The 104,395-nt window shown below is 41.3% G+C and overlaps 3 protein-coding genes across 3 annotated transcripts; all 3 read left to right on the forward strand.

The window, feature by feature from the left end:
* The first annotated feature begins 372 nt into the window (after positions 1-372).
* LOC146548528 (autotaxin-like) lies at positions 373-32,174 on the forward strand. The gene is made up of 25 exons (XM_085261329.1): positions 373-557; positions 2,173-2,278; positions 2,891-3,040; positions 4,777-4,902; positions 4,988-5,048; positions 5,481-5,578; positions 5,777-5,856; positions 6,055-6,174; positions 6,475-6,530; positions 7,545-7,610; positions 8,239-8,311; positions 8,401-8,509; positions 9,506-9,631; positions 9,721-9,752; positions 9,856-9,983; positions 10,273-10,351; positions 11,039-11,126; positions 11,460-11,626; positions 11,755-11,812; positions 12,067-12,206; positions 14,228-14,369; positions 15,010-15,087; positions 17,593-17,725; positions 18,568-18,721; positions 29,915-32,174. The coding sequence occupies exons 1-25, from the start codon at positions 540-542 to the stop codon at positions 30,083-30,085; spliced, it is 2,559 nt and encodes an 852-aa protein (XP_085117455.1). The 5' UTR covers positions 373-539; the 3' UTR covers positions 30,086-32,174.
* Positions 32,175-36,093: 3,919 nt separating this feature from the next.
* LOC146548529 (venom phosphodiesterase CdcPDE) lies at positions 36,094-83,629 on the forward strand. Its single transcript, XM_085263555.1, has 25 exons — positions 36,094-36,327; positions 37,202-37,289; positions 41,115-41,249; positions 41,657-41,782; positions 42,346-42,406; positions 42,865-42,959; positions 43,375-43,454; positions 48,837-48,956; positions 50,247-50,356; positions 52,865-52,930; positions 53,043-53,115; positions 55,166-55,274; positions 55,772-55,894; positions 57,017-57,048; positions 58,423-58,550; positions 58,935-59,004; positions 59,089-59,176; positions 61,144-61,316; positions 63,849-63,894; positions 64,332-64,486; positions 66,063-66,204; positions 72,298-72,375; positions 74,951-75,083; positions 80,152-80,308; positions 81,793-83,629. The coding sequence occupies exons 1-25, from the start codon at positions 36,283-36,285 to the stop codon at positions 81,964-81,966; spliced, it is 2,607 nt and encodes an 868-aa protein (XP_085119681.1). The 5' UTR covers positions 36,094-36,282; the 3' UTR covers positions 81,967-83,629.
* Positions 83,630-94,548: 10,919 nt separating this feature from the next.
* Positions 94,549-98,079, forward strand: LOC146548530 (tumor necrosis factor receptor superfamily member 6B-like). The gene is made up of 5 exons (XM_085262968.1): positions 94,549-94,571; positions 94,756-94,843; positions 95,173-95,566; positions 96,319-96,495; positions 96,933-98,079. The coding sequence occupies exons 1-5, from the start codon at positions 94,564-94,566 to the stop codon at positions 97,268-97,270; spliced, it is 1,005 nt and encodes a 334-aa protein (XP_085119094.1). The 5' UTR covers positions 94,549-94,563; the 3' UTR covers positions 97,271-98,079.
* Positions 98,080-104,395: the final 6,316 nt, after the last annotated feature.

Raw genomic sequence — 104,395 nt, forward strand, 5'->3', positions numbered from 1 at the left:
CAGTGCTTATTATACAAAGTCTGATCAACCTCGCGTAAATCAATTATTAATGAAACCACCATATTCCTTTAGACAGTAAACGGTTCAGGATCAAAGATTATACAGTTTTCTTTCCCCCGTGAGTGCCCCCCCCCCCCACACACACACACCCCTCCTCCCCCTCCCTCCCGCTGTGATCGTTCAATGCTGCTGACTGTGTCGGACTCCGGAGCGTCACCCCGACCTGACGCTCTCTTGTACCACAGCGCAGCTGTTACCATTACTTCATCTCTTATTGGATCAAGACCGAGAGAGAGGGAGAGAGAGAGAGGGAGAGAGAGAGAGAGGGAGAGAGAGAGAGAGAGAGAGAGAGAGGGAGAGAGAGAGAGAGAGAGAGAGAGCAAAGGCAAACAAGTGGAGAGAGAGAGAGCGGGAGAGAGTTGGAAGCCTGCGCCGTGCTTCATCGATCTGCAGAGGTGCACCGAGGACCTTCTGTCGGACATTGGTCACATCTTTCAGTTTTTTAAGTGAATGCCAGAAGTAGAGTGACTCTTTGGAAAATGCTTCTGGGAAATTTGGTACGGTAAGACTGTGACAGTTTTGTTGGTTTGATTTCAGCGTCGTGTAGTTTTAGCTTCATTTAAAGTGTTTCCCAGCTCCGCCCCGCCTGCCCTCTAAACACAGATTGCAGGGCTGCAGAACTGATGTATCGACCTGAGAGCGAGACAATCGCTCCGTGCCTGATATCAGCGCAAACGCGCAAACCTGGAAGCTTTACCTTAAGAAAGAAGGCATTACATAAGTCTGCGAAGTATCAATTATGCAGCAGCGATGACTGCTGTTATTTTGGGTCTGACTCACGCCGGGACAGATGATGATGATGGATAGCCTGGAACAGCTCATTGTCAACAATGCCGCAGATTTGTTTACCTGTGGGAGGTAAAGGTAAGCAAAAAGCTTTAGGTTAACGGTTCCACCGTGGATCACTCCCGTCTCCCTTCAGGACGTGGGTTTGGTCACCATCATCACTTTTATTATCATTCATTTTAGAATGAATTGAAATTAGCAAACGCAGTATATTAAAAATGAATTATACCTGAATTAGTCATCAGTCACTGGATCGTCGTAGTTTAAAGAACACACCAGTCCACGCTGAGTTGACGTTAAAATACCCGGATAACATACTGATTTTGGCAACCTTGAGCACTCTGAGGGCCGGACACGATCCACAAGTCATGGCGCTGTATCGACATAGATTATGACAGCTGTAGTGTGGAGGAGAAGTCACAGTACATCTAACATCTGGCCACTACATGCTGAGTGGACAGACAATATCCAGTTACATCTGGACCTAATTGGGCTACTTTGGGACTTTCTAACTCAGTTATGGCACTGACAAGTGTTGTGCGTTCCTGGTATGGCACAGATGTGTTACCACCGCTGAATACATGACACGTACGAGGTTGACCTGCAGAGTTGGGGTGACCAGAGTCACCCTGCGTCCAAACTGTCTGTCAAGGCCAAATGTGATCTGTGAGAGATCACATTTTAGATCAAACATTTGTTTCTAAACTCGGTGTTCAGGTCATGGTCTAACTCATGGTTGAACTTATGTTACTTCATGTAAGATTTCTACTAATTTGAGTGTTTTTATTGTCTAAAATATTGAATAGTAATAAATATCATAATGGAAGAGGGAAACTCTGAATATGTAAATCTGTGTGAATCTTTTTATTATTATTTGGGTAAAAGTGGAGACCGTCAGGCTTGTGAGGAGAGTCAACATCTGCAACTGTATGTGGGTGTAAAGGTGCACCTGGTGCACATGGCACAGCAACTTGCACAACTGTTTAGGCTTCATCATTAACAGATCTTCGAGCAACAAAGTTGCCATCTAGTTGATTCTTCAGGGAAAGTCTTACTTATTTAAGCAAGAAAATGTCCAACTGCATGATTGTGTAATTAAACCTATTAGAAGCGTTGGAGCTGCATGAAACAAAGCTCCCGTTACCATTCTGAGCTGCTTTCACCTTAAATCTGGGTTTAAGTTGTACTTTGGAAAACATCAGTTCTTGTAAAGATTTGCTGAGCAGGATACTAAAGCTGTACCAGCTCTAGAGATCCTCCAAGCCTGACCTTTGACCTTGAGGAGTGGAAATGTGTTAAAAAGAAATGCTCTCTGGTTTTCTGCAGGTAGTGGTTGCGTTCTGTCTGTGGGGCATTGATGTCAGCAGAGCTTATGTGTTTCAAGCCAGCCGACCTTCAGAGGGAGGGGACAACCCGCCATCTCATACTAAAAGTGAGAACACACTTGTTGTCTTAGCAACGCTTATTCTGGGCTGTTGAGTTAAGAAAGTCTTATAACTGAGCTGAAGACTGATGTGATCAAATATGGTGGAAACCTTTATTTCTGCATTTGGACCAAAATGACATTGATGTTTAAAATGTGTATTGCCAAGTTACATCAAAGCGAGAAAAAACACCGAGCTAGCAGCTACAGGCTGTTGGTGTTTTGTTTCTCACTCTAATCATAGCAGGATAGATGTGAATATATATCTGTATGTACATATTTCCTCCTTAATGGTTGGGCCAATGTGAACAAAACTTCAAGCAGGAACGAGTTGCATTTACTTAACTTTAACTTCACATCAACAGGAGTGTTTTAATTATGAGTTTTGACATCGAAAATCTAGATGACAAAAACCGTTATAGGAAAATTACTTGAATTTACCTTGAATGACTGTTATGGAGGCAAACCGAGCTAGAACTTGTGTACTATGACTTCTCGATTTTGCTTAAAGACATAAAAACACATTTTATACCAGAGCTGTGCACCATTATACTTGGTAAACGTTGTATGTGGGCATGTTTGCAGCATGTGTGTCTCACCATGCCCTTCCCCTCCCTGTAGTCATTTCAGAGTGGGTCAGCTCAGCGGGCTCCTGTAAGGGGAGGTGCTTTGAGCTGGAGGTGGCCAGCCCTCCAGGATGCAGATGTGACAATCTCTGCAAAACCTACTACAGCTGCTGCTCTGACTTTGATGAGCACTGCCTGAAAACAGGTCAGGCTTCTACACACTTGCTCACGTCTCTCGTCTTTTCTTCACTTCCTGTTTTCTTACCCAGTCTGTGGCTCTTGGTCAACAACTAACTGCATCGAGCTGACAATGTAAACCCTTAAAAGCAGTTTAGAGATGTGTAACAGCCAATGAACAGCTACAGAGCTGTCTAATATTAAAAGTATAGATATTTACATATGCTTCATATAACATGCCTACAAAGCTCGGGATGAGTACTTTCTCTTGTAACACAGGGAAATTTAACAAAAGCCAAAATGTTCATTTTCATCTGATGCTAATTTAAATCTCGGTTGCATCACCTATAACTGTATGTTCATCTTGAAAACATGAAGTAAACAACTGTGGAACATTAAAAAAAATCTTCAAATGAATTCAGCAACCATGAGCTTCTTGTGGGTCTTCTTTTTAAAACGTATAATAAAACGTCAGCGTTGCCTGGGTATGGATAATCTGTAACACATTTTAGGACCCTCTGTTATGCAACAGAGATCTGAGATCTGAAAACGTTGGTTGGGAGAAGACAGTTAAACAGTGGAACAGGGCTCATTGGGGACTCGGAGGCAGATGAACTCGGCAGAATTTAGCCAAAGTTGAACAAGCTGTCGAGGCTGCTGGAGGCGAATGTGCAGCCTGAGCTCGTCTAACATGTGACTTGGAAGATGGTCGTGGAGCCACAGAGACACTGCATTACTTTCAAGGCTCAGTAACACAATGGTTTAATCAACAAGCTCTGTAGAGTTTGTACCACATGGCTAACGATCAGTGATGGAGTGAACGTGCTGTCCAGGAGTCTGATTGCTGGATGGGTTTCTACAGAACGAGGAGACTCTGTGGACTTTGTGACAAAAATCCTTTGAGATGCCAAATCAAACACAGAGCACTATGTGCTGTGAAGAAGGGAACAGCTGAAAGTCATTTTTTTAATGGACGTGGGTTCACACCTACTAACCAGGCTGTGTGAAGGATCAGCATCGTTTAGTGTCTCAGGAAACTTTTTGTGAAAACTTTGTAAGACTGCAACTTTGTACATGATAACACATTCCTTCAGAAGTTTTGTAAACGCCTGAATGAAAGGGAAAAAACACAAGAGAGTCTTGAACGGAGCCAGTAAGAGTAACGTTATGATGTAATCAGATTGAATTTGTCATGATGCAGCACGCTGATGCGTTGTGTTTCCTGCTTTCATCTGAATTAATCAGGTAGGAAGCAGCTTGGTGCTGCTAATCAAATGCATGTATATCTTATCATGATGTCACCATCTTCCCAGGAGTGGATGTCAGACCTCTGCTCAGGCTAACTGCAAACCCCCCAAAACAGAACAAGAGCTGGAGCTCAGAGGCCTAAAACTATTCATTTCATTCACATGTTAAATGTTAAAGTTCATGATATTGTGCCAGGATAGGACTCTAAATTTAAGAAGGAGCATGGCAGCACAGATTAGGTCTGCTAAGTTCTATCTGAATATACAGAAGAAGAAAAAGATCATTAAGAGATCTGTGCACAAACAAATAACCATCAACCTCAGTCAACTGGAGCAGTGTTGCAAAGACGAGTGGACCAGTGGACTAGACTTACTTAGGTTACTGCTGCTGAAGTTGCTTCTACAAGCTGAATCATTGCATGTGCTTAGATTCTCAAAGAACTGCAGAGAATCCTGTGAAAATGTTATTTTTCACACACGGAAATAATCAATGAACTGACTTCCTGTTTGTGCTCAGAGGGAGGCTTTGAATGCAAACAGGAACGGTGTAGGGAGGAGAGGAATGAAGACCATGCCTGCCACTGCTCAGAGGACTGTCTGGAAAAAGGAGACTGCTGCTCAAATTACAAGTCCATGTGCAAAGGTACATGTCATTATCATTTTTAACCAAGTGACATGGAGATTAAATTTGCTTTCAAGCATGTGATGTACTGTGGTTTCCTCTCCAGGTGAGACTTCGTGGCTGCAAGAAGAATGCGAGGACATCACGAGTCCTGAATGCCCTGCAGGGTAAGATCGATGACCATCCATCCATCCATCTGTTTATCCTTTTTCAGGGTCGAGGGGGGGCTGGGGCCTATCCCAGCTGTCCCAGGGTGAGAGGCAGGGTACACCCTGGACAGGTCGCCCGTCTAACACACAGAGACCGACAACCATTTGCACTCACATTAACCCCCGCCTTCACACCTATTTAGAGTTGCCAATTATCCCCACTAAGTGCATGTCTCTGGATTGTGGGAGGAAGCCGGAGTACCCGGGGAGAAGCCACACAAACACGGGGAGAAGATGCAAACTCCGTGGAGTCTGATGACTAACCACGTCTCTAAAAAAAGCATAATGGCTCCACGCCTTCTACAGAAACCTGAAACACCATTTTGGAGAATAACTGGAGTTTGGTGATGTTACCAGATCAATCAGCTTTGTCATTCTTGTGCTTCTCAGCTTCGTCCGTCCTCCTCTCATCATGCTCTCGCTCGATGGGTTCAGAGCCTCCTACCTGAAGAAGGACCAGTCTGTCATCCCAAACCTTCATAAACTCAGTATGTCTTCTTTTTAACTTCATCTGTATTTAAGTGATTTTTACAGAGCCAGCAGTTTCTGTATGTCCTTTATTTACTTTTTGATGAGTCAAAAATATAGCCTGGTTGCTTGTATCATCCTGTAAAATGCAGCTTTCACAACTCTTTACTTCTTAAAATGCAAAATTTAACAAAAAGTTACCTTTTGTTTCCCCTCAGGAGGATGTGGCACGTCTACACCGTACATGCGACCAGTCTACCCATCAAAAACATTTCCAAATTTGTACACCTTAGCCACGGTAAGTGAGCCAGCATATTTAATGGATGGTTCATGTTGGAAGTTACAGTAAAGCTAGTCTGTTAATGAGTACTCTGTCTGAAGAATGAGCAAACACAAATGTTTGCCAGTGTGTTCAAAATGCCCTTACACTGTGCTCGTGTTGCTACTCAAGCGTTGGACTCATTTTTAAAACAGTAAATGTGCCATCTGTCTGCAGGGCCTGTACCCAGAGTCCCACGGGATTGTGGGGAACACCATGTATGACCCAGACTTTAATGCCACGTTCACACTGCGTTCCAGAGAGAAACTGAACCACCGCTGGTGGGGCGGACAGCCTGTGAGTCCAGTCTAGAGTCCAGCTGACCAAAAAGCAGGCGTAACTCTTAAAGCATAAAATGCAAATTTAAAAAGCGTGCTTCTTTAAAAACTGGTGTTTGTACGTGTGCCGGAGCACACATTTTGTAAGTACGCAGAGTGACACAAAATCCTGAGAATATTGAACACATTTGTGACCATTTTGTCAACATTTTCTCTCCATAGATTTGAAGAGCTTACGTAAGGTGTTAAGGTCACTTATAACAGCGTTTAAGAGGACCGCTGGATTTCTGGATTTCATCTCCTTTTGTTTCTTTTTCAGATCTGGATCACCGCTGAGAAACAAGGAGTGAAACCAGGCACGTTCTTCTGGCCTTGGTACTTAAGTTAGTACTGGAATGTTTTTCAGTAGCTTTAGATATCAGACTTTACTGAGGAGTCACTTCCACTTTTCCTGCACTACTTATACATTCTTGATATATTTTGTGTTGATTTTCTTTGAATGTCCGATGGCCTCAGTCAGAGCCCTGGATCTCTCTTAATGAAATGCCCCCTCGGGGATAAGTCGGGCTGGAGCCTATGACTCGTTTCATGGGCAAACAGCTGGGTACACCCTGGATACCAGTCTGTGGCTTAGGTGTGGATGTTGCTGAGGATACTGCCAATTTAGGGAAACAGTACAGAAAGGAGACATGATGTGGATGCTGGTGAAGCTGTTGTTCATTGTGGGGAAATCTTTCTACTTGCCAAATAACACAATAATGCACTAAAATAAATAAAACTCAGTCTTTCAGGAGAAATAATGAGGGAGGTTCAGGGAAAAAACAACACAAATACACTTTAGTAGCTGAAAAACTCTTGAAGATTGAGTCCGAAGCAGTGAGGGGAAGATAAATGATAATGGGATACTGGGCAGAGTCAAAGATTTTAATTTTAAAAAGCAAATATTAAAATGTGTGACATCATCGAGCAACAGTGCTTCTCTGATGCTTCGTGTAATTAACTACAAAGTGTTATTAAGTCTGAGCAACACAGACGTAAAAGAGGAGCTTTTGATTTTGATTTGACCCGATGACCGAGCGCAGCGCGACTGACAGGCACGAAGCAGACAGGTTCATGTCAGCGAGTGTTTGCATGTCCATGACTCAATGATCACGAGGGCTACACATGAAGATGCGCACTAGTCACATCCTGAGACAGACAGACAATGGGACAATACTCCCACACAGTCACAACAAAGGCCATTGAAGAGTCCGAGGAGTCTGAACAAAACGGCGTGTTCATCTGCTGATTTACATTCAAACCATCAGCCTCAGCTATTTGGTGACAGAATAAAAATTGATCGTCAGGTTTTGTCATTAACATTTTAATCATCATGATTCTTGTTTTCAGGGTGATTCCTCTTGAAAGGAGGATTTTGACCATCTTGCACTGGCTGCACTTGCCCGATGATGTCAGGTGTGTCCATGTCTTTTTTACTTTTTTACAATAAATTAGCATGTAGCTTTCACACACAAAATAATGTGTAAAATTACTCACGAATGACAGTGACAGTGATACTGTGGGTGTGTCTGTTTAAGAGACTGCAGAGTCTGGGGTCAGTGATCGGATCAGACGCCGATAAGTGTCAAGTGGCTTTTATTGTCATTTCAACCATGCACAGTGTTACAGTACAGAGTGAAATGAGACAGCGTTCCTCAGAGACCCTGGTGCTACATATGACATATAACAGAGTAATGTGCAAACACTGCAATAAAACAAGACAAGACAGTGAAACACCAGACAGAACAGGACGATACAGAAACAAGACAGTGCAGTGGAAATGTGCAAAATACTGTTGCATTGTGCAAAAAGTAGCTTGAAGGTGATGCTGCAGATAAGTGCTGGGTAGTGACGTGCATGGAGTGTTTGTACAGCTTGGTGTGTCAGCAGGTGAAGTAGGTGTTTGTGTTTCTTCTCTGGTTGTGCGTTCAGGTGAGATGCTTGAACTCACACTGAAACAAAGTTTTTTTCTACCTTGTTCAGTCATCACTGTTCCATGAAAAGTGTTTCGCAGCACAACGTTTCCTTCGTCATGTCTTTTCAGGCCGTATGTTTATGCTATCCACTCAGAGCAGCCCGATGCCTACGGACATCGAATGGGTCCACTCAGCAGTGAGGTGAGCTAGGCCTGAAGATGGTCTAAGAGGTGCGATTAATGATATGCAATAATCAATCATTTTGGTTTCAATTGAAATATTGTCCACAGCTGGACAACCCTCTGAGGGAAATTGACAACATCATTGGTCAGCTAATGAATGGACTGAAGCAGATGAACCTGCACCGCTGTATCAATCTCATCATTGTAGGAGATCACGGTATGAGCTCCACAGAAACCTGCTGAATTCAGAGGATTTTGTCTAATTAACCCTTTTATTACAGTTCTTGTAAATGCAGCAATGATTAGACAGTCCTCTATGTTTGTACTTGGAGGGAAGAGCTCCTTTACAGAGTAAGAGACCTTCTTTAGAACCTTTACTCCTTCACTGGGAGGAAGGAAAAGTGCTCAGGAAGCCCCCCAGCAGCCGGATCCTGTAGCCTCATTACTAAATAATGTTTCAGGGTCACCTGATCTGCAACAACTTTGGATCAACTTTGAAGGGTTTCACTGAACTTTTTCGGACATCCTGGAAATGAGCAATCGCAATAGTCCAATCCAGAAACAACACATGCATGGACTAGTTTTTCAGCATCACTCTGAGATGGGATGTTCCCAGTTTTCGCAATGGAAGGAAGAAGTTATGCATAGACTTTTTATATGAGGGCTACAGAAGAAACGATTGGTCAAAAATGACTCAACATTTCTTCACATTAGTTTAATTCAATTCACTTTTATTTCTGCAGCACAAAATCACACGAGCAAACAGCTCACGCTGCTTTTTAGTATGAATAGAGACAATATGACAGAGAAAACACCAAATATCAGATGGCCCCCCATGAACAAGCACTTGGCGACAGTGGGAAGGAAAAACTCCCTTTTAACAGGAAGAAACCTCCAGCAGAACCAGGCTCAGGGAGGGGCGGGGCCATCTGCTGTGATTGGTTGAGGGTGACGGGAGAAAAACAGGATTAAAGAAACACTAGATCTGACCTCTTCTAGTTCTGGAGGCCACAGAGATGCCATCAAGAGCTGCATCAGGTTTGAGAGTCTCTATTAAAACTGGTGAAAGTCACATGGTTCTTTTAAAAGACACACAGGTTCCTTCACTTGGCGTGTACTCTCAGTGTCAGCACAAGCATGAAACGTTTGGTGACACAACTTGTGTACGTCTGAGGTGTGTCGAGAAGTTACAGATGTCACTGCTGTGTCTCAGGGATGGAGGAGGCCCACTGCGACAGGACAGAGTTTCTCAGCAGCTACCCACTCAACATAGACGAGATCACGCTGATCCCTGGCTCGCTGGGCAGAATACGACCCCGTGAGCCAAAACCGACCACGTGTAAGTGCGCACATTTAAATAGCACAGTGTGACACGTGCTTTCTTTAGATGCAAAACCTGCTTTATATTTCTCAAATTTCCATTTCCAGATGACCCAAAAGTTGTGGTTGCAAACCTCACTGTAAGTAACAAATGTATAAGATCACAGTACAGCCTAAAACAAACTGAGCGGTTTGCTGTGTTTGCAGGGGTCAGGTCGTTCACCTTTGTATTTACTGTTTCAGTGCAAAATGCCAGCTCAGCACTTCAAGCCATACCTGAAACGGGATTTACCCAAGAGGCTTCACTACGCCAACAACAGACGGATTGAGGATGTCCATCTGCTGATGGAGAGGAAGTGGCACATTGCCAGGTAGCCTGTGATTCTAATCTGTCAGAAACGGTGTTTTAACTACCAATAAATCGAGATCTTATCAAGTCTGAGGAAGAAATAAGACGATTACAAAGGAAACGGGCAGCCTCAGTGACCTCTACTCCCACTTTATGTTTAAATTATGTCTGGTTAAATTTGAGGACTTTAAGTTAAGTTCACTGATATTTAGAAAGTGAGGTGAAGGAAGGATTTTTGCATTTTGTCACACTGAGCTACAAAAATCACAGAATGACTCAGTGCCTGCATACTCCATGTTTGTTGTTTTCAGGAAAATGCCAGAAAAGCCGAGGACTCGGTGTGGCTTCTTTGGTGATCACGGCTTTGACAACAAGATAACCAGCATGAGGGTACTCGTGTGTCGTATCTGCTGTTTGCTCCTTCTGTGTTTATATGTTAAAGGCATCGCGCGTCAAGCTTGGATACTTTGTTTGAATACTTGGCGTTATGAGTACCGCCATCTTGGGCTTTCTGAGCCAAAGGTTACCATGTAGCATTTTTAAAATCACACAGCAAGCCATAGTATCTTAATATGTTAAACACCAGCAGCTCTACGAGCAGCTCAGCTCAGTGGCTGAACCAGGTGAGTTAAAGGCTGACATGTAGCAGTTGTAGTCAAACAGAATTTAAATAGTTGAAGACAGATGTGTTGTCAGTACAGATGTGATTGTTAAAGAACGTAAAAAAGACTTTGTACCGTTTTAAAACCATCTTTTATAAAGTGGCAGTTTATCACAGAAGGCCATGATGACTGACCCTTGATGATGACATCAAGTGGTGGCTGAAGGAACTGCAGCTTTTGGAATCTAAGGTTCATTCGGCTTCATTTTCAGCCCCAGAGGTTTCTTCTTGTTCCACGCGGAGTATTGTTTCGAGAAAAGTAGAATTTGAGAGAAGGACAAGAAACATGGCTGACTATTACCTCATTATGAGGAGTACATCGCTCTGATCTGATGTCCACACGACAGTTTTTCATAAAGTTTGTTTGAAAACTCCACGAGTTGATTTCACTGTTTGATGCTCCTTCTTTTTTGTAGACAATCTTTATTGGCCATGGGCCAAGCTTCAAATTTCAGAAGATGGTGCCGGAGTTTGAGAATATAGAGTTATACAATGTCATGTGTGGTAAGAATCATTTTTTTATCTTCTTTTGAATACCAGAAAATATGGTCTAGATCTGGGGTGTCCAACTCCAGTCCTCGAGAGCTACTGTCCTGCAGATCCATCCCTACTCCAACACAGCTGAATCAAATGGTTGGAAACCTCTTCAGCCATCAAGTTTGGCAAAGGCCTGATAACAAGCCACTCATTTGATTCAGGTGTCGGAACAAGGATGTGTCTAAAAGCTGCAGGACGGAAGCTCTAAAGGACTGGAGAAGGACACTCCTGGCCGAGATAATAATACCGATGTTATCATTACTACTATAATAGCGTGTCCTCTGATTGTTCGTGCTTTAGACTTGTTGGGCTTGAAGCCAGTTCCAAACAACGGGACACACGGCAGTCTGAACGACATGCTGAAAGATCCGCCTTTCCAACCCAGCATGCCAGAGGAAGTCACGCCACCGTCGCCGCCGTCCGACGCCGAAATCAGCCACGACCTGGGCTGCAGCTGTGACGATGAGGTCTGTGGGAGGCAGCAATGCCACAGAAATCATTTGTAACATCTAAATCCAGCTGATTTCACCGTGTTTGTCACTTTCTTCTGTAACAAACAAAGACGAGGAAAAAAAACACATTTTATCATTTTCAGAACAAAGTGGAGATCAATGGGCTGTTCACTCGTGCATCAGATGGGGTCTACAGTTATAGTAAGTGTTACACACACACACACACTGGAACAGCTGCATTCAGCTAGCAGCTGAGGAAATAGGATTATTTGACAGTAAATCTAGATTTTCTTCATCATGTATCTTAAAGCAATGCCTCCTGTTTCTGCTTTCATTTGTATTTTTTGCCATTTTATTGGTCAGTAGGAACTGCAGAGGACACCAACAGAATCACCTTTAATTATGAAGTATAATCAAATAATTTGGCATCGAGGTACAACATGTTGTTTTTGCAGACAGCACCCAGCTGCCGTTTGGTCGACCAGCGGTGATGTTTGACACTCAGTACAGTCTTCTTCATCATGTGGAGTTCATCAGTGGATACAGCAAAGAGCTAGCCATGCCCCTGTGGACATCATACACACTGCCACCACAGGTACACACATGTAAAGTTCTCACTCCGTCTTGTATCAGTCAGCTTGGTTCTACAAGCCACCTAAAACTTTATTTAGTTTTTTCTCTTGTTGGAATTTCATTCACTGAGCTCTGGTTGTTGTGTTCCTGCTAGTCCAAATTATAAAAACGTCAGAGGGTAAATTCACAGATACACTTCCATGATATGAAGATAAAAGTTTGAGTTTTTTTCTGTTATATTTCAGGAGTCCTTATGTTCATATTGATTGCCAGTTGTTTGCTTAAGATTAGCTGCTGTTCATATCAAGAAACTTAACCTGAAGAGTTTGCAGGTCATCACCGCCCTGTTCCTGTGGAAAGTCTTATTCTTATATTTATACTCTTGTCTGTGAAAACTCACCTTTTGCAAACTTTTTCATTTAGGAGTATCCAGAATTGGCAGGATTATAAATGAGTACATCAGAGGCAAAGCTCAGGTCGAGTAGTTTGGAGATGGCACTAGCGAGACGAGGCTGAGAGAGTTTGGACATGTTCAGAGGAGGGAGAGTGGACATGTTGGAGGAATGAGGAAGACCTTGGACGACGTCCATGGTTGTGGTCAAGGAGGATATGCAGAGGTGCCTGCGAGACACAAGAGGGCGCTTGGGATAGAAGAAGAGGAAGAAGCCTTCCTGTGCAATGTTTCGAAGCTGCTATATCAGCATGTTTGAAGGCACTTCAGGGACATGCCGGTGTTACTAACCCTGGTGCAATCAGTGCTTTATGATGATTAGTCAAAGTCAAATGTATTTATACAGCACACTTAAAACAGCTACTGTTCAGCAAAGTGCTGAACATTTAAAATTAAAAATAATTAAAAGAGATAAAAAGAAAAATTATGAAAAAAGCATAAAATGAGAAGATTTGAATAGGAAATAAGACAAATGAAAGTAGTTCATTCATTCCTCATTCTCATTTAAAAGCCAAGGAATAAAGGTGGGTTTTCAGATGGGTTTTGAAAGTTTAGAAGCAGTTACAGGAAAGACCCGACCTCCTCTGTGCTGTAATGTGGACCTCAGCACAGCTGGGAGCGTTTGATCCGCAGACCTCAATAACCTTGCTGGAGTGAACCCGTTCAAAAGATCAGAAAGGTCTGAGGGTGCCAACCCATGCAACGCCTTAAAGACGGATAATAACATTTTAACATCCATTTGAAAAGTGACTGGCAGCCAGTGTAAGGATGCTAGAATCTGACGACAGACTGACACCTGAGTAAAGACTATTACAGAAGTCTTTACTCAGGTGATTCGTTTGAAATGTGACAGACTGTAAGAGTACAAGAGTAACTCTTGCATTTCTGCTTTTTTAACCCTGCCCTGTGTTTGCACGAACAGCATGTCCAGACGTGTCCAGCATGTAAACAGACGTCTTCTTCCTCTCTTTCCTCTCAGAACTTCGTTGATATAAATGAGGTTAAACCTCTGATGCAACCACATTAGAGGCACTCTGGTGGTGCACTCACTGGTGGTGCACTCACTGCAAACACTCGTGGTGTTTGCAGTGAGTGACTGTGTTTGTGTCGCAGCAGGATGTGACAGAGCTCTGAAAACACGCAAACATGAAATCTCAGACAGCCACTGCAGTAAACACACTCGCGTGTTTGACTCGTTGCAGGTGTTGTGTTGTGATGTTGTGCAGCTGCTCACGTATGGCACACCTGCTCCGTGCATATACATCGCCATGCATGAATGCCAAAACAACACGCAGACATGAGTGGAAGTAAACATTATATTAGAGCCCAGCATTACATCTGAGTTTCACTCTCACTTTAGATGCTTTTTATCTTTGATCTTAGATTCTTTCAGCTGCACCAAAATGCAACTGGTACCATTAAATGACAAAACAAACACTTTTTTTTTCATTTATTAAGGGAATAAAACATTAACCCTACCTGGCCCTATGCAGGATAAAAGTAATGCCCCTACTGTTAAATCATGAATTGACTGCGATTAACCACATTTTTGGTTCAGTTTCACTGTATGTTGTCACATGTCTGTCTCACAGGAGGACATGACTCCTGTACCAGATGCTTCTCCGAGTGCTCAGTGCATCCGAGTCGACGCCAGAGTGTCAGCTGATCACAGTCAGAGCTGCAGCGCCTACGGCCAGAACACCCACCTCACGTATGGCTTCCTCTTCCCCCCAGGTAGCACCACAGGGTGAACACAGGACCCTCTGTGCAGAAATATCCATGTTGCTTAATATACATTGTGCAAACATCATAAAAACCGGATCTTAGTATAAATGAGATAAAATTATGTTGAGTTATTTGTAATCGAAAGAGTCGTTTAGGTTTTGAGCTTTAATTCTTGACGATTTATCTGATGTAGTCATATAGAAAATAAAATATATCAATTATGTGAAAAAAATAAAAGTCTAACCCTTTAATAAGGATGGCAATCAGGGCCCTGAGAACCAGTTTCCTGAAGTTCACCTTTCCAAGGAAGTTAGAGAACGACAGGAAGTGGACCAGGCCACCTTGTTGCATATGATGGGGGAGTTCATTTGTCCAAACTTTGCATACATTGTTAGCACTATAGCTTATGTTATTTAACATAATATAGTTACATTTAAAATGATATTTGAGGAGGAAAACACTGAAATTCCAGCGGAGTGCCAGGAAAATAGGAAATCATTACAATAATCCGAAATTTCACTGGGTTAACTTTGACTGTCACAACTTCTGAGTGACGTTTCTGCGATGTCAACATCTTATACGAGCTTGTTTGGATATGTGCAAACAGTGGATGATAAGACAGGTGTGACTCACACGTTTGTGTTGACAGAGCTGGCAACGTCTCCCGAGTCCAGATATGACGCTTCGCTCATCACCAACACTGTCCCCATGTACCCTGCCTTCAAGAGTAAGTCACCTCCATAAAAGTCAAAAATTCGTATTTTCACTTCAGCTGTACGTAACTGTAGCAACACGCTAACAGTTGTCTCAAGATGTTGTATTTATACCAGGGACCGGGAATGTGGGGAATCTGGTCTTTACTGCATTCCACAAAATATGTTACATTCCCATACAAGATGTTTGTGCTTCAGTCTCAGTAACAGGCTCGTGAAACATTAGGACTCTTCTCACTGAGCACTGATTTGTCTGTCAAATAAAACCTACTAACCAAATATGCCACTGTCAGCTGGTAATTAGCAAATTCGTCTTTAGTTCATTACCAGGCTTCTGGAGAACTTCAGGACATGTTGAGGATGTAATTTAGCAGTTTGAATCAGCTGTGTTGGATCAAGCACACATCTAAAACCTGCAGGACACCGGCCCTCGAGGCCTGGAGTTGCCCACCCCTGCCGTAGCATCTTTTCATTAAGTTTGATCAGTTGTTCATATTAGGGCTGCCACAAACGATTATTTTGATAGTCGACTAGTCACCGATTATTTTTGCGATTAGTCGACTAATCAGATCATCATCCATTGGACGTACAGCGTACAGCTTATTGCACCAGCAGCATCTGCTCTTATATAACTATCATTAGCTTACAGCTTGAAGTGTTTGTGCTAACTAAAAATAAAGACAAGATGGTAGTTTATTAATTTTTAATGAAATTTGCAGATTGTTTCGGTGAAGTTTAATAAACTCCTTGCTTTCTAAAATATAACAGGACACCGGAGTATATTATCCAGCGTCTCAAACTTCTGATGATCAGCTGTCTGCTTGAAGTTTATTTAGCTGTGCAAAAACTATAACTTTAATCTCAGCCAAACCGATTTACTCAGGAACAAATAAAATACTAAAGAAAGCCAAACAATAACATTTTAAGTTATCTAAGTGACTCATATATCATGTTTAACCTGAGTAGCGAAAGACGGCGGTGGGTTTGAAAACGATTTGCCGGGAGTCCGGTGTTCTCACGGCTCTACTTAGCCTTGCCCCCGCCTAGCTAACGAGCTAGTGGGTAACAGACGTCTCCGAAAACGTCGGAGCGCTTTTGAAAATATGTGGTGTCCTGATAAACTGAGCAGATATTTGAGGTTTACACAGCTACATTCTCGCCTGAAAATATGTTAAACGTTTATTTTGTGACCCAGAAAGAATAATAAGAGTAAAGTTAAAACTAACTAGCTGCCGCCATTGTTGGAAACTGCGCTGGGCTGCGCTATGAATTCTGGGACACAGCTTCTTCTGCTTCGGGGTTTAACGGCAGCTGGCATCCTTGTACATGCAGTGCTGCCATCTTCTGTTTCAGTCCGTTATTACACCCTTAAATCCTACTACTCATTCCTGCGTCCTTTGTGATCTTACAAAGCTTCAAACGACGCTTCGACTATTAAATCAGTCGTCGACGATTTTAATAGTCGACATAATCGTGACTAGTCGACTAATCGTGCCAGCCCTAGTTCATACAGAGCTTTTATCGACACCTGAGCTTCTTTTATCTAACCCTCAAACACCTGGGGTTCAGTATGTTGTTCATGATCCACTGACAGGATTTGATCCAGCTGGTAGGCAGCTCGCTCCTCAGTCTGAGCCACAGTCGGCCCTCGGCCAACATCAAGCTTTCAAAATACAAAAGTACAGCAAATACAGTACAGCGGGAATGTCCATCTTTGATATACAGTCTCTAGCTCGAACCCAAAACAAAGACATTGTGTGAAGTGACTGCATCTCTATTTGAATAATTATGAGTTCTTATCAGCACTGAAGCCGCTGCAACAACACACTGTTTGATGACAGTCTTACTATTTTACTTTCTCACCCCCTCCCTTTGTATTTACAGTAGATTGTGACTTAAGAATAGTTTCAGAGTTAAACAATGAGTCTGACATCAGCGCATTTTTTTTTATCTGTTAGTTTAACTGTCCTTGTGGAGGTGGAAATTGAGTTGTGTTCCATGAGACACGGGACAGAAATGTGGTGATGTCAGGTATGAGCCAGGGTGGCCTGATACCCATTGTTTATAAAGAGAGAGGACTTATCAGGAGAAAGCAGACACTCAGCCTCTGCATACCTGCCCCATGCATGCACCCATTATGCTGTGTGTGCGTCAGCTGTGTGTCTGTTTGTGTCTGTTCGGCTAATAGGTTCTATATTAAGGCCATAAAAGGTTGCAGGAATAAATGGGAAACAGCAAGAACAGGATAGGTTTCCTTATTTAGGACGTGACGCCTAAAGTCTTGTCATGGTCAGTAGATTTACAGATGTTCACTCCACCAGTGAAACCTCACTTCTCCTGTTTTTATTCTTTCTTTCTTTGAAATGGAAAATCTACTCGAAAAGAAAAAACAAAATGAATATATACAAAATCAAATACTGGACAGAAGCTGAGCTGCTCTTCGAGTGTTTCTTATTACTGATGTTTATAAAAAAGGTGAGAGTATAAGCAGCATGGCCTATTTTTCTGTGGGTGTGCAGGAGTGTGGAGTTACCTACAAGGCACGCTGCTGCGGCGTTATGCAGAGGCCAGCAATGGGATCAACGTTCTCTGCGGCCCTGTTTTTGATTATAACTACGACGGCCTTCGAGACACCACCGAGAAGATAAAAGAGTAAGTTCACCGCAGCGGCGAGCGATGACGGCGCTCGGTCAGCTAGCTGATAACAACTAAAGTGAGCTTGCATGTGCATATGTGTGTCAAAACACAAGGTTCAAGGTTATTTTGTTGCCATTTGTGCATAAAGCAGCGCAGAGCTCTCTGTCGTAGAGAAAAGAGAAGCATAAGCAAGACAATGCAAAATACAACACAAATATAAATTATTAACTATATTATAGGCAAGGCAAGTTTATTTGTATAGCACAATTCAACAACAAGGTGATTCAAAGTGCTTAACAGAGACATTAGAAACAAGAACAAATAAAAAGCATATCCTGCCACCCTCTTTACAAGAGGGTGGCAGGATATGCACATTTCTGAGGTAGCAGTGAGTCCCTGATAACTCCCTCAGCTCTTTCCTGGCAGCGCTGTGTGTATATGGAGTCCACGGATGGACGTTTTATCCCTCCGATGCTCTCCAGTCTTTATGAGCCTTTGCAGAGACTTCCTGTCTGCCTGTGTCATAAATGCACTATAAATATATGGCGAGCATTTCGTCTCCATGTGAGGAATCATTTAAGTGATTAATAACTACACAGCATGCTGTGGTTTTCACTTTGTGGAGCTTACATATTCTCAGTAGCTGTGCATGTTCCACCAGTGGTCCAAAGGTACGAGTGTTTAGTTCATTACTGATGCTGAACTGGTTGTGGAGGTTATTTAAAGATTTACTAGACTTCTGATGCAATTTAGCTCCTAACGTAAGCAGCCAGAGTAGTGTAAGTGATGCATTTGAACGGTGTGCTTTTCACTTTTTCACATTTTGCACGTGCCTCTGATCCCCCTCCTCGGTCCAGGTTCTCAGCTGATGGCTTCCCCGTTCCCACCCACTTCTACACTGTGATTACAAGCTGCCAGGAGGTGAACCAGACGGTTGATGAGTGTGACGGAGCGCTAAAGGTTTTCTCCTTCCTCCTTCCTAACAAGCCAGACAACAGTGAGGCATGCAATGTGAGTAAGAATGAATTCATGGCCTTATGGAGCTTTATTTTGAAAGGTAAAGACCCTCCAATCATTCCAGCAGGTGGCAGTACCTCCATATCTTTGTAGTGAATTCATTTGCACAGTGTGAGCAGCAACATGAAAAAAAAAAGACCTTTAACCTTTTTTTTATTAAGCTGTAGGTTTTTATTTAAAGATTAAGAAAATGAAAACGTGAAAAACAATCAAAAGATTTACAGGATGACGCTTTGAATTTTTAATTCCCAGGCATTAAAGTATCGCCGATAGATAAACATTTACTTCTCTTGATTGCCATTTATCGTTTTAAACACAGTAAATGTCAGATACTTTATGTAATGACTCAAACTGCAGAAAAATCATTTTGAAGAATTCTCCTTCAGCTGGGTTTTGTCACAAATTCGTCACTTTGACCATATTTCTTAAAAACACCAAAAGCACCGTTGTAGGTGCAGTTTGATATAGTATCATAGAAAGAGGCAGGATGAAATTCTATCTTTGTACTAATCAGAATCATTATTGACCTGCCTTGGGCACATCAGAGGATCAGAGCCCAAACCAACATTTTATGTCTCACCTCTTTGAATTTCTGCATTTTAAAATTATTATTATTGTTGTTAACATTTTGTCATTTGTCTTTGGGTAGTATTATTATTAGCTGGAGGCACTTATGACGTGTTGTCTCCCAACAGATAATCCATCTACACTGAGAGTAGGAATAAAGGAGAAAATTAAAGAAACCAGCTGCATATTCCAGTTAGTTACTATGAAATCTGATGGATTGTCTTGACTTGCCTCAAGCTATTTGGGAACCATTGCTGTTATAATAATAATACAAATACCACTGGTATTATAATCTTGTGTAATATGATGACTCACCATGGCAGTCTGTGGGTTTGTCGGTTTCCAACTTCTGGGTGAAGTGGATATTTGTAGTGATGTGAATGATTCAGCAAAGCTAAGCTGACAAAGATGAGTGTAGCTAATCCTTTTTCATTGCAGCCAAATTGAGGTGAATAGAATGGGCTCGTGTTCAGCTCCATGTCTTACATTTGAATCTACGACTCTGTGGGGCTATGTGAGCAAACAGCATCTTTACTGTCCGTGCTCGTCTCCTTCATCTTTGTTAGCTTGTTAATTAAATCAGAAATTCTTACAAAAGATTGTTCACTGAGAAAAAGGAGAATAAAATGAATATCGCGAAGCTTAACGATGCTATTCTGCAGAGCTTCGATTTTGTGTCGGCAGCACTGGACTGCGGTAAAATAAAAGCAGTCAACAGGCCTGTCTGCTTTCTCCTGCATGAGCTGAAGTCATGCATCGTGTCTTTGTATCTGCTTTTGTAGTTCAGGTGACAGTAATGAGCTACAATGCATCCTTACAAGCAACTCATTCAGCTTCATTAATCGTTTACTGAAGGTTTAAGATGATGTTTTTCAGTTAAGAGCGTTACCATAGAGATGGATAAGTCTTATCAGAAGACAGTCACGTGACTGTTATGGAAGGAATTAAATACGTGCTGTTCTGAAATACTTTGACGTTCCTTCCAAAATGTTTCTTCCCAAGCTCCTTAGACTTGTTGCAATAAGTTGCAGTCGATCATCTAATATCTGGGAGGGGATGTGTTGCAACACTGACGTTTGATTAAAGCACCATTCATGCTTTAATAAGCACGACTTACCTACTCTGTGTTAAATCATTATGAAGGCCGACTGCGTGGCTCCAAATTAAAGCAATAAAATAACAATGGGCAGCATTTCTCTTAATTCACTTTTAGTGCCAGTACATTTTCTTATTTTGCGTCCAAGCTCAATAACAATGTCACATAAACTGTGATTAATCCGCTGCCCTGTGTGCTTGTTAATGGGCAGCTTTGTAAACATCTCCAAACTTTCCTGGGACTCTTCAGCTCCAGTCGTGAGCAGAATGAATGGAGCGGCAGATTAAATGATGGAGCTTTTACAAACAGCTCTAAATATAAAACTGCAATTAGTTCATGATAAACACACTGCTCATGTTTATGCAGACCCTACAAATATATACTCAGTATAGGTTAAACTACTTCCATTCTCATGCCATGCTTTTGACTTTTTTAAAAAACTAAACAGCCAACAAGCCCGTGCTGCGAATGCACCACTGGGTCATTTCTAAAGAATGCGTCTTTGTTTATCGGCACAAAACTTGGTCTTTTCTTCCTCTGTTGGGTTGGACTACACCGGTGATTTTGAACACGCAGCTGTTTCGTCCACGTAAACGGCGTTTCGAATCACCGAAAATGGAGATTTTTTTTTTTAAACTCCTTTTTTGGGTTTATGTGTGGACGAGGAATCCAGAGTTCGTCACGCAATGTTAAAGGTATGTGCCTTTTTCCACGTCACGCTGTGCGCCACGTTATTGTTTACAGGAGATGAATGAGTGGCAGAGAGTCAGATTAAAAGTATTTTGTCTCTATCTGCAGGTTTTGCACGTTTACACAAGCAGTTACCGTCCCTCTATTTACAAAGGCAGAGGCCTAATTATTTTCCCTGTGTAATAATATTCAACATTGCTATCAATACATTTTTCAAAAAATGCCTCTGTGTGCAAAATGGGTTTAAAAACACAAATCGTGGCAGGATCAGCCTGATGTTATTTGTATCCTGCTGTAACTTTACTGTATAAAGAGCTAACATCTCCAAAATGTCAGGAGTAGTTAGTCATTACAACAAGTGTTTGTGAACTAAAAATCAAGGATGTGGGATCCAGCGATGCTTCATCTCCTGCTTTGCGTTTTTGTGGGTGCCCCGTGCTAGCAGTGTCCAAGCGTTGTTTAGCTTTTTCCCTTTTCATACCGCGCCCCCCATGCACTGGGGGCGGGCCCCACACTTTGGGAAGGTCTGGGTTAGTGTGACTGAAAAATGTGCCTCTGAATAAACTGGCTGCTCCTTGGATTAAAATTTTAAGCCATCGGCAAACATAAACCGTGTCTTATCTAATAGCTGCAAGAAAAATAAATCAGGAAAAGTGCTAAAACATTTGAGTTTGTGTGTTTTTATGGTTAAAAATTCGCCCATTGTCACTTGTCAAACGGTACAATAGATGTTTAGCTTCACTGATCATTTGAGGAGAAAATTGAGCAGATGGCTTCCCAACAACCACCAGCACGAGCTGTTTGAAAGACATTACTGATCTAGTCTCATGTTTTTACTCCAAATGTCCTAAATGATAAAAACAATTCTTTTCAGAGAACACGGAGTACATGATCAGTGTGTCTGTGTGCAACTGGAAGAACATATCAGCCATTAAGAATCTGCACTGATAGCAGAGGCTAATGAAAATCTGTATTACAGTGAGGTTATGGTAATATGCTAACTTATAATATGCTAACAGCTAACTTACTGCACAAACATAAACCGACTCCAGTGTGTTGAGATACTTTAGTTACTGTCACAGGATTGTTGACAAGATGTTCCTCACATAGTGTTTGATTATTTGACGGCATCATTTTTGTCGTTAATTGTCAAAGTTCATGGATGTTTTCAGGGGAGGGCTGCGAACTGTGCAAACCCTTGCCTTGCAACATGATTCTGTGCTGAGACATATTTATTGCAATAAGTCCTGCAGACAGTGGAAATGGACAGACTGGGAGGGGAAGCCAACAAAAATCTCTCCATGATGAGCCAGGCTAGTCCAAAACAAGCAGGCGAGGGAAAACTGCAAAAGGAAATTACTAAAATGAGGAAATTGTAACAACAACAACAGATTGTTATATATCATATATTGCTCAGTAATAGCATGCCTATGAATCTGTGTAAGAGAAGATGGGAAATGAAGGCTCAAGAGAATGAAAAAGGAATGAAAGAGGGAGTAAAAACATAGAAAACTGTAAGGAAATATTCTTTAACAATATCCATGGAGCAAAGAAACGGGCTGTAGTTATTTGTTGGAAGTATTTATTGCTCTTGATATCGGAACAGTTAATCAATCCTGACAAATATTCCCCTGGACAAGGAAACACTGTCTGTGCTTTCCTGTCATCTTACTCTGAATATTATAATTGTTTCTGGGAAATGATTGCACTCCACTGATTACTTTGAGTCTGATAAAAGGTATAGTTGGAAGCTGGCAAAGATATTTGATGTGGAGGAAACAGCTGGCTTCCTGGCAGACTCCCTGAATGGATAAATGGGAAGATGTTTTAATGTAATGTGCTTTCCAGGGAATAACTCTTCAGAGGGTGAGTTGAGGATATCCTGACAGGCTTCAGCGCTCTATTTGTTTTGGTTGATGTCCTAAAAGAAACATAATCGCAGGGGTTGCTCTCACTCTGTGTGTAGGCATGTGCATGACAAGCGTCGTGAGGATAAATAGTTTTGAGATATGGTAAATGGTAAATGGCCTGCATTTGTAAAGCGCTTTTCTAGTCCCTAAGGACCCCAAAGCGCTTCACACTACATTCAGTCATTCACTCATTCACACACACATTCACACACTGGTGATGGCAGCTACATTGTAGCCACAGCCACCCTGGGGCGCACTGACAGAGGCGAGGCTGCCGGACACTGGCGCCACCGGGCCCTCTGACCACCACCAGTAGGCGCCCAGTCACACACACCGCTTCAGCTCATGTGTCTTGGAATGACAAAATATTATTCTTCGTCAGCCTTTTGCTTGTGAGTCATATTGTTTTGACGTCTTATAACGATTATGTTTGAGTTTCTGTTTTCTGTAGCTCCGCCTGAAGCTGTGTTTTTAGTCTGTCAGCAGGATTATGTAAAAACAAACAATCTGACATTTTTCAAACATATATGCACATAGTTACATACAGTTGATTTTATTTAGAAAGGCCTACCTACCTACCTTTATCAATACACCATAATATAGTAATTGTAACATCCATTTTCTTGTATTGATGGGTGTTGTCTTGGTCATGGATCCCCAGACCTCCCTCCCCAGCCTATTTTCAGGGAGGTACTCGGGCATGTACAAGCCAGTTGGGCGTAATCTCTCACGTGTGTTCCAGGTATGTACTGAGCCCTTCTCCCAATTGAACATTCCAGAAACACCTCACCTAGGAGGAATCTTTAGTTCGTCACATGCATGAACCAGTATCAGTATCAGTTGTGGTTGGATGCCTTTCCCAATGACGGAGCTCATTACTATTCACAGAATGTGTTGAGAACAACCTGAAATGTTTTCAGTTTTATTAGAAATAGCGTACTTCCTGACTGAAAAGTTTCATCTTCCCAAAAAATAGAGAGTCTGTCCTTTGCTTCCTGGAATTCATGTCATCTGTGGATGACACTTTAACCAGTATACAGTAGCGTTAAAAAATGTTGGGTCCATCCGATTCACAGATGTCCTAAGAGGACAGAAACAAGAAGACGGATGAAATGCAAAATGAAACAAGGAAATTCTTGAATTATCTAATTTCAGGAAGAGCCCAAGGGGAGATACTTATCTAGTTTCAAACTTATTTTGCTATCCTGACTGTAAATGTTTAACCAACCACGAGGATGGATACAAAAGCAGACACTATGCATAGGATTTCAAAGTCTTTAACTAATTAATTGAAGAAAAGAAAGGCAGGCAAAAATGAGACACTAGGAGAGTTTCACAGGGGCCGGTATGGGCTCAAAATGTGGTCATAAATATTTTGTACTTGTAAAAAAGATTTGTGTGTGGACTTAGAAAAAAAACCCCTGCAAGTTACAAGTACGGATTTTGACCCTATTTTTCTTCCTTTCATCTGATTGGTCAATGTCATGTCAATCACAAATGTAACAATCCAATCAGAGAACAGATGGGTTTGGCTGTCGAGGGGCGCTTTTTTTGAACTGCAGGTCTTTGAAGGGAATAAATGCCCTTTTACATGCCAACCCACGAAGGAAAACAGTCTGTGGTCGTCCGAGTTTGGTGATTTTTGTGTCACAGGACTACGTGTTTAATACAGGGACTTCCACAGCCTTTTCAACAGCGCTGTGGGGGCGGGCAGTGTTTTGGAAATGACAGTCTTCATTACAAAGCTTTCTTCGTTATGAATTAGCATACATGTTTTTATTGAACATTTGAAGAACCAGCAAAAAAAACAAACTCTTGTAGAGGACATAAAGTCAGAGATAGAAAAGACAAGGAGCATCTAGTACAGGTAGAACTGCTGCAAAAACCCACAGAGCTCAGCAGCCAGCAACAAATTCTGGATCCTTTGCTTTTAGTTAGCAGTTAGCATTAGCAGCACATCCTGCGTCCGATGTGAAAGGACCTTTATGCTGCGCACTGTGACTCACAGCAATGGTCCTGGGTCAGCCCTGACTTTGTGTTAAACTAATCCTAAAGTAATAATGGTATTTCTAACCACTAACATACCACAACTTTATCCTTTCAACAGCTACTGAAAGTTAGGGGACCTAGCTGCTATCGGATATTTCTATAGCGATCCTCCAGCTTCAAACTGTATCACCCTTCAAGGACCTGCAGTTCAAAAAAGCGCCCCTCCGACAGCCAAACCCATCTGTTCTCTGATTGGAGTCCACACACAAATCTTTTTTACACATACAAATCTTTTTTACAAGTACAAAATATTTATGACCACATTTTGAGCCCATAGGCCGGTTCTTCTGTAACAGGAGAGAGAAGAGTTAGTCTTGGCACTGCTTTTATAGAGAGGTGTGTGATCGGAGATGGGGGGTTTGGCTTACTTGGTCTACAGGTGAGTGAAGCAGCTGAGCGGAGGGAATGCTCTGTAGGAGTTGGTGAGCAGACAGTCGGTGGAAGGAGTGGAGGGCAGGCAGGGGAGTTCTGTTCTCTTCTTAGAAAGAGTTGTTTGAAAATTCCAAGTGATTGAACAGGAGTGCATGGAAGTGGAGCTAGTGGCAAAGAAGGTCCAGGCAGGTACGCTACCAGTCAAAAGTTTGGACACACCTTTTCATTGGGTTTTCTTTACTTCAGGCACTCCATCATTACACGTCCTGGAGGTGTGTTTGGAGTCATTGTCCTGTTGAAAAACAAATGAATGCAAAGTGGATGGCATGTCGCTGCAGGATGCTGTGGTAGCCATGGTTCAGTGTGCCTTCAGTTTTGAATAAATCCCCAACAGTGTCACCAGCAAAGCAGCCCCACACCATCACACCTCCTCCTCTATGCTTCACGGTGGGAATCATGTATGTAGAGACCATCTGTTCACTTTTTGTCTTTTTCAGACAAATCTCTTCTGCTTGTTGCTTTTCCTTAGTCGTAGTTTCTTTGCAGCTATTTGAGCTTTTCAGCTCCTCTAAACAGCTGATGTAGAGAAGTGTCTGCTACTGGAACTCTTTGTGGGCTCTGACCTGAGGTGTGATTTCTGAGGCTAATTACTTGGATTAATTTATCCTCAGCAGCAGAGGTCTTCAAATCTTCATTTGCTGGGGCGGTCCTCATGGGAGCGAGTTTTGTCGCTTGATGGTTTTTGTGACTGCACTTGGGGAGACATACAAAGTTTTAGCAATTTTCTGGACGGACTGACCATCAGTTTTTAAAGTAATAATGGTCAGAGGATTGACGTGGGGTTGTTTCATGTTGTCAGTGAGGAGCAGAGACACTGAAGGCAGCAGTGAGCCACCAGGGGAGTGTCTGTGTCCCAGGCTGAATGAACAGTGTATTTGTGTGTGGCAAATAAAAGGGCCGCTGCCCAAATCGACCATTACGGAGCGACTGGTCCTCAAATCAAGTCTTCAAATTTCAACAATTTCGATTTTATAAACAGATTTGTATGTTCTCTATATTTAACATTATGAACCCTTCGCACCACTTTCTTCTAAGTATAAAAGTTTTATATAAGTCGCAGCACAACAACTGGAAAATTAGTGAGAAATCTAAAATACGCATTGCCTTATAATCCAGTATATCTCTGACATTACCCAAAATATAAATATTTTTAACCATCTTTTTTCTAACATGTTCAATATGAGATTTCCATGTTAATTTATCCTCCAATACTACGCCCAAAAAAAACGGAGTTCAGTAACTCTCACATCCACTCACATCCTGGGCCATCTGATCTCAGGAATTCGCATGATAAGGTGGGGCCAGGTTTCACAATGAACTCACCCGAAACTCTGGCTGATTGGGACCCACGCCCAGTTTCACACCTTGGCTCAGGCGATTAGAGGATCATCAGGGGTCCTTTTGTCCCTCTGTGGGGGGTCACTCCCACTAGGTTTATATCTGGGACTCTCCACCATTTGACCTTAGAACTGAAGAAGCTTCTCGGATGGGAGGTGAAACGTCTTCAAGCAACTTAAAGAAGTCCAGACGCTTTTCTTTGCAAGCTCCTTTGACTACGATGACCTGGATGACTGAGAACCTTCACAGACATACTTAACCAGTTCAAAGTGATTCCTCTCACCCCATAATTCAGCTTAGAAATCAAAATAAAATGTTGCAGCGTATCAAAAGCTGTTTTTTGATTCAACAAATACCCCTGTTGTATATTTATTTTTGTCTGTTGCAAATGAAATGTTGTCAGTAGTAGTCATCAATGCTAATGCCATTGATCTGTTTTTCCGAAAGATCACTGATATGGCATTAGTCATACTCCCAGCATTATACAATCTAAATTTCACATTATTTCCATCAGTTGATGCATCTTGCATTTTATTGTCAATGTTATCATCAACAAAGTGTAGTGGTTAGAGGTTGCTGGTTTGATTCCATTGTTGATGTTTTGTATATTATGTTGTGAACATAAGAACGATCTTAAAATTACTTCCAGCAAGTTTTACGTACGGTTGTCCTGGGACAACATGTTTGGTACTGAAAGCTTCTGGATTGCTTTTCAACTCCATGTTAAGCAGCAGAACCACCGGTTATTGAACCAGAACAATTTTTGAAGTAGATTCATTCTCACACCAGTTTGGCGTATAAAGTACGGAGTGTCAGACCTGTCTAATGCCATAACCCAGAAAATCGGGCCGCTGAAGCCAAATGACAAGTTGTGTGTTAGATCAACTGTGTAAACACATCTGGTCTGTTCTGTGTTCACCAGCAATCCATGTGTGTCTATGAGCTGTGGGTTAATCTTGGAGGCTGTAGCCAATCAGGCTGGTACAGGCTCAGAGTACAGAGCCAATATTTCATCTGCAAAACTAAGTAAATGTGGGTTCAGAAAGGAAACGATATGAAACTTTGCAATACTGGATTTCTCCTAAATCCAATACCTACCTACCTCACAAGAGCTAATTAAGATATAAAAACAACCACAAAAACACGGAGACCTTGTATAATTTCTGGTTACTGGCATTTTGACTATAAACTTTACAGGAACCAACAACTCAGGCTGTGAGCAAATATTGATATTAAAAAAAATTCAGAGTCATGTTCAGATTAGAAGCTTAAAACGTGTCATTTCTAGACAGCTGGTGATTCAGAGGTTTAGCATTACTGGTGTCACAATCTAGCTCTGAGGAAAGTCACATTCACCAGCTGTAAATCTGTCACGCATAATAACTGCAATATTGGGATCAGTGTGCAGCTCTGTGTCATGTGTCTTATGACTAGGGATGGGTATCGTTTAGGTTTTATCCGATACCGGTGCCAAATCGGTACTTTCGAAACGGTGCCGGTGCTTAAACGGTGCTCGAACCGGTGCTTAAAGAATGGAGAACACAAACTTTGTCCAAAAACCTCTCATGTTCAGCTGGTTTTTGTAAAAAGATAACAATGTTAGCCTTTTCTGCAGCTATGGGGCATATATGGCATCACTCTTGGCTGGAAGCAGTGCTTAAACAATGGAAAAAACACAAACTTTGTCCAAAAACCTCTCATGTTTAACTGTTTCCCACTTTTTCTATGGTCATTTTAGCCTTTTTGTCCAGGGTGAAGGGAGCATCTGCCATCAAACAAGAAGACAGCAGCATGTAGCTATGATGATGTTTGCTAGTTCACCTTACATGCTTTAATGTAATAACGTGGTTAGCCTACTCAACGTAAATTACACTCGAACAACATTAAGCTACTCACGCAGAGAATGTCTAAATGTTTAGACGTTTTTAAAGTGTACTTCTCTGCTAAAGAGGGTTTTTACTGCACCTTGGATATTCAACAATGAGTTTCATAGTTTTCCATGTTGCTTACACCAAAGCGGCCACAGAAATAGTCCAAGGACATTCTTGCTGTTTGATATGAGAAAGGTTTATGGACATGTGTAATATTTAATATACATTCTGGCTGGTAAAATTTCACAACATTAATATATACAGAGGCAGAGATACAGCGTGGTGGGATTTTTTTTTTTTTTTTTTTTTTTTAGCTATGTGAAACTTCAGCAAGCCCCAACAAAAAGGCGGATCCATCCAGTTCACAGATGCCTTAACCGGAAAAACAGGAAAAGGGATGAAATGTAAACTAAATAAAGTACAGGGTCAAAGGTTGCACAAACTGAAATGTTAGTCCTGAATAAAAATAATGAGAAGCAAGGCAGTGTGCAGAGGTTACGTTTATATTATATTTCAGATCCTAGAAATAACTACGTCTCATGTTTCCTTGTGTGGCAAACACGATGAGGACCCAAACGCAGGACTCAGAACACGGAAAAGTAGACTGAAAACGGCGGCTTTATTTGCTGGAAAAATTCTACACCGGATACAAGAAAATGAAACCGGAAAGTAGAAACAGTGCTGTCAGCGTTGATCTCGTTATAATGGATGGCGTCAACGCGTTAATGAGCTAACCACACGAACGCATTGACACCGTCCAGCCCCACGCATGGGGTGATCCACGGTTAATGGAGATTTGCTGTGTTTGCTGTCATTTTAACGAGATTAACGCTGACAGCACTACTAGAAACATGAAAACTAGTGAACTAAACTGGGATTGAGAACTAGGAAAATACTACGAGTATGGAGGAAACACACACAGCACTGAGGAGGTTTGATGGTTAACAACGTGACGCCAAACAGGGCAAGACTGAGGACTAAAATACACAGGCAGGAAACAGGTGCAAACACAGCTGGGACTAATGTCCACATAGCACACAAGACTATGAAAGTAAAACGGGAAACAAAGACGTCGTTCTTCTTTACTGTTAGTCAGACAGTAAATCACTTGAAAAAGTCACACTGCAATTGCACAACTTGTGTGGTGAAATGTTTTCAATTACTGTGGAAAATATTAGAAAAAAATGAATGCATGATGGTATCGGCTGCTGAATCACAGCCTTTGTTTCTGCAGAGCGCCGAGGATGAATCGAAGTGGGTCGAAGACATGCTGAAGCTCCACACAGCCCGAGTACGAGATGTGGAGATCCTTACGGGCCTGGACCTCTACAGATCCACAAACCTCACATACACCAACACCCTAATTCTCAAAACCTACCTGGAGACCTTTGAGAGGGATGAGTAGGAGCCAGAGACAGAGATGATCATATAGGATGTAACCCTTTGTAAAATGTCTGCATTTTTATTGCATGCTCTTTGGAAAGACAACATAATGCTGTTCCACTGCTGAAGAACCGCCCAAGAAGTGCTTGGAAAGGGAACACATATTTGAAAATTACAAGAATGGTTTGTTATGACAGGAATATTCAACCCTAGCTATGAAATCTGTTTAGGAATAAGCTATCACAGGAAAGATGCAGGGCAGGTACAGTACGCATTCTAAAGCACACATCAAGAACCACACCAGTGTTTTATGTCTGTGCCTAAAAGAGATTTCTCCTTCACATTTCTACTGCCATATGCACTGCATGCTATGAGATTTAATATGTAAAGTTACATGTGTTTAGTCATTTAGAAAAATCCATTCTTGGTGGTCTTCGATCATGGAAGATAATCATTGTGAACTGACACAGTGAGAAGTTTTCATTGCAAACTGTAAGAAAATAGATTAAAAAAAAAAGGATCAAAGTGGTTAAAAAATGACGTGGAAAATGAGAACATATCAACCAGGCTTTAATTTCTTCAATCTTGTAGTTTGACCTGTTCACAGCAGCCAGTATAACAGGTGGAATCACAAACTTTTAAAATCAACATACTCCCAAATTAGTCACTGAGTCTGTAAACTCATCAAAAGGTTGATCAAGATTAAGACACTTCTATAGGTCCAGAACTCTTGGCCTTCAGCTGAAGGCACGTCTGCACTGGCTTAACTTTACTTCCTGTTTCATACTGCCTGTGCCACTAACTATAAGACTATGATTATGGGCAGAGTTTTCCCAAATGGAAAAAAAGTGAACACATATTTTTTCTTATCTTTTAATTTCTGAAAATGTAGCACTTCTTTTTTACAAAACCCAACTTTCTCCCTTTGTCCCTAAACCACTTGATGGTGATCCAGCAGATGCTAAGAGTTTAAAGGCTAAAATGTGCAAATTTGCTGGTGTTTAGTTTCTTGATTGCATGATGATTTAACCAACAGTTGTGTGACAGGTAATCCAACAGGCCTAACCAACCATAGTCCTGCACCTACAGTGAAAAACTGTCGTTGTGATTTCATAAGCACCTGCTTGTTATCTCTTTAGCTAACTCTGTCAAAAGGTGTGAATTTTTCTACAATTTATCATATTTATAATAACTTTGCCACTCGTCCATCCTGCTAGCCATCGCTTCTCCGATTCTGTTCAGTGTCCTGGGCAGCTGAAGCTGAAACCAAGCAATCATTGGGTGAAAGGTGGGGTGCACCCTATATAGGTTTCCAATCCTCCACAGCTCTTACATCTGAGACATGCATTCACATTCACACCTTTGGGAGGAAACTGGAGTACCTGCAGGGAGCTCATGCCAGCACAAGGACAGCATGCCAATTCCAGTCTTTTCTTGCTTTTCCCGTTCTAACAATGTACTCACAATCACAACAAAGGAGTGTGGTTTGGAACATGTCCAGTTTAATTAAAAGTTTAAAGAACTTAATGTCACCACCTCTTTTAGAAAATTTAAAGAGAAATGAATGCATTCATCTCAGTCCAAATGATTACTATTTTGCAAACTGAATGCAGACATTAGGTGTGCAAAGAGGCTGCTGTAAAACCACGTGTCTCTGCAATACAGTGTAATATAGCCGAGATACTGAAAACACAAATTAAAATGAATATCGTTTCACCTTCACTTTGATTTTGAGCCAACTGAGTTACAACATGATAGCTTAAAATGAGACCTAACCTCGAAACCATGGAAGTGTCCTTTAGTTCTGTTTAAACGGTGGAGAGGCGACACTGATGTCATCTGTCTGACGTTATCTCTTTATCCAAATTCAACTTTGCTTCCACGCCTTTATTCCTACACCGATAAGCCAGAACCTGCATTTTTTTCACGTTTGACATTTTGTAACATTAGCCCAGTGTTACCATACCTAACTACTCGTGACTGCGTAGCCATAGTCATGGTAATAAGTAAAAGGATCAATAAAAAGTCAGTTAATAGACCTGTCAAGATGTGTATGAAGCCATGTTTATTCTTGTAGCCTTTCAAATAAAATCTGTAGAGTAGTGGAAACATTCACTGAGTTGTTTTTTATTGTGTTGTTCTCTGCAACCACTGGACTGGCAGATGATGATAATAATAATAACAATGGATTGGATTTATATAGCGCTTTTCAAGGCACCCAAAGCGCATGACAATGCCACTATTCATTCACTCTCACATTCACACACTGGTGGAGGCAGCTACAGTTGTAGCCACAGCTGCCCTGGGGCAGACTGACAGAAGCGAGGCTGCCATATCGCGCCATCGGCCCCTCTGGCCAACACCAGTTCAGGTTTTCATGATGACTCCTGGAAACCTGAAAAGTTTTGTTCTTAAGAAAGCATCAAGGTTTCTGTGATGGCTCAACTTCAACTTTATTTTGCAAACAGATTTCCTTGTAATTTATTGCTCATGCTTCATGTTAGCCAATCAGTGTGCCCTCATGGATTATGTTTTACATGCACCTTTGTCCCCTAAATGATTAGAGCTGGGTCACATTACCTATGAAGAGCCCAGGCGTTCTTTCACCTGGGTGACTCAGCTGGAGGTGATCGGGCCCCAGCTTGTGTCCAAGCAGTGCACTACACCACGGTTCCCTTTTCTTGATCCACAGCCATCTGGAAGCTTTCCACTCCTGCAACCCTCTGATGCCAACAACTGTAAGTGTGTGGTACGGAGACCGACCCAGGAACCTCCTGTAGCCCATCTCAAGGGTTCATAGCAGATCCTCCACCCGTCAGAATTCTACAAGCTGCTGATATTTTGCCACCTTTAGCTCATGGGTGTCCTCAAAATGGTTCTCCGAGGGGGATTGCGAGTTCAAAGGTCAACAAGCCTGTAAAGCCTGTACAGGTCTTCAGCTAGTTCAGAGGTTTAAATCAGTATCTGGTAAATCTGGCGTTTGGCCTGTTGATTCCCTGTAGAGATCGCATCAGCTACTGTGTTCAAGACCTCGGTGGTGCCATATATTTCTCCCCTCTACCAGGGCTTTAGGGGAGCAACTCAAAATATGTGCTCACTCCAAAGCCTCCAAAGCCTGCCACATCTGTTCAGTCTTCACAGCAACACCTGCAGAGGAAACTCCAATGTCTGCTGAGGCTCCAAAAAGTAGCACCTCCCTGGTTCTGATGACCTTGAACTCCTCCGTTAGGCTGGTGAAGGGAATAACTTGTAGCTCCATTAACAGTAGAATCAGTTTGAGGTTCTCAGGGTTGGTGTATAAAGTGTGTACCTCTTACAACAGAGACAAGGGTTTACATCCAGCTTCCCATCTGCGGATACACCACAGGCACTTTGATTAGAGTCAGGAATGAGTCAAGAACTTTGTGTCTCTTGTCACGGTGAGTCTGCAGTAGCTTCAGTCATATTAATATGATTGTGTTTACTTTACATTTCTTACATTTTATTGCATGACTGGATATTTGTTTTTAATATAATAGCCGGTGTGAGTGTTTGGCTCATGGTTGGCACATAATTGGCACACAGCTTCTTTCTCTCTTTGCTTAAGTGGCTCAGTGGTATGCTTTTCTTAGCAGAATGACAGTCTTGTTTTCTGCTAGAAGGAGTTTTTCACAGGTTACATAAGCTGCATAATCATGCAGCTTATGTAACATCATTTAGATCACACTAGGTGTGTTTATGCATCTGCAGTAACCCCAGCCGGCTGGCTCCCTTCTCACATCACTCGTGAACAAGACCCCGAGATACTTAAACTCCTCCACTTGGGGCAGGGTCGCGTCCCTGACCTGGAGTGGGCACTCCGGGTCGCCTTCGGGTCAGGGAACGGGTCCTGACTGTCATCTGTGCTTATGCGCCGAGCGGCAGTTCAGGGTACCCAGCCTTCTTGCAGTCCCTGAGTGGGGCACTGGAGGACGCTCCTCCTGGGGACTCTGTCGTCCTACTGGGAGACTTCACTGCTCACGTGGGCAACGACAGTGAGACGCTACATCCAGATGAACAGAATAAACTTTGGGGGATACACACGATAATGTTTCATCTCCTTAATGCACGTGTAGTGTCTCTTCATTTTTCCCAACTAGCATTCTTGGAAATTACGCATTGTTCTATGTTAGGACACAGGTCAGCTGTTTTCTACTACCATACATTTGTAGGGTGGGCATGGGCAGTGTGAGGACCCAGGAGCGGACACAGACGTGGAGACAGCGCTGAACTTGAAACAAAAAGCGAGCCTTTATTTTGGCTGGATTAAAGGTGGAAAACAAAGCAGAAAGCTATGAATAGCTGACTATGATGAGTCTGTGCTGGAAAATGAAATAACTATAAAACGAATACATGAATGAGCAACATGAACATGACCAGCACGCCTGAAACCAGACACAACATGAACCCAAACACTGGGTTGCATGACCCAGACCATGACAATATTCAAGTGGTAACACGAGTCAGTCCCAGTTAAATATGAAATATGAGCTAATATGCTACTTAAAGCGAAAACGATAGCAAATCTCACAAAAGTGAGTAAGTTGAAGCTGGACTCCCTTAGGGTGGTGTCGGGAGGATGTTATCCAAGATAAGAACAATGCAGGATAACACCTCCTACCCACTCCATGACCTGCTTGCCAGTCACAGGAGAACGTTTAGTGAGAAACTGAGATTTCTCATGATGCACCACGGAACAGGACATGACGGCTGCCCTGTACTCCTCTATCGAAAGCACAGAACACACTGAAATAGTTACAACAGCCTGGCTTCTGCTCAATCAACAGCCTCCACAGGCTGATGACCTGTTACAGTTAGAGTCAAATGTGAGTCATACATATTTAATCTGTAATATTCTTGATATTTATGATTGATATTAGAGCTATTTGTAATATGTTGGAAATCTCACCTTCTTCTATGGGTGGGACCATTTTGATGCTTCAGTCTGTTTATTTCTCGCTACAGATAAGGTTATTCTACTGATCTTCATGTTTCTCTACACTGTAAACCAGAGAGATGACGCACATAAAACCCCCTCTGGACATCAGCCGAGTCCTGTTATCACACTGCATCATAGTTTCATGAGTGATTTATAATCAGGGGCACTTATGTAGAAATGCTTCTCAGTTAGGTTGACTCCTTTTCTGTAATATCCCGGCTCTCCTTGGACAGAGTTATATGTCATTTACAGGTTTTTGTTTTTTTCAAACACCTCTCTAATGGCACGATCTGATATCGTCGCGTTGGTGTTGATCCTGGAACAACAGGTCATCCGCTCTAATGCATGTCAGAAGTTGGCACCAACACTTTTGTTTCACACTGAAAATGAAACATAAAAAATCTAAATGAAATTCCTGCCCCGAGAACTATAATGACCTGAGACGTTTGGCACCACAAAAGAAGAATATTGTTAAAGCAAGACTGTATGAAAGAATTTCCTTTTCCTTTGATTAGAGATCATTTCAATGGTAATGCGTCTCATTATATTTGACCTTTCTGCAGAAGCCTCGTGTGTTCTTTTGTCACTAGTTTAACTGGTTTTAGATTTCAACGAAAGAGCTTTGGTTTTATTTTAAAGGCCTTAAAAGGCAAAGGTTATGCACTGTTAGAAATGGGAAGACATCCTATATGACAATGTTCGGATCGGAAATGTTTACTTTGTGAAAATTACTTCACAAAAAATAAAAGTTTCAAGGTTTGCGTGCGCTCAGGTACGTGCTTTGATAAAACTGTCGGCGAAATGTGAGTCAGCATTTCACATCATTACAAACGTCTTTGAAAGTCCATTAACAGCTGTAGTTGTAAAAGTAGTAATTAATTTTAATTCAATAAACCAATAAATTGTTTCAAGCTGTTATCAATCATTGATAACAAGAGAAATCAAAAGGCCTGACACTGAAGGTTTGCATCTCGATTCTGATCTTTACTCCGTGGCTTTATCTTTGTACCTCGCAGGCACTCCAGTAAGTTTTAAAATGTGAGCAAAGGAGCAGCAGCTGTGGCTCCACAAAGGAAAAACGCATGAACACGAGGTTATCTTTTCATTCTGACAATCATTTGCTTGCCCAGTTCTTGTACTTGGTCCAGAGGTCACTGCAAAGATATCTTTCTTTTATCCGCATAAAGTAACGTGCGTCTCTTTGTGTACGTCTGCCGGACGTCTCTCTGTCTCCGTGCAGTAAGAGACATATTCGAGTAGCTATGGATTGGATAAGCGAAGCAAAGAGAAACAAGAAGAAGATCATAGTGAGTACAGATTTTTGTTTTAATTATGTAGTAACTGGAGAATTTAACGAGACACATTGAAGGCCTTTGTGTCATTTTTACTCAAAATGTAAATGAAAGTTTATGATAATGAATTCTTACCAATGGCTGGAATGACACCAGCGAGCAGGCCTCCGATCAGCCTGATTTTAAACGTGTGCTCTGCTCTATGTCAACATTTAAACATTTCCAAAGCTTGCATTAAACAAGCATCTACCCAAAAACCTGTCACAACTTCATACGTGACTAACTGAACAATAACAAGCAGTTGTTCCTATCACACATGTTTGTCGAGAAGATTACAACAATTTCCAGACATTTGCGCGCACGTATCGTCTGGGAAAGCATTGAATGGGCGATTATGAGATCCAGCTGTTCACCTGATGATAAACACCCCTGTGTAAAGTCAGCGTGAAATAATGAATACAAGTCTGATTGATGGTAATTATTCCAACAATCAGTCCAGAAGCCATAGTCTGTAAAACTGCACGTCTCCTCAATTTAATGTTATAAACTGGTTGCTCTAAGGCACTGACTAAATGCAGCTGATAAGAGCACCTATAAAATAAACTGCTACTTTTCCGTCATAAAGAAGAAACTGCAGTGGCATCTTGTAAGTAGAAGGTAATAAAAAAACACCACAGTGAACTGCAGCTGTATAAGTTTCTGTTGCACTCTCGTTTCTGTCATTAAGCCCTTTGCTGCTTATTTTACAACTCGTTTGGCAACAACAAACTGGAGAACGTGTTTCCACTCACCGATAGAGCCTGACTGTTCTGTGCTTTTGGTTGTGTTTGACTTCATAAGAAAGGATTTGTTGCTAGGTTCGCTTCATGTTTGCATTTGTGTCGCACAGATTGGTGTCTTGGCTGTGTCGATTGTGACTCTAATCCTTGGCCTTGGACTCGGTCTCGGACTGGATTTGCAGAGATGTCAAAACCAAGGTACATTCACAAACAGCCACACACACAAACACGCAAACGTGTCTCTGCAGGCTCAGAAACTTCAAACACTTATATACAACAAATACTTTCTTAATAAATTGCATTATTTTCCCATATGGCTTCATCGTCATGACTCGGGTGAGCGTATGCTGACGATTTAGGTTCATTTAGAACCGTCAGAGTGAGTCAGGCACCAAATCAGCATCTCATGTCAGAGAGAATTAACTTCCTCCACTCATTTTAAAAACGTCATTTAAAAAGGAGAATGTCCTCCTACAAATGTTTTCCTGTGGATGAAAAAGGGATTTCTATTCCTCACAACTCATTAAGTTGTTATTTTTTGCTTTTAGGCAAGGCAAGGCAAGTTTATTTGTATAGCACAATTCAACAACAAGGTGATTCAAAGTGCTTTACAGAGACATTAGAAACAAGAACAAATAAAAAGCATGATTTAAAATTGATTAAAACAAGCAAATAAACTAACTAACTAATTAACAAACAAACAAACAAACAAACAAACAAACAACACAGTATATAAAATCAAAACAGATAAAATCAGAACAGTAGATAAAATCAGTAGTTAAATGTAAGTTTTGAAATTTAAGCTTAAAGTGTGGATTTGGTGCTTTATTCAAATGCAGCTGAGAACAGGTGAGTCTTCAACCTGGATTTAAATAAACTGAGTGTTTCAGCTGATCTGAGGCTTTCTGGGAGTTTGTTCCAGATATAAGGAGCATAAAAGCTGAATGCAGCTTCTCCGTGTCTGGTTCTGACTCTGGGAACTGATAAAAGACCGGATCCAGATGACCTGAGGGATCTGGATGGTTCATACTGGGTCAGGAGGTCACTGATGTATTTTGGTCCTAAACCATTCAGAGCTTTATAGACCATCATCAGAACTTTAAAGTCTATCCTCTGACGGACAGGCAGTCAGTGTAAGGACCTCAGAGCTGGACTGATGTGGTCCACTTTTTTGGTCTTAGTGAGGACTCGAGCAGCAGAGTTCTGAATGAGCTGTAGTTGTCTGACTGATTTTTTAGGTAGACCTGTAAAGATGCTGTTACAGTAATCAAGCCTACTAAAGATGAATGCATGGACTAGTTTTTCCAGGTCCTGTTGAGACATCAGATCTTTTATCCTTGAAATATTCTTGAGGTGATAGTAAGCTGACTTTGTTATTGTCTTAATGTGTTTTTCTAAGTTTAGGTCTGCATCCATCACTACACCCAAATTTCTCGCCTGGTTTGTGGTTTTTAGATGTATAGATTGAAGTTCTCTGGTGACCTGTAATCGTTTTTCTTTGGCGCCAAAGACTATTACCTCAGTTTTGTTTTTGTTTTGCTGGAGAAAATTGTGGCACAACCAGTCATTGATTTCCTCAATGCATTTACCAAGAGCCTGTACAGGGCCTCGGTCTCCTGGTGACATTGTGATATATATTTGTGTGTCATCTGCATAGCTGTGGTAGTTTATTTTGTTGTTGTTTATAATCTGTGCCAGTGGGAGCATGTAGATGTTAAACAGAAGGGGTCCCAAGATGGAACCTTGGGGAACTCCACATGTGATACTTGTCTGCTCAGATGTGAAGTTACCTATTGATACAAAGTAACCAGAATTAATTTTTACCAGAATTAATTCACAATTTTCCTGTTTAAAGTTCATTTTTACCACTGAAGACCTGGCGGTGACTTATTTTGTGTCTTTTCCACAAATCTCAATTACTTAAAGGTCAAGTGAACATTTATTAAAGGGTGGAGCAACTTTGACATTTATGAAGCGCCTTGAGGCGACTTTTGTTGTGATTTGGCGCTATATAAATAAAATTGAATTGAATAGTACCTGATTGTACTTCTAACGGTCGAATAAGCTTTAGAAACGAAGATGAAAGATGAACTGAAGTGTTCACCTGTCAACAAACATTCTGGTCTGAATGTTGAAATGCTGAAAGCTTTACAGACAGAAATGCTGAAGCCTAAAGACTAATGTCAGTCATGTTACACTCGGTTCTGTGCCTTTGTCAGAGAAGGTGCTCTCCATTAAAAGCACCAGGCTGTTTCCTCAGGGTCAGAGTTTTAGTCTGTACATTGTAACACTTCTTTTCCGAATGACTTGGCTGCCGGGAAATGTTACCGGTGGTGAATCCAGCCAATATTCTTTTTCACCCGCACAAAAAGATTTTTGGTTACATAACAGAATAAGCAGGGGAGCAGGGGCACTGCTGTTTTTAAGCCTGTAGAAACCAGAAACCTAGAAATGTCTCTAGGAGCTCAAACCATCTAGCAGCCGACCAGAAACAGCATCATAGATCCGGGCCTGGAAACACATACACAGCCTTTTATAAGCACTGGAGGATGCATTAGTGTTCCAAAAGTGATCATAATTCACAATAAACAATGCAAGAGTATCAAATGAACCACACAGGTTGATAGGACTGTGGTTGTTTTGTATTAAATGTGCATTGTTGCATACCAGCATGGCTAAAATCCAAGAACACAGCCAAAATACTCAAATAGTTTCACTGGACGCTTCCCCTACCCTGCAGAGAGCAGCACTATTTCCATTTGTCATGTGCGGGAAGTTTTTGTCTTGATGTCTAATAGAAATCACATTTAGTGTCACAAGTAAACTGTACAGCTGACAATGTGACACATGAGTATATCTCATCTCATATCTCACCTGATGTCAATTTCCAAATCCCACAGAAATGCAGAAAAAAGCAAAAGCTTCGCAAAAAAACAAAGGTCTAAAGAAAAACAGTAGGCCAAATCCATGACCAATCTGGTGCATGTGACTGTTTCACTGTTTTTCAAGCTTTAATACTCATCAGCATGTGAATAAACTGACTCAAATGATCAGGAAATCAAGTTTCTCATGTGAAAATCAGCAAGACTTGCAAGAAACAAGTAGAGACAAGAACAGATGGAAAGCTTAACTTACTGAAAGGACAATCTGGAAGCTGAAGGGAAAATGGTCCAATTATGCAAAAATAAGTCCCTCTATTAAAATATGTGAGTCACATTGAGATCTCACGTCCATTGGATGACAGGGTGGGGATTATGAATGCTAACATCTCAGTGTATTGAGGTTATAATCACCTGATGTAAGGCGACAAATTTCAAGAAAGAAGCTGTTATATTTGCAAACATTACTTATCGTAATCCTGGAGGACGTGAAGAAGTGTTGCCTGTGTATTCCCAGATTTAAAGGCCAGAACTGCGTGCAAAGAAAGAGCTGTCTAGCAGCTTATAGGCGTCACTGTGCTGTGAAAACCTAGCATCGACTTGTCTGAAATTTCACATGAAATGTGAAGAGAAGAGACCACGTTTCATTTGCTTTGGTGGAATTTGTCTGGCTCCTGTCTCATCCATTTTCACTGTGGTTATGCAGCCTCAGCTGCTAATTTAAGGTGGGACTCAGTTATTTCATGACTGCATAGATGAGCACTGCTGAGGCACTTCACAGTGCTTATTAGATCCAGAGTGTCATTGCTGTCAGGACAGATAACAGATTACTTACATGTAGACAGATGTTCTTCCCGTACTGTGTTGGAAAATCTTCAGTACATTGAGCTCATTATATGTCTGAGTACAAGAAAGCCATGATGGGAAATCCTTCCCTTGGTTGTTTTTGTAATGATGAGTTAACAGTTTAAGATCTGAAAATGTTCCGTTTGTTTTGAATGAAGAAGAAGAACATAACGTCTTCTCCTTTATAAAGTTCAGGTTATCAGTTTTTTTGTTTTTGCAGCTCTCTTGTTTCCTTAAATGTCTCTTTTCATCTTCATTAATCGACTAACTCTCCGCTCCTGTTTTGTCTCTGTTGCAGTCACGCCCCTCACATCCTGCAGGAATAGATGTTATGAGCCTTTTGACAACGAGAAACCTGGCTGCAGATGTGATGAAAACTGCGTCGCCGCCAACAGCTGCTGCTTTGACCACTATGACATCTGCACTGCTCCTAGTGAGACTTTGTTTGTGACTTGGCTGTAGCTCAGGTGGCAGAGCAGGTCAGCCACTAATCAGAAGGTCGATGGTTCGATCCCAGGCTGCCTCCTGGCTGCCAAATATCCTTGGGCAAGATACTAACCCCATGTTTGCCTGCTGGTGGTGGTCAGAGGGCCCGGTGACGCCAGTGTCTGGCAGCCTCGCCTCTGTCAGGGTGGCTGTGGCTACAATGTAGCTGCCATCACCAGTGTGTGAATGTGTGCGTGAATGTGTGAATGACTGAATGTAGTGTGAAGCGCTTTGGGGTCCTTAGGGACTAGAAAAGCACTGTACAAATGCAGGCCATTTACTTACACGTCCTTCACTGCTCACCAGCTGAACTGAGTGTACTTCTGTACTTAACTCCATGACCGTTTCCTTCAGCTGAGCAGTGGGAATGCACAAACGTGCGCTGTGGCGAGAAGAGGCTGACGCAGAGCAGGTGCCACTGTTCAGATGACTGTCTTTCTGCTGGAGACTGCTGCACCAACTACAAACACGTCTGCCACGGTGAGGCTGCAGGGACATCGCACAGGGTGCAGACACAAAAGAAATCTGTAAAAGCCAGTAACGTTTCAGGAGACCTGTTTAGCCATGAGAAACACTTGTAGATCTTACTGTGAATAAACAGAGAAGCTTGATGAGAGAAGGCGATTTCTAAAACTGGTTTATTGTTAGAATTTCCTCTTAGGGTATGAGTGGCTCCCTCAGTGTAAACCCCTCTGTATACGTGGTTCATCTTAAGGACCTCTTAACTGGAGTGGTGTAAGAGTTTGAAAGCAGGGGTATATACAGCACATTAAAGCTGACCCAGTTCTGTAGCTTTTCTTGTAAACAATTGCTTTCTAGTTTAAACCCTAACCCACAGATATTTATCTAAGGAAAACATTTAGCAGCATTTAGAGGGAATTTTCTCTCATTACATCTCTAGAACCCTACGTGCACTTATTCTGCCAGCTTATACATACAGCTTGCAGCAAAAAAGGCAAAAACAACAGACGTTAGGAAGTGTATTCAAAAGTCCCGTACCATCAGATGTCACTGGAGACATAAACATTATGGTCTCGCCGCAGGAGAGAAACAGTGGGTTGAAGATACGTGCGATGACCTGTCAACCCCCACGTGTCCCGCAGGGTAAGAATTTATACCAAATATATTATAATCCCTTTGGAAATGCAATAAACTGAAGATTGATTGAAAACTGATTGAAATGATCTTTGATGAGCAACTCCATGCATGCTTTCCAAACAGCTGTATTTGTAACATAGCCTTTCAACGATTATAATTATTCTTATTATTTTAAATGAGGCCTTGCTATTTCTTATAATCGCAGATTGCATTTAGAAAAGTAAAAGTAACTACAATCTTTGGATGATAGGGAGTATCAAGCTAACCAACACAAGCTAGCGTAGCTATAAAGGTGTGTAGACAGTTTGGCTGTGAGCAGAGTGAAATGATCTGATCTGTGGTGGACACACAAAAGTATTCCTACTCATAAATCAGCCAATTTTTATCCAGCTTGGTATGTTTATGTCAGTATTTAATGTTTCAGAGTTTCTGCTACGTTTGATGGTTGTTTTCTCTCCTCACAGCTTTAAGCAGCCGCTGCTCCTTGTGTCTTTGGATGGCCTCAGGGCAGAGTATCTGCAGACATGGAGTGCACTCATCCCTGTCCTGGATAAACTCAGTCAGTGTCAACCTTCTGTTTTTAAAGAAACATGCTTACCCTCATACATGAACAAAACCTCTTACATGTCTGTTTATTGTAAGAAACGTGTGTCTATAAATCGCCTGCCTTTAGGCTGCCTTTGGGCTGTTTGATGACAAATTGAAAGCTAACATCATCATTCATAAGAAATCAAAGCTTTAAGATGAAACATGCCCAGTTATCTTATCAAAACAGATACATATTTAAATGCTTTCACACAAAGGCAGCTTCCACTGAATTTCCTGCTTATCAAATATAAATTAGTGTGTTCAGGGTTGCATCTTATGCTTAATGAAGTTATTCAGCCTGCAGGCAGGGCAATGACTCACATGGTCATATTAAAAGGAAGTCACATGGAGGAATTAATTTGGCACCATTCCTTATTTATTCACAGGAAGGTGTGGAACGTCAGCTCCATTCATGCAGTCCGCATTTCCCACAAAGACTTTTCCCAATCACTACTCCATTGTTACGGTACAGACGCACAGCACTCACACTGCTGCATACATTAATACGTCTTTTTTACAGTAAACAAACTTGATCTTTGTGTTTGTTAGACGTAGATAACGTGCATGAACACAAAATGCAGATTTTAAATAAAGATGTTTATTATTAAAGGCCCTGAGTGGAAAAGAGTTTGTCCCCTAAACCTAATAACTGGTTGGGCCACGCTTAGCAGCAACAACTGCAATCAAGCGTTTACGATACCTGGCAGCGACTCTTTCACAGCTGTGGAGGAAGGTTGGCTGAATTGTTGTAATTCAATTCAGCTGTGTCCCTGGTCATGTGCCCGTTTGTCTGTTCTCTGTCTTCTGTCTTCACGTCTGCCCCCAGAGTCTAAGTGTTTTCTAGCGTTTCCTGGTCTCTGTGATATTTAGTTTCAGTTCATGCCTAAGTTTTGTATTCCCTGAGCTCTGGAGTTTCAGCAATCAAAGCTGTGGTCAAAGGAGCTTGCAAAGAAAAGCGTCTGGACTTCTTTAAGTAGTTTAAACCCACTGGGTTTAAATCTGGGACTCCCCACCATTTGTTTTTTTTTTTTTTTTTTTTTATTAATATTTTTGGATGGACAGAAACATTAATAAATAAATATACAACTGCAATAATCATACTGTCAGTTCTCTGTCCATTTCTAAACAAACAAACAAACTAAGACAAGCAAACAAACAACACACAAAAAAAAAAAAAAAAAAAAAAAAAAAAAAAAAAAAATTACATAAATAAATAAATAAATAAAATAAATAAAACCCAGGAGAAACAAAATAATACACCGCCTCCTGGAGAACATCAGCAAAAACAAAAACGAATAAGGGTAAAACCCCCTGGTGCAAAAAAAAAAAAAAAAAAAAAAAAAACAAAAAAAAAAAAAAACACAGGCAACAACCAAAATACCAATGACACATGAAATATCCCTCTAAGAGACCATTTATCATAATGTCTAAGAGACATTGTCAATGTACCGCAAAAAGGGACCCCAGACCTGCTCAAAAATATCTTCTCTTCCCTTCATTCTATACATAACCCGTTCATATGATGCCATCCTAGACATTTGTTCGGTCCATTCCTTGAAAGAACAGGGGCTGGATGACTTCCAATGCCTAAGAATTACCCTGCAACCAGTTATAAAAGCCAGACGCATCCACAATCTCTGTTTTTTTGAGAGAGTGTTATCGTCAGGTAGTAGGCCCAGGACGCATATAGCTGGAGATTTAGAAAGATTAAGTTTAAAAATATCATTCACCAAGTTGATGATCCCATCCCACAAATAATCATTTTTCCGACATGTATACAACATATGAACTAGAGTCCCGACTTCCTGCTGACATTTCCAACAAATGTCCTTATCTGCGAGCTTCAACCTGACTAATTTACTGGGTGTCCAATAGTTTCTGTGAAGCAACTTGTACTGGATAAGTTGAGACTGTGTTTCAGGTGAGCAGACATACCATGATGAGATCAGCATCTTCCAACTGTCCTCTGAGATCTGGATACCCAGATCTTTCTCCCAACACCGCCTCAGTCCCCCCAAACTGGGAGCGTGTGCCTCTCTGAAGCTCCCATAAAATTTAGATGCCCTGATTCTGTTATTGTCAGGGGTTGCAAACATCTTCTGAACACTAGATGGAGGGTCTAGATTATTTTTCAAAATGGCTTTAATACAATGTCTTATTTGAAAAAACCTCCAAATTTCCCTTGGATCCAAATTGAATTCTCGTCTGATTTCTGCAAACGATTTCATGCCAGTCTGCCCAAATAGGTCCCCCATCTGATTAATACCTGTCCTAGCCCAGGCCTCCCACCAGACCGGTTTCTTACCTATTAATACTTTCTTATTATACCAAATAGAGGCTCTAGCGGTGAGATAAGGGCTGCTGTTGGTATATTGGTGAGCTCTAAGCCAGGTCTCTTGCATGAAAGACAGTACTGGATCTTTAAACGGTACTGGCCTTCCCTTCTGAGTAAGGAAGGCCTCTAAAGACGAAGGGGCCACAAGACTTTCCTCAATCCCAACCCATGATGGCTTATCAGTAGAGGAATTATGTATCTTAACTAACTGAGAGAGGGAGAAAGCATAATGATACCAGACCATCTTAGACAATGCCAACCCACCACTCTCTTTAGCAGCATATAATTTAGACCGATTGAACAATGGCTTTTTACCTGCCCACACAAAACCCTCTACACATGTATTATAAAGCTTTAGCAAATTATGTGGGACTGCTATCGGTAACATGTGAAGAAAGTACTGAAGTTTAGGGGCAATAATCATCTTCACCAAATTAATTCTGCCCAAAAGGGACAGATTTATTTTAACCCAATTCTGCAACAGCGAACGGATGTTTTGAATCACTGGGGAAATATTTACTTTCATTATGTTGTCTAAACCAGGGGTCAATTTAATCCCCAAATAAGTCAGACCCTCGGGCATCCACTTGAAATGCCATGAACTCCTCATAACAGGCGGACACAATTTAGAAATAGGCATAGCTTCAGACTTAGACCAATTTATAGTGTATCCAGAGATTACAGAGAAAGAATCAATAATTAAGGAAATTGCAGGAACGGCCTGTTCTGGGTTAGTTGAAATCAGTAAAATATCATCTGCATACAAAAAAGTTTTATGTTCTTCTTGACCCAAATCCACCCCTCTAATTTTCTTACATTCACGTAAAGCTATGGCTAAAGGCTCCAAAAACAGAGCAAAAATGAGAGGTGATAAGGGTGAACCTTGTCTAGTACCCCGACTTAACGAAAATGAGGGTGACATTATCCCATTGGTAATAACTGTAGCCATTGGATCTGTGTATACCACCTGAATCCACTGCCTAAAAAAGGGACCGAAACCAAATCTCTTCAAGGTATGAAACAGAAAAGGATACTCAACTTTATCAAAAGCTTTCTCTGCGTCCAAAGAGAAGGCAACGACAGGGTCTAGCTTAGTCCTGCTCTTCCAGAGTATATGCAATATCCTACGTAGATTATCCGCAGAGCTTCTATTTTTCACAAAACCGACCTGATCCCTATGCACCAAATACGGAAGAACTTTTTCAAGCCTAAAAGCTAATATCTTAGAAATAATTTTTTCATCCACATTGATTAATGAAATTGGGCGATAATTCCCACAATGCTGTGGGTCTTTCCCTTTTTTATGTAATAACGTGATCACTGCCGATCGCATACTAAACGGTAGTCTCCCTCTTTGAAACGCATCTTGATATACCGACAGTAGTCTTGGAGCTAGTTCGTCCACAAACTCCCCACCATTTGACCGTAGAACTGAAGAAGCTTCTCGGATGAGAGGTGAAACGTCTTCAGGCAACTTAAAGAAGTCCAGACGCTTTTCTTTACAAGCTCCTTTGACTACGATGACCTGGATGACTGAGAACCTTCACAGAAATAAAAGCTGTGTTTGAGTTTGAGTCATCTCCAATTCCTGCATTTGGGTCCTTGCCACCACCGCATTTTACTGTTGGTATTCAATTCAATTCAATTTTATTTATATAGCGCCAAATCACAACATAAGTCGCCTCAAGACGCTTCATAGATACAGAGAAAAACCCAACAATCATATGACCCCCTATGAGCAGCACTTTGGCGACAGTGGGAAGGAAAAACTCCCTTTTAACAGGAAGAAACCTCCGGCAGAACCAGGCTCAGGGAGGGGCGGGGCCATCTGCTGCGACCGGTTGGGGTGAGAGAAGGAAGACAGGATAAAGACATGCTGTGGAAGAGAGACAGAGGTTAATAACAGATATGATTCAATGCAGAGAGGTCTGTTAATACATAGTGAGTGAGAAAGGTGACTGGAAAGGAAAAACTCAATGCATCATGGGAATCCCCGGCCAGCCTACGTCTATTGCAGCATAACTAAGGGAGGATTCAGGGTCAGGGTCTGATGTTCCTTTTCTAAATTGAAGGGTTCCAAAAGTTATACCTCTATCTTGTCCATCCAGAGAGCATTTTTACAAAAATCTTGGGGCAAAACTGAGACGAGCCTTTGTTCCTTTGGCTCAGCAGTGGTTTTTGTCTTAGAAGTCTGCCATGCTGCCTATTTTTGCTCAGTCTCTTTCTTATGGTGAGGTCCTCACTGACCTTAACAGAGACATTGACGGCTGTATCTCAGGTGGTAGAGCAGGCCGCTAACCAGAAGGTCAGTGGTTCGATCCCAGTCTGCATGCCAAAGCAAGATACTAACCCCATGTTGCTCTCTGATGCACCCATCGGAGTACGACTGTTAGATAGTGGTGTGGTGTGATTGGTGAATGAATTACAAGTATAAAGCACAAGAACCAGTCCATTTGCTATTTTAGTTCTTTGGATGTTGTTCTGGGGTCTTAAATGATCTGAAACATTTAAGTGTGACGAACAAACACCACCGTGTATGGCTCCTTTTTACACACCCTGCACATGTACGTCTGCCTGAGCATGTCCACACACACCCTCCCCAGCGTTGTACTACACTGTGTTATTCCTCAATATTTCTTGTTCTGGTGTCATTTTTATGCAATATTACTCAAAAACTTTACTGGGTCAATTTCTGTGAAAGCTCGGGGGCATCAACAAAGGAAGAACCACAAAGTTCTGGATCAAATCTGGGTCATTCTTCTCGGTCAGTTGCAGATTTTGGTGACTTGGCGCTGGGAAAATAAAAACAACTTTGTGACACCTTCAACCTAATAAATGAATAAAACAGCCACAGTGATCTGTTGTGGTAATAAAACATTCTGTACTGACTCAGAATAGTGTGTAGTTTAAGAAACATGTTCAAGTTCAAGTTGGAGTTTCTTAAGTGCCAGTTCATCACTAGAATATCGTAATAAAACTATATTCTCTCTGAAATATAGAAGCATTTATTACGATTATACTTGACATTAAGGAGAGGAAAGTTACAAGAAATAGCCTGGAGTTTTCATCTCTCAGATTCCAGATAAACGTCACTGGGATTTCTGCACCAGCCTGCTGCTGAGGCCCTCGCGATGCAGCAAACAACTCGTGACAGTAGACAACAGAACACAGATAGTTCCTCGTGCCTGATCCATATCTCACATGATAAAACACACCCAGTTCTTGCTGAAACTCTTACAAGGAGTTCCCTTTCAAAACAAGCTCGTTCATCTTCTTAGAAATCACGTGAGGGAATCCCGACTCCCACGCACTAGAAGTTTCCTTTCAAGGTCCATACAAAGCACATACTTGTGGTATGAAGACACATGACCCAGACTTAAGGATTACTCCTCTCTGTTACGAAACAAAGAATGCTCAAGTGTCCTGCAGGATGCTTTCATACAAGATTGATATATTCAGTTAAACTGAATTATTAATTATCTCCTCACTTCCTTCCTTTTCCTCCTCCCTCAGGGTCTCTACCCAGAGTCAAATGGTCTGATTGACAATACCATGTATGACCCGGTGTTCGATGCCACCTTCTCCCTGTCCAGTCCAGAGAAAAATAACCCCGACTGGTACCTTGGACAACCTGTGAGTCTTGATTTACACACACAAACTGAGCGACCTTTGGTCAAATTACATTTAAATTACATTTAAAAATTAAACGTTAAGGGGAAGGTGACCTTTTAAAGCAAATAAGATGAGAGTGAACATATTACAGGTTGAGATCATTTCTGTCAGTGTAATCGAATGCAAAAATGCCAAATAAAGTTTTTGGTTTTGGATTGTTTTGTTTTGTTTTGTTTTGGGCTTTTTTGCTTCTGACAGTTTCACCTAAGGAAAAGTCCCCGGGCACTTGCACATTCCTGCTCTGCATTGCTGCATGCAGCAGTTGTATAATATGGAAGAAGCTTGTATGGCTCTGTTGGTTTAACCCTCCTGCCTTCTTGGGACCTTTTTGTGCCACTGCTATGTGTTAAATGGCTGCCATTTCCACTGTGTTCAGTGGAATATAACCAAACTTGCCACAGGATAGTTTTTACCTGTCAATGTTAATATTCCAGTGTGAATTCCTTAAATCAGCCTAAAATGGCTGAGCAGCAGAAATCCCCACACCCATCACCCTGGGGACCATTTTCTGCCCATTGACTTCATTATAAACGCTATTTTTCAACCCCAAATTATCATCATATGATTTTATTTTTTCTTCTTTTCTTGGATGTCAATGAAGACTCAGGGCCTTGAAGTTTTAATTTTTAAATTGCAAAAAAAATGCAAAAAAAATAATGGCAGGTCAAAATGTATGTTGGTGCCAATCTTTGGTCCATCTAAAGGCCTACTTATAATGACAATCACATATTACTTCAACTGGTTTTTTGTGGAAATATTTAGTTTCGTTTTTTGGTTTTTGGGGCTTATAACACAGGGCGCTCATGTAATAACACTGGGATTTGAAGGGTTAAAACAACGAAAATATAATTAAAACTTTACATGAATATTTCAGGGAGAAGTAGTTTTACAAGGTTGGCTAATTTAAAGTGGAATAAAATATGGATATATGGTCTTTTTATGGCGTGGCTGAGAATGGTCCCTAGGGTGATGGGTGTGAGTTTTTTAAAGGATGGCAGGAGGGTTAAGATGGTTAACATTGTTTTGATAATAAAGATTCCACTTTGACATGCTGCTTCTGAAAATGGACACAGAGCACATTCATTTAATGTCAGTGCAGCAGCGTAGAAACATTGCATCTTGTAGAAAGAGACACTGCAAGTAACTTTAATAACAATAATATCAACTCTTATAAACGTTGTTAAAAAGAAACTTCAGAATCAGCGTTGAGCATGTTTCAGTCAAGCTCATACGTCTTCTTTGTTTTTGGAGATTTGGCACACAGCAAAGTCCCACGGACTGAAGTCTGGGACTTTCTTCTGGCCTGGATCGGATGTGAAAATCGCCGACAGTTTTCCTGACATCTACGTACCTTATGACGGGTGAGACCATCGTTTCTAGTTTAAAAAAATCACTTTAGAACTGAATGATGCATGAGAGCCTCGCATCCCCCTGGAGAGTAGTTAACAAAATCCCTGAGACACAGATATTCAAAGTTTGCTGTGTAAAAAATTCCCCGTCTACTTTTCATCCGCTACTCCAGAAACAGCAGCTGAATGTCAAACACTTTGCTGTTCCGCCTCCTCTTTAACCTCCCTCAGTGGCCTATTGTGACTCCCAATGGATCATTTCATGGACAATCGGTGTGCCACCCCATTTGACCGTGCAGTAACTTAAGTATATGAAGCCAATGCAAAATGATACCATAGTAGGTTAATGAATATAAGACTTAGGCAACTGAAAAAATACATTTAAACTGTGTAGAAATATAGTAGCAGTAACTCGTCTTACACTGTGATCCCAGCTCTCTTGCTCGCACCACATCAGAGCTAAATCATATTGCATCAGGTCCCACTGTTTGATTTAAAAGCCATGGAAAATCTGCCAATCAAAACAGCAGCACCATGCTGGTTGCACTCGGTATTTTACAGTAACTTAACAGTGAATTCATAATTAGGCTTTTATGTAATCTGATTATTTAACCCTGGGAGTTGATCTTTGAGCCAAATCACATACTGGAGTCCATGAAGCAACATCAGTAAATGTGCAGTGTGTTGGAAATATTCCGATATGTTGCACGAGCTCTTATCAAGCAGGACGATGTACTTTATCACTGCGTGGGATGGTTGGCTGGGAGACTTTGGCTCCAGAGAACAGATGGCGTCAGAGCTGATTGGCCCATGCTCTAAGTTAAACATCACATGTGAAATGTTTTCCCGCTATTTTCAACACTCTGGATGACGATTGTTGCCACATTGAAGCCTTTTTTGTCACGGTGTGGGAAATGATGGTTCACACAGCAACCACCATTCCCCCATTCTCTCACATCAATCCATGATTAGAATAGAATAGCATAGAATAGAATAGAATGTCTTTTATTGTCACTATACACCTGTACAATGAGATTCAGAGCATCTTCTACTCAGTGCAGACACGTGGGAGAAGAAAAGGGGCGGGCTGCACAGTTCTGCAGTACTTTATACATATGAACAGTCCCAATCCAATATCAACGATACAAATATCAGGGGAAAAACAGTATTATTGTCACGGTTCTGGGTCATGTTGACCCAGCTTTCTGTTTTTCATGCTTTGGTGTTTTTCTAGATTATGATTTGATTTATCAGTGATACTGTTTTGATTATGATTATTATTTAGTAGGCTTTGGTCAGTGTCTAGTCTGTCTCTCTCCGTCTAGTCCGTGTCTTAGTAAAGTGTGTTTTGTTTCCTGTTTTACTTTGAAGGTTCTTGTTCCTGTCTGATGTCAGTGTTCCGGCTTTGCCCTCCCTGTCTCATTAGGTCTTATTTCTCCCAGCTGTGTCCCCCTTCTGTCTCTAATTCCTTGATGACTCAGCGTATTTAAGCCCAGTGTGTCTTTGTGTCAGCGTCACGTCGTTAACGTCTGTTCACCCTCACGTTCTGTGTGTTCATGATTTCAAGTCCTCCTGCATCTCAGTTTAGAGTTTTGTTTGCTTTTGTGAGTTTTATTTTATGTTGAAGTTTTGTTCCAGCAATAAAGCTGCATTTTCAGTTGAAAGCTTGTTTCCTAAGAGTCCTGCATTTTGGGTCCACCACTCCTGCCTGCCTGCCACACAGCCGACCATGACAATTATATGTTTACAGTGTGGGTTTTGGCAGGTAAATTAAATATTGCAGAGTGGTGATGGTAGTTTGTATAGTCTGTGTATAGAGGGAAGTCCTTGGATTAGGGGGTGAAACTGTGTCATCAGTGCATGTGTGGGTTCAGGGTGGTTATGGCTTTTGGAAAGAAACTGTTCTTGAGTATTTGAGTCTCTGTGCTGATGCACCTGTAGCGCAAGTTTAACAGGTCAAAACCAGTGTGGGAGCTGTCCTTGATGATGTGTGCTACTCTGCTGAGGCCAATAAATAATTTTTCAGTTACTATTGCAAACAGGTGTATTTTAACCAAGACCTCACTAAGCACATACTAAACCAAAACAGTGAGTAAAAACAAGACTTAATAAAACCAACAGACCGATGGGAGGCGAACTGCAGTATCTGACTAATGAAACCTCTTACGTGTTACTGCCACCAGCGTCAGTGCAGTCAACGCACTGATGATGCAGACGTACACGACTAGTTTCAAAAGTGCTAAAGCTCACTGGTAATGTTGTAAGCACGTTCGTGAAATTAAAATATTTGGAAACTTGGATAGTCAACTTCACAGTGATACGGGCATGTTTTTCAAAATTGTGCATCAGCCAGGGTGGCTGTTCGTTAATGGTGTTCAGCAGGAGGGACTGTTCTGTGTTTACAGTGGTGGAATATACACAGCCGTGATGATCACTACTGTTAGCTCTCTCTGTAGAAAAACATCAATATCACTATTTTTACACTGACCTTCTACTTTCTATTTGTTTTTATTCTTTTAGTACCGTGCCGTTTGAAGAAAGAGTATTCACTGTGCTGAAGTGGCTGCAGCTGCCGGCTAATAAAAGGTTGTTTGTTTTTTTTCAAAACAAAGACTTCACAAAAGGAAGATGAAAAAATATAAATGTGAACTATGTTTGCTTTGACTCGATTCCAAGTAAAACAACTCTTTCCCGCCAGGCCGGATTTCTTTACGCTGTATCTGGAGGAGCCGGATAAATCTGGACACAGCTACGGTCCTGTGAGTGGAGGGGTAAGGTCACTCGACTCATTTAGATAAGAAAGAGATGAAGGGAGAGCTGCTCTGCTCTTTTGGTTCAAGAAACAAAACAAAAGCTCGTTATATTCGTGACTGACGTTTGTCGTTGCTAAATATTGCGGAAGTTCTGATAAAGCCCATGGGACAATGATTAAATGAATAATTGTAACATGTTTAAGTAGCACAGAGAAAGCTGACCTATGCCGCCTTTCTGGCACTGGCTGGAAATGCGAGAGCGATGTGCAGATGTTATTCTGTTGTAGCCCCTCTGGCCCAGTGCTGAAACAAGATCCTCATGTTGAAACTACTCGTGCATTATCCACACCAGTAAAACACCCTGCAGTGAATGATCACAGATAAGTGAGCATAATAACAAAACTCTAAAGTCCACTGATGAGGCTCATAAATCTTCATAAATATTTATGACACTTCTAATTAAACAATTAAAATTGCATCTGTCAAGTCAGGCTTTTGGGAGACCTTAATGGATCGCGTATACATCCATGTGGTGACTTTTGGGAACGGGCTAGACAACTGATGACAATAGCATCAAAAATATGGATTTAGTGGATCAGTCATAGGATTTGGCCATGCAGACAAATTATGAAAGAAAAAGCATATTTTTTAGGGACTGTGTGTTGGGTCTGGAGATATGCTCAGCAGAGTTCTCCTGAATTTCATTTCAAATAGTTGTAATCATTAGATGTGGACGTGGTTGGTTTCAATGACAAAATAAAATCAACATGCAGATTTTAAAAGGGAATCAACCAGCTTTACTGGCTGAGTGAGTGATGGGGAAATGCCTGAAAAGCACGAGACTCACATGTGAAGAAGTGATTCATGCTTTCACTCATTAACGATGAGTGAAAAAGGAACGACACAGTAGACAATTTATAGTCAAATCAAAATCAAATCAAATCACTTTTATTGTCACATCACATGTGCAGGCACACTGGCACAGCACATGCGAGTGAAATTCTTGTGTGCGAGCCCCACAAGCAACAGAGATGTGCAAACACAACAACACAAACGAGCAAAATACAAGAATGGCCAACCTGAAACTAATAAATATATGTACAATATATAATAGTGTATGCATTTCTGGATGTGTATACTAAATGTTTTTCTACGTGTGTGTGTGTGTGTGTGTGTGTGTGTGTGTGTGTGTGTGTGTGTGTGTGTGTGTGTATACACATTTTTACAAATTAAATAGTAAAAAAAAAAAATAATAATAATAATAATAATAATAATAATAATAAAATATATAAAATATACAGAGTTGAATATGTGCAAAACAAGTGGCATTTATATACAGTGTGGAGTGCATAATGTTGAAGTTCCAGTAGTGAAGCTGAGGTGTCTATGACGTGTTCAGCAGTCTGATGGCCTGATGGAAGAAGCTGTCTCTCAGTCTGCTGGTACGGGACCGGATGCTGCAGAACCTCCTTCCTGATGGAAGCAGTCTGAACAGTTTATGGCTGGGGTGACTGGAGTCCTTGATGATCCTCCCCGCTTTCCTCAGGCAGCACCTGTGTTCCTCTTGGAAGGACGGCTTGAAATAGAAACAAGGAAAACACATCAATGGCCAAGATTTGAATTACGTTTTTCTAACGAAGTTCGTCATTGCTCGGTCATGGATACTTCTCTTCCACTCTCGTATTACTTTGTTTTCAGTAATTTAACCTTTTCAGGCATAGTGGTCACTACAGTTACAGCTATTCAAAGGCTGTTTCCTGTGTCAGCGTTGATGGCACACATGCACATAAACCACTACATTGGACACTGATGAGTCACTCCATACCATGCCACCCACTGGCCGGTTAATGTTACTATAGGTGTATGATGTGCTTCATTGTTATTTAACCCTGTCATGCAGGAATTATGACAACCTCAATCAGGATTTTCTCGTTTTTATTCCTATTTTCATTCCTAAAGATGAATAAAAATTCTCAGACAGGTTGTCATAATTCCTGCATGACAGGTTTAAAGTACAACAACATCATTTGCATCATATTTATTTGAACATTTAATTTGCTTTCTCCAGATTATTACATCACTCCAGGGTGTGGATAAGATCATTGGTCAGCTCATGAATGGACTGAAGCAAATTAATCTACACCGCTGTCTCAACATCATTATTGTGGCTGACCATGGTAACAAAGCACTCAGAGTGATGTGGCTCTGAAAACACGTCTGTCACATGTGTTCAAAGAAATCAGTGTCAATAGAAATGTTTACATGTGCTCTCTTTTTACCATGCATGTAGCTTTACAACAATCCTTGGCTTGCCTCATAAATTTTATAATGATTTAAGCAAATTTTATTTTTGGGAAAGTCCAACATGGCTACAAAGACCAGAGCATTTAAAACAGTACTGGGAAGTAAGAAGGCATCGTTTTCACCTGCCTTTATCCACTTTGATCTTACTTTATCTTTGTGGAATCTCTTCACTGGAATCTTACCACTACATAGGAAATAAAAGCAAACACACATTCCAGCAATTGGACATTGATAATGCAGTAACACTACCACCATCTAGAACGGGATCATAATGCTTCATGAGTATTCCACATAAGGAATAAAGCATTCCAAAGTTTTTGTTCCACTGAAGAAATTAAGGCTGTAATGTAACAGCTGAATGTTGCTGCAGGTATGGAGGAAACAAGCTGTGAAAGAAAGGAAACAATGAAGGAACTCGTGGGCGATACCAGCATGTATGTGGTAACTGAGGGTCCCATTGGACGCATCAGAGCCAAGAGCAAAGACGCACTGTGTAAGTAAATGCAACAACAAAGTGCTCTGCTGCTTGTCTTTGATCACACAAAGAATGAGGAGGTGGGGTGAGTCGTTGATGATAGGTTTCACCAGCTTTTTGACGTTGTGAGCAACTATATGGTTCCTAAAGCATGTGAAATCTGCGAGATTACCTAGGTCTCTTTTGTGTTTGAACCTGGTCATACTTGAATGTTCTTGGGTTGCAGCCATATCAGTACAACATCAGGGCATGGCTGTTTCAGAGACAGTAAGGCTGTAAAAAGGCTTGATGCCTGATGCATCAAGCACAAAAGGCTTGGATGTCTATCAGTTAGTTTCACCTGTCCATGGCTGACCCAACATATCTGATTTACTCTTGATAAAATGCTTGTTTTTAGTTCTTAAATTTGGAAGATTATGATGACTTGATTTTTAGTTTCTATTGAAAATGCATCACACAACATTGTAGATGTAGATGTGGGGTGGCTGTAGCTCAGGTGGCAGAGCAGGTCATCCACTAATCAGAAGGTCGGTGGTTCGATCCCAGGCTGCATCCTGGCTGCATGGCAAATATCCTTGGGCAAGATACTAACCCCATGTTTGCCTACTGGTGGTGGTCAGAGGGCCCGGTGGCGCCAGTGTCCGGCAGCCTCGCCTCTGTCAGTGCGCCCCAGGGCAGCTGTGGCTACAATGTAGCTTGCCATCGCCAGTGTGTGAATGGGTGAATGACTGAATGTAGTGTGAAGCGCTTTGGGGTCCTTACGGACTAGAAAAGCGCTATACAAATGCAGGCCATTTACCATTTACCATTTAGATGCTCTCAGAGCTTTGCTAAAAGACAGACATTGAAAAAGAGGCAACGATGCCAAAAGGATAAAGAATCATACAATATGTTTCCACTCCTGCACAGACGAGTTGTGTCTCTCTAAGACTCTGTAGTTGTGTTGGGACACAATGCTGACTGAAAAAGAACAAATCTGTCGATTACAAAGCTATTTGTGATATCTCACTAACAAACATATCGCACAGGAAAATTCCTTCAACATGCCATTTAAATTTGAATTTTAAACGAAACACGATTTAATTGCCGTGCCTTGGCTTTGAACTTTCAGCAATGACATAAATGTTTCCCTTTCAACAGGGGACTCTGCTGGACTTGTTGCTAATATGACTGTGAGTATTTTTTTTTTTAAATTTCTTACCAAAATGTACCGTGAGGAAAATAATTATTGATCCCTGCTGAAATGGACTGCCTTTTTATGGTAGTTTTTTCTTGACCCACTTCTTTGTTACCTTGGTGGTATTTTTGGGTCACTGTCGTGCTGGAACACCCATCTACGATTCATCTTCGTGGTTAAGGTTTTACAGTATATGACACCATCCGTTGATAGTCATTTTATATTTCTTCCATTTCTTAAAACTTAACACCAAGTGTTGTTACCCTCTCACAAAACCTTTTCTTAATGGTCTTAGAGCCCATTCATTACATTTTTGTGCAGGCTTACAATCTCGTCCCTCACATCCTTTGACATATCTTTGGTCAAAGGATGTGAGAAACATGATGTTGGAAAGGAAGAAACTGATTCCCTGGAGAAATGTGTTGCATATAACAAGTCGAGAGTTATATGTAGTTATTTGTAGTCAAGTTGAGAGTTGAAGTAGCTGTAAGTGATTGACACAGTTAATTAATGGAAGCCAGAATTCTGGCTGGGTTATAGGCAAGCCAATACTTATTTCACTCAATGGTGAACAAATCATGTTATAATTTTTATGTCATTTCTTTCTTGTTTTTTTTGTGGGGGGAGGGCGGGGTTTTTTGCAAAGGCACATCAGCTCCATGTTCACAGACGGAAAATGAAGCATATCAAGAAAAGAACACTGTCCCAACTGTGAAACACGGGGGAGGCTCGGTTGTGTTCTGGGGCTGCTTTGCTGCATCTGGCACAGGGTGTCTTGGATCTGTGCAGGTACAATGAAGTCTCAAGACTATCAAGGGATTTTGGAGAGAAATGTGCTGGCCAGTGTCAGAAAGCTTGGTCTCAGTCGCAGGAAATTGACCCAAAACACAGCTTAAAACACCCAAGAATGGCTGAGAGGGAAACACTGGACCATTTAAAAGTGGCCTTCTCTGAGCCCTCACCTCAATCCTATTGAGCATCTTTGGAAGGAGCTGAAACATGCAGTCTGGGAAAGGTGCCCTTTAAACCAGAAACAGCTGGAGCAGTTTGCACATGACTGGTCCAAAATACCTGCTGAGAGGTGCAGAAGTCTCATGTTGTGTGTACCATCATTTTTGTCCAGGCCTGTTTCATGCATTTTTTAAAAATAATTCATTTGAAGCTTGGTTGAAAAGCAATGTCTGACTTTCATTGGTTAGGATTTATAGAATTCTCATTTATTATTACTTTTGTCAGATTAAAGTTATTTCTGTGACCATTGTTAGTTTTTCTTTCATTGACCGAAGGGTACCAACAAGTTTGTCCACGTCTGTATGCAACAAAAATGTTCCAGGATTGGATCACGAATGAGTGTCTTTCATGATTTCAGTGTAAGAAGCCAGACCAAAAAATCAAGCCGTACCTGAAGGCGAACCTACCAAAGCGCCTTCACTTTGCCAACAGTCGTCGCATTGAAGATGTCAGCATCCTGGTTGACACTAAATGGCTGTTTGAGAGGTATTTATGGTGCTACAGTCTTAGACATTCTCTGTAACGGTTGTAGCCATGTGCTTTAGAGTACAGGGATTCATAATGTTAGCCAGAAACAAAGTGCTTGTTCTATGGGTTTCAGACTTTTATAGTGTGTCAAACACAGTTTCCCTCAGTTTAATTTCTTCCAGAAGGGTATAAATGCTTTTCCCCATTTAATGGGCATGAAGTCATACTCTCTAAAGGTTTCTGGTACACTCTTGTAAGGCATAATATCCTGGCACTTGAGCTAAACTCTAGTGGGGTGTAATTTTGCCCCTTTATCGCTTCATGGGACTCAGTAATCATTTAGGTCTATATTCAGAAACTTATATGATTGATTACAACTGGCAAACTCTTCTTTCCTCATAGGGATCCAGGCTCTCTCACATTCTGCTCTGGTGGTAACCACGGCTATGACAATGACTTTGAGAGCATGCATGTAAGCTATTACTCTGTTCTGTGTTTCTAAATTGGAAAAACATTTTCCCAGTAACAACACTCACTTTCTTAATCTCTATTGTAGGCCATGTTTATCAGTTACGGCCCCAAGTTTCAGAAGGAAAAAGAGATTGAGCCTTTCTCCAATACTGAACTTTACAATCTAATGTGTGGTGAGTATTTTCCCCTCCGCAAATCATCACCACTGTACACCACTCGACCGTATCCACTCAAAATCTGCTGAACATAAGACACTCATAACAACTGCATATAAATAATAATAAAAATAAATAAATTAGAGCAATCTGGGCTCCAGCAAAACCCTGAATAGTTGAAAAGAGTTTCAGCTGATTTCACAAAGAGTAAAATCAGCTGAAATTTGTAGACAAACCATTTTTGTACACAGAACGTTTAGTGCTGTTGCAGTGCCACAAAATGTTATAGGACTCTCTATATAATAATATGAGATATAATGATCTATATAATAGTGGCTGGTCTACTGTTCTGTCACTGGGACAAAAACCGCATCGTTCTTCCTGAAGTTCAGCTAATGGATGACTCTCCTTTCCAGCACCCTGGGATAGACTTTCTCGGGGAGGCAAAGGAGTGTGATCCCCCTGTAGTTGGAGCACACTCTGCCACTCGAAAGGTACCGCTGCTGATCTCCATGCAACATTGTAGACAGCCCAACAACATCCAGAGCCTTCAGGAACTCAGGGTTAACCTCATCCACCCCAGGGGCTCTGCCACCATCGAGTTGTTTACCTGCCTCAGTGACCTCATGAGTTGTCTTGCTCGTTTCCAGACTCTGGTTCCACCACGGAGTATTCCTTCTACCGCCCGACGATGTTTAAGTCAACAACTTTTAATCACCATACTTTTAGGTGTGCCAGATCTGTCGAGCATCATCCCCCACCACCTGATCCAACACGCCACCAGGTGGTAATCAGTTGACAGCTCAGCCCCTCTCTTCACCTGAGCATCATCAGTGGCCACAGATGTGTTGATACAATTACAAACTCGATCATCGACCTGCAGCCTAGGGTGTCCTGGTGCCACGTGGACGCCCTTATGTTTGAACATGGTTTGTTGTGGACAAACTGTGGTTTGCACAGAAGTCCAGTAACAGGACACTGCTCAGGTTCACATCTAGCAGGCTCCCAATCACATCCCTGCAGGTCTCACTATCAGAGCCTACATGAGCATTGAGTCTCCCAGGAGGAGGACAGGGTCCCCTAGGTGGGGCGCCATCAAGCTCACCACCCAGGGACTCCAAGAATGCGGGGTACTCTAAATTGTCATTCAGCTCATAAGCATATACGACAGTCATCCCCCCTCCTGAATGTGCAGGGAACAAAAGATCATGCAGACTGGGACCTTGTTCAGCTTGCTGTTATTCATTCCTGCATTTTGAACTACAGTACATCTTATAAGAATGTGAAGTTTATGCTTCCAAAATCCAGGGCTATGAATTCTTAAATTTAGCTGATTTAGCACAGTTAACACACAGTATTATGGTTTTTGCGTATTAGTTTCTTTGGTGATTTTTTTTTTTTTTTTGTTACTGTAAGAAAATCGTATCTTTAATCCTATAATTAAAGATATAAGTAAAGATAATGATTATGGTAATTCAACAGGAATTTGAATGACAACACGTCTGCTGCTCTGGTAATATTCAAAGTCTCCCGTATGGAATCTTTAAAAGCATCAATCAAGTGAAGAGTTATTAATTAGTGCCAGTTAACATCCAGTAGCACAACAGCCAATTGTTGATGCTTGTAATTTAACGGTTACACAGCAGACACTGATCCTTTGGCCGCAGGCATATTGACTTCTGAGAGACAGGATAATAAGTCTGTTTGGATGTTAGGTTAGGTTTAACCCTTTAAAACTATTAGGGTTAGGAAAAGATTGTGGTTTGGGTTAAACCACAGCGCCTCACAACACCATTGATTAAGCAATGCATGTGGGAATAAAACATGTGGCCTTGTCTGTAAATATGACGTGAGAGCAGCTTTGTTGAGATTTGAATATTTGTTGCCCTGACAAGGGGAACAGACTGACTAATTGCACACATCTGGTACTCAACAAACAGCCGTCATCAGGGGCACAAAAATAAATTCATGTTTGTTTAATGCAGATGTCCTCGAGGTTTCTCCTTCCAGCAATAATGGAACTCACGGCAGCATGAATCACGTATTGCAGCAGCCCTACTACACACCAGTGCACCCCGCTGAACAAAGTGAGCCCGCTCAGTGTCCACTGGTCAGCCTAAACCCTGAAGACAACCTGGGATGCTCCTGTGGTGAGGTGGTGGGTACATCACTGTCACTCAAAAGCATATATATAAAATGATATGATCATTATTATTCTGTGGGAATTAAGTCTGTGGAAAGCATCCTAACATTTTCAAAAATATGACAAGAAATACAGACTGCAGCTCAAGACTGGATGAAAGCAAACTTCCATGGTAACAGTCAAAGCAATAATAGTTCACAGAGCAGCTGTCTGCTTTTTTAGCAATGCACTTTCATGCAGTTGGGGAACACAAGAAAAAGCATCCAGACTTCTGGAGAAACGTTCTGAATGGGTTCTCACCTTTGGTGGATATAAAGGCATTATCCTGTTGTAGAAGCCACCAGCCTTTTTAGGGCTACTGTGATGCATCTACAATTTCCTTGTATTTCAAATCTGTTATTCACAAATTATTAGAGTCAAACTTGCTGCACCACAGCCCCTAAAGCATGATATATGGCCAACTTTTAGAAATACTTTTATCTGAATGGAAATCTGTTTTTCTATTTTGCCTACCACTGAATCCTGTCCGAGGTCTAGATTACTGCCAGCAGTCTACAAGTCTTGTTTCTGAGATGCTATGAAGTTACCATGAATTCAATCTTTGATGTGTTATTGTGGTTTTGGTGGAAGTGATTTATTCTTTTAAAAAACCTCAATCTGTTTTCTATGACCAATATCCAACTAGTCACCAGTGTACTTGATTTGGTCTGCATGGTTTGTTGAAAATAGAAAGCTCCCACAACCAAACCTTGAATCACTGAAAGTAAAATTCTTTTTCTGTCATGAATCGCTGTGCGGCAGGCAGGAGAAGGACCCAGGATGCAGACTCACAGACACGGGGATAAACTTAAAGAACACAGCTTTAATGCTGGCACGGCAGAATACAGGAAATACAGAACTAACTGGGAAAAAGTAAACTAACATTCGCAGGAAGGCACAGGAAGATCCACACAACATGAGGGACGACGTCACGCTGAACAGAGGGAGACGCAGACAGAAATACACACAGGGTTAACGAGGAAAGTGGGAACACACGGGGAACACAGGTGAAACTGATAATCATAACGAGACAGGGCGGGGTGAACTGAACATGACATGTACGGGCGTGAGAGTCACAAAGTAAACAGGAAGTGCACAGAGGTTCAGACAGGAGGAGAGAGAGCACGGGGAAAACACAGACATAACGGGCTGGGGAAACATGAAACAACCACAAAGGGAAACGAGGGCTCATAAATACATAGAGGGCACACAGGGGGAAGAGAGAGCACGGGGAGAACTTAGACATAATGGGCAGGGGAAACATGGAATAAAACATAAGGAGAGACGAGGGCTCACAGATACACAGAGGGGCACACAGGGGGTAAAAGCCATGAAGGGAAAACACTTAGGGAACAACACAACAGGGCAACTCAGAAAACATGGCCTAAATAAGGAACGAAATACAAAAATACAAGGAACTAAGAATACTGGGCCAACATGGCCCAGGACCATGACAGTTTCACTTCCTCTGAGGTGCAAATGCCAAATCATCCACCAAGTTAGTTGGTGAGATTCAAATAACCGTCTGCTGTGACTAAAGGGAGGATTTCTGGATCAGCGCTCAAACTAGAAGTCTTGCTGGACTCTCTCACCAGCTGAAACCTCAATGCTGCTGACTAAACATCTGCAACGCATATTTAAAAATAATAGCTTACCACAACTAAAAGCTGCTACTGTTTTGAAAGAGGTATGACAAATGTTTGGAAAAAGTAAGAAATGGAAGCTCAGCAGTCATATGGTGGAAAAATCTTCGGGTTTTACAAGAAACCAGCAATAACAACATAGTCGTGCTCTTCAAGTTTGGGTGGCAAGGCAGCTCTAGTCACAGAGTAAAGATGTGTTTTCAGACAGGATTTAAAAATGTCAAGTGTTGGAGAGATCCTGCTTTGAAGAGGCAGACTGCTCCAAAGTTTAGCAAAAGGTCCGTTCTCCTCTGTTTCAGTCTGCTTCTCGGAACAACCACAAGCAATTAATCAGCTGACCTGGGCGTTGTACTTGGAGTATTTTTTGTTAAAAGATCAGAGAAGTACGAAGGAGCTGATCCATTTAAAGACTTATGTGGCTGTCACGAGTCGGGCTGCAGCGTTCTGAACAAGCTGAAGACGAAAGATCGGAGCCTGGCTTATCAACAGATCGACACGTCCATCACAAAGATATTAACCATGTCTAAGGGCTGCGATTTGTAACTGCCAGCAGCTCAGTGTACTGATATTCGCGGTAGCTGTAGCTCAGATGGTAGAGCAGGTCACCAACTGGAAGGCTGGTGCTCTGAGCCCAGTCTGCAAATATCCTTAGATATTAGAAACAGGGTAGAAAAAAAGTGCTCGTGCGAATGTACAAATTGTGTAAAGTGCTTTGAGTGGTCAGCGCAGGAACACATTATATAAGAACCAATCCCTTTACCACTACTATCTTTGAATCTTTGTTTCACCTTCCAATCATGTCAAAGTAGAAAAAAGTGTAGCAGCATTACAGGTTAGACTAAAGGAAAATGTTGTCTTCCCTCAGGATGAAACTGATATCAACAAACGACTGAATCTGAGTGCAGAGGAGGGTGAGACATTTCTACTCGCTCCCGACTCCACGATTCTCTTCTCTACTAAGATCTTTTTTTTCTGGATTTTTGATTTACATGACAATTTTCTTCAAAGGGAGATCTGATCAAACTAATCACATTGGCATGTTTTACTTGCATGCCTCCACATTTTCTGCCTTGTTAAATTCCCCTGCATCTCAATGCTGCCTGTGAAGGTTCTCGGTCACCCGGGTCATCATAGTCTAAGGAGCTTGGTAAGAAAAGCTCCTGGACTGGGTGTTTCTTGAAAATGTAAAGGGCTTAAAGAAGTCCAGGAGCTTTTCTTACCAAGCTCTTTAATTTAAATTCTGATTTGACCCCTAACTGACTGGAAAAGCATAAAAACACAGTCTTAATGAAAATGCTCTTACTGGTGCAGACATCATGAAGACAATTATTCTTCATTTCTTTTTCAGCATCCGCTGCAGAAAAGAAGCACGCGCTTTTTGGTCGACCCCGGATGCTGCAACCTGACCAAAGTTATTGCATCCTCTACCAGGAGGGATTCATCAGCGCCTATAGCCACAAAGCCCTGATGCCCCTGTGGAGCTCTTTCACCATTGACAAGCCTGTAAGTCCATTGACTGGTGATAAGATGTAATGTTTTGGGTTGTTTTTTGGGGAGGAGGGTAGTTATCTGATTACAAGTTTAGGCTTCAGATTGATATAAAAGTTCAATGTGAAGACACATAGATAATCAGTAGCTCTATAAAACTCCATCACTCTTTGAAAAATCTTATATGACAAAAAAGAATTACTGACTCACAGTGAATAAGATTTATGCAGTTTCCACATGAATCATGGATGGTGTGAACATATGAGGAGCTTGCAGCATTTGAAATTTCCGACTCATTCCAAGGGGGGGGGTTAGAGGAAATGTGTCTGATTATTGTTTCCAACTATTCACTCTTATAGAATAAAAATCTGGATACACTCACCATTTTATAATTGTGATTATTTTAGGATTAGGATGAGATTTTAGCTGATGTTTCTAAAATGTGAAACCGCCCTAAACTAAATATTTAATATTTTAATGTGTGAACTATTGAATAGTTAGTTATGAACAAGTGCTAAGTGCACACTAGTAGTCCTCTAAAGACATCCAAATTTAATTATGTATTTACCATCTCAACACATAATTTGGCGGGTAGTTATTTATTAGTTGTTGCGGCAATAATCATCACAGTCTTGACCTATCAGGTTATAAGCTGTGAATCACGTTGTTAAGTGTTACTGCTTGTTTTGTTTGGGCATATTTCTTACCTTAAACCAAAAAGGGCAAAGACACGTGTATAAAGATTTAAAATATGAAGTCAACTAATGCAATATTCAAGAAACATGATATCACTGCAGTTACATAATTGTAACCAATACCAGATGCAGAGGTGCCTCTTTGGCATCTCTTAGAAATACAGACAGCTACAACATTATCCACTATATAAACGATACATGATGTATGATGCAAACAGAAAATTAAAAAGTGATCTAATAACAGAGAGAAATGTTTCATTATTTTAATGATAATGATGCACAGATTTTGTCACCTTAAAAGTGATGATTTAAACAACAGTAGAAATGCAGCGTGGATGAAGTTTGGCTAATGATCTTCCACTCGGACTGTTCAAACATGAAGCGTTGGATTTCTTCCTACCACAGTCCAGTTTGACACATACACACACACACTGTGTTTTCGTATCTTTGTGGAGACATCTAATTGACATAATGCTTTCCCTAGTTCAGGGGTGGGGAACTCCAGGCCTCGAGAGCCGGTGTCCTGCAGGTTTTAGATGTGTCCTTGAGCCAACACAGCTGAGTTTAATGGCTAAATTAGCTCCTCAACATGTCTTGAAGAGGCGCTGCTCCTTCTGTGTGAACCCTAGCATGCACAAGTTGAAAAACTGGCAAAGTAAAACCCTCACAATTTACATACATTTAAAATACATGTTCCTGAAATAGAACTGTGGGTCACTTTGTGGTTGTACTCCCTGTGCTTGGTTTGCTATAAAAGACTGAAGCAGCAAAGTGTTTGTGATAACCAGTTTTTAGACATGATTTCTATTTTTCCTTTGGCAGAAATATTTGAAAATAACTGTTAATGAAATGAAATTGTAATTGAAATGACTAAAGCATGTTTCATATTCTTGTAGAATAACCTGGACCCGTTGCCTTCAGTCACACCAGATTGTTTTCGGGCTGATGTGAGAATTTCAGCATCTCAGAGTCCCAGATGTGATCAGTACCGGTATACTGCTGCTGGAAACCTGCATTCAGCCTTTTTGTACCCACCCAGTACGTACCCATCCTCACATAAATCCTAACTGACACAACAAGCACGCTAACTGACCTCCAGTCAACCTGGAGTCAGCGTTGAGGGACCACATGAGTACTCACAGAGTCACTACCCCAGTAATGTTCTGTCTAAACATTTTCTTATAGATTATAATAAGATGGGCATTTCCATCGCAGTTACACTCTTTCCAGACTCCCCCACACATCATTCCCCACAAATGTGTCTATAAACCATTTTCCAAACTCGTCTAAACTTGGACACAACGATCAAGCACACACTGACTCACTCTTGATGTCTTGATCATTGTGTGCTGGATCCTGTTCTACAAACCAGGTTCAACAAAGTCTGAGTCTAACCATAAACCTTGATTAACTCAACTCAAGGTTTAAGAATTCGGGGGGGGTTACTGGAAAGGCTGACACAGTGCTCACCATGAGTGATGACTGAAACCAACAACAATGAGGTCTACAAACCATTTTAGCGCTATTATCACTCTGGACTGAGAAATGTGTCACCGTGCTGCGACTGTGGAATATACAAGTTAAGCATTTATAGGACACTCATTAATATACATGCAAATTCTAAATTATTATGGGAGCAGCACTTTACCCGTGTGACTTTTTCTAAATGTTTCATTTTATTTAGGCACCATATTTGGTTCTTCGCCCATTTAGGGTTTATGTTTTTATAAGTGCGTACATATTAGAAGTATATTTAAAAAAATAGGAAAAACACAAACTTAAAAAAAACATTTATGAATTGTTACTGACACTGTTACATTTCTGACACTGGCACAAATATAATACATTGTGTGTAACATTGTGATGATGTCCAATAAGACCAAACCTGCAGAAATCTCGAGACGAGGAGTAAAACTCAAAAACGACTTCGCTTGAACTCACAAACAAATAATCCAAAACTACAACTCACAAGTAAAGACACAGCCAACACGACAAAGAACACAGAGACTCGGACAATATGTACACACCAGGCGATTGCAGAGACAGGAAACGCCAGGGAGCACAGCTGAATCTGACAAACAAGACTACAGGAAGCAAAAACTGAACATAGGCCTGTTCCAGGGGTCGGCAACCTGCGGCTCTTTAGTCCGTATAGTGCAGCTCCGCGTGGTTTGGGAGAATAAATTAGAAGTATTTAGCTGAAGTGTATTTTATTTATGTTAGTTCTTTTTAACTTGTAGTTCTAAATTGGAAGATTACTGTGATTTTGAAATATAAAAATAAAATTATATTTTATTATTTTTCATCGCTCAAAATAAGCGTCACACTCGCTGAAGCCGGTGTACCCGCCGAAACGCCGTGCATTTATCGAGACTTTCAACCCCAGGTAGGCCAGTTATGGATCTTCGGATCCACATTATGTCAGCAGCTGTTCTCCAGCGTTAACTATGTTACAAACAAACACCGCTCACGCCTCACAGACGACAGCTTACAGTCCTGCGTAAAGATGAAAGTGACAGCCCCGACCTGCAGACGCTGTGCGCAGAGCCCCAGTGTCCCAGGCTCCTCCCTGAAAAGAGTGTCAGTTGCACGAAGGGACCAGTTGATCAAATCCATAATTCCTCTTTAGGCTTTAGAGAGCAAGAATGAGACAGAGGCTTTCTGAGGCTTAGAGATTTACAATAGTAAAACTGCTTTATGGTCATAAAACAAACAAATCTACATATTTACAATTTCTAGTCTGAAAATGTCTAAAAATGCTTTAAACTGAATTACTATAAAGTGATATAGAAAACTGTGGCAATATCCAATATATTGTTGCTATGTTTGTGCTACATTTATGATGATGTATATTTTTTAAGAAATAACACAAGTAGATCTCACTAGATGCATTTGCTGTCTAAAAATTTACTTACTTTTAGTTCCTCTATAGCTTTTAGGTGAACTGGGTATGTCACCATTTTTATACAACCAATTTCACTCATTTCAGAAACCCAACAAAAACAATATTCATCTCAGCATTTAGAACAAATCCTGAACTACACAAACCATCAACGTGTCTTTTAGACCCCATTCCTACAAAACTGCTCAAAGAAGTCCTGCCATTAATTAATGCTTCGATCTTAAATATGATCAACCTATCTCTAATAATCTATGTACCACAGGCCTTTAAGCTGGCAGTAGTTAAACCTTTACTCAAAAAGCATCTCTAGACCCAGCAGTCTTAGCTAATTATAGGCCAATCTCCAACCTTCCTTTCATATCAAACATCCTTGAAAGTGTCACGTTTTAGTTAACGGACTCAGGCGCAGACCGGGAATCTTTACAGAGTTAACAATCAGTTTATTGACACAACGACACCAGGTGATGCTATTTACAACATGCTGGAGGGAGGGGAGGGGGGTCCAGGGTTCCGGGGTATGTGAGGGGAAAGACGGGAACCAGACGCCCTCCAAAGGCTCTCTCTCTTCACTCCCCACACTGGGGAAACACAAATCCACTCACTCGTCCACGGGATGACAGGCAGGCAGGGAAAGGGCCGGGAAAGATCTGTACAAGGAAACTTTAGTTAGAGGCGAACAGACGGAAAGAACTCACAGATTCTGATTCACAAACTACTGAGCGACTGACGCTGATAGCTCAACGATCCAGCGACGAGTGACACAGTGCTGCTGTCTTAAATCGGCCTTGTGATCATCCCGATAGGCAGCAGGTGCGTGGGCCAGGGGCGGGAGCCCATAATGAGCACCGCCCCGGCAGGTGAGAGAGAGAGAGAGAAAACATGTTGCCTAATACAGGATCAGCTGGTGAGGCACAGGGACCATGACAGAAAGAGTAGTTGTCAAACAGCTAACAGATCATCTGCAGAGGCTTATTTGAAGAGTTTCAGTCAGGTTTCAGAGCTCAGCACAGCACAGAAACAGCTTTAGTGAAGGTTACAAATGATCTTCTTATGGCCTCTGACAGTGGACTCATCTCTGTGCTTGTCCTGCTAGACCTCAGTGCAGCGTTCGATACTGTCGACCATAATATCCTATTAGAGCGATTAGAACATGCTGTAGGTGTTAAAAGGGAGTTTTTCCTCCCCACCGTCTCCAAAGTGCTGCTCATAGGGGGTCATATGATTGTTGGGTTTTCTCTGTATGTATTATTGTAGGTTCTACCTTACAATATAAAGCACCTTGAGGCGACTGTTGTTGTGATTCGGTGCTGTATAAACAATATTGAATTGAATATAATTCAGGGTTTCATCAACTTACCACAGTTTTGATGTAATGACCACAAGTATGGGAGTAGATGGGAGTGAAAAACACAATTTTCCAAGTGCAGTGGAAGTGCAGTGTCCAATGATAGTTTACTCTGCTGTTACATCAGTAACATTGATCATACAAGTGGTCAATTTAAATGTAAAAAATTAAGAGAAAGACACAAAATTCTTCAAATTAGTGTGATCGCACATGTGCTATCATGCTGCAAAGATCATACGAATGAGGAAATGAAAGAAAGATGGAATCAGTTTGTGGGTGGACAGAGAGGAACTCAACATATATTAAGAAAACCTGTTTAACAAACTCTCTTACCAAAGTAACCGACGTATACTTTATAATAGTTCTCGATACAATGTAGCTATGGCTCAGGAGGCAGAGCCCTAACAAGCTAAATACGAATGAGATGGTTGGTGGTTCCAGTGTCCATATCAAGTAATTTTTTGAGGTTATTTAATAGAAAAAAAGGACACTGTACTCATAAATGTAGACTGAATATTGTAGTCACATCTTCCAACAACTTGATGCACCTTCATTCTCAAGGAGGAGGCATCAGACCTGTTTTATCATCGGGGAAGGAAAACCCAGAGGATAGAGACAGCACTCACCTGCTAACACATGAAAACGTGTATAAACATGCTTGTTTATTCACAATATTGTCAGAATTACTTATTGTCACGAGGTTAGACATGTGACCCTCCCATTTCCAGACGGTTGAAATAAGCTGGTTTGACAACAACAGGTGGTTAAAAGCCAACATTATGCCAGCTAATGCTATGTTCTAAAACCCACACGTTCGCTCTGATAAACAGTCTGATTACATTCTCACATCCTGTGAGAGTCTGTTCAAAGAAGGTTGAAGTGGCTCTAATGTAGGGTAACAGTTAAACTGAATGGTTGTTTGATTCTCTCTGTTGGCCCTGCAACAGACTCAGGGTCACTTGTGTGCTGCCTCTCACCAGATCCTCCTGAGAATCAAGGAAAAAAGAATCTTTCCATTGAACTTTTTTGTGATTTCCTTCCTCTTTGGAGATTAAAGAGGCCACCCAAACACATGAGATATCAATGGAGAGCCCAGGATATCCTCTATTTAGTACTTGGTAGGGTGGCCCAAATAAGTCAAAAGACGTAGACCAAAAACAAATGTCCATTACACAGGACATAAATGAATAGGCTGCTTCTCAGGAGGATATGACAGCTAGGATAGGCTCCAAAACAGGAAGCCGGTAAAGCATGCAAACCCAGCACGAACTGGAGGAAAACAGGCTGATGAAGCAAGAGGGAGACATTTAGAGAAATCATTTTTTGTCTGGTCTTACTTCCACATACCAACCAGATGTACTTCTCTGTCCAGCTGAGTGTAGCAGGAAGAGGTCATTGTTTATCTGTAACAGTATCTGATACAATGTGTGAGAACTCGGTACAGCTGCAGTGAATTAATAATTGCTTAACTGCTCCGACAATGGCAGAGACTGTCACTCGGCCATCCTTATCATCATTCTCTGCAGGCCGGGGGATTAGCTCAAAGTGTTTTAGTCGAGTGATGATCTGAATCAGGTGTTTTGTTCTTAATGTTTGCATTCTTAATGCATCACTGGCATCAGAAACATATTCACCAATATATTTAGTGAAATGTGAAACTTTACATTTAGAGTTTCCAATATGTTTAGACTCATTTTCCTCTCCTTTGCCCAGAGTTTGGTTGCATGCAAGGAGTCAAAGTGAATGCAGAGCTGTCAGGAGACTGAACTATTTACAGTACAGCAAAAACTCCAAATGCCAACAAACTTTATTAGAAATGATAACAAAAAGAGCTGAAACAATGAAATGGAACTATTGAAGTGCTTTAGCTTTCTTGTTTTGCTCTAATTGGCCCAAGAACACAGTCCACAAACATTAGTTAGGTCATTATGTGGCCTTCACAAATAGACAGAACAACAACCAGGCACTGGCTTCAGTGGAAACTACATGAGTCATCCATTTCCTGAGCCAGATGCATTGACTTCTGTAAAACAGTGGTTCTCAAACTTTTCACAATAAATACCACCTCATAAAATATATGGCTCTCGAAGTACCACCCCTATGACGGACAATAAAGTACAGTAGTATAGGCCTATTTAACACCATATACAGTTTACACAAGACAATTTTCTTATATAAATGTTATTTATTTTAACTGTCATAAACAGGTTGTGACATGTGATGATAATAACACCTGTACTGCATTAAAACATTCACAGCAGGTGGGATATCCGGTCTTTTAGTGATGACCTGATGAACCCTGCTTCTGGGTCCAAACTACTCTGCATTTATCGAGGCTGTTGTCTTTTTAACATGTTTTAATACTTTGTATCTTGCTCTATTTAATCTGAACAAGTACCTAAAACAGTCAGTGATCCCTGATCCCTGTTGCAGCCTGGTTCCAGCTGTAAGCATCCTTTATTCTACTGAGCTGTGAGTGAGGGTGGCTAGCGGCTGCATGTGTAGGCTTGCCACTCAAATCTGTTAAAATCACTTTAAAAACATTGTTTTCTCCCCAAAATGTCATATTCTACTTCTACTGTACACAGGAAAGCTTAAGATGATCACGATTTCACTGTCTGGTAAACATGATAATTCATGTTATTACAGAAAGGCAATTAAATATTAAGAACACTTAGCTACATCTTCTGAAATTTGGTAGTTGTGTGAAACTACTGAACCTCACGTTGTTTTACATGCAGGAGTAGGGCAACCATCATCATTACTGCAACAGAATTTCTCCAGGGATTCCTATTGAAGACTGTCTGAATTATGTCTGATGTGGTACTGCCTCTCACCTTCTGTTACCCTCTAAAAGTCCTTATTTCCTTTTGTGTTTTTGCAGATCTTAATACAACGACGGACCAGCAGTATGATGCTTTACTGATGAGTAATGTGGTACCAATGTACCCCGAGTTTAAGAGTAAGTGCAACATTAAATGTTACTGAAAAAGCTGTAATGCACAATATTATTGGAGGTTGTAAAGAAAACATGTGGCTGTGAAAAAACACCAACAAAACAACTTCATTGCTGAACATAAAATTATTGCAAAATAATACAGATCAAAAAGACATGGAAGGGAAGTTCACCTGAGTCAGAGGGTCCTAAGAACATAAGGTGACAGCGTGGAAGGCAGAGTGCAGCTGTTCTGACTCAGGACTCCCCAGGGGGCCACAGCTGCAGTCAGAAACCACGTTATCACGGGCCATCTCTAAAACACCGGACAATGTTTGATTTGTGGTCTGCGAGACAAAGCACTCTGTTACTTTTATTATTGTTCAGCTCATTCTCCAAAAACTCTGTTGTCTCAGGAACAAAAACACAGTCTTTAAAGTCTTTGGAGTTGGAAACCAAAGTCTCTGCTTTAATCTCTTCTGCCTCGTAGAGAGCACCAGAGAAACAATTCTTTTCATTCAGCCTTTAACGAGATCTTGTGTAGCTGCACATGAAGTCCTGGAAATCAATAAAAATCTTCTAAGAGGACAGACAAACAGAGTGTAGACTGCATGGGTTCACAGCTGGGGATCATTACAGATGATAAGACAAAGGAACAGAACTACGCACAAGTTACAAGGAAGAAAGAGAACACAACACAAAGACATGAAGATAGCACGCAGCGACAACAGACAGACAGAATACATGTACCGGTGTTACATAATTAAAATACAAAATATGAGTAACTGAAACCGTTGCATTTACCATGGTAATATTCATATGTTCGGCTATGCCCTCTCTATTTTTGGTAATTCCACGCTGGTGGAAACCCAAACAAAACACGAAAAATCTAGTTGGTATTGGTAATAGTAATAAATCACACAGCAATAGTACATTCATGTGCTCGTAAAAAGCATGATAATATGTTAAGTAATACGTTACAAAATACATTTTGGGCATATATTCTGTAATCTGTAGTGGAATACATTTTAAAGTAACCTTCCCAACACTGCAGACACGGACATACGGCTGAGGTAACAAATACACATTACATAAAAGCAAGACCCTTGGATGCATCTAGAATATAAACAGAGTAAATTAACTTAGAATACGAGCCGACTGCTGGAGGAAGTGATAATGACAAAGGTGTCATGGTCCAGGGTCGGTGACCAAGCGTTTTGACTTTATCGTTGTTCTAGTTTCTTCTGCTTTTGTATTTGTTGTTGGGTTTGGTTCTGGTGTTCAGTGTTTTAATTATCCCACCTGTGTTCTTCCCCCTCATGGACTTTGCGTCCCTGAGTTTGTGTTTGTAAAACAGTTTGAGTTTCCTGTTTTACTTTGAAGGTCTGTGTCCCGTCGTGTTTAATTAGATTCAGCTGTGTTCCCCTCTGGTGTGTCGTTCCCTCCTTACCTTCTGTGTATTTATAGGCTGTCTCCCAATTCAGGGTCTGCAGCCTTAAAGTACGCAGCCTCAACGATCCTCAAGGGCCGCGTACTCAAAGACCGCTAAGGCCGGAAGTGCGAGGCTTGTGAAATGGGACGGTCTAGCCTCCGTTGCTGCCCAGGTTGCCTAGCAACCATGATACTAACAGCTGGAAACGTGTCATACAGCTGTGTTTGACAGAAATGAAGCAGAAAATCTTTTGTTTGTTTGTTTGTTTCTACATGAGCTTTGATCATTCTCTGTAAGATTAAGCTCAGCTATTGAACGACGTATATTTTAAAGGCTTTAAAACCAAGTTAGTACAAACGTCACTAATGTCACATGACTTTGCCGACATGTGGCCAACAGTAATGTTTAATGTTCTTCGTTATTAAACATTTGCACATAAATAAGTGACATAATATTCAGTACTTACTTAAAGTTTACTCTTCAGGCGCCCCTCATCCGCCGTTTTTTTCAGGCAAAATTATCCACACCCACCGCCGCGCTATGCATTCTGGGATATGTTGGGCCACGAAGTCTACACTGCCACAGCCTTAAAATTCAGGGAAATGAAGGACGCATTTGAGGGCCGCATTTCGAGCAGCCTTTGAATTGGGACAGCGTTCGGCGCGCCGCTGTGACGTAATCGGCCTTGAAATGCGGCCTTTAAGGCTGCAGACCCTGAGTTGGGATGCAGCCATAGTGTGTGCCTCCCTGTGTTCCTTGTTGCGTCGTCTGTGTAACCTGGTGTAATTTCTGCGTCTCTCTGCCATATTCGCTCCTCATGCCGTGTGTGTGGTTTCAGGTTCTTTAGTTTTCCCCAGTTTAGGTTTTGTTGCCCTTTCTGCTTTTGTACTCTGCTTTCACTACAAATAAACGCTCGCTCGCACCCCAGCCAATACCTGCATTTTGGATCCTTTTCTCACCACGCCACACGACTGCTGCAGCCATGACAAAAGGAAAATAGCAATCTTAAAATATTTCCAAAGAAACCCCCAAACAAAGACATAAGTCATTCAAAAACAAATCAATAAACAAAGAAACAAAAACAAAAGAATCTCACAACGACCACGACTAAGAAAAAACGACATTTCCTCCTTTTGTGCCTTCACTTCTCTATCTTCTCTTCTTTTTCAGGGATCTGGGACTATTTCCACAACACACTGCTTAAGAAATATGCCTCCATTTACAATGGCATGAATGTGGTATTGGGTCCAGTGTTTGATTACAACTATGACGGACAATTTGACACTCCAGAGCAGATCCAGCAGTAAGTTTTATTTCTAGTCCAATGATAATATTTTCTTTTGAAAATTCCATCAATATAGACTGAGTTGTGATATTGTGCAAATATCTTAATGCTTTTTAACAAAAAGACCAAAACCAACTGGCCTGGTGCTAACCCACACTATCCATCCCAAATAAGTAAAGAAATTAAATGGGAACTCTGTCTTTTTTACCCTTTTCCACAAAATTAGAAATGAGAGCGAATCTGAGGGAGGACAGTAAAAACGGTGTGTGTTTCTGAACAAAGATGCTGAAAGGTTTTAACCCTCGTGTTGTGTTCGCTTCTCAGGAACACCAATTTGACCCGGGGCATGTTTACTTATCTAAAAGTGTCAGAAACCAAAAGAATCCCATTAAACACTGTTTATCTCGTCATTAACTCCATTACTCACCATTCCAATCAACATTTGGTGTAATGGTGTTCTTCACACAGATCATGGTTCAATCAGGATAATTCCCTTGTTTTTCATTTAAAAAAATGCATTTTAAAACTTTTTGATGTACGTTGTAATTATATTATTAGGTTATTGTTTTTGGTAGTTTTGGTTTTCTTTAGTTCTTCCTGATTGTAGTCCTTCCTCCCTTAGTAGTTATCTTAGCCTGTGTTTAGTCTCTGTTCCCTGTATCCCACCTTTCATGTCTAGTCACCCATGTCGCTGTGTTCCCTATGTCTCCCCAGTTACTGTGTTAAGCTTGTGTGTCCTGAGTCTGTGTGTTTCCTGTTTTATTTTGATAGTCCACGTCCTGTGCGCAGTGTGTCTGGTTTTGCTTCCCCGTGTCTCGTTAGGTCTGATTTGGCCCAGCTGTGTTACCACCTGTTCCCCATCCTCTCGTTGTCCTGCTTGTGTATGTAGGTCCTGTGTTGTACCCACTCTTTGCTGTGTGTCTCAGGATTATATTGGAACTTGTTAAAGTCTTGTGCTCTGGCTTCTTTGTTACTAGTTCTGTTTCCAAGTTTAGTTTCCAGTTGTTACGCTCTGTTTCCTGTATTTTGGCACCCGAGTTTTCACAGCTCAATAAAAGCTGCCTCTTTTAGTTCATCCCTCTGCGTTCCAAGTCGTGTGTTTGTGTCCTACATTCTGCCTGCCACAGCACAAACATGACAGTTTGTATTGAAACGAAACTTTATTGAAGCGCTGTTTTTGATCTAGAAATGAACAAAATAAGAGATTAGCAATATGATCGCAGTATGTGTCCGTGTCTCCACCAGTGTTGGTCAAGTTACTTGAAAAAAGTAATCAGTTACTAATTACTGATTACTTCCCCCAAAAAGTAATCCCATTACTTTACTGATTTTTAAAAGTAATTAATTACTTAGTTACTTAGTTACTTTTTAAAAGCACGATTTACAACCTTAAGGGGTGATAAAGTGATAGATCTTTCAGCCCAATTCTACTTTTTCTGCATAATCATCATACAAAATGTAATCAGATGGAAAAGTCTCTTTTTAAAACTTGTTTTATTAGTTTTAATCTTTTAACTTTATGCATCAAGCAAAGATTTAATTATCTGCAACATTCTCTGACTGGAAGAAATTAGTTTAACATTGAAACCTATTTTCTGCACATTCAGATGCTTGAATAAAATATTTTAAATGTTCCTGAAATGCTCTCGGTGTGGGTCTTACCTGATAAACCTTGGTTCATTGAAAGGCAGGCAAAAGCAAATAGTAACTGAAAGGGATGAGTGGTTTCAGTAGAGGGAGACACATCAGCTCTGCCTGTGAAGATCGATACTGTTAACTGAGGTCCAGGTGAGAAGAATCCGTGATTGTTGTTCTTGACTGCAACAGTCTCATTTGTTGGAGGCACACAGAAAAACTTTGGTGGAATGTGAATTTCCAAATGGGAATCCAGACGGAGAATCTGCAAATAAGAATAGAACAAATAAGTCCTTTCCTTTCAAGGAAGACACACCGGAGCTGGTAAGAGCAGCCAGATGATCCCACGGTCCTCAGGTTAGATGAGTTCCACACAAGCAGGGTTCCAAGATGAAAGCCACACTCATACCTGGAGAGATCAGAGACAATATCAGTTAAAGACTGAAGAACACTAATACGAGCATGTAACAAAGGAGGTCTGACAATCACCATGTGGTGATGTGATCTTGTTGGGGAGTGTGACACCACAAAATACAGACTTGACTCAGACACCGTATGGGATGGATATAACAAAGACGGCTTGATAAGGAAACCACAGAGCAGAGCCTCTGTTCTGTCGGTTAACTGATCCTGGGCATTGATAACGTGCTGGTGGTAATTCAGCAGCTGGGAAAATGTTTCTTCAAACAATGTTTCTTTCCTTGCTTATGGGTAATAGGTTAAATGAGATAAGACCCACCCTGATAGATCATAACAGTAAAGTATTTGTTTTTCCAGCCATCATCCGTCCATCGTTCTGGTGTTCAGGCACTCTACACTGACTTGCTGCAAAGGAAAAAACAGTGCTGCTATGTTCAACTTATGTATTTATTTATTTTAATTTGTGCATTTTTTAAGCTTGAGCACCTGCCCCCCATATGTGTATGGCTGTGCCTACTGGAGTTTATTAAAGACGTGCTTTTGGTGTAGCTGGCTTTCAGAGCATTTTCAGGCATCTAAGAAATGGTAATAAGTTGATAGCTTAGCATTCCAAACTGACATGACAGCACCCTAAATGCTAACGAGGCTTCAAAATGACTTCACAAACTAATGGGTGTTGTCATGGCAACTAAAGCTACAACCACGTTTAGTTATAGTTTAGGTGTAAATAAATAAATCAATTCAATTTTATTTAAACAGCGCCAAATCACAACAACAGTCACCTCAAGGTGCTTTATATTGCAAGGTAGATGCTACAATAATACATGCAGAGAAAAACCCAACAATCCTATGACCCCCTATGAGCAGCACTTTGGCGACAGTGGGAAGGAAAAACTCCCTTTTAACAGGAAGAAACCTCCAGCACAACCAGGCTCAGGGAGGGGCGGGGCCATAAAAAAATAATAGACTTAATTAAACAGTCACAACAAATGAAAATGACAGTAAAAGTAACACAGCTTCTTGTTTGATCTCTTTTATTTTTTCCTTATGACTTATCATTCTTCATCTTTTGATCTATAATATACATGTCAATATTTTCAGTGACTCGGATATTAATTTCCAACAGCATCAGTAACTTAGAAATAGCATAACCATGAGTTACATATAATGTAACTTAAAGTTACATTATATGTAACTTAGGATAAAACTGCAAACATAGCGTATATTGCAGTGGACTACATACAGTAAGCGCCTGACGGCCTAATAGGTTTTCTTGCAGTAACACCATCTACTCGTTCTGCAGTAGGATTTTGTGTTTGTTGTTCATAGATCAGGCTTGTATCTGAGACCTGGGGCCCGTTCTTCGTACCTCGCTAAGTAGGTTAGCCGGATTAGATTGTTGACGATTTCGCGTGATCCTGGATCAGTCGGTTCCCCGAAGCTCATCCGGGACTTGCTGTCATAGCAACAGAGCCGTAAGCGTAAACCTGCTCGGGAGCAGGTTTACTTTATGTAAACAGGATTAGATCGCGGCCACGCAGGTATGTCCGCTTCATTTATACGAAAGCAACAGCGATATTTTTCCACTGTTTCACCATAAATAAATATTATCAATGTAACTAAAGATAATGCAGCACTTGATCCTTTTATTGATGTCACACAGATACATACAGGTCATTTCCTAAAAAAGGGAAATGTACTATTAACATTCTATTACATGTATGTGATTATTACAGATGTAATTCATATTTCAGAGTAGTAATTGTAAATTACTTCGTGTAATCAAGATGAGAGACCACGGCTATAAAAGCGAAGGTGGATTTGGGAAGTCTGTCGCAGTCATATCCTGTCCGTATACGCGAGCCACCCATTGCGGAAGGTGCAAGATTGATAAGGAGAGTCCTCAGAATTCAGCGTATATTGCGGGACAGACAGGATCCTTTAGCTCAGCGCGACAGTGTGCTCATAGAGAGATATCGATATTCCCGTGAGGGTATTATTTACTTAACCAACTTGTTGACGAGGGGGTGCAGGACCACCACCTGTCTTTTTTTCCTCTGCCCTTTTCTTGGTTGCTGTTATGAACAAACTAACAGAGTATTAAAGGCCAGTATTACCTTGCCAAGAGACGCAAAGCAATCTAAGAGATAAATATTACCATTCTGTAGAATACTCCTGTATTCCACTTTTACTTGTTCCCATGTTCTAGTGGGTCCTGTTGTGGCTCTAATGTGAAAGGGGGTATAATATAACATATTATAATATAATATAATGCCATATGATATTGGACAATATAGTGTCATATGATAGATCTACCCTACCGCCTACTGGTGTTGGCCAGAGGGGCCGATGGCGCGATATGGCAGCCTGGCTACAACCGTAGCTGCCTCCACCAGTGTGTGAATGTGGGAGTGAATGAATAGTGGTATCGTAAAGCGCTTTGGGTGCCTTGGAAAGCGCTATATAAACCCAATCCATTATTATTATTATTATTAAATTACCTACGAGTTTGATTTGTCAGCAACTTTCTGCCAGCCCTCTCTCCTTGCTTTTGCAGCCTTTGCAGTGTTCTCTTGCGTTTTAATTAAACTCTGAAACTCCTGAAATCCCTCACTCATGAGTTCTTGCTCTGCTGCCGGAAAATACCGAGCACGCCCCTTTGACATTTTCGCCGACCAATCAGCGGGTTGCCGATCAATGTTTCTACTATCGATGCGTAGCCCCTTTTACGACACCCAGTGATGTCACATTCCTGCGTCCAGCTGTAGTAATCGTCAACAGCAGGTGTGTTCGGGGAACCGGATTAGCGAGCTCACGGTTAGCGCGATGATTTGATCTTGGATGTGTCATTTGATCTTGGATGTAGTAAGCGACGTACGAAGAACGGGCCCCAGGAGTTCAACTGTAATTTAAATGGAATTCAGTAATCCTGTGTGACCACCACATCTGCACCAACAGAGCTCCTCTGTGTCACACTGCTAAGGTCAACAGTGACTTGCTAATGACTGTGTGCATTTCTGTGGGACTCTAGGTTTCTTCCTGGTACAAACATCTCCATCCCCACACACTACTTTATTGTGTTGACCAGCTGCAGGGACTCTGCTCAAAGCGTGACTTCCTGTGACAGCGAGCTGCAGACTGTATCCTTCCTCCTGCCTCACAGAGCTAACAACCTGGAAAGTTGCAAAGTAAGTGTCCTGATGTCATAGTTTTTCAAAGAAAAAACAGTACTCACTTTGAGTAACCACAGCCTGACAAATGACTGGAACACTTTGTATTGCTCAATGTGAAACTGACTCCGAATAATAGTCTACTATTCCTCACTCAACCCATTCACAAGGCTCCATTGTCTTCTGTTCCCATATAGCGATAACACTTTGCTATGGCAATACAATTCATGTCTATTTGTAGACTGAGAGCATGGTTGCAGCAGGTTGAAACTTTTTTGGGGTTTTTTAGTTCCCTTTTCTTCCTTGTTTTTTTTCTTCTTCAATCGTTTCCATTTATAAACATTTACCAGTCTTGGCCAAGATACCAGGAAACTGTTGTTCGCTCCCACATTTCCTGCTGCAGGACAAAATATCACATTGTTTGCCATGAAATAACCCTTATATAACACTCAATGTGTGTTTCTGTGATAAACTAAAGTATAGTCACATATAAGTATATTTTTAATGTTTTGTACATGGATTTGTTATATAATGTAAGACATATACAGTGTTTCAAATAACGTACCCTGGTGCAGGAAAGGTAGAAGAATAAGAGGGTAAACTGGATTACATAAGTCAGACATACTGTAATGTAGTGGTTTACATATTTGCCTGACGGGCAAAAGATCTAAAATGCCTCGACTTAAAAATCTGCCTAGTGAAATATGCAGCTCTACCTTTTGAGGCGATCCCTTGATGAGAAAGAGAAGCAGGAAGTAGCTCACGTTAATCAGATGTTCTGAAAAAAGAAACAAGAACACACATCAGACAGATGTTTGATTCAAGCTGTTCAGAGTCCAAAATTAGCTAAATATCAAGAACTGGCTTAAATATTCCTTTATGCTAGTTAGCTGGCTAACATGAGTTCAAGCAGGTCTTGCGCCTCGGAGGAGTGAGGGACTTTGTGATGGAATAACATAATGTGTTACAAGCTTTTATCTCCCAAAGATAATAGAAACTATTTGTTTGTTGTATTGGCAGAAATGCTCCCAAGTTGTGTGGATGTACTTTTTACTGACAAGTCATATTCATTCGATTTATGTTGAATTATTTTGAAAACCCACTTGCTATGGACCATGAACACAGAAACCTACTCTAAGATTGTTGTAAAAAAAAATGACTGAATGATGACTGAATGAACCCAGAAGTGTCCAAAACACTCAACCCTCTAAATAGTTTGAAAGTACTAAGTACTTTCTTTTAATTCAATACAGTAAAATAGTGCTGATCAATTACCATAATAAATTAATGAAGATATAAGACATTGTTGCCAAAGATGTCCATCGTCATCATGGCTCACTAAGCTTTAATCAACTTGTATAGCTGCAAAAACGCTCTGTTGAGACAGCTGGTATACAGCTACCGCAAACAACATTCAAAACAGTTCCACTGTTCATAAAAATGGTGAATGGCATCCATACAAAGTTATGATTTTTAATTGTTTTGCCTTTTTCCTTCCACAGAGTACAGAAGCAGAATCTCAGTGGGTTGAAGATCACATGTGGTTCCACCAGACACGAGTCAGGGATGTTGAGTGGCTCACAGGGCTGGACTTTTACCAGGGTAGCAACCGACCAGTCCCAGAGCTGCTGAGGGTGAAGACCCGCCCCACAGCAGCCATTTACAGAAAACAATAAAATAACCCATAAGCACTCCTTTAGTTATGTCATGACACTGGTAGCACTGGTCATCAGTTCATCAATGAATAAAGTAGAAGTTGAAGGAATTAACATTGTCATTGGGTCTTCTCAAAACAGAAAAAAAACATCCATACTGATCCTAAAAGAAGTTATTTATAATATACAGTATTATATTCTCTCCTATCGCAGAGATTTTGGGTTTGTTATTGGATAAACTGACTGCCTGCTCAGTCATTCAGGCAGGGGGACCAAGAAGGTGGTTCTGTTGATCTGGAAGTTTTCAGTGCGAGAAACCTTCCATTGCTCATCCAAGTGACTTGTTCTGTCTCCACTGAAAAAGGAGACTAAAAAACTCAGACTTTTTACTCATAATTCTGGGATGGAAAAAATTAAATTAAGTCTGTCTTTAATTAAAATTAAAGATGTTCAATTTAAAGTTTCACACAGAACACCTGTGTTTCCACACTCTGGGATAGAAGTAGAGATATTTTTGCAAATATGTAAGTATATGTGAGTAAAAATCCAACGAGGGTGCAAGTCACAAGTCCTCTCAGTAACGTTTCATGGGTGGGTCACAGTCTGCCTCAACCGTTTGGAAGAGAATAACCGAAATGTAGAAGATGACACATTATCTACTAGCACAAACAGCATTTTTGATTCAGAGACAAAACCCTTACTGTGACACACCTCGAATACCACACATGTCCAACTTACACCAAATTCTACAGGAAACACAACCACAGCATGAACATTTTGCTGCTGATGCTCACAACATTTTTAAATGTTTGGCTCAGGGCAAGCATGTGATTAGTGGTCTAACAAGAGGAAAAATCACACAAGTAAAAACAAAGTTACTCACTGTATTTGTGGCTGCAGAATGGATAAAAATGGCGTTCAGGATAAAAACTCTGGAGCCCGGTCCCTTGCTGATGACACATTACAGTTCTCTTGGTTTGGATGTTTATTCACCTGCTACATCAAAATGAAGGGGTATTCCTGCCTGAAGGGGTCATCCAAATTCCACTCTTCATCGGTACTGACACAGGGTAATTTCCTGCTCACAGACTTATAAGCTGTTCTCAAAAGTACAAGGACAGTCTTCTAGTGAAGGGCAGTAATGTGTGGAGGAGTGACTTGAAATAACCTTTACTGGTATAGCATACATCAACAGTCACCTGTGTGGTGGTCATTATTATTATTGCCGTTGAAGCAGTGCTGCTGTCATCACAGTGGATTTCTCTGGAAGATGGATTACTCTACAGCTCTGTGAATGTGTGAATAAGACTGCAAGTAAAAATGAAAGTAGTTACTGAATGACTCATGCAGTAAAATAACAATTTACAAAAGCCCAAGCACCTTTGAAAGAAAATTACAGTGGACAAGGTAAAATGATGCCGCGGTGACACTTCCCTGAGGACTCATCTTATGAGTCCCGAGAGCCTTTTGCCAGTAAAAAAGCCATATTGTTATGCAAGCATGCTTCGAGAACAGTAAAATGTTGTGTAACATTTTAAATTAATGTATTCATTTACAATCCCAGAGTGATCGAATACTGTACACATAATATTTATGGATTATTCTTGTAATGTTGTTTATATTTAAAATTTGTGATTTTTGCGAGATTAAACAAAGTTTGTCTAAAAAGTAAGACGAGAGGAAAGATTTTGGAGCAAAACTATACCGTCTCCATAGGTGGATCTAAAAACCACGGGATCAATAACCTCAGATCCTAACTTGCACCTCTTCTTTCATCACCTCTGATTCTATGATTTAGATGTTTAGCTAGGATTCGAAGAGAGCTCAAATGACCTGATTTATTTTTGGTTAAATAAGTTCAACAAGATGAAAAAGGAGGTTAAATACACAGTGGGCCAAAATTCAAAACTGGAACAAAGTCGCAGCCTAACATTAATATTTATTGAAAAAAAAATCTTCCTCCAGATATAAGAATGAATCTTCTCTTATGGACTCAAACAGGTTTTGCTGAAAGACTGAATATGGAACAAGCAAAGCTTAATACTAAACGATATATATATTAGCTGTTTAATACCAGTAGGCCAGCTCTAGTAATTTGGTATGGCTTCGCGGGCCAAATGTAATTAGGCTGGCCAGAGTTTGACACTTATGTGCTAAGGTTTAACAGATCCACTGAGGCTCAAAATTGATTGTCTTTAATATTTGGATGGAATTTTTTTGTATTAATCGCTGCCCGATTTCTAGAAGCCAAGCCTGTGTCGCTAGCTATCACGTAGCACATCATTAAATACCAGCTAGCCCAACTTCAGTAACCCTACAAACGTCACTGCTGTTTAGTTTTCTGTCTTCATTTGTGTTGGAAGTGATAGCAGAGCTGTACGTTTGAATTTTTCTAGAAATCTCAGTCAGAACATGCTACATCATGTTTAGCTGGAAACTGAAGAAGGCTTTCCACTCTGTAAACCATCAGATATTGTTGTCCAGATTGACTCAGTTTAATATCTCCAGTCAGGCTCTTCAGTGGTTTGCCTCATATCTCTCACACAGGAAACAGTGTGTGGTGTTGGATGGGGTTAAATCTCCATATTTAGACTGTGATACAGGGGTTCCTCAATAATCTGTTCTAGGGCCCTTATTGTTCTCTCTTTTTATCAATAACTTACCTGAGGTCTGTCCAAATATATTTACTCAAATGTATGCGGATGATGCAGTTATATATACGCAAGCAAATAGTGTCCAGCAGGTGGCAAAAGATCTTACAGCTGCTTTAGCATTAATGCATAGCTGGCTGGAGGACTCATGCCTAATGTTGAACACCTCAAAAACTGTCGGTATGTATTTTTCGAAACGCTCCTTAAACTTGAAGCAGTCAAACATATTCCTGGATGGAGCAGAGCTTGAATTAGCTCCAGAATTTAATTATCTTGGGGTCATTCTAGACCCAACATTATCCTTCAAGAGTCACATAAATAAAGTGTCCCAGGTACTTAAATTTAATAATCGAAATTTTATTTTATTTTATTTCATTTTTTTTGGCCTGTCCCGTTTGGCTCTTTTGCATCAGAATTGTTGTCTAAAGGCAAAGAAAGATGCCCAACGGATTTACTTTACCAAACTGACCATCCCAGCCTTGCCGTAATGGTCCATTTGATTCACCTTTTATTGTTTATTTTATTTTCACTTACTGAATACGGGACAGACTTGACTGGGGGAAAGAAGGGGAGAAAGAAAGAGGGAAAGAGAAACAGCTGAGAAGAGGGACGGGGGAGAAGGGCAAAAGACAAAAACCAACAGAACGGGCAGAGAAAAAAAATGCATATATCAATCACCTGGATCACCTGCTGAGAAAGAAAAAAGAAAACAAGCAGAAGAGAACAAGAGTAATAGAATAAACAACATCACAATGATATATGGGAATATGACAGTAAATACTAAATGTTAAACATTATTGTGCAGCACATAAGATCAACAGAACACAGTGTGCTTTGAGGTAGGAGCCAAAAAGGGTGTAGTTTGTGGGTGTGATCACCCGTGTGTACACCTGTGAGCATGGACGCACTTGTTTTTTTAAAAGGTTCCTTCATGCAATGATCTGCTAGAGGGTGTGGGGGGGCCACAGCCCCGTCCTCCAGGGTGTGAAGCAGGTGTGGAGGAGATCAAAACTCCAGACATCCAGAGGCCCCCAGAACACAAGAGACCAAGGAAGACCAACAGAGGGGCAGCCGCGCCACTGTCCCAGAAAGAGCTGAGGAGAGTCCCAGATGAGGGCTCACTCAGCAGCCGCGGAGCAGAAGCCAGGGGGAGTTGCAGTGACGCGCCCGTGAGCTCCGCCGGCAGCCAGCCGTGCCTGAGTGACCGAGCCCCAGGCCAAGAGGCCGGGGGCACCCCACCTCTGAAGTGGCCCGAGCGAGCCCCAGGCTCCAGGCCCCGATAAGCGGCCGCCAAGGAGTGAGCCGGTGTGTACCTGGACGCCCATCCCCGGACACAAAGAACCACCAACGCACCGACACCTGAGGGCGTCTGCCACCGGCAGGGGGAGTGGTGGTAGGGGGAGATAGGCCTCCAAACCTTGGAGGGCCTGAGATGTCCCCAGAGAGGTGGCGCCTGACACCCAACCTGACATATAGACACAGACATACAGGCACACACAGATACAAACATCCATTCCCACCCTCATGCTCTCATATGCACTTACTGGTACTTTGGATTCCGTGTAGCGTGCCCACCCCCAAGATCCTATATGTATGTGTAATGAGAGTGTGAGTAATGTGAATGTCTAAGTTGTGGGATAAAATTGAGGCAGAGGCAGCCAGAAGGGGACAGAGGGGGGGGGTGGCCTCCTCTGCACCCTGGTGACATACCCCTACTCCAAGGTCCTGCATGTGTGGGTGGTTGTGGTGGAGCGGGAAGAGGGAGGCAGCTGGAGATGGGGAGGGAAGGAAGGGAGGGGCAAGTGACACCTCCCTGGGGCCAGCTCCCCCGCTGACCCCAGTAGGCACCCCCATACTCCACGACCCGCCAGGGAAAGGGGGCCCAGGCCCATCCAGACCGGGGCCCAGTGCAGCAGCGCCTCCCGGCCCCACAGAGCCCGGGACAGTCCACCCAACCCCACCACAGAGAAAACTGCACCCACCCCACCATCCACTCATCTTCCAGACTACATAAGACAATAAACACCCAGGCTGAGATCTTCCTAATCTAAATTTTAATCATATACGTAATAATTTAAATATGAATGTTGCAAAAACTTATTTTTACTCAATGATCATCTCTCATATGGACTATTGTTTGACGTCCTGGTCACTTGCATGTCCAACAACACTTAAAACTATTGAAAACATTTATAAAAGAAGTTTAAAACTACTTGACAAAAAACCGACTTCCCACCACCACTGTGTTAAAAAAACATAAATTACTGAACTTCAATAACTTAGTGAAACTTAAAAGAGTGTGTTTAATATATAAGGTCTTACACTCCCTTGCTCCACCACCACTAAAGCAGTTCATTAAAGCAGTTCATTAGGCATAAAGAAAGCTCAGACAGGACCACTCGAGCTACAATCCGAGGAGACGTGTTTATACCCCACAGACGGACAGCATTTGGGCAGAACGTCCTTTCTGTCCAGGGTGGCCATCTATGGAACAGTCTTCCTCAACCCATTAGAGAATGCTCGACATTCAATTAGTTTAAGGCAAAAGTTAAAAACTGGTTATGGACAAATCAAGTGTGTGATCATGTATGAGTTGTATAGTTTTAATGTTTTATTTGGGAACAGAATGGTGTGTATGTGTAAGTTTGGTGATGGAGTTTTTATTATGAATGAATGATGAATTTTTATGAATTATTATGTCTATTTTTTATGTTTAAGGACAATAGATGGAAATTAGCCTTTGGCTATAATCTGGCATGTTTACATTCATGTAATTTTTTTTTTTTTACATTTATGTTCATTGACATGCACTGTCCTAAATAAATAAATAAAATAAATAAAAAACTAGCGAGCTAACTTCCTGCTAACTGCTCTCAGTGATGCCGCAGTGTTCGTTTGACTTTGGGATCTGGGGTGGACGGACTTTAGGACCCAGATTACTCCACAAGGCTCCTGACTACGGCAGCCGTAATGCTCCCACAATCCCTCAAGCGGTGCGGCTCCATAGCTCACCAAAGTCGTACTAAAACATTTTTTTGACAGATTTTTGAGTGCTGTGTACCACATAAAATCGGTTCGAGGTCAGTAAGCACAACCAGAATGAATACATAAGGCGCACCGGATTATAAAGTGCACTGTCAATTTTTGAGAAAATTAAAAGATTTTAAATGCGCCTTATAGTGCAGAAAATATGGTTTTATATACTGTCAAATCACAACAACAGTTATGTCAAGGCGCTCTATATTGTAAGGTAAACTATGAGCAAGCACTATGAGCAAGGCGACAGCGGGAAGGAAAAACCCCTTCGTGTTAAAACTTCCTTTGAAGACATGCTGTGGAAGAGAGCCAGAGATTAATAATAACTAATAATTAAAGCCAGAGTGGTGTATAAACATGGATGATCTGATATTGTCATGTTGGTGTTGTTCCTGGAACAACATTGCAAGTAACCAATCACATTGTTGTGATGTTATTCTTTGGCGCACCAAGCCATTCGTGCATTTATGAAATTCCAATGTTGCAAGGACAATATCAATTCTGCTTAGCGTTTATTAAAGGGTTAGGGTTAGGGTCAGGGTCGGCAGACAGAGGCGGTTTCTCGCAGCTTAAGTACAGTTTTTTGTTTTACGGCTTTTTTTCCTGAAGTCGCAAAAGTATGACATCACAACATTCTGATTGGTCACCTGCAATGTTGATCCTGGAACAACATTTACTATGTTGTTCTAGGATCAACAACAACACGACGATATCAGATCGTGCTATAAACACATGGTGGGTGAAAGGTGGTGAGAGAAGGACAAACGCTCAAGCATTAGCAGCCTAAGTGTATTGCAGCATTAGGGAGACTTCAGGGTCACTCGATCCATCTCTAAATATTAGCTTTGTTAAAAAAGAACATTTTAAGCCCAATCTTGTAAGTAGATTGGGTGTCTGTCTCACAAGTTTAAACTGGGAGCTGGTTCCAGAGAAGACGGGCCTGTAAGCTGAGCACTGCCTCCTATACTTCTTTTGAATAAAATAGCATCCACCAGCCAGCAGTAGGAGAGCGCTCTTTTTGGGTGATATGCTAGTATAAGGTCATAAGATGGGACCTGACTATTTAAGACCTTGTGTGCAAGGAGCAGGATTTAAATTTTAATTCTGGATTTAATATAGGAGAAAAATGCTTATCACATTGTCTTCTACTCTATTCTAATTCTTGAGGCATTAGTTTTTACCGAATGCTGAAACTGAATCCTTTTGACTCAGTGGCCTATAAACAACGTCTCACATTTGCAATCATTTTTCCTAAGTAGTGTTTCTTAGGTTTCTTTCTAGGAAGGACTGTTTTCTATCTCATTACCTTTAAGCCACTCATACAGTTTAGACTTTAAGTGTACTGTTTAGCTAAATACACCATGACAACATGCAAGTGTCCTTACGAAGAGTCTATACAAAGTCAAAATACAACATCACACCCCCAGTAATTACAGGGATATTCAGAAACAGGTCCAAAGCTCCTTTTTTGGCGTTGTCACAGCAACAGTCACATCAGTTTGCCTTAGGTTATAGAGTAAGGATCCTATAATGATAGAGAAAAACTGCAGCAATCACTCATCCTCCCATGAGTTGCCTCATTGCTCATGGGACAGCGGAAAGGAGAAACTCCTTTTCAACAGGAAGAAACCTCCAGCAGAATCATTTAGATAACCTCTTGTCTTCTGTGTTCTACTTTATTTCCTTTGTCACCAGCTTAATTAGCTGTTTCAGCTGCTTCTTGTCTTCCAGGTGTTTCCTTTCTCTCAGATTACTCCATTTTTGCTCTCTTCAGTCTTTGTTAGCATTTTCCCTTCCTGTATGTCACCTTCCTACTTAGGATTTGTTTTACACTTGTGTATCTCACTACATGTTTTCAATGTCTGTTATCTAATATATCTACTATTTTCAAATATTCTCGTCTTTTTTGTTTGTAATACTGTAGACTTTGGAGGTGGGGTGCCCCCGGCCTCTCGGCCTGGGGCTCGGTCACTCAGGCACAGCTGGGGGCCGGCGGAGCTCACGGGCGCGTCACTGCAACTCCCCCTGACTTCTGCTCCGCGGCTGCTGGGCGAGCCCTCATCTGGGACTCTCCTCAGCTCTTACTGGGACAGTGGCGCGGCTGCCCCTCTGTTGGTCTTCCATGGTCTCTTGTGTTCTGGGGGCCTCTGGATGTCTGGAGTTTTGATCTCCTCCATACCCGCTTCACACCCTGGAGGACGGGGCTGTGGCCCCCCCACACTCCCTAGCAGATCATTACATGGAGAAACCTTTGGAATGCAAGCATGCTGATCCACACAGGTATGCACACATGGGTATTCACAGACGCGGACTAAAGCTTTCTTGGCTGCTGCCTCAAAGCACACTGTGCGCTGTCTATCTTGCGTGCTGCACAATATCGTTTATTATTTAGTAAATATTGATATCTATGACTAGCTAGTTTATTGTGATGGTGCTTTGTTTTCTCTATTATTATGTTGCTCTTTGTTGTTTGCTGTCTCCTCTGTTTGTTTTTTTTGTTTGTTTTTTTTTTTTTCTCCATACAGGTGACCCAGGAGTTCTTTTTTTTTTCTCTCTCTTCCCCCCCCTTCTCACCGTCTCTTCTCCCCTTTGGTTTTCTTTCTTTCTCTCCCCCTCTTTCTCTCATTCATTCCCCCTGTCCTATTTATTAAAAAAAAAAAAAAGACAAAGGATGAACTGAAGCTCTGCCATCACGTAATGTCGCATACTGCTGTTTCTGATGTCATTTAGAAAAAAAAAAATAGGATTTGTTTTACACTTGTGTATCTCACTACATGTTTTCAATGTCTGTTATCTAATATATCTACTATTTTCAAATATTCTCGTCTTTTTTGTTTGTAATACTGTAGACTTTGGCTTCCTGCTTTAATTTAGGTTAGTTTTAAGTTTATTTCTGCATCTGAGTCCTCTGAAAATGTATTTCTCCTGCAAAATAACACAACTCACCTTTAGCAGGTTTAAATACCACATGTTATTAAGTCATCTCTGTCTCATCTCTTTGTTTTCACCTGCTACAGCCTGCATTGACCCTGTCAGGTTACAGGCGAACAGTTTGGTTTGGAGCTCAAATGTAAATGAATTCATTCATTAAATTATGGATTACTAAATAGAAGATGACCAAAAACAACCACTCTTCATTATTTATCCATTGCCATCATGACTCCTAGGATGAAACTACCACTGGTTGTTTTTTCAACAGGGTGAGTTGATTGAAATGATTCAATTCTAACATGGGAAACTCAGGGAAGTCAGAGTTTACAGCTCCTTTCTGTCACAGAGCCCAGGATCCCTGGTGTAGTTAGAAATAGCTGCAACTATGGTAACGCATGAAATCATCTTCAGTGAGTGAACGCAAAACAGTGATTATGATGGAAATCCTTCCCTTAGGAACAAGCCGTAGTCAAAAACACAGAGAATAAATTCATTTGTTTATTTTTCCGAAGACGGTGACAGAGAGAAGAGGGCATGCAGCTGTACGAAGTGGATTGCTAAACCGTGGAGGAGACAAACAGATTTGTTTCTAAATCAACATTCAGTGGGGAAGTATCTGTTTTCTCAGGATTATTAGTTGTTGGTGAGGAGGCTAAGAAAAACAAGACTCATGGGGGGTTTGTGGTTCATTTAGGCAGGTCTGGCACTTACAAAGATGAATGGAGCTCCTGTGACATCATCCACTGGTTTCTGAAGTCTTGTTACAGAGACTAGTGATTAATGCTTTCACTGTCACCAACTGGGAGATTTGAAGCCACATACCATAAGAACTGTCGGGACTGACTGGAATACCGGGAACGTCTTGATGTTCACCCGGATTAGCTGGAGGACAAGTTTTTTTTTGTTTCTTTTAAATGGAGAAAGAATATCAACCAAAAAATAAATAAAACTCTTTTCATTGTTGTGACTGAGGGAATGAGGGTCTCATCCAATTCAATTCAATTTTATTTATATAGCGCCAAATCACAACAAAAGTCGCCTCAAGACGCTTCATAGATACAGAGAAAAACCCAACAATCATATGACCCCCTATGAGCAGCACTTTGGCGACACTGGGAAGGAAAAACTCCCTTTTAACAGGAAGAAACCTCCGGCAGAACCAGGCTCAGGGAGGGGCGGGGCCATCTGCTGCGACCGGTTGGGGTGAGAGAAGGAAGACAGGATAAAGACATGCTGTGGAAGAGAGACAGAGGTTAATAACAGATATGATTCAATGCAGAGAGGTCTGTTAATACATAGTGAGTGAGAAAGGTGACTGGAAAGGAAAAACTCAATGCATCATGGGAATCCCCAGCAGCCTACGTCTATTGCAGCATAACTAAGGGAGGATTCAGGGTCACCTGGTCCAGCCCTAACTATATGCTTTAGCAAAAAGGAAAGTTTGAAGCCTAATCTTGAAAGTAGAGATAGTGTCTGTCTCCTGAATCCAAACTGGAAGCTGGTTCCACAGAAGAGGGGCCTGAAAACTGAAGGCTCTGCCTCCCATTCTACTTTTAAATACTCTAGGAACAACAAGTAGGCCTGCAGAGCAAGAGCGAAGTGCTCTAATAGGGTGATATGGTACTACAAGGTCATTAAGATAAGGTGGGGCCTGATTATTTAAGACCTTGTATGTGAGGAGCAGGATTTTGAATGAAGGGAAGCCAAAACAGGAGAAATCTGCTACCTGTCAGGACTCTTGCTGCAGCATTTTGGATTAGCTGAAGGCTTTTCAGGGAGTTTTTAGGACTTCCTGATAATAATGAATTACAGTCGTCCAGCCTGGAAGTAATAAATGCATGAACTAGTTTTTCAGCGTCACTCTGAGACAGGATATTTCTAACTTTAGAGATGTTGCACAAATGGAAGAAAGCAGTCTTACATATTTGTTTAATATGTGCGTTGAAGGACATGTCCTGGTCAAAACTGACTCCAAGGTGCCTCACAGCGTTACTGTGGGTTTTACAGTACATGGCCCCATCCACCGGCCGCTCAGTGTGAAAAACAGCCCCAAATTCTTTATTTCAGAGAAAAAAAACACATTACATGAAAATTATAAACTGATTTGCATGTCAGTGATTGAACGATTTATTTGATCCCCTCCAGAATGGCTGTGTGTCCATGTGGCTCACATACTGCAGTCCATCAGTTACATCAGGGACAACATTATACAGCTGCACACAGCTGGAAGGGCCAACAAGACCATCTGCACAAAGCTTGGTGAGAAGGTGACAACTGTTGGTGCGATTATTCAGAAATGACTGTCAGTCTCTCTAAGTGTGGCACATGCAAGATTATTTAAACATAGAATTCATATTATTGCATTCATTTTGATTTCATGTTTTTCCTTATTAAGAGATTTATTGTCATAATGTGTTTAATTTATTATTGACCTACGTACGACTATATTTACCCTCCTGTTGTGTTCACCCTCACCTGCCTTACTTTAGTGTTCTGGTCACAATTAAACAGTTAGTTTTAACAGCTCTTAAATGATCACAAGAAACATTCTTCACCACCAAATTCAGCTCAGTGGGTCATTCAGTAGGCCTCCAGGGGGCCAGAGGCCAAAGGGCGGGACTCCCGTTCATTCACGTTTGACCGGGAACACCACAGATGTAACAAAGTTGACTAAAACACTCAAAATTCAATGAAAGACACGCTCATCACTTTTATATGTTCAAGCACATGGTGTGGAGGATGTCACAAGGCCTCGGATGTAAAACTCAATATTTATGAGGTTTTTTTATTTGTAAATCGCTGAGATTTGACTTTTACTTTTACAAATCTAGACAGGTGTGCAGCTTAACTAAACCAGCCAGCCTCTCTTAGTCGTCAAGACTCCAGTTCGACCACATTCTCTGTTAGTTAATAAACAAATAAAAACCGGTCTGTGCTATCTCTAGTTTCATTAAGTCACTTTTATATACACACACTGGAATGTATGTAAGTATCAGCATGATCTCAGCTCTCTCACATTCCAGTGAATCGAGACATCTGAAAAAGTCTCTACTTATTCGTGGTTTTAATTAAAGATCAAACGATTCATATCTTTAGGAGCAAGATGTAAAACAGAGCATCTTTAGTCCACAAGGTGTCATCACTCACAAAAAAAAAAAACGAACAGCAACAGGATCAGTGTTCTGTGGTGAAAGTCAGTCTTACTGCAGGAGATGAGATCAAAGTAAAGAGCGATGTGAAGGTGTAAAATCTGCCTCTTGTTTCCCCGAGCAGTCTGATAACTAGTCTCAGCAGCAACCGCACTCTTGGATTAGATTTTAAAGACACTTTGAACATTTTCAAGGAAAGAATTTGTGGCCTTGTTAATGACTGCTGTGAGTTGGAATATTTTCAAATACTGAGGGAGAACAGGTTTTTTTTTTTTTGGAGGAAGGGTGTTTGCATGTATTCCCTGTGTCTGCGTGGGTTTTCAGTCCAAGACAAGCAATTAGTGGGGTTAGCTTAATTGGTAATTCTGAATTATCCATAGGTGTTCATGTGGGTTTGGATAGTTATTTGTCTTTCTGTGTTAGCGTATCCAAGGTGCTCCCCGCCCTACAGCAGCTGGGACAGGGTTCAGCCCCTCCACAGACACCACAGTGAGTGTTCCCACCACCCAGCTTGTAATTTTTATTTAAACCCACTTTTATACCCGGCAGCTTGGACTGCTTCCCTAGTATCGTTTCAACGCATGATGTATCATCATTACTTAGCAAAGCCAAAACATCATGTGGGGTTAACTCATCGCACCACAGTTTCAGGATCTACCACATCAAAGCACCTGTCAAACCGCACCGTGGGCTCAGTGTTACCCAACACCAACCGGAAAGAGAGAGAAAAACAACTGAACAGTAAAAAAGAAGAAGAAGAAGAAGAAATAAAGAAAATCCGAGGAGCAGCTTTATTTTATTTAAAGGTTCTTCATTCTGGTGGGAGTCCAGTCAATGCAGCATCCCGCAGGATGGATAGGTAGTGTTTATACAGACATCCCAAACCTGTATGATGATATAAAAAAATTTAAATGTAGGCTGTAAGAAGTAATTAAACTGGGGATAAATACAAGCCTTTTTTAAAATACAAATTAGCTGGAGTCATGCGGTGATGATGACGCATCCTAAAGTTGTGTATTGATTTTTTTACGGGGGCGTCATAGCTTAAATAGCGAGGAGAGGAAGCCGAAGCCAATCCTCCTGACAGAGACGAATCCTGCTGCAGCGCACACACCCCAGCTGTTTGCAATGGTAGGTGACGTCGTCAGCGTCTGAGGGATTCCCTCCTCACGCTAATCATTGTAGAACAAGCTCGCGTGGACGCATTTATTCGTTTAGTAAAGATTTTTGTTTGAGTTTGGTAAAAATGTGAGGTAGACGTTTTTAGCATGGAGACCTACAGTTTTCATTTATTTTGACTACTTCTAAGAGTAGCCAATAAGAGAGAGATTCATCTGTTCCACGTGTCTGTCGGACGCTTCTGTTTTCCTTGAAGTTATTTTCTTATTTCCTTCTTGGATTTTGCCGGACTTTGATGTTTCCTTGCACTCACCGTTGGTACTTTTCTCGTTTCTTTCCAGATGACGTTATCGGTGCTCCCGGTGGTGCTGCTCTCACTGCACGTCGTTCGAGTCGACAGCGTGGCCATGACCTTTGAAAGCAGAGACCCCATCACCGGGTCGCCGGTGAGCTGTGACCGCTGTCCCCCTGGGACATACCTGCGATCTCAGTGCTCGTCCGAGAGGAAGAGCGACTGCGCAAATTGTCCGCACGGCTCCTTCACTGAGGTGTGGAACCACATCGGGAGGTGCCTGCGCTGCGGAGTCTGCAGTCACAATCAGGTGGTGAAGACCCCGTGCACAGCGGACAGTGACTGCCAGTGCCAGTGCAAACCGGGGTACTACTACAAGACGCAGTACGACATGTGCCTCCCACACAGTGCGTGTCCACCCGGACAAGGAGTGCGGGCCAAAGGTAGAGTGCGCAGAGCTGCTGCATGAGCTCAGAGCTTTTCATCATAGGGAAATGTGTTTTCTGCAGCACGTATTTTGAGGTGTCATAGCAGTGCTGTTAGGTTTCCTCCTATGACGCATCGAAATTGCTGCCGCTCTGCTGTGTAAAAGGGCAACAACAACTCAAAATAGCCTGCTTCCTGAATTATGTGCCTATTTATATATTACAACAATGACGCTGTTTCTTTGGCACAGATGACATCTTCAGAACACTAAGCAAATACAAACTGACAGTCTTTATGACACTGTCATTCTTCCCACACTGCAAACATTCTGTGCAATTTAAATTTTGCCTGCAACAGTTGTCTTGGCCATCTTACAGCTTTTGGTTTTTCTACTGAAAAGCCAACACAGCAACAAAGAGCAGGATTGCTTTAGGAAGCTGTAGGTGTTGCTTTTTTGTCAGCATTGGACTGAAGCAAGTGCACAGTCTCAGTTTGAGTTTCAAGACTGTAGTTTGCTTCCACACAGGGGAAAAGACTGCAACTACATGTATTCATTCAGGGTACAGCGACACAGAGTCTTAGCAGGACCACTGTTACACCTACTGCATTTTTAGCACATTGAGCCGAGGGCGATTTCACTTAGTTCAAAAGGGTTTGGTTTTATTCCTTTCGATTAGTATGTTAATTGTTAACCTATCCCAAATAATATTCCATTTGTTACACGACTGATCTCAGGTGTCTTCATCAAAGTACTCATTACCTTTTCCAGGTACACCTGATGAGGACACCGTGTGCCAGACTTGCTCTGACGGCACCTTCTCCGAGGTTTCCTCTGCTCATCACAACTGCACAGAGCACAAGAGCTGCAGTGGTGCAGGACTGCAGTTGGCACTGAGGGGCTCCTCCTGGCACAATAATGTATGTGCAAACTGCGCAGATCTCAAAGGTGAGATGAGCAGTTTAAAAAGGCAAAAGGATGCATACGAATTTATTAAATCTGAAAAGAAACAGAAAGGAAGAAAATCTGAAAATGACGATGATTTTACGGGTGTTTATGTCAGCTCTTAGCGAGTGATCACAGACTTGGCTTTTGGTTATCAGAGGGAGTAAAACAACTGTGTTCAAACAGCTTCTTCCTTCCACCTGGAACAGTTCCAGTAAATACAATAAACAGTTTCATTTTCATATCTCAAGGTGTGGAAATCACCTATAACCATAACTTTGCATTAGTCTAAGAATATCTGATGACTTATTATCAGTTTCTATAATAATAAGAATGGCTCTTCCACGCAAAATGTTTTATCTGAATGCCTTGTTACCATCTTGCTGTCAGAGCATTGCTCCATTTCTTTATCAGCTACTGATTGTCTGTACTTTTTGCAGATGGTGCCGACTACCTCAGAGAAATCCTCCCAGCTTTTTTTGTGCATCATAACATAAATATCAAGCGGCTGCGTCGAATTGTGCACAAGCTCCCATCTCAGGATGGGAAGAGACAGGGAAGAAACACAGAGCTGAACTCCTCAGAGCTTCACCAACGGCTCAACGCCTGGATAGCATCTGCGACAGCAGAGGAGATTCGGAAGCTTCCATCAGTACTGACGAACGCTGGAGCAAGCGGCGCTGGTGAGAGGTTAGACCAAAAGCTGAAAAGAGTTGACAGTCAGCTGAAAACTGAGTGTAGAGGGAATGAGGTGGAGATGGTTAATGTGCCAAAGTAGGTTGAGATTAAGAGAAAAAAATAAATAAATATATATATATCATGCACAGGCACCAAAGAATTTTCCTTGTGTATTGTTCGTTTTAAAATCTTTTTGTATTAGAAAGTTGCTTCGTTAGTTTAAATGCACTGAAGACAGGCTTTGGCACTTTTTTGTTACCATAAACATTGGTTTCATTTGAACATTAAGATTGTTTTGTCATTCTTTTTTTTTGGGCCAATTTAAAAAAAAAAAAAAAAAAAAAAAAAAAAAAAGTAAGTAACCTCACTTTAGTTACAAAATGTTACATTTTTTTAAATCCTTTGTCAATGATGTGCTGCTAATAGTACATTGATGACTTATCTGCTACTTCTAGGATCTACTTGTGTCAGTTATCACTTTATAGGTTCCCAGCAAAGTGACAATGTTTCACCTGTGTTTCTAAACTAACAAGCACTGAATTTAAAAACACCCATTTTTATTTCTGGAAGTGAAAACAGAAATATGCTCCAGACTTAATAAAGAAATGCTGGTATTAACCTTTACAGGAGAAAAAATTGACCTACCTCTTTCTTTGTTGCAACGGTTCTGCTCATTTCAAGGCTTTTAAAGCTTTAACAATGTGTAACAGCTCGATGTGTGAACTTTGTAATTTATTTTGCTATTTATAAGCCCGAGACGAGTAGAAAGAGAAGATGGTGTAGCCTGTTAGCCATCTTTATTTTTATATGTAAACAATGAGTTCAGTTTATTTTGAGCTCTTTTGGCTATGCTAGTCTACCTGAAGCTTTGTGTAATGCAAAATAAAATTAATATATCAAACATAAAAAGTGGCAATTTATTTGTTTAGTTAGTTTTCAAGGTCTCTCTAGTACCGAGAGTCATTTTTGTTGCAAGCCTGGCTTCAGAGACTGTAAGAAGAAAAACTGACCCCCACCCCTTCAAAGTTTACAGATCCATCTACAGTGCCAGTTATGCCAAAAAAAAGTGAAAGTGTCACTTAACCAGTGTGTGAATGTGAGAGTGAATGAATAGTGGTATTGTAAAGCGCTTTGGGTGCCTTGAAAAGCGCTATATAAATCCAATCCATTATTATTATTATTATTATTATTATTATCATTATTATTAAAAATGTAACCGAGTTGGGTGCCGGTTTAGCTCAGGCGACCACATGTCATACAACTCACAGCGGTCGGCCCGGGGTTGAGTCTGCCCCACGGCCCTTTGTCACGTCTCTCTCTGCCCCCACTTTCCTGTCCGCTCCACACTTTGTTTATCTAAAGTTGGGAGAAGGCTGGAGAACTGGAGCCCTCACTCGTCTCAGTTTAGGTTAGAATTCATGATTCAAACAAAAGGAAGAGGACGGGAAAAGTTCAATTCTTCCAGAAAATTCTGAAGCAGACTGTCCGTCCATCAGTTTGTGGCCTGAAGCTCAAACACAGTTGTGTTATGTGACAGGACAGTGAGGCAAAACACACCAGCAAGCCTGCCTGTGAAAGCTTTCAAAAGCAAAAGAGGTTTTAGATGTTAATCCGATCGGGCTCCTTTGGAATAACCTTGAATGGGATATTCAGTCTGCAAAAAAGAGTTTGCCAAAATCCCCCCAAATAGAATAAAGACTCCCTGACAGTTATTACAGACACTTGATTGCAACTCTTGCTGCCCAGTGTCCCATATGGAAAAGATATATATATATAAATCTTATAAAGTTTGTATCTGTCTTGTGTGAAACTTGTATGAAAAGCATATAAGTGTGAAAACAGATATAAGATCCGTTGAAAAATTATATAATGAAACTTGTATGTTTCTGATACTTACTAAAACAATGTATGAAAGTAATGAGAAAGTGGCCACTTTCATGAGTAATCACATAAGTTCTTACTATTTCTTTTCCGTATGGGGTGGCACAACCAGTTATTAGGGTTTAGGGGGAAATTACATTTTCACAGAGGGCCGCGGAGCGTTGCTGCACACTACCTCATTACAATTAAGATAAGTGACTGGAAAAGCCCTCCAAGTCTCCAAACCACAGCAAAGACGGGGATGTCATCAGATGGTCTGAGCTTCATTACAGAGTATTGCAACCCACAGGAGGATACACATGCATTATTGGTCAGCCAGTGTCACATGTTTGTCAGCCAGTAACATTCTCTTGTGACCTTTAAATGTACTTCCCATTTCTGCTTCCAGCTTCCTTTTTTCTGACAGGTTTACAGCAGTTAAACACTAAAAACTGCCACCCAGGGGCCCAGCACAAGTGTGTCACAGCATGTCCATCATAAGAGTCCACTCATGCTCACTGGAGGTTTTTTAGTCATGGATCACAACAGAAGCTTGAATTCCACTGAGGAGATTTCTCCACTAATCCAAACACACACACTGTGGTTAAATAACATGCATGCTTACGTTTGGTCAGCCACAGTGACTGCGTGTACTGCTGTTCAGATTATTTTGGGTCACTGCAGAATGGGTTCTCCGTTAGCAAGTGATATGGTAAAGCATGAAAGCCGGTGAGCTCCATAGCCTGTGTCTGTGCATGTCTGTGTTTGCTGAGATAAAAGCTCCAGTGGCTAAAAGGTTCAGATTATGACAGAGCCCTGTGTGAAGGAGCAAAGGAGTGCAAGTAGTGCCAAAGGAGGTGGTTGGTGTAGAGCAGGGGTGTCGAACTCCAGGCCTCGAGGGCCGGTGTCCTGCAGGCTTCTGGAGAACTTCAAGACATGTTGAAGAGGTAATTTAGTCATTTAAATCAGCTGTGTTGGATCAAGGACACGTCTAAAACCTGCAGGATACTGGCCCTCGAGGCCTGGAGTTCGACACCTGTGGTGTAGAGAGATCAATCTCTGACTGGAGAACTGCAACTATAAAACTGGTTGAACCAACATGCTTTATTCTTCCAGTAACTCTGAAGTGTGATTTGTAGTTATTTCTTTTCTCCTTACTGTTGTTAGCTTATATTGCACCGCGAGCTGGAGCCAAAACTCCTCGGTTGAATTCCCCCATCAAAGAAACATAATGAAGGAAGTCCTTTTGGGTGAATAATAATTGTGCCAGTAAAAAAATTCAAATATGTTCCTGGCAGGAAGACCAATATTGTAATTTATCTTCACATAATTGTCCATGTGTTTCGAGACTTATCTGAGATTAAATTTATTATCTACAATACTACTGGAGAGGCTTTAATAGCACTCTTGTTTGTCTTTGATGTCCTCAGTTACTTTGTGTCGTGACCTTGCAAATACCAGGAAAGCACGTTTGCAATTCTGTTGCAGGTGCATCACGTTCACTAACCTTGACTCTGTGTTGCATGACCAAAACAGCAGAATGCGGTGCTCAACCCTATGAGTAATCGGGACAAGAAGATTCCCATAAATGTTTTTTTTCCTCGTCCCATTGAAAGGTTATTGGTTACAGTAATGAGCCTCGAGGGAAATTCTTCTGGCCCACAATGCCACAGTAAGATGGAACGGACACTTGACTGACAGACACAAAGTGAGTGTTGAATCGGTGTTGGCGTAACTTTGGAGAAGGAGATATATAAAGCCAAGAATGTTTTTACCTTCGCCAAGGAGGGTCCATTTTTGCGCACATTCTGTCTGTAAGCATGTAGCTCGAAAAGTTTCGAGGGGATGCTGATAAAATCTTTGTAGGGGTGCAGAGTGGGGTCATGGTAACAATCCATTCGAGTGTGGCTGACAGGCCCCAAAGTCTTCAGGGTCAACTTAATGACTTATCCACTGAAAAAAATGAGAAAAAGCATGGTGGGTATTGTCAGCGTATAGAAAGCACCTCTCCTTCAAGGCCAATAGAAGAGCTATTGTTTGCATTGATGTAAGCATATTAGGAATGATATATAGGGATTTTAAATATAACGTTACTTTAGGATTCTGACGTCTTCTTCCAGGTCAAATGATGTGGAACAATGCTCTGAGTAAAGTTGGTGCTCTCAGAGGCCTCCTGGTTTCCTACATGTCACGACACGTTTCCAAAGCAAACATGTACTTCCGACTTTTAAAGATCAAAGTGTACAGCTCATGTGAGCTTCTAGGAAACATTTACTACTGTGTTATTCCTTCTTATCACTTCCTGGAGACCTTTCACTGTGTAATGACATAATAAATGTCATTTTTATTCCACTGAAGAGTAAAAACTGACACTTGAGTTCCTCATATGCTCAAGTCATTAAAAAACAAAACAGACGCGCACACGTCTGATAAAATCTCACATCAATTGTGAAACAACAAGCAACAAAATGGGAACATTTTTCACTGAATCCAGACACAATGCTCAGCTCTTCTTTTGTCTTTGCTTTATCTTGTTTTTAATATATTTTTCTTTTACCAAAACAAATACAGTCCAGCTTAAGTTTGGCATAGTTGTTGAAATAAAAACTTTTAAATACTTTTTTTTAAAAGACTTAAAAACTCCTTTGTCCCACACGCCATCAGACTGTTTAACTCCTCTCTGGAGGGGAGAGGGAGGGGAGACAGGAGGACAAAGGAGGGGGAACAACTGAGCTGTAGTGCCTCTTCACCTCACTGTGCAATACTTTTATTAATAGTCAACGGTGCAATAGACTCCATACTCGAAAGGTGCAATTTCACTTGTATTTTTATTTTTATTTTTTATTCGTATTTATCCCCTTTGTATATTTTATTTATATATGTCTCTGTATTTATATATGTGTGTGTGTGTGTATATAATATTCTGTAACTTCTGTCGGTGCTGTGCTTTTTTGGAAACCGAATTTCCCAGAGGAACCCACCCGAGGGATTAATAAAGTTTAATCTTATCTTAATCTCTAGAATCTCACCTTTTACCACTGTGGCCACATCTGTTTCGCTTTGTGTTTCCTTTGGTAACAACACTGGAGAAACAAATTAGTGGACATGCTTTCAGTGAAATTAACCACTTTAAAAGGTATTTGATGGTGCAAGATGGCTAATAAAAGTAAACTTGGAACTAGCTGACAGAAATTTCCACATCCTTATTCCATTTCTAATTTTCAGTCAGCGCACACAGCATACAAATACAAGGTTTTCATTTTTTATATGAAGAAAATGGTTCCACCCACTCCACCCATTTTCTTATTCATGCATCCAGTTCAGGGCCTATCCCAGCCACCTAACCGCTGTGTCACTAATTCCTGTAGTGCTGAATAACAAACACAGTATGAAGAAAGAACGTTCTGGACAGTCACGATAAACAATGCAAATAAAGAAAGTGTGGACAACTCTTAAAAACGCCTGTTTTCGTAGACACTGTGTGGTAATTGGAAAAGTTTTGCATTTCACAAGGTCTGTTAAAAACAAACAGACAGGACTGCTTCTTTCATGGGAAAGGGTCTGCCTGCTTGTATAAGGAAATCCACGGGGGAAACCAGGGACAGCTTCACTGCTGTAATGTGTTGCTTCCTGATGAGAACTGTCTCTACACTGTCACAACAAGGAAGCTCAGTCATTGGCTGGTTTCATAGTGACAAAGCACTTTCTGCTGTTTTAATAATCAGTTTATCTTATGCTTCCAGTCAGGAACTTCAGGCTGAAGCCTTACAATAATCAACAGACCCGAACAAACTGAATCACCCGAATTCCATCAGTTCATCCCTCCTTTAATAATAAGCTGTGAACACAAAATCTAACCATGAAACCAGCAAAACACCTAATGAATATCACTAACCACGACTTTACTGTAAAGCCTGAGGAAACACTGACGTATGGTTGCAAATTTATGCCAGGATCTTTGAATTTATTCATGGATTTTATTTGGTCTTTATTTACATATTGATTAAAAAAAAAACCCTGAATTGAGTAACTTGTCATTTAGACAAGAGCTGAAGCTGTCGATGGGGCACAAGAAATCACAAGAATTTCTCCTGGATGTCAGCTGACTATTTTTTAAACACTGTTGTTAGTTGTGTGCTTTCTGACGTTGTCTTGTAGCCTCAGCTGACTCTTAGTTAGTTGACTCTTCTTGGCCCCTGACCTGAAATTCTCCTGTAAAGCCTGCTGTGTCCAGGCCCTGGGAGCAAAGCCAGAGAATGGGCTCACACAACTCGAGGCACGCAGCAGTATGACTTCCTTTATGGCGTTCTCCCCGTTAAAACTTTAGTTCCTGTGAATGCTGCTGTTATCAGCGTTCACGGCGACCAGTCTTTCTTCAGAAAAACAGCCTCACGTCCTTAACTGGAACGATGGACTCGGGCCAGCTTGTAGAAACATTTTAGCTTACAGAAGCTTACAGAAGTTTACTGAGTGTTTCCACTCTCGACTGTGTGCGATTTATCATCACATGAGAGCAAGGCTCCAAAAGCTGTTATTAACGGGTCATTAGTGTCGTCTGATTATTTTTGTCTGAAACTGCAAAAGTGGCTCTGTCTTATTATTTTATTTATTTAGCAAAAATGCAGAGCAACACCTCTATTTGGATTTTTTCTACACATCGAGAGCGTCTCTGCCTTGGTTTCTAACTGCTGCTCAGTTCAGTGCTGAAGAGGCAGCGTGCTGTCGCTCTGTAGCAGATGATGCTACGATGCTAAGCATTAAGCAGCATGGCTGAGATAAACTCTCCAGTCTGTTGTGTTTGTTCTTAAGAATATGCCCATAAGCCTGATTAACTATGTGGTGTATATGTACAGATGTATAAATCAACGTTTAGCACTGGATAACCATTAAGAGTAGTTTTTTACTTCCAAATTGTAAATTACATTTCTGATGTTGCCTTGTGAACAAAGTGCTGCTGCAGGTTATTCTTGTAAATCTACACATCAGCTGCCTTTTGGTATGAAGGAAAATGTTACTGTTACTGGAATTGTTTTAAATGAGCTGCTTTACCAGCTATTCTTGACATTAGCTTAAGAGCTTCACCTATGTGGGGAAACCGGATGAACATTCCAACCTTAGTTTGAAGTGTGGGTGGAGATCTTTTACTGAACCTCTCTTAGCTGGGTGAGAGGTTACATGATACGTCTCCAACCATCCTTTAAAAAGGCGTTGGTTATGGTACATCATCAGGTGACAGCCTTCTTCAGGCTGCATAAAAGCAGCACTGTGTCCATGATAAAAATACACATGCTTTTTTTATTTTGCAGAAAACTAAAAACAGAAGCGTTTACAGTAAAAGGTGCAGAATCAAAAGTTTTAATAAAAC

This window comes from Mchenga conophoros, linkage group LG22, assembly GCF_057382185.1.
Source record: "Mchenga conophoros isolate Kocher_MC1m ecotype Shallow Benthic linkage group LG22, M_conophoros_male_GT1.1, whole genome shotgun sequence".
Lineage (NCBI taxonomy): Eukaryota > Metazoa > Chordata > Actinopteri > Cichliformes > Cichlidae > Mchenga > Mchenga conophoros.

What these genes read in the sequence shown, in the direction of transcription:
- LOC146548530 (XM_085262968.1), top strand. An exon ending in ACAAGGAGTGCGGGCCAAAG is followed by an intron (nt 95,567 to 96,318) that starts GTAGAGTGCGCA and finishes TACCTTTTCCAG; the next exon opens with GTACACCTGATGAGGACACC. An exon ending in AAACTGCGCAGATCTCAAAG is followed by an intron (nt 96,496 to 96,932) that starts GTGAGATGAGCA and finishes TACTTTTTGCAG; the next exon opens with ATGGTGCCGACTACCTCAGA.
- LOC146548528 (XM_085261329.1), top strand. An exon ending in TTACAAGTCCATGTGCAAAG is followed by an intron (nt 4,903 to 4,987) that starts GTACATGTCATT and finishes TTTCCTCTCCAG; the next exon opens with GTGAGACTTCGTGGCTGCAA. An exon ending in AGGAAGTGGCACATTGCCAG is followed by an intron (nt 9,984 to 10,272) that starts GTAGCCTGTGAT and finishes TGTTGTTTTCAG; the next exon opens with GAAAATGCCAGAAAAGCCGA.
- LOC146548529 (XM_085263555.1), top strand. Translation starts at nt 36,283, where the DNA reads ATGGATTGGATAAGCGAAGCAAAGAGAAACAAGAAGAAGATCATA. An exon ending in CATTATTGTGGCTGACCATG is followed by an intron (nt 55,275 to 55,771) that starts GTAACAAAGCAC and finishes ATGTTGCTGCAG; the next exon opens with GTATGGAGGAAACAAGCTGT. An exon ending in ACTCCAGAGCAGATCCAGCA is followed by an intron (nt 75,084 to 80,151) that starts GTAAGTTTTATT and finishes GTGGGACTCTAG; the next exon opens with GTTTCTTCCTGGTACAAACA.